This window comes from Haliotis cracherodii, unplaced genomic scaffold, assembly GCF_022045235.1.
Source record: "Haliotis cracherodii isolate W230 unplaced genomic scaffold, xgHalCrac1.p SCAF_6, whole genome shotgun sequence".
NCBI lineage: Eukaryota > Metazoa > Mollusca > Gastropoda > Lepetellida > Haliotidae > Haliotis > Haliotis cracherodii.
In genome coordinates this window covers 41213375-41345180 of record NW_027266319.1, presented here as the reverse complement: position 1 = coordinate 41345180, position 131806 = coordinate 41213375, and the positions used below count along the sequence as shown (strand labels likewise).

The 131806-nt window shown below is 41.3% G+C and overlaps 2 protein-coding genes and 124 non-coding genes across 126 annotated transcripts; all 126 read left to right on the top strand.

Annotated features, from left to right (window-relative positions):
* The first annotated feature begins 16816 nt into the window (after positions 1-16816).
* LOC139444924 (selenoprotein K-like) lies at positions 16817-23338 on the top strand. The gene is made up of 6 exons (XM_071225941.1): positions 16817-16943; positions 18218-18302; positions 18528-18546; positions 19497-19549; positions 21091-21143; positions 21875-23338. Exons 1-6 carry the CDS (start codon positions 16925-16927, stop codon positions 21910-21912), a joined length of 267 nt encoding a protein of 88 aa, XP_071082042.1. The 5' UTR covers positions 16817-16924; the 3' UTR covers positions 21913-23338.
* A 1527-nt stretch (positions 23339-24865) lies between these two features.
* Trnad-guc (transfer RNA aspartic acid (anticodon GUC)) lies at positions 24866-24937 on the top strand. Its single transcript has one exon. It is a non-coding gene; the product is annotated as a tRNA-Asp (tRNA).
* Positions 24938-25246: 309 nt separating this feature from the next.
* On the top strand, positions 25247-25318 carry Trnad-guc (transfer RNA aspartic acid (anticodon GUC)). Its single transcript has one exon. It is a non-coding gene; the product is annotated as a tRNA-Asp (tRNA).
* A 309-nt stretch (positions 25319-25627) lies between these two features.
* Trnad-guc (transfer RNA aspartic acid (anticodon GUC)) lies at positions 25628-25699 on the top strand. Its single transcript has one exon. It is a non-coding gene; the product is annotated as a tRNA-Asp (tRNA).
* A 309-nt stretch (positions 25700-26008) lies between these two features.
* Trnad-guc (transfer RNA aspartic acid (anticodon GUC)) lies at positions 26009-26080 on the top strand. Its single transcript has one exon. It is a non-coding gene; the product is annotated as a tRNA-Asp (tRNA).
* A 309-nt stretch (positions 26081-26389) lies between these two features.
* Trnad-guc (transfer RNA aspartic acid (anticodon GUC)) lies at positions 26390-26461 on the top strand. The gene has a single exon. It is a non-coding gene; the product is annotated as a tRNA-Asp (tRNA).
* A 309-nt stretch (positions 26462-26770) lies between these two features.
* Trnad-guc (transfer RNA aspartic acid (anticodon GUC)) lies at positions 26771-26842 on the top strand. Its single transcript has one exon. It is a non-coding gene; the product is annotated as a tRNA-Asp (tRNA).
* Positions 26843-27151: 309 nt separating this feature from the next.
* Positions 27152-27223, top strand: Trnad-guc (transfer RNA aspartic acid (anticodon GUC)). Its single transcript has one exon. It is a non-coding gene; the product is annotated as a tRNA-Asp (tRNA).
* Positions 27224-27532: 309 nt separating this feature from the next.
* On the top strand, positions 27533-27604 carry Trnad-guc (transfer RNA aspartic acid (anticodon GUC)). Its single transcript has one exon. It is a non-coding gene; the product is annotated as a tRNA-Asp (tRNA).
* Positions 27605-27913: 309 nt separating this feature from the next.
* Positions 27914-27985, top strand: Trnad-guc (transfer RNA aspartic acid (anticodon GUC)). The gene has a single exon. It is a non-coding gene; the product is annotated as a tRNA-Asp (tRNA).
* A 309-nt stretch (positions 27986-28294) lies between these two features.
* On the top strand, positions 28295-28366 carry Trnad-guc (transfer RNA aspartic acid (anticodon GUC)). Its single transcript has one exon. It is a non-coding gene; the product is annotated as a tRNA-Asp (tRNA).
* A 309-nt stretch (positions 28367-28675) lies between these two features.
* Trnad-guc (transfer RNA aspartic acid (anticodon GUC)) lies at positions 28676-28747 on the top strand. Its single transcript has one exon. It is a non-coding gene; the product is annotated as a tRNA-Asp (tRNA).
* Positions 28748-29056: 309 nt separating this feature from the next.
* Positions 29057-29128, top strand: Trnad-guc (transfer RNA aspartic acid (anticodon GUC)). The gene has a single exon. It is a non-coding gene; the product is annotated as a tRNA-Asp (tRNA).
* Positions 29129-29437: 309 nt separating this feature from the next.
* Positions 29438-29509, top strand: Trnad-guc (transfer RNA aspartic acid (anticodon GUC)). The gene has a single exon. It is a non-coding gene; the product is annotated as a tRNA-Asp (tRNA).
* A 309-nt stretch (positions 29510-29818) lies between these two features.
* On the top strand, positions 29819-29890 carry Trnad-guc (transfer RNA aspartic acid (anticodon GUC)). Its single transcript has one exon. It is a non-coding gene; the product is annotated as a tRNA-Asp (tRNA).
* Positions 29891-30199: 309 nt separating this feature from the next.
* On the top strand, positions 30200-30271 carry Trnad-guc (transfer RNA aspartic acid (anticodon GUC)). The gene has a single exon. It is a non-coding gene; the product is annotated as a tRNA-Asp (tRNA).
* Positions 30272-30580: 309 nt separating this feature from the next.
* Positions 30581-30652, top strand: Trnad-guc (transfer RNA aspartic acid (anticodon GUC)). Its single transcript has one exon. It is a non-coding gene; the product is annotated as a tRNA-Asp (tRNA).
* A 309-nt stretch (positions 30653-30961) lies between these two features.
* On the top strand, positions 30962-31033 carry Trnad-guc (transfer RNA aspartic acid (anticodon GUC)). Its single transcript has one exon. It is a non-coding gene; the product is annotated as a tRNA-Asp (tRNA).
* Positions 31034-31342: 309 nt separating this feature from the next.
* On the top strand, positions 31343-31414 carry Trnad-guc (transfer RNA aspartic acid (anticodon GUC)). The gene has a single exon. It is a non-coding gene; the product is annotated as a tRNA-Asp (tRNA).
* Positions 31415-31723: 309 nt separating this feature from the next.
* Positions 31724-31795, top strand: Trnad-guc (transfer RNA aspartic acid (anticodon GUC)). Its single transcript has one exon. It is a non-coding gene; the product is annotated as a tRNA-Asp (tRNA).
* A 309-nt stretch (positions 31796-32104) lies between these two features.
* On the top strand, positions 32105-32176 carry Trnad-guc (transfer RNA aspartic acid (anticodon GUC)). Its single transcript has one exon. It is a non-coding gene; the product is annotated as a tRNA-Asp (tRNA).
* A 309-nt stretch (positions 32177-32485) lies between these two features.
* Positions 32486-32557, top strand: Trnad-guc (transfer RNA aspartic acid (anticodon GUC)). The gene has a single exon. It is a non-coding gene; the product is annotated as a tRNA-Asp (tRNA).
* Positions 32558-32866: 309 nt separating this feature from the next.
* On the top strand, positions 32867-32938 carry Trnad-guc (transfer RNA aspartic acid (anticodon GUC)). The gene has a single exon. It is a non-coding gene; the product is annotated as a tRNA-Asp (tRNA).
* Positions 32939-33247: 309 nt separating this feature from the next.
* Positions 33248-33319, top strand: Trnad-guc (transfer RNA aspartic acid (anticodon GUC)). The gene has a single exon. It is a non-coding gene; the product is annotated as a tRNA-Asp (tRNA).
* Positions 33320-33628: 309 nt separating this feature from the next.
* On the top strand, positions 33629-33700 carry Trnad-guc (transfer RNA aspartic acid (anticodon GUC)). The gene has a single exon. It is a non-coding gene; the product is annotated as a tRNA-Asp (tRNA).
* Positions 33701-34009: 309 nt separating this feature from the next.
* On the top strand, positions 34010-34081 carry Trnad-guc (transfer RNA aspartic acid (anticodon GUC)). The gene has a single exon. It is a non-coding gene; the product is annotated as a tRNA-Asp (tRNA).
* Positions 34082-34390: 309 nt separating this feature from the next.
* On the top strand, positions 34391-34462 carry Trnad-guc (transfer RNA aspartic acid (anticodon GUC)). Its single transcript has one exon. It is a non-coding gene; the product is annotated as a tRNA-Asp (tRNA).
* Positions 34463-34771: 309 nt separating this feature from the next.
* Positions 34772-34843, top strand: Trnad-guc (transfer RNA aspartic acid (anticodon GUC)). The gene has a single exon. It is a non-coding gene; the product is annotated as a tRNA-Asp (tRNA).
* A 309-nt stretch (positions 34844-35152) lies between these two features.
* On the top strand, positions 35153-35224 carry Trnad-guc (transfer RNA aspartic acid (anticodon GUC)). The gene has a single exon. It is a non-coding gene; the product is annotated as a tRNA-Asp (tRNA).
* Positions 35225-35533: 309 nt separating this feature from the next.
* Positions 35534-35605, top strand: Trnad-guc (transfer RNA aspartic acid (anticodon GUC)). The gene has a single exon. It is a non-coding gene; the product is annotated as a tRNA-Asp (tRNA).
* A 309-nt stretch (positions 35606-35914) lies between these two features.
* On the top strand, positions 35915-35986 carry Trnad-guc (transfer RNA aspartic acid (anticodon GUC)). The gene has a single exon. It is a non-coding gene; the product is annotated as a tRNA-Asp (tRNA).
* A 309-nt stretch (positions 35987-36295) lies between these two features.
* Positions 36296-36367, top strand: Trnad-guc (transfer RNA aspartic acid (anticodon GUC)). The gene has a single exon. It is a non-coding gene; the product is annotated as a tRNA-Asp (tRNA).
* A 309-nt stretch (positions 36368-36676) lies between these two features.
* On the top strand, positions 36677-36748 carry Trnad-guc (transfer RNA aspartic acid (anticodon GUC)). The gene has a single exon. It is a non-coding gene; the product is annotated as a tRNA-Asp (tRNA).
* A 309-nt stretch (positions 36749-37057) lies between these two features.
* Positions 37058-37129, top strand: Trnad-guc (transfer RNA aspartic acid (anticodon GUC)). Its single transcript has one exon. It is a non-coding gene; the product is annotated as a tRNA-Asp (tRNA).
* Positions 37130-37438: 309 nt separating this feature from the next.
* Trnad-guc (transfer RNA aspartic acid (anticodon GUC)) lies at positions 37439-37510 on the top strand. The gene has a single exon. It is a non-coding gene; the product is annotated as a tRNA-Asp (tRNA).
* Positions 37511-37819: 309 nt separating this feature from the next.
* On the top strand, positions 37820-37891 carry Trnad-guc (transfer RNA aspartic acid (anticodon GUC)). Its single transcript has one exon. It is a non-coding gene; the product is annotated as a tRNA-Asp (tRNA).
* A 309-nt stretch (positions 37892-38200) lies between these two features.
* On the top strand, positions 38201-38272 carry Trnad-guc (transfer RNA aspartic acid (anticodon GUC)). Its single transcript has one exon. It is a non-coding gene; the product is annotated as a tRNA-Asp (tRNA).
* Positions 38273-38581: 309 nt separating this feature from the next.
* Trnad-guc (transfer RNA aspartic acid (anticodon GUC)) lies at positions 38582-38653 on the top strand. Its single transcript has one exon. It is a non-coding gene; the product is annotated as a tRNA-Asp (tRNA).
* Positions 38654-38962: 309 nt separating this feature from the next.
* On the top strand, positions 38963-39034 carry Trnad-guc (transfer RNA aspartic acid (anticodon GUC)). The gene has a single exon. It is a non-coding gene; the product is annotated as a tRNA-Asp (tRNA).
* A 309-nt stretch (positions 39035-39343) lies between these two features.
* Trnad-guc (transfer RNA aspartic acid (anticodon GUC)) lies at positions 39344-39415 on the top strand. Its single transcript has one exon. It is a non-coding gene; the product is annotated as a tRNA-Asp (tRNA).
* A 309-nt stretch (positions 39416-39724) lies between these two features.
* Trnad-guc (transfer RNA aspartic acid (anticodon GUC)) lies at positions 39725-39796 on the top strand. Its single transcript has one exon. It is a non-coding gene; the product is annotated as a tRNA-Asp (tRNA).
* Positions 39797-40105: 309 nt separating this feature from the next.
* Positions 40106-40177, top strand: Trnad-guc (transfer RNA aspartic acid (anticodon GUC)). Its single transcript has one exon. It is a non-coding gene; the product is annotated as a tRNA-Asp (tRNA).
* A 309-nt stretch (positions 40178-40486) lies between these two features.
* On the top strand, positions 40487-40558 carry Trnad-guc (transfer RNA aspartic acid (anticodon GUC)). Its single transcript has one exon. It is a non-coding gene; the product is annotated as a tRNA-Asp (tRNA).
* Positions 40559-40867: 309 nt separating this feature from the next.
* Positions 40868-40939, top strand: Trnad-guc (transfer RNA aspartic acid (anticodon GUC)). Its single transcript has one exon. It is a non-coding gene; the product is annotated as a tRNA-Asp (tRNA).
* A 309-nt stretch (positions 40940-41248) lies between these two features.
* Positions 41249-41320, top strand: Trnad-guc (transfer RNA aspartic acid (anticodon GUC)). The gene has a single exon. It is a non-coding gene; the product is annotated as a tRNA-Asp (tRNA).
* Positions 41321-41629: 309 nt separating this feature from the next.
* Positions 41630-41701, top strand: Trnad-guc (transfer RNA aspartic acid (anticodon GUC)). The gene has a single exon. It is a non-coding gene; the product is annotated as a tRNA-Asp (tRNA).
* Positions 41702-42010: 309 nt separating this feature from the next.
* Trnad-guc (transfer RNA aspartic acid (anticodon GUC)) lies at positions 42011-42082 on the top strand. Its single transcript has one exon. It is a non-coding gene; the product is annotated as a tRNA-Asp (tRNA).
* Positions 42083-42391: 309 nt separating this feature from the next.
* Trnad-guc (transfer RNA aspartic acid (anticodon GUC)) lies at positions 42392-42463 on the top strand. Its single transcript has one exon. It is a non-coding gene; the product is annotated as a tRNA-Asp (tRNA).
* Positions 42464-42772: 309 nt separating this feature from the next.
* Positions 42773-42844, top strand: Trnad-guc (transfer RNA aspartic acid (anticodon GUC)). Its single transcript has one exon. It is a non-coding gene; the product is annotated as a tRNA-Asp (tRNA).
* Positions 42845-43153: 309 nt separating this feature from the next.
* Positions 43154-43225, top strand: Trnad-guc (transfer RNA aspartic acid (anticodon GUC)). The gene has a single exon. It is a non-coding gene; the product is annotated as a tRNA-Asp (tRNA).
* Positions 43226-43534: 309 nt separating this feature from the next.
* On the top strand, positions 43535-43606 carry Trnad-guc (transfer RNA aspartic acid (anticodon GUC)). Its single transcript has one exon. It is a non-coding gene; the product is annotated as a tRNA-Asp (tRNA).
* A 309-nt stretch (positions 43607-43915) lies between these two features.
* Trnad-guc (transfer RNA aspartic acid (anticodon GUC)) lies at positions 43916-43987 on the top strand. The gene has a single exon. It is a non-coding gene; the product is annotated as a tRNA-Asp (tRNA).
* A 309-nt stretch (positions 43988-44296) lies between these two features.
* Positions 44297-44368, top strand: Trnad-guc (transfer RNA aspartic acid (anticodon GUC)). Its single transcript has one exon. It is a non-coding gene; the product is annotated as a tRNA-Asp (tRNA).
* A 309-nt stretch (positions 44369-44677) lies between these two features.
* Trnad-guc (transfer RNA aspartic acid (anticodon GUC)) lies at positions 44678-44749 on the top strand. The gene has a single exon. It is a non-coding gene; the product is annotated as a tRNA-Asp (tRNA).
* A 309-nt stretch (positions 44750-45058) lies between these two features.
* Positions 45059-45130, top strand: Trnad-guc (transfer RNA aspartic acid (anticodon GUC)). Its single transcript has one exon. It is a non-coding gene; the product is annotated as a tRNA-Asp (tRNA).
* Positions 45131-45443: 313 nt separating this feature from the next.
* On the top strand, positions 45444-45515 carry Trnad-guc (transfer RNA aspartic acid (anticodon GUC)). Its single transcript has one exon. It is a non-coding gene; the product is annotated as a tRNA-Asp (tRNA).
* Positions 45516-45825: 310 nt separating this feature from the next.
* On the top strand, positions 45826-45897 carry Trnad-guc (transfer RNA aspartic acid (anticodon GUC)). The gene has a single exon. It is a non-coding gene; the product is annotated as a tRNA-Asp (tRNA).
* A 309-nt stretch (positions 45898-46206) lies between these two features.
* Positions 46207-46279, top strand: Trnad-guc (transfer RNA aspartic acid (anticodon GUC)). Its single transcript has one exon. It is a non-coding gene; the product is annotated as a tRNA-Asp (tRNA).
* A 309-nt stretch (positions 46280-46588) lies between these two features.
* Trnad-guc (transfer RNA aspartic acid (anticodon GUC)) lies at positions 46589-46660 on the top strand. Its single transcript has one exon. It is a non-coding gene; the product is annotated as a tRNA-Asp (tRNA).
* Positions 46661-46969: 309 nt separating this feature from the next.
* Trnad-guc (transfer RNA aspartic acid (anticodon GUC)) lies at positions 46970-47042 on the top strand. Its single transcript has one exon. It is a non-coding gene; the product is annotated as a tRNA-Asp (tRNA).
* A 309-nt stretch (positions 47043-47351) lies between these two features.
* On the top strand, positions 47352-47423 carry Trnad-guc (transfer RNA aspartic acid (anticodon GUC)). The gene has a single exon. It is a non-coding gene; the product is annotated as a tRNA-Asp (tRNA).
* A 309-nt stretch (positions 47424-47732) lies between these two features.
* Trnad-guc (transfer RNA aspartic acid (anticodon GUC)) lies at positions 47733-47804 on the top strand. Its single transcript has one exon. It is a non-coding gene; the product is annotated as a tRNA-Asp (tRNA).
* A 309-nt stretch (positions 47805-48113) lies between these two features.
* On the top strand, positions 48114-48185 carry Trnad-guc (transfer RNA aspartic acid (anticodon GUC)). Its single transcript has one exon. It is a non-coding gene; the product is annotated as a tRNA-Asp (tRNA).
* A 309-nt stretch (positions 48186-48494) lies between these two features.
* Positions 48495-48566, top strand: Trnad-guc (transfer RNA aspartic acid (anticodon GUC)). Its single transcript has one exon. It is a non-coding gene; the product is annotated as a tRNA-Asp (tRNA).
* Positions 48567-48875: 309 nt separating this feature from the next.
* Trnad-guc (transfer RNA aspartic acid (anticodon GUC)) lies at positions 48876-48947 on the top strand. The gene has a single exon. It is a non-coding gene; the product is annotated as a tRNA-Asp (tRNA).
* Positions 48948-49256: 309 nt separating this feature from the next.
* Positions 49257-49328, top strand: Trnad-guc (transfer RNA aspartic acid (anticodon GUC)). The gene has a single exon. It is a non-coding gene; the product is annotated as a tRNA-Asp (tRNA).
* A 309-nt stretch (positions 49329-49637) lies between these two features.
* Trnad-guc (transfer RNA aspartic acid (anticodon GUC)) lies at positions 49638-49709 on the top strand. Its single transcript has one exon. It is a non-coding gene; the product is annotated as a tRNA-Asp (tRNA).
* A 309-nt stretch (positions 49710-50018) lies between these two features.
* On the top strand, positions 50019-50090 carry Trnad-guc (transfer RNA aspartic acid (anticodon GUC)). The gene has a single exon. It is a non-coding gene; the product is annotated as a tRNA-Asp (tRNA).
* A 309-nt stretch (positions 50091-50399) lies between these two features.
* Trnad-guc (transfer RNA aspartic acid (anticodon GUC)) lies at positions 50400-50471 on the top strand. The gene has a single exon. It is a non-coding gene; the product is annotated as a tRNA-Asp (tRNA).
* A 309-nt stretch (positions 50472-50780) lies between these two features.
* Positions 50781-50852, top strand: Trnad-guc (transfer RNA aspartic acid (anticodon GUC)). The gene has a single exon. It is a non-coding gene; the product is annotated as a tRNA-Asp (tRNA).
* Positions 50853-51161: 309 nt separating this feature from the next.
* On the top strand, positions 51162-51233 carry Trnad-guc (transfer RNA aspartic acid (anticodon GUC)). Its single transcript has one exon. It is a non-coding gene; the product is annotated as a tRNA-Asp (tRNA).
* A 309-nt stretch (positions 51234-51542) lies between these two features.
* Positions 51543-51614, top strand: Trnad-guc (transfer RNA aspartic acid (anticodon GUC)). Its single transcript has one exon. It is a non-coding gene; the product is annotated as a tRNA-Asp (tRNA).
* Positions 51615-51923: 309 nt separating this feature from the next.
* Positions 51924-51995, top strand: Trnad-guc (transfer RNA aspartic acid (anticodon GUC)). The gene has a single exon. It is a non-coding gene; the product is annotated as a tRNA-Asp (tRNA).
* Positions 51996-52304: 309 nt separating this feature from the next.
* On the top strand, positions 52305-52376 carry Trnad-guc (transfer RNA aspartic acid (anticodon GUC)). Its single transcript has one exon. It is a non-coding gene; the product is annotated as a tRNA-Asp (tRNA).
* Positions 52377-52685: 309 nt separating this feature from the next.
* Trnad-guc (transfer RNA aspartic acid (anticodon GUC)) lies at positions 52686-52757 on the top strand. Its single transcript has one exon. It is a non-coding gene; the product is annotated as a tRNA-Asp (tRNA).
* A 309-nt stretch (positions 52758-53066) lies between these two features.
* Trnad-guc (transfer RNA aspartic acid (anticodon GUC)) lies at positions 53067-53138 on the top strand. Its single transcript has one exon. It is a non-coding gene; the product is annotated as a tRNA-Asp (tRNA).
* Positions 53139-53447: 309 nt separating this feature from the next.
* Trnad-guc (transfer RNA aspartic acid (anticodon GUC)) lies at positions 53448-53519 on the top strand. The gene has a single exon. It is a non-coding gene; the product is annotated as a tRNA-Asp (tRNA).
* Positions 53520-53828: 309 nt separating this feature from the next.
* Trnad-guc (transfer RNA aspartic acid (anticodon GUC)) lies at positions 53829-53900 on the top strand. The gene has a single exon. It is a non-coding gene; the product is annotated as a tRNA-Asp (tRNA).
* A 309-nt stretch (positions 53901-54209) lies between these two features.
* Trnad-guc (transfer RNA aspartic acid (anticodon GUC)) lies at positions 54210-54281 on the top strand. Its single transcript has one exon. It is a non-coding gene; the product is annotated as a tRNA-Asp (tRNA).
* A 309-nt stretch (positions 54282-54590) lies between these two features.
* Trnad-guc (transfer RNA aspartic acid (anticodon GUC)) lies at positions 54591-54662 on the top strand. Its single transcript has one exon. It is a non-coding gene; the product is annotated as a tRNA-Asp (tRNA).
* A 309-nt stretch (positions 54663-54971) lies between these two features.
* Positions 54972-55043, top strand: Trnad-guc (transfer RNA aspartic acid (anticodon GUC)). The gene has a single exon. It is a non-coding gene; the product is annotated as a tRNA-Asp (tRNA).
* Positions 55044-55352: 309 nt separating this feature from the next.
* Positions 55353-55424, top strand: Trnad-guc (transfer RNA aspartic acid (anticodon GUC)). The gene has a single exon. It is a non-coding gene; the product is annotated as a tRNA-Asp (tRNA).
* Positions 55425-55733: 309 nt separating this feature from the next.
* Positions 55734-55805, top strand: Trnad-guc (transfer RNA aspartic acid (anticodon GUC)). Its single transcript has one exon. It is a non-coding gene; the product is annotated as a tRNA-Asp (tRNA).
* A 309-nt stretch (positions 55806-56114) lies between these two features.
* Trnad-guc (transfer RNA aspartic acid (anticodon GUC)) lies at positions 56115-56186 on the top strand. Its single transcript has one exon. It is a non-coding gene; the product is annotated as a tRNA-Asp (tRNA).
* Positions 56187-56495: 309 nt separating this feature from the next.
* Positions 56496-56567, top strand: Trnad-guc (transfer RNA aspartic acid (anticodon GUC)). Its single transcript has one exon. It is a non-coding gene; the product is annotated as a tRNA-Asp (tRNA).
* Positions 56568-56876: 309 nt separating this feature from the next.
* Trnad-guc (transfer RNA aspartic acid (anticodon GUC)) lies at positions 56877-56948 on the top strand. Its single transcript has one exon. It is a non-coding gene; the product is annotated as a tRNA-Asp (tRNA).
* Positions 56949-57257: 309 nt separating this feature from the next.
* Trnad-guc (transfer RNA aspartic acid (anticodon GUC)) lies at positions 57258-57329 on the top strand. Its single transcript has one exon. It is a non-coding gene; the product is annotated as a tRNA-Asp (tRNA).
* A 309-nt stretch (positions 57330-57638) lies between these two features.
* On the top strand, positions 57639-57710 carry Trnad-guc (transfer RNA aspartic acid (anticodon GUC)). Its single transcript has one exon. It is a non-coding gene; the product is annotated as a tRNA-Asp (tRNA).
* Positions 57711-58019: 309 nt separating this feature from the next.
* Trnad-guc (transfer RNA aspartic acid (anticodon GUC)) lies at positions 58020-58091 on the top strand. The gene has a single exon. It is a non-coding gene; the product is annotated as a tRNA-Asp (tRNA).
* A 309-nt stretch (positions 58092-58400) lies between these two features.
* Trnad-guc (transfer RNA aspartic acid (anticodon GUC)) lies at positions 58401-58472 on the top strand. Its single transcript has one exon. It is a non-coding gene; the product is annotated as a tRNA-Asp (tRNA).
* Positions 58473-58781: 309 nt separating this feature from the next.
* Trnad-guc (transfer RNA aspartic acid (anticodon GUC)) lies at positions 58782-58853 on the top strand. The gene has a single exon. It is a non-coding gene; the product is annotated as a tRNA-Asp (tRNA).
* Positions 58854-59162: 309 nt separating this feature from the next.
* On the top strand, positions 59163-59234 carry Trnad-guc (transfer RNA aspartic acid (anticodon GUC)). The gene has a single exon. It is a non-coding gene; the product is annotated as a tRNA-Asp (tRNA).
* A 309-nt stretch (positions 59235-59543) lies between these two features.
* Trnad-guc (transfer RNA aspartic acid (anticodon GUC)) lies at positions 59544-59615 on the top strand. The gene has a single exon. It is a non-coding gene; the product is annotated as a tRNA-Asp (tRNA).
* Positions 59616-59924: 309 nt separating this feature from the next.
* Trnad-guc (transfer RNA aspartic acid (anticodon GUC)) lies at positions 59925-59996 on the top strand. The gene has a single exon. It is a non-coding gene; the product is annotated as a tRNA-Asp (tRNA).
* A 309-nt stretch (positions 59997-60305) lies between these two features.
* Positions 60306-60377, top strand: Trnad-guc (transfer RNA aspartic acid (anticodon GUC)). Its single transcript has one exon. It is a non-coding gene; the product is annotated as a tRNA-Asp (tRNA).
* Positions 60378-60686: 309 nt separating this feature from the next.
* Trnad-guc (transfer RNA aspartic acid (anticodon GUC)) lies at positions 60687-60758 on the top strand. The gene has a single exon. It is a non-coding gene; the product is annotated as a tRNA-Asp (tRNA).
* Positions 60759-61067: 309 nt separating this feature from the next.
* Positions 61068-61139, top strand: Trnad-guc (transfer RNA aspartic acid (anticodon GUC)). The gene has a single exon. It is a non-coding gene; the product is annotated as a tRNA-Asp (tRNA).
* Positions 61140-61448: 309 nt separating this feature from the next.
* On the top strand, positions 61449-61520 carry Trnad-guc (transfer RNA aspartic acid (anticodon GUC)). The gene has a single exon. It is a non-coding gene; the product is annotated as a tRNA-Asp (tRNA).
* Positions 61521-61829: 309 nt separating this feature from the next.
* Positions 61830-61901, top strand: Trnad-guc (transfer RNA aspartic acid (anticodon GUC)). Its single transcript has one exon. It is a non-coding gene; the product is annotated as a tRNA-Asp (tRNA).
* Positions 61902-62210: 309 nt separating this feature from the next.
* Positions 62211-62282, top strand: Trnad-guc (transfer RNA aspartic acid (anticodon GUC)). Its single transcript has one exon. It is a non-coding gene; the product is annotated as a tRNA-Asp (tRNA).
* Positions 62283-62591: 309 nt separating this feature from the next.
* On the top strand, positions 62592-62663 carry Trnad-guc (transfer RNA aspartic acid (anticodon GUC)). Its single transcript has one exon. It is a non-coding gene; the product is annotated as a tRNA-Asp (tRNA).
* A 309-nt stretch (positions 62664-62972) lies between these two features.
* Positions 62973-63044, top strand: Trnad-guc (transfer RNA aspartic acid (anticodon GUC)). The gene has a single exon. It is a non-coding gene; the product is annotated as a tRNA-Asp (tRNA).
* A 309-nt stretch (positions 63045-63353) lies between these two features.
* Trnad-guc (transfer RNA aspartic acid (anticodon GUC)) lies at positions 63354-63425 on the top strand. The gene has a single exon. It is a non-coding gene; the product is annotated as a tRNA-Asp (tRNA).
* A 309-nt stretch (positions 63426-63734) lies between these two features.
* Positions 63735-63806, top strand: Trnad-guc (transfer RNA aspartic acid (anticodon GUC)). Its single transcript has one exon. It is a non-coding gene; the product is annotated as a tRNA-Asp (tRNA).
* Positions 63807-64115: 309 nt separating this feature from the next.
* Positions 64116-64187, top strand: Trnad-guc (transfer RNA aspartic acid (anticodon GUC)). Its single transcript has one exon. It is a non-coding gene; the product is annotated as a tRNA-Asp (tRNA).
* A 309-nt stretch (positions 64188-64496) lies between these two features.
* Trnad-guc (transfer RNA aspartic acid (anticodon GUC)) lies at positions 64497-64568 on the top strand. Its single transcript has one exon. It is a non-coding gene; the product is annotated as a tRNA-Asp (tRNA).
* A 309-nt stretch (positions 64569-64877) lies between these two features.
* On the top strand, positions 64878-64949 carry Trnad-guc (transfer RNA aspartic acid (anticodon GUC)). Its single transcript has one exon. It is a non-coding gene; the product is annotated as a tRNA-Asp (tRNA).
* A 309-nt stretch (positions 64950-65258) lies between these two features.
* Trnad-guc (transfer RNA aspartic acid (anticodon GUC)) lies at positions 65259-65330 on the top strand. The gene has a single exon. It is a non-coding gene; the product is annotated as a tRNA-Asp (tRNA).
* Positions 65331-65639: 309 nt separating this feature from the next.
* On the top strand, positions 65640-65711 carry Trnad-guc (transfer RNA aspartic acid (anticodon GUC)). The gene has a single exon. It is a non-coding gene; the product is annotated as a tRNA-Asp (tRNA).
* A 309-nt stretch (positions 65712-66020) lies between these two features.
* On the top strand, positions 66021-66093 carry Trnad-guc (transfer RNA aspartic acid (anticodon GUC)). Its single transcript has one exon. It is a non-coding gene; the product is annotated as a tRNA-Asp (tRNA).
* Positions 66094-66402: 309 nt separating this feature from the next.
* Positions 66403-66474, top strand: Trnad-guc (transfer RNA aspartic acid (anticodon GUC)). Its single transcript has one exon. It is a non-coding gene; the product is annotated as a tRNA-Asp (tRNA).
* A 309-nt stretch (positions 66475-66783) lies between these two features.
* Positions 66784-66855, top strand: Trnad-guc (transfer RNA aspartic acid (anticodon GUC)). The gene has a single exon. It is a non-coding gene; the product is annotated as a tRNA-Asp (tRNA).
* A 309-nt stretch (positions 66856-67164) lies between these two features.
* On the top strand, positions 67165-67236 carry Trnad-guc (transfer RNA aspartic acid (anticodon GUC)). Its single transcript has one exon. It is a non-coding gene; the product is annotated as a tRNA-Asp (tRNA).
* A 309-nt stretch (positions 67237-67545) lies between these two features.
* Trnad-guc (transfer RNA aspartic acid (anticodon GUC)) lies at positions 67546-67617 on the top strand. Its single transcript has one exon. It is a non-coding gene; the product is annotated as a tRNA-Asp (tRNA).
* A 309-nt stretch (positions 67618-67926) lies between these two features.
* Positions 67927-67998, top strand: Trnad-guc (transfer RNA aspartic acid (anticodon GUC)). The gene has a single exon. It is a non-coding gene; the product is annotated as a tRNA-Asp (tRNA).
* A 688-nt stretch (positions 67999-68686) lies between these two features.
* On the top strand, positions 68687-68758 carry Trnad-guc (transfer RNA aspartic acid (anticodon GUC)). The gene has a single exon. It is a non-coding gene; the product is annotated as a tRNA-Asp (tRNA).
* Positions 68759-69065: 307 nt separating this feature from the next.
* Positions 69066-69137, top strand: Trnad-guc (transfer RNA aspartic acid (anticodon GUC)). Its single transcript has one exon. It is a non-coding gene; the product is annotated as a tRNA-Asp (tRNA).
* A 309-nt stretch (positions 69138-69446) lies between these two features.
* Trnad-guc (transfer RNA aspartic acid (anticodon GUC)) lies at positions 69447-69518 on the top strand. The gene has a single exon. It is a non-coding gene; the product is annotated as a tRNA-Asp (tRNA).
* A 309-nt stretch (positions 69519-69827) lies between these two features.
* On the top strand, positions 69828-69899 carry Trnad-guc (transfer RNA aspartic acid (anticodon GUC)). Its single transcript has one exon. It is a non-coding gene; the product is annotated as a tRNA-Asp (tRNA).
* A 309-nt stretch (positions 69900-70208) lies between these two features.
* Trnad-guc (transfer RNA aspartic acid (anticodon GUC)) lies at positions 70209-70280 on the top strand. Its single transcript has one exon. It is a non-coding gene; the product is annotated as a tRNA-Asp (tRNA).
* Positions 70281-70589: 309 nt separating this feature from the next.
* Positions 70590-70661, top strand: Trnad-guc (transfer RNA aspartic acid (anticodon GUC)). The gene has a single exon. It is a non-coding gene; the product is annotated as a tRNA-Asp (tRNA).
* Positions 70662-70970: 309 nt separating this feature from the next.
* Trnad-guc (transfer RNA aspartic acid (anticodon GUC)) lies at positions 70971-71042 on the top strand. Its single transcript has one exon. It is a non-coding gene; the product is annotated as a tRNA-Asp (tRNA).
* Positions 71043-71730: 688 nt separating this feature from the next.
* Trnad-guc (transfer RNA aspartic acid (anticodon GUC)) lies at positions 71731-71802 on the top strand. Its single transcript has one exon. It is a non-coding gene; the product is annotated as a tRNA-Asp (tRNA).
* A 6016-nt stretch (positions 71803-77818) lies between these two features.
* Positions 77819-77890, top strand: Trnad-guc (transfer RNA aspartic acid (anticodon GUC)). Its single transcript has one exon. It is a non-coding gene; the product is annotated as a tRNA-Asp (tRNA).
* A 5751-nt stretch (positions 77891-83641) lies between these two features.
* Positions 83642-83713, top strand: Trnad-guc (transfer RNA aspartic acid (anticodon GUC)). The gene has a single exon. It is a non-coding gene; the product is annotated as a tRNA-Asp (tRNA).
* A 21409-nt stretch (positions 83714-105122) lies between these two features.
* LOC139446091 (glycine receptor subunit alpha-2-like) lies at positions 105123-129208 on the top strand. Its single transcript, XM_071227370.1, has 8 exons — positions 105123-105205; positions 118962-119062; positions 121311-121378; positions 122349-122569; positions 124000-124082; positions 126130-126267; positions 126843-127198; positions 128743-129208. Exons 1-8 carry the CDS (start codon positions 105165-105167, stop codon positions 129007-129009), a joined length of 1275 nt encoding a protein of 424 aa, XP_071083471.1. The 5' UTR covers positions 105123-105164; the 3' UTR covers positions 129010-129208.
* The last annotated feature ends 2598 nt before the right edge of the window (positions 129209-131806 follow it).

Here is a 131806-nt window from a genome sequence, read left to right as displayed (position 1 = left end):
AACACCTGGATTTGCAGTCCTACAGGCTACCTACCACCTGTGCCACGGAGAATGTTGTCGTTTCAAGTGTCAATGTTATCTAAATATATGTTATCCATTAACTTTAAATATGTTTAAATTCGAAAGACATTTTAACGTGTTTGAAATCTAAGCATGTTTAAATGTGCTTAAATTCTGTTACAAACGTTGTCTTGAGGTAATGTGTAGGCTGTGAGACGATAGCTAATTTCATGTGTTCAGACAAAAATGCGTTTGAAATAGAACACACCACATGAGTATTCCGTTAAACATTTGTACAGTGTCCTGCTTTCGGGCGTCATGCAATAAATTCTTTCCTTTTAAATGCAAACAGTATAAATTACTTCGTGTCATCAACTATTTTGCCCGTTGGTCTGTTTCGGTGGATAATGAAATTATTCTCTTGCACTGACCTTTTAAATCATATTTGTTTTATACGCTGATCACCATATTGATGTCCTAAATATGAGTACCACCCCAATTTATTCTCTATATCCGCGCCCTCTTTGCCTTGCGATAGAACCCTGAGTTTGTACAAGATGTGGATATCACGATCTCCGAGTCCGTCCTAAATCCAACCACTCGGGCTGATCATATAAATAGTGATATCCACGTACTTTTAGTACGGCCAAGACATAGTACCCTGAGTTTGTCCAATATGTGGATATCACGATCTCCCATGGCGCTCTATATTTGTGACTATTGGTCATATCTCATTGTTAAATGTATAATGGGCCGGTGGCCTCTTTTCGGGATAAACTATGGCTCACTCAATGTGTCCTAGACATGGTATCCTGGGTTTGCCCTTATCGTTGGTACGTACGCAGTGTATGTATTCTCAGTGCCATACCTTTAGCTTTGTGGAAAGTATACAAGTAAGTGAATGGGAAATACAGGCTTTGTCTATTAAGTGCATTCAAAGCGCGATTTTGTCTTTGTGAAACTTGTTGAGTATTGATAAAAGGCGTCGAAGGTGTTTCTACGAATTTTATCATTTAAAATTTAAATTCCAATCATAATAGCAATCGATCATTTGTTTTTTACTATTGGATTGCGAATCACGTTCGAAGACTAAAATAAATAAATAACTCACAATTTAACAACGTCGCTGTAAAAGATACAGTTACAATTAATGATTTCGTTTTTCCGGAAATATCCTGTTCTGGGGGGGGGGGGGGAGGGGGATGTGCCTCCCTATAGAAAGCTAAAAGAAACAGTCTGTACTTCACGTTGTATAGGAAGAGAGACATATCTGGGGGAAGCAAGTTGGGTATGGAATTCGTTTGTTTGTTGCTTAACGCCGTACTCAGCAATATGCCTGCTACATGACATATGGAAATAATCGAGTCTGCATCAGACAATCCAGTGATTGACATCATGACATCATCCGCACAACTGGGATACGATGACATGTATCAACCAAGTCAGCGAGCCTGACCACCCGACCCAGTAAGTCGCCTCTTACGACAAGCAGAGTCGTCTGTTACGGCAAGCATGGGTTGCTGAAGACCTATTCTAACCTGGATCTTCACGGGTCTGGCAAGCATGGGTTGCTGAAGACCTATTCTAACCTGGATCTTCACGGGTCTGGCAAGCATGGGTTGCTGAAGACCTATTCTAACCTGGATCTTCACGGGTCTGGCAAGCATGGGTTGCTGAAGACCTATTCTAACCTGGATCTTCAGGGGTTGTTGGTCCCCAGTACTTCAGGCTCGTCATCCGAGAGGTTATACAGTGGGGGTCCGGTGGTCTGGCTCTGTGACGCTGCGTGTTATCCTAACCCAACAGTGGTGAGTTTTGCTCATGCTTTCAGTCACTGGTTGTTTATTTGGCCCAGACTTCATTATTTACAGACTAGTCTTATTTACTATTATATTACTACAGCTGTAATATTTCTGGCTGCGGCGTTAAACAACATGTCTTGTCTGGAAACATTCACACTGTAATCCCGGCAAACTACGATAATAAAGTTGCTTTACTCACGTGTCTGCATGCAGACCTCTCACACTGGCTGCAGAACGAGATATGACATAAGCCTGTGGAGCAGTATATTATATCATACCGTGAACGCTGCCAAGCATAGGGTGTGGTGTGTCAACCTGGGCATTCATGCACGGAAACAGTGTCGTGGACACCACAATTAATCACTGTGTTCATATGTTCATACTTCCTATTCAGTTGTTATACTCTGGGTAATATAATAACCACTCATAGTTATCACAATCCCATCTTCAGAGATCTTTACATTAGGGTATATATCCATGTCTTCATAATCAATATGTGGTTGGGTAGCAATGTGGTTAAAGCGTTCGCTTATCACAACACACTTTAAGACCAATGCTCGATGCCCCGCAAAGTGGGCTGGCTACACTGAGTGCCCATCGCCGGACTGATTACAGCTGGACTATCACCAGACTGAGTGAGTGTTTTACGTCGCTTTTGGCAATGGGATCAGCAGCAGGCAGTTTCACATATTGTATCCTTGTCAGGAATCGAACCCGGGCCTTCGGCGTGACGCTAGGCTACCCCACGCTCGATTATTTCTAGAAGCGGCGTAATATTTATATTAATCATTATAAATATACATGTGAGATTACATGCTGCGGGGGCGGTGGAGTAGCTTAGTGGTTGCGGCGCACGGACACACACACACACACACACACACACACACACACACACACACTAACGTGTGTACTTCTGTGCGTGTATGTGAGTGTACACTGAGCAATAATCACTTGCAAGATAACAAACCTTCTATTGTTCTATTTAATGTCATTCTGCCATCCTCTCCTTCGGATGGTATGCTTGGTGTGTATATATTGTGTAAGTTATTGCACGTTACTTGACTGAGGGACCCGTGAAGTGGCGGGGTAGAATAGGTCTTCAGCAACCCATGCTGGCCGTAAAATTAGTCTGTGTTTGTCGTAAGAGGCGGCTAACGGGATCGGGTGGTCAGGCTCGCTGACATGGTTGATGCATGTCATCTATCCAAATTGCTAGGACCACTGCTCATGATATCTGGATTGTATGGTCCAGACTCGATTATTTACAGACCGCCGTCATGTAGCTGGAATATTGCTGAGTGCGGCGTGAAACAATAAACCAATCGCGATTACATCAAGACTTTATTTATTAAAGACATCCTTCCTTGACAAGGTAGTTAACTGGTTATAAAAGTCCAGTTTCCTCCCTTGCCGAACAATGTTTTCTCGGGAAGGTGACCGTGATATCTACAGGCACATTTAGCAATTGTTCAGGTCTTTCCCACTGTAAGACTTTCAGACCCTAAAACGCGTCAAAATTATGTGACAAGGGAAGTGGTGAGGTTTGTGTTTAGGATCTAAACACATTTTATTAGAGTGTAGGTGACAGTTTGAATACATTTCAGTGTTCTTTCTGCACCACTGGACCAATTTTACTGTGGAGAAAGCAGGCGACTTTCAGTTAAAGCTTTTAACCCACTCTCAAGGACCGACCATTCCATATTTTGGAGATTAGATAATTAGATTGTTTAAAGATTTTTTCAGCTACAAAAGCAGATATTTAGTATTTAAAACAATGTGCCTGAATTTGTTTTAAAGAAACACATCTTGCAACAATGTCGCAGGCAATTATTCTTTTCTGGAACAGTTATTTTATTTCGCTAATATTCCAGACAGAGAACCACTCCGAGCCGACCTTGTTTTATCCCATTAAGGCAGAGCGTCAGGCAGGTATGACAGGAAGTACCATCGTGAAACGTCTTTTCTTATGACACGGTCAGCGATCGGAGCACTGTCCTTCCGCTCTCAGAACAGATGTTCAGGGTGTTCTGTTGCCCAATGAAGCCAGTGATCACACGTGCAACGTGAGGGCGTTCATTGTCCTACTGAACAAGTGATGTGACAAATTGCCATCGATGGCCACTATAGGGGTCCTGTGATGTGTAATAGTATCCCAATACCTTATGCAAAACGCTGAACAACACATCGCTCAGAGTAAGGTTCCATCCGATGTCGATAAACATAAATATGGTTATATTACCGACGTGAGAGACGTGGAGATCCAGAACGTGGTTGGTGTCTGGTTTTGCGAGTCTGATTGACTGTATGGTGTTACGATGAACATCAAAACGGTTTCGGTTTCAAGCATTCCAATTGCACGCAAACGCTCATTTTCAGATAGGCGTGGCGTAACGTTTAATGTTTCACCATCAACAAAGAGCATTTCACAGTAAATATACTTCAACAATTTACTATGCGTTTGAATTTACTTGGTCCCACGTGTACTGTAAATGTGTGAGGAATTTCCTACTCGTTGGGTTTTATTCATTCAAAGACTGGGATGCAGTGCAATGATGGGTAATTGTGACAAAAGATTTGTACATGTGATTAGCACGCATGATTTGAAAAATCCAAGGCAATTATATTTCAGTTGTACACGTGGATTTTCCCCCCGCTAGAATAGAATTCTCCAGAGGATAATTCAGAATTCAATAAAATAACTGTTAATGCACATTAAACATAATACAAACTTTTATCAAATAATTCAATCTTCATTCAAAACTCACTCAATACCTGTAACTATCAGGAAGGACATTTGTCCGACGAGGTGTGTGCTGGACAGGCAGTGCTACAGAGGGTTGTTATGTGACCTGTTTCTACAACAGGTGTATGTCTCAGTGACCAGGATGTACATGCCAGACCACAGGTAAAAGCCCGACCATTTGATATTTGGGGGTTTGAGATTTGGTTTTCAGCCTCAGCTGCAAAACCAGCCCCCGCCCCAAGAATATCAACGTTCAGGCCCACAGGTAGGCTGTGCAAGTCACCATCAGCTTGCAACTTGCATGAAATGCATCGTGAAAGTTCGTGATATAATCTATAATTAATGACAATTATTTTAGTGAAAAACATAGCGTGTGACGCATTTAACGGCAAATCGTATAAAAATGACCTGGGGTTGGGATTTTATAAACCGTTACAAGCGCTGTCGTGGAATGCGGTTATATAATCTTATGCCCTTTTCCATGTATATCGATACATTACACAACATCAAACTATCGGACCTTAAGTGATGCATAAAAAGCATCCTCAAGTTGGATGTAGAGACAGAAATTATCCGTTTAACCCGCAATTGCGTGCCTTTTTGTTACTGCGTCCATATAAGTGCTAGATGTCAGATAATGCCTAGCAGTACTCATGTATTGCTGAGAAATAGGCCAGTGTTTGGCTGTACAAAAAACGGTTTGTCATCCCGTGAGCAGTTTTAATGACATCATGCACAGAAGTTCACTTTCATTGACCCAGTTTCTTTGGATATGTCGAAAATGCAGTACAAGTAGATTATGTGAATGACAAAGGTCATGACAAGAGCAAAAATAAAATGTTCAAATAAAAGTAAGGCGTACTGAAGCGCAGGCGATACATGGGTCTAAACGGCATCTATCAGCATCGCATCGGAGACGTGGGGGCATTGCTGCAACAGCGCATGGCAGTCGCTCATTCCCTATAGCAAATAGTTACAGAGGACATGACGAACATGTACAAGTTTACTAAAGACAGTGCACATGAAATAAGATCAAATGAATGCATACCATGCGCGTGTACCGGTTCATAAAGTAAGAACATCCCTGTGTATGTTGACATAGAAGACAAAGAAGTTAATTGTCAAACACGTTTATGTGTCATAAGTCAATCATGAAACATTTTAACTCTCGGGGCAGATGTATTGTATCCATACGAACAAAGGCAGAGAGAGAAAAAGACGGACGGACGGACGGACGGACAGACAGACAGTGTCTCAGCTCAGCTTATGTACATCATGTAGGTATAAATAGAATGTTACCTACATTGAAATACAAAAATAGCATTATGAACAGGAAAAAACAAAGACTGTGACTCTGTGGTATTAACCAGGTGAAGATGTTTTTACCTCCCTGCTACAGCACTACAGCACTATAGCACTACAGTGTTCATGCTATGATGAGCCGCGACGCTAATTGCCATTTCTTGCAAACTAAACAGCGGCTTTCATAAAATAAATAATATAGACCAACTATGTTGGTTATTGAAAACAAACTGTATGCAATATACTCTTGCTTCAACACTTAACAACTGTTCAAGAGAAGAATCCTTCTCATTTAATACATTGCGATTTGTATGAATGTTAGTTAGGCATGGCGAGTGGGGTGGCTGGGTGTGGCGTGTATGGGTTTGTGTGTGCTGGGCTGTTTTTGTCTGTGTTATTGTTATTGCTGTTGTTATTATTGTTGTTGTTGTTATTGTTATCATTGTTATTAATATTATCATTATATAAAAGGGTACAATGTACTTCTGATAATATATAGATCTATATCTACGATGTGTTAAACTATTACAACAGATTTCAGCTAAAAGCAATGTCATTTTGTCACTGTACAATACATCTGATCAAGATCTGATGAAGTGAACGTGCATAGGGGACAGTTCAACAAACATCGGTTGTGACACACTGGACAGTTCAACAAACATCGGTTGTGACACACTAGAGAGTTCAACAAAACATCGGTTGTGACACACTGGACAGTTCAACAAAACATCGGTTATGACATACTGGACAATTCAACAAAATATCGGCTGTAACACTGGACAGTTCAACAAACATCGGTTATGACACGCTGGATATTTCAACAAACATCCTTTATGACACACTGGACAGTTCCACAAACATCGGTTGTAACACACTGGACAATTCAACAAAACATCGGTTATGACATACTGGACAATTCAACAAAACATCTGTTATGACACACTGGACAGTTCAACAAACATCGATTGGGACATACTGGACAGTTCAAGAAAACATCGGCTGTGACACACTGGACAGTTCAACAAACATCGGTTATGACACGCTGGACAGTTCAACAAACATCGATTGGGACACACTGAACAGTTCAACAAAACATCGGTTAATGACATACTGGACAATTCAACAAAATATCGGCTGTGACACGCTGGACAGTTCAACAAACATCCTTTATGACACACTGGACAGTTAAACAAACATCGGTTGTAACACACTGGACAATTCAACAAAACATCAGTTATGACATACTGGACAATTCAACAAAACATCTGTTATGACACACTGGACAGTTCAACAAACATCGATTGGGACACACTGGACAGTTAAACAAACATCGGCTGTGACACACTGGACAGTTCAACAAACATCGGTTATGACACGCTGGACAGTTCAACAAACATCGATTGGGACACACTGGACAGTTTCTACAAACATCGGTTGTAACACACTGGACAATTCAACAAAACATCGATTATGACACACTGGACAATTCAACAAAACATCTGTTATGACACACTGGACAGTTCAACAAACATCGATTGGGACACACTGGACAGTTCAACAAAACATCGGTGATGACATACTCAACAATTCAACAAACATCGGTTATGACATACTGAACGGTTCAACAAACATCAGTTATGACATACTGGACAATTGAACAAAAGATCGGTTATGACACACTGGATAGTTCAACAAATATCCGTTGTGACACACTCGACAATTCAACAAACATCGGCTATGACACACTGGACAGTTCAACAAACATCCGTTATGACATACTGGACAGTTCAACAAGCATCGGTTATGACACACTGGACAGTTCAACAAAACATCATTTATGACACACTAGACAGTTCAACAAACATCGGCTGTGACACACTGGACAGTTCAACAAGCATTTGTTATGACATACTGGACAGTACAACAACATCGGTTATGAAATACTGGACAGTTCAACAAGCATCGATTATGACATACTGGACAGTTCAACAAAACAGCAGTTATGACACATTAGACAGTTCAACAAACATCTGTTATGACATACTGGACAGTACAACAAAGCATCAGTTATGACACACTGGACAATTCAACAAACATCGTTTATGACACGGCGGTTCAACAAACATTGGATATGACATACTGGACAGTTCAACAAACATCGGTTATGACATGCTAAACGGTTCAACAAACATAAGTTATGACATACTGGACAGTTCAACGAATATCTGTTATGACATACTGGACAATTCACCAAAACATCGGCTGTGACACACTGGTTAGTTAAACAAAACATCGGCTGTGACACATTGGATTGTTCAACAAATATTGGTTATGACATACTGGAAAATTAAACAAACATCGGTTATGACATACTGGACAATTCAACAAAACATCGAATGTGACACACTGGACAGTTCAACGAAACATCGGTTATGACACCCTGGACAGTTCAACAAAACATCGGTTATGACACGCTGGACAGTTCAACAAAACATCGGTTATGACACACTGGACAATTCAACAAACATCGGCTGTGACACACTGGACAGTTCAACAAAACATCAGTTATGACATACTGGACAATTAAACAAAACATCGGTTGTGACACACTGGACAGTTCAACAAACATTGGCTGTGACACACTGGACAGTTCAACAAAACATCAGTTATGACATACTGGACAATTCAACAAAATATCGATTGTGACACACTGGATAGTTCAACAAAAATCGGTTGCGACACACTGGACTGTTCAACAAAACATCGGTTATGACACACTGGACAATTCAACAAAATATCGGTCGTGACACACTGGACAGTTCAACAAACATCCGTTGGGACACACTGGACGGTTCAACAAAATAACGGTTATGATATACTGGACAGTTCAACAAAACATCGGTTATGACACATGTTATGATCCCGTTAGTCGCTTCTTACGACAAGCATAGTCGCCTTAAGCGGCAAGCATTGGTTACTGAAGACCTATTCTACCCCGGACCTTCACGGGCTTCATAGACCCGGGACCGAGACCAGAAAACTTCTATGTGATGACAGCATGTGATAAAATGCATGCCTGTCAGTAAGATGCCATTAAAATGCATGTGATTTAACAAATAAAAGCCACAGATATAACCACATGGGACGAAAAAGATGAGTTAAGGGAGCGACCATTTGATATTTTGGATTGTATCGAAAAGGATAAATTGTCCAAAAAGCTTCTGCTTCTGACAGTTCAGTAACTGTCCCCCACAAACATTGTTGCTCATAGTTTAAAATATATCTGGTTTTGCATCTGTAGCAGAAAAAATATATTTTGTCTCAATACAAAATCCCAGGCCCACCTTCCGAAACTGATGATAGGATACTGCTTGGTAGAACACATAAACACATGTCCATCGGACATAACATCATTCTATGGTGTTTATTATGAAAAGATTTCTTTTGCACATATCTGATATAAAGAAAACAATGAATCAGACGTCACACTAAGTGCTCACTTTAAATCAGGACCGCCTGCCTTATGGATGTCCAATATTCACATTGCATCTTCGACATTCACAAAGTAGTGAAGCGGAATATCATTGAGGGAATCACTATTTATCTGTAAGAATATCTCCAAACAAGTGACCGAGTAACGTTCGAGCTGCAAGACAATGGCAAGATCCAGGCGGGTTATATTTACCCAAAATTTTGGTTGGCGACTCTCAGTCAAAAGGCGGGATTTTATTTAATGCCGCTCAGAATAAGTCAGATGTATCATGTCAGTATGGAATCCTAGAAGGGACATTATCGCGTTGTCGCATTGTCGCCCTTTGGTCAAATAAAAAAATATATATTCTTCAAAGCGCGACAACTGGCCAAAATGTCGCATTGTCGCGCTTTGGTTGATTTTGACACTTTGTGCCTGGTTCTGTGAGGGTGGCAGTGCGACAATGCGACAACGCAGCTTGTAAAGAAAAGTCCGAAGTGATGCAGGCCACAAGCGTTTGCCCTCATGAGTGCAGGTATGGTGCTGACAAACCAAGAATCTAAGATTCGAACCCACGATCCCAGGTTTCTGAGACGCACGGGGACATATGACGTCCTAGATGAAAATGCTGCCCGTGTTGTCTTACTGTTAGGTTATAGCACCTAGTTAGTTTGTGAACAGCCAGTAACTAGTTTATACCAGCTTCCGCTTTCCCAGCTCTCTACACAAGCTATGCACTGTCCCTTGTTCCTCAAAACCGACCGAGCCTAGTTATTTGTATATATTTACTTCTTCTTCTTCTTTTTCCTCTTATTATTTTTATTGTTGTTCTTGTTCTTGTTCTTCTAGTTAAATTCTATTCTTATTATTATTATTCTTATTCTTCTTATTCTTATTAGTAGTAGTCGTAGTCGTAGTAGTAGTAGTAGTAGTAGTAGTAGTAGTAGTAGTAGTAGTAGTGGTGGTGGTGGTGGTGGTGGTGGTGGTGGTGGTGGTAGTAGTAGTAGTAGTAGTAGTAGTAGTAGTAGTAGTAGTTGTAGCAGTAGTAGTATTTTTATTGTTGTTCTTCTTCTAGTTATTTTCCATTCCGAATCGGCCGTTGTGTACATAATTCTTGTTTGGTGATTCTTCAACTCGGGAATGGCTGCTATAAGATCAGTCCCCAGTACAGCTATATGACAAATAATATATCATACTGACAATGCGGATCTGCCTCATGGAAAATCAAAGTACACGTTTTCACGAAAGACTTCTTCCTTCGCATAAAGAACATCTTTTGTGCAATTTTATCATTCAATGTCCTCTGACAAGTCATACGTGTAATCACTGATAACAAAAGGGGAACGCGCGTTCGGGAATAATTTAAATAACTCAGCTGTTTCACATGCGGAAAGAAATCGTGAAAATTCTGTTCCTTCTATTTGGCGTGGCGTGTTTCCAAATTTACGACCACGCTCTTACAGGACGATAGGGACAGTAGAGATGCCATTACGCAAGAGCAGAGACATTTATAGTGTCATATATTTTTTTTAATTCGTATCCGGATGATTTATATCCGTCTGTGCTTACTTGCATCGGCCTCCTGTGTCATTCCATGTCATAACACACTGTTGTGTAAATTCAGCCGTAGTCCCACCTCTACATGTAAGAGAATTGCTCAGCGGCACGAGAGTGAACCGTTTTATCGTGTTGAAAGATTATGACTGCAATGTATATATAATTACACAACACGTATTATTCTCCTTCACGTTTCAGCTTTAACTTCAGGGAGGAGAACAATCAGTGTCGTGCAATTATTTTGTGAAATTCTTTACATAGGTGCTTCTGTACACCTGTGTATCTCACCACTTTAGACAGACAGACAGACAGACAGACAGACAGATAGATAGATAGATAGATAGATAGATAGATAGATAGATAGGCATAACTGCATCAACACTATCGTTTAGTCGCCTACAAGGATGTCACGACATCCTCAGCAAATTTACATATTTACGGATAGTCGTCGAGCGCTCTTTCCCAGAATGTCTTATTCCAAGAAGGAAGCTCAAGTACATTAACGTGCCTTTTTTTAACGTCACTGTGGCTGGGAGTCATAGCACTGGCGCCGTATGCAGGAAGTCCATTGTGATCTACGTGCTACGGTCACGTGCTACTTTAGGTCCTTCAGCCTTTGGGTATAACTCAATAGCTTGCTTTAAATTGCTTATACAAACCTCCATAAACCTCATCTTGTGGGGCGGTTAAGGCTAAAATTGTGCACTTTGGGTTAAAAGGACCAAACTTGGCACATTTATACATTGAACCATTCTGAACATTTTTAGATCCACCTCCGCAGAGCCCCCTGGTGGCAGAAAATCCAAGATGGCCGCCAACATGGCTGAACTCTCTTATGATATCAATATATACTCAAAATATCATACTTATCTGATCCATTTATACACATATCCATACTAATGCAGCAGCAGCTGTATATAATTCAAATATAGTTTGCAGCGTCCCCTGGTGGTAGAAAATCCAAGATGGCCGCCAGCATGGCTGAAATCGCTAATGATATCAATCTATACTCAACACAACATAGTTTTCTGGCCAATTTATACAAATTATCATTGTAATGTATTTAGGACTAATCACAAGAATCCTGTATATAATTCAAACCTAGTATGCAGCACCCCCTGGTGGTGATAAAAGTCCAAGATGGCCGCCGACATGGTTGAAATCTCTAATGACTTCAGTCTATACTCATTTATCATAATTATCTGGTCAGTTCATTCAATTTATCACAGTGTCTTTTTCAGGATCAATTGCAACAATGCTTTATATAATTCAGATCTGGTATGCAGCGCCCGCCGGTGATGGCGAAAATCCAAGATATAGATATCATTTGATATCTTTGGACTAAAGATAGGTTGATAAGTTTTGATATGATGAAACATTTTTAAATGACATTGTATCAATTAATATGTATTGTCTATGATCTATTCTCGGCATATTATTTCATAAATGGTCTACTGAGAAATGTTCCACCTAGTTTATATTAGATCACCCCAAAATCACTCATCTGGGAATGGATTCATATCTTAAAAACAGGGATTTATGTAAAAGTATTATTGACATTATTGACATTATTGCCATGAACTTATGACATTAACTTACTTAAGTAGGACCAGGAATATCGGTTAAGTGTATGTGTTACGGTTCTATAATTCACTTACAGTGAACACTTTCCTTCAAAGTATCTCATAGCACTGTACTCAAGACAGGCAGTGTAAAGTTTACAAAGGTTTGCAAGACTTCTAACAGGTGTAGTGTTAGTTTATAACACTTATTTGTGCTTGACCAAGTGTTGTCCACTTAGGTATCTATATATTACTGCATGTCCTCTCCCGACCCCTAACTACAAGATTCTGTAGTGTGGGACGTTTGTCAAGCACATGTCCCAAAATATGCATTGGTGCTGTCTAAGAGCTGCCTCTTTGGGTTGAAATGTCAATTGTCTGAGATATTCATGAACAGATATTTTGCCTTTCATTGACCTTCCAAATGAACCAGTGAGAACGACAAACGGCTAAAGAATCTGCATTGTGTTGTCAGGGATATCTGATGATGATGGGAAAGCATTGATGACTTCAGGAAATACTTGACACGTATCCAAAGCATATGAACCGGTGAAGGCACGAAATAGTACAATGTCTTTGTCTTTGCCTCTAGCAGAAAACTTTCGGCTACTTCAGTCAATCCAACTGTACCTCCGGCTTCTTTCATACGGCTATTGAATTGTTCATATGTCTCACCTTGTGCCACACAAGAGAATGTCCACCGTATGTCCAAGGTACAGCGGAGCTCGTGCTCTACTGTAAGAGGGGCATATCTGTGAAATGCAAGCCATTAATATGACAGGTGATGCTTCAAACTTTGGGAAATCTGCTTTTTGAAATGCACCCACCAGGCACAGAATGCAAAGTTCTTGTTCAAGGACAAGGGGCCAGTAGTGAAACGGGCTGAGCAGCTTACTTCGGTGCACACCAGTTTCTGAAAGGATCTTCTGTGTTCGCTTCTGCTTCCTTATATAGCACATATGCCTGATGTTGTAAATGGGTACACATGAGGAAGGAATCAGCAAATCTGCCAGAGGCAATTCCAGCAGCACAGATTGCAGTTTGCCATCTACGTCCTTCGGGACAGTTACTGACAGTCCTGAAAGCAACTATTTCTATATGCAAATCTACCAAACATGATAAGGAAGTTCATCATATAATTCAGGACAGTTCCACTGGATTGTTTTAGCAATTGTGTTAAGTGGTTCACCCAAGGCAAGCACATGCATTTGACCAGGATTAAAATGCCACATTAATTGAATGCTGTATCATAGCAACAGAGTGTGCACATTCTAGAACACTGGCATATGGACATTGTGTTAACACTGTCTACATCCCGGGTGAAAGGTCATTTTAATTGAGGAACATAATTACCCATCTTGCGAAAACAGGATGGGGGTACATTAGTATATACTGTGGGCTGTTTGGAAATGGTTTTCCTTGTGTGTGTGTGTGTGTGTGTGTGTGTGTGTGTTTTCTTCAGCCAAAAGAACAAAATGTGATGTTCCTCCCTCTTCAGCTGTTGAACGCTGCTGCAATAGTGAAATGCTGGTACCATGAAGTGGATATGTTGCTGTTGTAGAGCAGGGATTATATCAACTTTTGAGAATGTTGGTGGGTATACCACACCTTCGTCTTCATAAACACCACAAACTGTGCTATATCTGTTCAAATACACCATATTTTGAATTAAATAATATTGTTTAATACCAAGTAAACTGAGACTTGTATTTCTCGGTCTCAGTGGTGTCTTTGTGTTGATGAGCTGGTGCACTGGGATTTCACGCTTTGAAGACAAGATAATCTGAGATACAGTAAACTACGTTTATAACGAATACGCTTATAGCGAACTGGCGGAACTGGTTTTTTGGTCCAAGCCGTTTGCTGTATATATGGTGTATATATGTTTATAACGAACTACGGTTACAACAAACTAAAATTAGTGGCCCCTTTGAGTTCGTTATAACCGTAGTTTACGGTAGTTTGGAATGCTTAAAGAATTTATTTTCATACCTGGTTCTACAAATTTCATACTGACTAGAGCTTTCAAAGAAGCAGGTACATATGGCAATCAGAAGGAAATGTCCCTCTGAAATTTTGTTTCAACCTTAAATGACGTCTGTGTATAAGTGTTGCTCGTTTAGTTAGCCTTAATGATTCAGAATCAACATGGCATGTTTCAGTGCTGGTCCAATATCTGTATCACGTTCCCATTTCAGTTACAGAATTTTAACCAAGTTCATGCAGTCCAATATATTCCCCAGATCTGCCTTGCGGAATACAGATCTTGCTTCAAATGAATGAATTTTAGAATCAAAAGCTTATACATTCAGTAAAGCATTACTTGGAATTGTTTTAAAGCCAGATTTGATTGAAATGATTGCAATGAGCAAATGATACTGATATTGTGGACATTTGACATTTTTTGAAGATTAAGTCATTTGAGCGGCCATCTTGGATTTTCTTCGCCACCAGTGGGCGCTGCATATTAGATTTGAATTATATACATCATTGATGCAATTAATTTTATATAAATGACTAAAACTGACAAAATAATGATGATATATTGAATATAAATTGACGTCATAAAAGATTTTAACCATTTTGACGGACATCTTGGATTTTCTACCACCAGGTGGCGCTGCTGAGGTAGATCCGTATCCAGAAATGTTCGGAATGTTTCAATGTATAAGTGTGCCAAGTTTGGTGCTTTAAACCCAAAGTGCACAATTTTGACTAAAATCCAGCCTTAACCGCCCCGATAATCCATGAATGTGATCTCAAAAGGTCCATTCACTTCGTAAAACATAATTGATCTAATCACACAACGCTTCAACGTGCTAGCATGCCGTTTCTTTTCTACTAACATGATGTACATAATATCTCGTTGCTCTTTCATGAGGAAATTCGTATGCACTTCTTCATCATAATAGGGGCGGTGGAGTAGCCTAGTGGTTAGAGCGTTGGCTACTCCGGGCGAAGATCCGGGTTCGAATTCCCACATAGTGACCTCGATGTGGCTACCACAGCTAAAGCAGTGTACAACCAATCTCACATACAGGTTTTGTTTGTTTGTTTGTTTAACGCCGCTCTCAGCAATATTCCAGCTATATGACGGCGGTCTGTAAATAAACGAGTCTGAACCAGACAATCGAGTGATTTGACATCATGAGCATCGATCCACGCAGGTGGGATACGCTGCTATGCATCAACCAAGTCAGCGGGCCTGACCACCCGATCCCGTTTGTCGCCTCTCACGACACGCATAGTCGCCTTTAACGGCAAGCATGGGTTGCTGAAGACCTTTTCTACCCCAGATCTGCACGGGTCTCACTTACAGGTACTCACATCTTTTGATTCACGTACAGGTTTCAACTAGCTATAGTAGTGATGAGTTTCGTTACTGCTACTGGTAGATAACTGCCCCGCCCCGCGTGTTCCAAACTTGAGAAATGTCACGTGACTTGATCCAAGATGTGTGACAGTCGAATTGCTTAAATAACGAACTGCGGTTATAACAAACAAAAATTCGTGGCCCTTTGGACTTCGTTATAACCGTAGTTCACTGTATGTACACGATGTGCCACTTTGTGTTGTTGTCGTACTCAGCAATATTCCAGCGATCTGTAAATAATCCGGACAAGATAATCCGGTGATTGATATTATGCAACGACCAACCCGTTGGGTTATGATGGCACGCAATCTACCAAGTCATCGAGCCTGTCCATCCGATTAGCTCATTCACCTCGATTAGTTCATTCACCTCGTACCACAAGCATGGGTTGCTCGTCAGGACGTAATTCGTTTTGGAAGTTTTGACACCCAGGTGCCTCTTTTGTAAGTGAAATTACATGTAAGCTTTAATAGAGGGTACCCAGGCCGATATGTGTATGGTTGTTTACTTGTTGTTTAATGCCGCAGTCAGCAATATTCCAGCTGTATGACGGCGGTCTGATATGTGTATGAGGGGGTGAAGTTTATTTCGGCAGATTTGCAGTGTTAATCCAATTATGTTATAGAAGTGTGCATCACCCTGTCACACGTTTTCGAGCATCACCTATGTTCGAGACCCTAAACAATACTAACCACGCGCTTAATGAAGTAATCAAGGGACAGGAGACTTCAAGGCGCACTGAACCCCTCAACGTATTCACCACTTGCCACTGAAGTTGTTTGACATTAAGCTGCACAAGGTAAGATATTCAATGTGTAATGAAAACATACTTCAAAACTTACTTTTCTGCTAATGCACATTTTAATCAAAAAAGACCCCCGTTCGCAGAGCTCTCTCAACTCTTGTGTGACGAAGGTGTCACGCGCTGTGAAGCAGCTGGCGATCCCTTAAACGAAGGGAGACCATTCCCGTTTCCGTCGTTAGAGGGAGCGCTCACCACAGTTAAGACTGGTTTGTCTGCCATGGAACTCTTGCGCTAATCGCCACACTACAATCAGCCGCTAGAAGAATAGAGTACCAGTCTAAACACAGTGACGAGAGATTTTACTCGGAATGGTATACGTGTCGGAAGGTAACGATGAATTGGCGTTATTTAAAATAACAAGGGGTAGATACTTGATGTAACTATTTTATTCTTTTCACATTTATGTATTTTAGTAGTTGACACGTGTATATCGATTTTGCTCCTGCGAAAACGATTATAATTAACCTTCATAATAAAACGGCTTCGTCTTCTAATTTCGTTAGTCCAATGTCCTGGGGAGACTATTTAATTCGTTTAAAGAAATATTTAACTGAAAACTAACTCAGAACAAACCGTATGGTTCGTAAACTGTAAAGGATCCACAGTACTAAGGATCATAAAATTGGTGAAGGATTGTCTGAGGGGAAAGTCTTGAATTTTTAACTATGTATCTCAGGTATGGACTTTCATAGAAACGGGTACCTAACCCAACTGACCATAAAGGGTTGCTTGGTCAGAAAGGGATCCAAGTGCTAAAGACAAGGGGGGGGGGGGTAAACTTACTCAAACACAACTAACCCTAAGGATTGAAAAGCCTATTATTGCTTTGTATAATCTGCATCTGGTAAACTGCGATGTTGCTGATTTGATTATTGTGAATAGTAATTTTATGTTATATTATGGTTTACTCATGATAAAGACATGTCATGAATAATATATAGATTTATTAACATGAGCTGCCACATCTAAATTACCAGTATCCCTAATAATTTTCTCTATCTTTTGTTTAAAAACAATTAGCATGGTTAGTAAACAACCTTTTTAATTCCTACATCGTTTTTGCATGAGATTTGAAGTCACGCATGATGCCTTTCGTGATGTCAGCATGATAGAAACTGAGACACAAATGTCCTTTGACTGTTCTCAGTGATTGTGTGACTAATAATAGTACAAATGTATCCTGTGCAAGTAACCAGTGTGCGAAACTACTTAACTAGAATATTTTTTAGTGGGCTATTAGTATTACTTTACACCAGAAACCACGATATGAATATGACCACAAGCTTGTGGCCTCCCTGCCTTTATTGGCATGAGCAGGCACACTATTTTGGTTGAGTGCCTGATGAAGGCAGGAGGATCGAAAGCTTGAGACTATTTATATTTGTGTATTTATTTGAAAACAAAAAGAAGATAAAGAAAAACACAACAGTTTGTTGCAGCTTTAACTTGAAGCCCCGATAAGCTTGTCATGCTTTGCTCAATTGAAAACATAGAAAATCTTAAGTGTTTTCAAAATAATTGTGACAGATTCATGTTATTGGTGATTAGCATTGATTACATTCTGATAGATCTGCTAAACAATGTAACATTTTGTGTTGCAGGCCAAGTCCTTGACTCCAGGTCGCCATGGCGACTATCAGTCATCCCAGAATTGTTCTGGGGTTTCATCAATTTCGTTTTACTGTTGTAAGTAGTTGTGTTCCAATCAATTGAAACAATCATTATTTATCTGAAGTATTATCTGCTGGATATAGTAAATATTATATTGAGTGTGTGGGGATTATGGTGATACCAGTATAAGATTGGCTGGGTCTACTGTGCAGGGTGTCAGAAAGAACCAAGTTTTAAAAAGAAGAAATGTCCATCACTACTATCACTATTCACTAACAACCACCTCTCTTGTGTTTACAGCTTCCAGACCATGTATGATGTGAGTATCTTCATCTATCATGTTCATGGGAAAGTTCTTTCTGTCAAAATTGGATCAACATCCCCATGTTCTAAGTCTACAATCCTTATACTGTGTTTGGGATAAATAAATTTCAAATTCCACTTGACCACTTACACACATTTTGTGACGTATAACAATCAGGCCAGTTTTACAGTTCCACACATGGCTCTATCATTGTATCAATAACATGTAGGCTGGAGATTGGTACCAGATAGTAGTGGAGTGATTGATTGAAGAGTCAGTTAAGCAATCAACCTGAACAGTCAAGATTATCAATGATTGTCACTATACAAGGGTGGCTGAGAAGTTGGGTGACTCAGTATGATGAAATGTGTTGATGGAGTTGCATTATGTTTGAAAATAATCCCCTCCGAGGTCCACACATTCTGATGCTGATGCTGGAGTGGTGTAGAAGGCTTGCTTTATTAAATTTGGAGAGAGGTGCAATTCTGACAGTGCCAAATTTGGTGAATTACGGAGAAAGTTCCATGGGTTCAAAGCCACAGTGTCTTGTTAACTCTTCATATCAGCTGAAAATGTCCCAGTGACCACTTCCCTGTTTCAGATGCCTTGTGTCATATATTTTCATGAGGAAAAGGAATGCTGACTATGATCAAATGAAAATCAATTAGTTGATATTCAGGGAGTTTAAGGTCCCTTATTTTGGTGTTAATTTATGGATTTGATTATCTTATGATCTATATCTACACTTTAATTTACTTCCAACTCATTTTTAGGAAAGTGGGTATCATAAGTTCACTATGTATATTTTATACTATATTATATTTTTTGTCCCATTTTGCCTTGGTGCCTTTGATTTTAAAAACAAAAACCTCACTGTCACTTTTCATAATGCAGCATTAACAACAAACAAACATAATGCATGAATAATCAACTGATGTGTTTACCACCATGACTGACTGTTTCAGCCCAACAAGACCAAGCATGGCAGTAGCCACACTTCTGACTACAGGCCTGGGGGGTGAGTTGTCCCGTTGGTATCCATGGGTTACTGCTCAGCATTAATATGACCATTTCAGTTCATAATTATATTTGTTGAATATTTAAACCATAAAGTCTAAATTAACTCCTCACTGCCCAAAATAACTATTAACTGAAAAACATGATAATGAGTTAAATGATATCTATGTATATAAATGTTGTATTATGTCTGTATGGTGTTGTATTAAGATGAATGCTGTCTCTGTACAGTGTTTTTGACACAAAAAGCTGTATAAAGGTCAATGACTTGGATCCAAGAGAACATTATCCATCTTCCCGAGTCAAGGGTGTTAACTGACTATAAAAGTCCAGTTTCCGCCCTTGTCGAACTGATCGAAACTAGACTGGAATTTCCCGGGTCGATTGTAGCGCCACCAGTGGTCATTATGAGTTACCATATGTCCCTTCTACATCCCTTCTACTGACCAATCAAATTCCACCTGTAATATCACTTGCAATTGCTTCAAACAAAATGGTGACGCCCAGTCAAGACCATCTGATCGATATTCAGGATCTATATTGTAATAAGACGGGCCTTACCTGGCGAAGTGCATCAAATCACATGAAAAGATTTGCCAAATATCTGTCGACGCCCAGTTGGTGGTACACTCGCTTTGCAAGGCCTGCAGTAGACCGATATCTGCACGTTTAATTTTATGAACCAGATGTCCAGTTTGTTACACAATTTTGATTGGACTATGCATAGGCTCCTAAGTCCAACCAAACTGTATGACTGGAATTCCAGTCTAGTTTGGCAAGGGTGGAAACTGGACTTTTATAGTCAGTTAACGTCAGAACGACCTTTCATCCAACCAATCAGAGCATCACTTGCCAGATCATGAAAGTGACAGACATAATGTATTTTCTAATCATGCAACCTTGAAATATTTAACAGAGTGTATTCCGAACGGCAGGTGTGGGTTTTATGATTATATCCATACAGTCTAGGCAATCTGTAAACCATTCTAGAATGTCCTTTTTATCAGTTTTAAAACCTTTAATCAAGAATATGTCAAAATATGTTTCGAAGCGTAGTCGCCAGTTTGAAACTAGTGTCGTAAAGCTTGAGAAAGCTGCCTTCTGCCTTATCAAGTCATTTTCTTTTTTCCCCATCAATCTGGTGCCCCAGAAAAAAATTGCCTTCAACTCTAACCTTAATGATGTCTCCGTTGGACAAGAAAAGTGCTCTGTGCACTAAACCCTTGTTCACATTCTGCTGATGAATATATATGATCTGGCCAATGAACATCGCAACGAGAAAAACACTTGACTAAGTCACTATAGTTCTTGACTATGATGCAAAGACATGTGCTGATCAGAATTTGAATTATGACTTTTGATGTCTGTGCATTGTTTTATTTACTCGATACTGTAAGTCCTTACTACTCACTTTTCAATTCTGAAATTCCAAAAGTCTGTCTTCTTAAACAACCATCTGTCAAAGAAATTTGATCAGTCTATGGCCGGTGACGGACGGCCATCTGAAACTGTGGTGTAGTGTTGTGTGATGCTGTGTTTCAGACCCCCTGGCCCAGGTCCACGCAGGAGGATGGGAGGATTCAGGGGCGGACCAGGTATGATCCAGGGGAGATAATTCTCCGATTATGTCATGCAGTTAGCCATTCTGTGTGGTAAATGACATTCACTGATGCAACCACATTGGTCTACATAGCATGTCTTGTGTTGTTCTAATAGTTGCTGCTGCTCTCATTGGTTGCCAGTTATTTGAACAATTTCTGTTTGAGATCTTCTGATTTGAAAATGCATTTCAATTTGCATGACTGTTTTTGTCTTGGTTTGCTTTCTTACATCACCAAGACTTTTGATAATTGTCATTTAATGTAAAGAAGTGGATGAATTCACTAAATAACAATCATAATAGGATGTGGAAAATTGCTACATTCCCTTGGATAATTAGTTGTATTAGGTTTATTAGGCTTGTGTAGTTTTCAAAGTGACATTCACTTGTGTTAAAAACTATTTCAGTATTTGACATGTTAGTCAACATTTTGCCAACACCCATAAAGACCCTGGTTAGAAATTGTCTTCAGCAACCCATGCTTGATGAAAGAGGCGACTAACGTCATCGAATCCAATTGCACACAAAACCCTGTAGGTCAGTGCTTGTGATATCAATCACTGGAAGTCTGGTCCAGAATTGATTATTTACAGACCACCGTCATATAGCTCAAATACTGCTGAGTGTGGCATTAAACAATAAACAAACAAAAAACATATTCCAACAATAAAGCAATACCTCGGTATTACCATGTTCACCTCTACATGTTCTCTGCTTGTGTTTCAGGGGCGCCAAGTCCTCCGCCAATGGGAGGGGGAGGATGAGGAAGGTAAATGCCCTGTGATCAACACCGCTGCAGTCTGCTAGCAGGTGGGAAGATATCACTGGGCCATACCCTCACATGGCCTGTCTCAAGCATGTTTTGCACATTAGATCCCTGACTAAACTGGAACTTCATCAACACTGAATACAAAGGGTCCAGTAAATTTGAATATTGGTGTGAATGTGAGGAAGTGAAGAGTTACTTCCCCTTATGTTCTTTGCTGATTAACTTTCATTTCTAAACATCCATTTGACAGGCCACGCCATCTAGTATTTAACAGTGGTTGCTATGGTAATAGCAATATTATGATGCGTTTTCTTGAAACTCAAAACTGGGTTGGAAAATGTTGATGTCACTGTTTGCTAGAGGCTTCATTTTGTACATTACTCATCAATTTGAACAATACACAAGCGACATGGAAGGCAATGTGTCTTTTATGTCAATAACTGAAATGAGGGAGAAAAATATAAAAAAAATATCAAAACCCTAATTTTGTTCATACAATAAATGTTCCATATTATGTTTTGTCAATTGTCTTGACAAAAACCTGTATATATGCTGTTCTTTTGTACATAATTACAAAGCTACATGTTTCATCCTCGAGGGATTTTATTTATTCTATAATTAAACAGGGCTAGATATGGTCAACAGTCCCCATGTTGTGCAATTTAAAAGATCAGCCAATTTTAGTACAAAATCTAGTAAAATTATGAAAGACTAGATCGAAGTAAGTTTTGGAACTTTACAGTTTCATGATTGGTGTCTACTTGACTTTTTTGTGGTTTTAATTGTCAAAAGATAGTGTTGTGAAAATGTAAACATTTTGCATTTAGGTCTTGTTATTCCATGTTGTTGGAGTTGTTAACTACAAGGTCTAGGTGTTCTGTTGTTTTATCATAAGACTCAGGTAATACAATCATATGTAAATCGTTTATAAGATGTGACACTCCTACACGTCAAAGTGGCAGTCATACCACCTTGCTAAACTGCCCAATAGTTAAGGAATCATAAGGAAATTGCCCTTTTAAGAGATTTGGTATATGTAATAAGGACTAGTGGACTAAAAATGTTAGTGTCTACCGCAGCACTTGATGTCATGTTTCATCTTGTTGTGAATACCTGAATCTCCAGTGAAAATTTAGCACAGGAATTTCCTTTGAGCACATAGATGTTGACTCCACACATTGAAACCATGTGTTAACAATTCTTTATGACTTGCCATTAGTCAGATTTAAGTGTGTTTTTCTTTACTGGTTTCAAATCTTTAAGATTTGTTTATGAGAAAATGTCCTGAAAATAAGTCATCCATGATAACTATTGTGAGTAAAGACCATTTATGTTATGGTAACAATGATTGGATCAGTTTGTATGCAATTGGTTGCAGCTGTGTAAAATGTGAAATAAAATCTAACATTTTTATGAGAAAATGTTGTGTTTATTCTTTGGATTGTTTACAATTTGATGCTGCAGTTAAAAAGTGCATGATGTGAATAATTATACTTTTGCGTCATGTGTAAGGAAGTGATTCCCATTGGAATACCATAGAAGAATAGATACCCGGTATGCATATCTCATCCTTGTCCCAAGAGATGACTATGAGGATTGGGTGGGTATAATATTTGACAGATTGTGTGACACTAATGATGGTGATTATTCATATTTACACCCATTGATCAGGGTCTGATTAACAGCCTCCGTTAATATACATATGTATATTGGTGGAATATTGCTGACTGAAATACACTTGTGTTTGTGGGATTTGTGTAAGACAGAATATTTATATGCATAAATTAGAGTGTATCATAATGCATGATTTTGCAAATATCTGTCCTCAGGTCATTATCTATTATGGACAACTATTTTATTATTGGATTCATGAAAACATGAAACACTTACTAAATTAATATAAAGACCACACATTCTAGAAGACAGAAGCTGAACAGCTGTCAGAATTTTAATTCATCAACACAAATTTCCCCTCTCATCATACCCTCCCAGTCGGCCTAGACCATATATATAAACCACACGAGGTACATAGTGATAAGGAACACTAAAATTCATTTTCATGGTATTTTGAGTTGGGTTTTTAGTCTTATAGTCTCTCAATGCTTTATTAAAATCCAGCAAACTATTATATTTCCCAAACAAGGTTCATTTTCACAAATAAAATAATAAGTCTGTCGTGAATTTAAATACTTATGTGAACAAGTATATGGCATTTTACACAAGTACAAATTCAGGGCTTTTCGAGTAGTTTAATAGTGATTTTCAAGCCTTTAAGGTTGACTAATGGCTTTTAAAGAGAGACCATCAAATTCAATTAAAGCCCTCTCAATCCTCTATGAACTTTGAGATGAAACTAATATTCTATAATAACCTCGCAGACGAGTTTCATCGTGTAGCGGCTCATAAACGCCAGTTCGCCTGAACGTCCTGGAGCTTATTTGAAAGAACTCTGAAAGAAATCCGCTTCAACGTACTGAATATGACGACTAACCCGAGTGGAGGCAATGCCCCCATATTTCAGATTTATTGCAATGGAACCATTGATTCAGCACAGTCGATTACTAAATTCCGCTACGACAATAGAATATGATGTGTAGATAAACAATGGAACGAACCCACATGTTTCTGTCGCGCAAACAGCAGTCCATATACACAACCATGCAGATCCTTACCCAGGTTCAATGGAGAAAGGTAGCACGAAGCCAGATTCTCTAGGTCAAAGGTGAATAAGTAGAGAACTTTTCACACCGCAGCGAATAGCAAATTTACAGATAAAGTCTCTCAAAAAAAATAATTCAGTACGTGGCTTTTCTGTCAACACTGTTCTCAGCACGCGCACCCGATCAATATATATTTTTGTAACCGTGCGCACGTCTTAACTTGGATGAGAGCTAGCTGCATGCCTTGCTCTCTACAGCTTACTATTTTTGTCTGTGCCTTTCAGCCAATCCTCGGTAGTATAGTGGTCAGTATCCCCGCCTGTCACGCGGGAGACCCGGGTTCAATTCCCGGCCGGGGAGTACATCTTTTTAAGCTTAGATTTTTCAAGAACTATCCATCTACCCCTTTCTTCAGATTGTTGTTCGTCAATGACACCAATGCCCCTGCTTTTCTAATGGTTTTCTTGGTAATGGTTTACTCTCCATTTCTGGTGGGATTATGGAAATGTTAACAGTTAGGATGAAACAGTGGCAGCTCTTTGTCGCTCATAGATAAATTCACACCCAATAGAAATGATTATAAGCGTGTGCATGTCTTAACTTGGATGAGAGCTAGCTGCATGCCTTGCTCTCTACAGCTTACTATTTTTCTCTGTGCCTTTCAGCCAATCCTCGGTAGTATAGTGGTCAGTATCCCCGCCTGTCACGCGGGAGACCCGGGTTCAATTCCCGGCCGGGGAGTACATCTTTTTAAGCTTAGATTTTTCAAGAACTATCCATCTACCCCTTTCTTCAGATTGTTGTTCGTCAATGACACCAATGCCCCTGCTTTTCTAATGGTTTTCTTGGTAATGGTTTACTCTCCATTTCTGGTGGGATTATGGAAATGTTAACAGTTAGGATGAAACAGTGGCAGCTCTTTGTCGCTCATAGATAAATTCACACCCAATAGAAATGATTATAAGCGTGTGCATGTCTTAACTTGGATGAGAGCTAGCTGCATGCCTTGCTCTCTACAGCTTACTATTTTTCTCTGTGCCTTTCAGCCAATCCTCGGTAGTATAGTGGTCAGTATCCCCGCCTGTCACGCGGGAGACCCGGGTTCAATTCCCGGCCGGGGAGTACTTCTTTTTAAGCTTAGATTTTTCAAGAACTATCCATCTACCCCTTTCTTCAGATTGTTGTTCGTCAATGACACCAATGCCCCTGCTTTTCTAATGGTTTTCTTGGTAATGGTTTACTCTCCATTTCTGGTGGGATTATGGAAATGTTAACAGTTAGGATGAAACAGTGGCAGCTCTTTGTCGCTCATAGATAAATTCACACCCAATAGAAATGATTATAAGCGTGTGCATGTCTTAACTTGGATGAGAGCTAGCTGCATGCCTTGCTCTCTACAGCTTACTATTTTTGTCTGTGCCTTTCAGCCAATCCTCGGTAGTATAGTGGTCAGTATCCCCGCCTGTCACGCGGGAGACCCGGGTTCAATTCCCGGCCGGGGAGTACATCTTTTTAAGCTTAGATTTTTCAAGAACTATCCATCTACCCCTTTCTTCAGATTGTTGTTCGTCAATGACACCAATGCCCCTGCTTTTCTAATGGTTTTCTTGGTAATGGTTTACTCTCCATTTCTGGTGGGATTATGGAAATGTTAACAGTTAGGATGAAACAGTGGCAGCTCTTTGTCGCTCATAGATAAATTCACACCCAATAGAAATGATTATAAGCGTGTGCATGTCTTAACTTGGATGAGAGCTAGCTGCATGCCTTGCTCTCTACAGCTTACTATTTTTGTCTGTGCCTTTCAGCCAATCCTCGGTAGTATAGTGGTCAGTATCCCCGCCTGTCACGCGGGAGACCCGGGTTCAATTCCCGGCCGGGGAGTACATCTTTTTAAGCTTAGATTTTTCAAGAACTATCCATCTACCCCTTTCTTCAGATTGTTGTTCGTCAATGACACCAATGCCCCTGCTTTTCTAATGGTTTTCTTGGTAATGGTTTACTCTCCATTTCTGGTGGGATTATGGAAATGTTAACAGTTAGGATGAAACAGTGGCAGCTCTTTGTCGCTCATAGATAAATTCACACCCAATAGAAATGATTATAAGCGTGTGCATGTCTTAACTTGGATGAGAGCTAGCTGCATGCCTTGCTCTCTACAGCTTACTATTTTTCTCTGTGCCTTTCAGCCAATCCTCGGTAGTATAGTGGTCAGTATCCCCGCCTGTCACGCGGGAGACCCGGGTTCAATTCCCGGCCGGGGAGTACATCTTTTTAAGCTTAGATTTTTCAAGAACTATCCATCTACCCCTTTCTTCAGATTGTTGTTCGTCAATGACACCAATGCCCCTGCTTTTCTAATGGTTTTCTTGGTAATGGTTTACTCTCCATTTCTGGTGGGATTATGGAAATGTTAACAGTTAGGATGAAACAGTGGCAGCTCTTTGTCGCTCATAGATAAATTCACACCCAATAGAAATGATTATAAGCGTGTGCATGTCTTAACTTGGATGAGAGCTAGCTGCATGCCTTGCTCTCTACAGCTTACTATTTTTGTCTGTGCCTTTCAGCCAATCCTCGGTAGTATAGTGGTCAGTATCCCCGCCTGTCACGCGGGAGACCCGGGTTCAATTCCCGGCCGGGGAGTACATCTTTTTAAGCTTAGATTTTTCAAGAACTATCCATCTACCCCTTTCTTCAGATTGTTGTTCGTCAATGACACCAATGCCCCTGCTTTTCTAATGGTTTTCTTGGTAATGGTTTACTCTCCATTTCTGGTGGGATTATGGAAATGTTAACAGTTAGGATGAAACAGTGGCAGCTCTTTGTCGCTCATAGATAAATTCACACCCAATAGAAATGATTATAAGCGTGTGCATGTCTTAACTTGGATGAGAGCTAGCTGCATGCCTTGCTCTCTACAGCTTACTATTTTTGTCTGTGCCTTTCAGCCAATCCTCGGTAGTATAGTGGTCAGTATCCCCGCCTGTCACGCGGGAGACCCGGGTTCAATTCCCGGCCGGGGAGTACTTCTTTTTAAGCTTAGATTTTTCAAGAACTATCCATCTACCCCTTTCTTCAGATTGTTGTTCGTCAATGACACCAATGCCCCTGCTTTTCTAATGGTTTTCTTGGTAATGGTTTACTCTCCATTTCTGGTGGGATTATGGAAATGTTAACAGTTAGGATGAAACAGTGGCAGCTCTTTGTCGCTCATAGATAAATTCACACCCAATAGAAATGATTATAAGCGTGTGCATGTCTTAACTTGGATGAGAGCTAGCTGCATGCCTTGCTCTCTACAGCTTACTATTTTTCTCTGTGCCTTTCAGCCAATCCTCGGTAGTATAGTGGTCAGTATCCCCGCCTGTCACGCGGGAGACCCGGGTTCAATTCCCGGCCGGGGAGTACATCTTTTTAAGCTTAGATTTTTCAAGAACTATCCATCTACCCCTTTCTTCAGATTGTTGTTCGTCAATGACACCAATGCCCCTGCTTTTCTAATGGTTTTCTTGGTAATGGTTTACTCTCCATTTCTGGTGGGATTATGGAAATGTTAACAGTTAGGATGAAACAGTGGCAGCTCTTTGTCGCTCATAGATAAATTCACACCCAATAGAAATGATTATAAGCGTGTGCATGTCTTAACTTGGATGAGAGCTAGCTGCATGCCTTGCTCTCTACAGCTTACTATTTTTGTCTGTGCCTTTCAGCCAATCCTCGGTAGTATAGTGGTCAGTATCCCCGCCTGTCACGCGGGAGACCCGGGTTCAATTCCCGGCCGGGGAGTACATCTTTTTAAGCTTAGATTTTTCAAGAACTATCCATCTACCCCTTTCTTCAGATTGTTGTTCGTCAATGACACCAATGCCCCTGCTTTTCTAATGGTTTTCTTGGTAATGGTTTACTCTCCATTTCTGGTGGGATTATGGAAATGTTAACAGTTAGGATGAAACAGTGGCAGCTCTTTGTCGCTCATAGATAAATTCACACCCAATAGAAATGATTATAAGCGTGTGCATGTCTTAACTTGGATGAGAGCTAGCTGCATGCCTTGCTCTCTACAGCTTACTATTTTTCTCTGTGCCTTTCAGCCAATCCTCGGTAGTATAGTGGTCAGTATCCCCGCCTGTCACGCGGGAGACCCGGGTTCAATTCCCGGCCGGGGAGTACATCTTTTTAAGCTTAGATTTTTCAAGAACTATCCATCTACCCCTTTCTTCAGATTGTTGTTCGTCAATGACACCAATGCCCCTGCTTTTCTAATGGTTTTCTTGGTAATGGTTTACTCTCCATTTCTGGTGGGATTATGGAAATGTTAACAGTTAGGATGAAACAGTGGCAGCTCTTTGTCGCTCATAGATAAATTCACACCCAATAGAAATGATTATAAGCGTGTGCATGTCTTAACTTGGATGAGAGCTAGCTGCATGCCTTGCTCTCTACAGCTTACTATTTTTCTCTGTGCCTTTCAGCCAATCCTCGGTAGTATAGTGGTCAGTATCCCCGCCTGTCACGCGGGAGACCCGGGTTCAATTCCCGGCCGGGGAGTACATCTTTTTAAGCTTAGATTTTTCAAGAACTATCCATCTACCCCTTTCTTCAGATTGTTGTTCGTCAATGACACCAATGCCCCTGCTTTTCTAATGGTTTTCTTGGTAATGGTTTACTCTCCATTTCTGGTGGGATTATGGAAATGTTAACAGTTAGGATGAAACAGTGGCAGCTCTTTGTCGCTCATAGATAAATTCACACCCAATAGAAATGATTATAAGCGTGTGCATGTCTTAACTTGGATGAGAGCTAGCTGCATGCCTTGCTCTCTACAGCTTACTATTTTTGTCTGTGCCTTTCAGCCAATCCTCGGTAGTATAGTGGTCAGTATCCCCGCCTGTCACGCGGGAGACCCGGGTTCAATTCCCGGCCGGGGAGTACATCTTTTTAAGCTTAGATTTTTCAAGAACTATCCATCTACCCCTTTCTTCAGATTGTTGTTCGTCAATGACACCAATGCCCCTGCTTTTCTAATGGTTTTCTTGGTAATGGTTTACTCTCCATTTCTGGTGGGATTATGGAAATGTTAACAGTTAGGATGAAACAGTGGCAGCTCTTTGTCGCTCATAGATAAATTCACACCCAATAGAAATGATTATAAGCGTGTGCATGTCTTAACTTGGATGAGAGCTAGCTGCATGCCTTGCTCTCTACAGCTTACTATTTTTCTCTGTGCCTTTCAGCCAATCCTCGGTAGTATAGTGGTCAGTATCCCCGCCTGTCACGCGGGAGACCCGGGTTCAATTCCCGGCCGGGGAGTACATCTTTTTAAGCTTAGATTTTTCAAGAACTATCCATCTACCCCTTTCTTCAGATTGTTGTTCGTCAATGACACCAATGCCCCTGCTTTTCTAATGGTTTTCTTGGTAATGGTTTACTCTCCATTTCTGGTGGGATTATGGAAATGTTAACAGTTAGGATGAAACAGTGGCAGCTCTTTGTCGCTCATAGATAAATTCACACCCAATAGAAATGATTATAAGCGTGTGCATGTCTTAACTTGGATGAGAGCTAGCTGCATGCCTTGCTCTCTACAGCTTACTATTTTTCTCTGTGCCTTTCAGCCAATCCTCGGTAGTATAGTGGTCAGTATCCCCGCCTGTCACGCGGGAGACCCGGGTTCAATTCCCGGCCGGGGAGTACATCTTTTTAAGCTTAGATTTTTCAAGAACTATCCATCTACCCCTTTCTTCAGATTGTTGTTCGTCAATGACACCAATGCCCCTGCTTTTCTAATGGTTTTCTTGGTAATGGTTTACTCTCCATTTCTGGTGGGATTATGGAAATGTTAACAGTTAGGATGAAACAGTGGCAGCTCTTTGTCGCTCATAGATAAATTCACACCCAATAGAAATGATTATAAGCGTGTGCATGTCTTAACTTGGATGAGAGCTAGCTGCATGCCTTGCTCTCTACAGCTTACTATTTTTCTCTGTGCCTTTCAGCCAATCCTCGGTAGTATAGTGGTCAGTATCCCCGCCTGTCACGCGGGAGACCCGGGTTCAATTCCCGGCCGGGGAGTACATCTTTTTAAGCTTAGATTTTTCAAGAACTATCCATCTACCCCTTTCTTCAGATTGTTGTTCGTCAATGACACCAATGCCCCTGCTTTTCTAATGGTTTTCTTGGTAATGGTTTACTCTCCATTTCTGGTGGGATTATGGAAATGTTAACAGTTAGGATGAAACAGTGGCAGCTCTTTGTCGCTCATAGATAAATTCACACCCAATAGAAATGATTATAAGCGTGTGCATGTCTTAACTTGGATGAGAGCTAGCTGCATGCCTTGCTCTCTACAGCTTACTATTTTTCTCTGTGCCTTTCAGCCAATCCTCGGTAGTATAGTGGTCAGTATCCCCGCCTGTCACGCGGGAGACCCGGGTTCAATTCCCGGCCGGGGAGTACATCTTTTTAAGCTTAGATTTTTCAAGAACTATCCATCTACCCCTTTCTTCAGATTGTTGTTCGTCAATGACACCAATGCCCCTGCTTTTCTAATGGTTTTCTTGGTAATGGTTTACTCTCCATTTCTGGTGGGATTATGGAAATGTTAACAGTTAGGATGAAACAGTGGCAGCTCTTTGTCGCTCATAGATAAATTCACACCCAATAGAAATGATTATAAGCGTGTGCATGTCTTAACTTGGATGAGAGCTAGCTGCATGCCTTGCTCTCTACAGCTTACTATTTTTCTCTGTGCCTTTCAGCCAATCCTCGGTAGTATAGTGGTCAGTATCCCCGCCTGTCACGCGGGAGACCCGGGTTCAATTCCCGGCCGGGGAGTACTTCTTTTTAAGCTTAGATTTTTCAAGAACTATCCATCTACCCCTTTCTTCAGATTGTTGTTCGTCAATGACACCAATGCCCCTGCTTTTCTAATGGTTTTCTTGGTAATGGTTTACTCTCCATTTCTGGTGGGATTATGGAAATGTTAACAGTTAGGATGAAACAGTGGCAGCTCTTTGTCGCTCATAGATAAATTCACACCCAATAGAAATGATTATAAGCGTGTGCATGTCTTAACTTGGATGAGAGCTAGCTGCATGCCTTGCTCTCTACAGCTTACTATTTTTGTCTGTGCCTTTCAGCCAATCCTCGGTAGTATAGTGGTCAGTATCCCCGCCTGTCACGCGGGAGACCCGGGTTCAATTCCCGGCCGGGGAGTACATCTTTTTAAGCTTAGATTTTTCAAGAACTATCCATCTACCCCTTTCTTCAGATTGTTGTTCGTCAATGACACCAATGCCCCTGCTTTTCTAATGGTTTTCTTGGTAATGGTTTACTCTCCATTTCTGGTGGGATTATGGAAATGTTAACAGTTAGGATGAAACAGTGGCAGCTCTTTGTCGCTCATAGATAAATTCACACCCAATAGAAATGATTATAAGCGTGTGCATGTCTTAACTTGGATGAGAGCTAGCTGCATGCCTTGCTCTCTACAGCTTACTATTTTTGTCTGTGCCTTTCAGCCAATCCTCGGTAGTATAGTGGTCAGTATCCCCGCCTGTCACGCGGGAGACCCGGGTTCAATTCCCGGCCGGGGAGTACATCTTTTTAAGCTTAGATTTTTCAAGAACTATCCATCTACCCCTTTCTTCAGATTGTTGTTCGTCAATGACACCAATGCCCCTGCTTTTCTAATGGTTTTCTTGGTAATGGTTTACTCTCCATTTCTGGTGGGATTATGGAAATGTTAACAGTTAGGATGAAACAGTGGCAGCTCTTTGTCGCTCATAGATAAATTCACACCCAATAGAAATGATTATAAGCGTGTGCATGTCTTAACTTGGATGAGAGCTAGCTGCATGCCTTGCTCTCTACAGCTTACTATTTTTCTCTGTGCCTTTCAGCCAATCCTCGGTAGTATAGTGGTCAGTATCCCCGCCTGTCACGCGGGAGACCCGGGTTCAATTCCCGGCCGGGGAGTACATCTTTTTAAGCTTAGATTTTTCAAGAACTATCCATCTACCCCTTTCTTCAGATTGTTGTTCGTCAATGACACCAATGCCCCTGCTTTTCTAATGGTTTTCTTGGTAATGGTTTACTCTCCATTTCTGGTGGGATTATGGAAATGTTAACAGTTAGGATGAAACAGTGGCAGCTCTTTGTCGCTCATAGATAAATTCACACCCAATAGAAATGATTATAAGCGTGTGCATGTCTTAACTTGGATGAGAGCTAGCTGCATGCCTTGCTCTCTACAGCTTACTATTTTTCTCTGTGCCTTTCAGCCAATCCTCGGTAGTATAGTGGTCAGTATCCCCGCCTGTCACGCGGGAGACCCGGGTTCAATTCCCGGCCGGGGAGTACTTCTTTTTAAGCTTAGATTTTTCAAGAACTATCCATCTACCCCTTTCTTCAGATTGTTGTTCGTCAATGACACCAATGCCCCTGCTTTTCTAATGGTTTTCTTGGTAATGGTTTACTCTCCATTTCTGGTGGGATTATGGAAATGTTAACAGTTAGGATGAAACAGTGGCAGCTCTTTGTCGCTCATAGATAAATTCACACCCAATAGAAATGATTATAAGCGTGTGCATGTCTTAACTTGGATGAGAGCTAGCTGCATGCCTTGCTCTCTACAGCTTACTATTTTTGTCTGTGCCTTTCAGCCAATCCTCGGTAGTATAGTGGTCAGTATCCCCGCCTGTCACGCGGGAGACCCGGGTTCAATTCCCGGCCGGGGAGTACATCTTTTTAAGCTTAGATTTTTCAAGAACTATCCATCTACCCCTTTCTTCAGATTGTTGTTCGTCAATGACACCAATGCCCCTGCTTTTCTAATGGTTTTCTTGGTAATGGTTTACTCTCCATTTCTGGTGGGATTATGGAAATGTTAACAGTTAGGATGAAACAGTGGCAGCTCTTTGTCGCTCATAGATAAATTCACACCCAATAGAAATGATTATAAGCGTGTGCATGTCTTAACTTGGATGAGAGCTAGCTGCATGCCTTGCTCTCTACAGCTTACTATTTTTGTCTGTGCCTTTCAGCCAATCCTCGGTAGTATAGTGGTCAGTATCCCCGCCTGTCACGCGGGAGACCCGGGTTCAATTCCCGGCCGGGGAGTACATCTTTTTAAGCTTAGATTTTTCAAGAACTATCCATCTACCCCTTTCTTCAGATTGTTGTTCGTCAATGACACCAATGCCCCTGCTTTTCTAATGGTTTTCTTGGTAATGGTTTACTCTCCATTTCTGGTGGGATTATGGAAATGTTAACAGTTAGGATGAAACAGTGGCAGCTCTTTGTCGCTCATAGATAAATTCACACCCAATAGAAATGATTATAAGCGTGTGCATGTCTTAACTTGGATGAGAGCTAGCTGCATGCCTTGCTCTCTACAGCTTACTATTTTTCTCTGTGCCTTTCAGCCAATCCTCGGTAGTATAGTGGTCAGTATCCCCGCCTGTCACGCGGGAGACCCGGGTTCAATTCCCGGCCGGGGAGTACATCTTTTTAAGCTTAGATTTTTCAAGAACTATCCATCTACCCCTTTCTTCAGATTGTTGTTCGTCAATGACACCAATGCCCCTGCTTTTCTAATGGTTTTCTTGGTAATGGTTTACTCTCCATTTCTGGTGGGATTATGGAAATGTTAACAGTTAGGATGAAACAGTGGCAGCTCTTTGTCGCTCATAGATAAATTCACACCCAATAGAAATGATTATAAGCGTGTGCATGTCTTAACTTGGATGAGAGCTAGCTGCATGCCTTGCTCTCTACAGCTTACTATTTTTGTCTGTGCCTTTCAGCCAATCCTCGGTAGTATAGTGGTCAGTATCCCCGCCTGTCACGCGGGAGACCCGGGTTCAATTCCCGGCCGGGGAGTACATCTTTTTAAGCTTAGATTTTTCAAGAACTATCCATCTACCCCTTTCTTCAGATTGTTGTTCGTCAATGACACCAATGCCCCTGCTTTTCTAATGGTTTTCTTGGTAATGGTTTACTCTCCATTTCTGGTGGGATTATGGAAATGTTAACAGTTAGGATGAAACAGTGGCAGCTCTTTGTCGCTCATAGATAAATTCACACCCAATAGAAATGATTATAAGCGTGTGCATGTCTTAACTTGGATGAGAGCTAGCTGCATGCCTTGCTCTCTACAGCTTACTATTTTTGTCTGTGCCTTTCAGCCAATCCTCGGTAGTATAGTGGTCAGTATCCCCGCCTGTCACGCGGGAGACCCGGGTTCAATTCCCGGCCGGGGAGTACTTCTTTTTAAGCTTAGATTTTTCAAGAACTATCCATCTACCCCTTTCTTCAGATTGTTGTTCGTCAATGACACCAATGCCCCTGCTTTTCTAATGGTTTTCTTGGTAATGGTTTACTCTCCATTTCTGGTGGGATTATGGAAATGTTAACAGTTAGGATGAAACAGTGGCAGCTCTTTGTCGCTCATAGATAAATTCACACCCAATAGAAATGATTATAAGCGTGTGCATGTCTTAACTTGGATGAGAGCTAGCTGCATGCCTTGCTCTCTACAGCTTACTATTTTTCTCTGTGCCTTTCAGCCAATCCTCGGTAGTATAGTGGTCAGTATCCCCGCCTGTCACGCGGGAGACCCGGGTTCAATTCCCGGCCGGGGAGTACATCTTTTTAAGCTTAGATTTTTCAAGAACTATCCATCTACCCCTTTCTTCAGATTGTTGTTCGTCAATGACACCAATGCCCCTGCTTTTCTAATGGTTTTCTTGGTAATGGTTTACTCTCCATTTCTGGTGGGATTATGGAAATGTTAACAGTTAGGATGAAACAGTGGCAGCTCTTTGTCGCTCATAGATAAATTCACACCCAATAGAAATGATTATAAGCGTGTGCATGTCTTAACTTGGATGAGAGCTAGCTGCATGCCTTGCTCTCTACAGCTTACTATTTTTGTCTGTGCCTTTCAGCCAATCCTCGGTAGTATAGTGGTCAGTATCCCCGCCTGTCACGCGGGAGACCCGGGTTCAATTCCCGGCCGGGGAGTACATCTTTTTAAGCTTAGATTTTTCAAGAACTATCCATCTACCCCTTTCTTCAGATTGTTGTTCGTCAATGACACCAATGCCCCTGCTTTTCTAATGGTTTTCTTGGTAATGGTTTACTCTCCATTTCTGGTGGGATTATGGAAATGTTAACAGTTAGGATGAAACAGTGGCAGCTCTTTGTCGCTCATAGATAAATTCACACCCAATAGAAATGATTATAAGCGTGTGCATGTCTTAACTTGGATGAGAGCTAGCTGCATGCCTTGCTCTCTACAGCTTACTATTTTTCTCTGTGCCTTTCAGCCAATCCTCGGTAGTATAGTGGTCAGTATCCCCGCCTGTCACGCGGGAGACCCGGGTTCAATTCCCGGCCGGGGAGTACATCTTTTTAAGCTTAGATTTTTCAAGAACTATCCATCTACCCCTTTCTTCAGATTGTTGTTCGTCAATGACACCAATGCCCCTGCTTTTCTAATGGTTTTCTTGGTAATGGTTTACTCTCCATTTCTGGTGGGATTATGGAAATGTTAACAGTTAGGATGAAACAGTGGCAGCTCTTTGTCGCTCATAGATAAATTCACACCCAATAGAAATGATTATAAGCGTGTGCATGTCTTAACTTGGATGAGAGCTAGCTGCATGCCTTGCTCTCTACAGCTTACTATTTTTCTCTGTGCCTTTCAGCCAATCCTCGGTAGTATAGTGGTCAGTATCCCCGCCTGTCACGCGGGAGACCCGGGTTCAATTCCCGGCCGGGGAGTACATCTTTTTAAGCTTAGATTTTTCAAGAACTATCCATCTACCCCTTTCTTCAGATTGTTGTTCGTCAATGACACCAATGCCCCTGCTTTTCTAATGGTTTTCTTGGTAATGGTTTACTCTCCATTTCTGGTGGGATTATGGAAATGTTAACAGTTAGGATGAAACAGTGGCAGCTCTTTGTCGCTCATAGATAAATTCACACCCAATAGAAATGATTATAAGCGTGTGCATGTCTTAACTTGGATGAGAGCTAGCTGCATGCCTTGCTCTCTACAGCTTACTATTTTTGTCTGTGCCTTTCAGCCAATCCTCGGTAGTATAGTGGTCAGTATCCCCGCCTGTCACGCGGGAGACCCGGGTTCAATTCCCGGCCGGGGAGTACATCTTTTTAAGCTTAGATTTTTCAAGAACTATCCATCTACCCCTTTCTTCAGATTGTTGTTCGTCAATGACACCAATGCCCCTGCTTTTCTAATGGTTTTCTTGGTAATGGTTTACTCTCCATTTCTGGTGGGATTATGGAAATGTTAACAGTTAGGATGAAACAGTGGCAGCTCTTTGTCGCTCATAGATAAATTCACACCCAATAGAAATGATTATAAGCGTGTGCATGTCTTAACTTGGATGAGAGCTAGCTGCATGCCTTGCTCTCTACAGCTTACTATTTTTCTCTGTGCCTTTCAGCCAATCCTCGGTAGTATAGTGGTCAGTATCCCCGCCTGTCACGCGGGAGACCCGGGTTCAATTCCCGGCCGGGGAGTACATCTTTTTAAGCTTAGATTTTTCAAGAACTATCCATCTACCCCTTTCTTCAGATTGTTGTTCGTCAATGACACCAATGCCCCTGCTTTTCTAATGGTTTTCTTGGTAATGGTTTACTCTCCATTTCTGGTGGGATTATGGAAATGTTAACAGTTAGGATGAAACAGTGGCAGCTCTTTGTCGCTCATAGATAAATTCACACCCAATAGAAATGATTATAAGCGTGTGCATGTCTTAACTTGGATGAGAGCTAGCTGCATGCCTTGCTCTCTACAGCTTACTATTTTTCTCTGTGCCTTTCAGCCAATCCTCGGTAGTATAGTGGTCAGTATCCCCGCCTGTCACGCGGGAGACCCGGGTTCAATTCCCGGCCGGGGAGTACATCTTTTTAAGCTTAGATTTTTCAAGAACTATCCATCTACCCCTTTCTTCAGATTGTTGTTCGTCAATGACACCAATGCCCCTGCTTTTCTAATGGTTTTCTTGGTAATGGTTTACTCTCCATTTCTGGTGGGATTATGGAAATGTTAACAGTTAGGATGAAACAGTGGCAGCTCTTTGTCGCTCATAGATAAATTCACACCCAATAGAAATGATTATAAGCGTGTGCATGTCTTAACTTGGATGAGAGCTAGCTGCATGCCTTGCTCTCTACAGCTTACTATTTTTCTCTGTGCCTTTCAGCCAATCCTCGGTAGTATAGTGGTCAGTATCCCCGCCTGTCACGCGGGAGACCCGGGTTCAATTCCCGGCCGGGGAGTACTTCTTTTTAAGCTTAGATTTTTCAAGAACTATCCATCTACCCCTTTCTTCAGATTGTTGTTCGTCAATGACACCAATGCCCCTGCTTTTCTAATGGTTTTCTTGGTAATGGTTTACTCTCCATTTCTGGTGGGATTATGGAAATGTTAACAGTTAGGATGAAACAGTGGCAGCTCTTTGTCGCTCATAGATAAATTCACACCCAATAGAAATGATTATAAGCGTGTGCATGTCTTAACTTGGATGAGAGCTAGCTGCATGCCTTGCTCTCTACAGCTTACTATTTTTGTCTGTGCCTTTCAGCCAATCCTCGGTAGTATAGTGGTCAGTATCCCCGCCTGTCACGCGGGAGACCCGGGTTCAATTCCCGGCCGGGGAGTACATCTTTTTAAGCTTAGATTTTTCAAGAACTATCCATCTACCCCTTTCTTCAGATTGTTGTTCGTCAATGACACCAATGCCCCTGCTTTTCTAATGGTTTTCTTGGTAATGGTTTACTCTCCATTTCTGGTGGGATTATGGAAATGTTAACAGTTAGGATGAAACAGTGGCAGCTCTTTGTCGCTCATAGATAAATTCACACCCAATAGAAATGATTATAAGCGTGTGCATGTCTTAACTTGGATGAGAGCTAGCTGCATGCCTTGCTCTCTACAGCTTACTATTTTTGTCTGTGCCTTTCAGCCAATCCTCGGTAGTATAGTGGTCAGTATCCCCGCCTGTCACGCGGGAGACCCGGGTTCAATTCCCGGCCGGGGAGTACATCTTTTTAAGCTTAGATTTTTCAAGAACTATCCATCTACCCCTTTCTTCAGATTGTTGTTCGTCAATGACACCAATGCCCCTGCTTTTCTAATGGTTTTCTTGGTAATGGTTTACTCTCCATTTCTGGTGGGATTATGGAAATGTTAACAGTTAGGATGAAACAGTGGCAGCTCTTTGTCGCTCATAGATAAATTCACACCCAATAGAAATGATTATAAGCGTGTGCATGTCTTAACTTGGATGAGAGCTAGCTGCATGCCTTGCTCTCTACAGCTTACTATTTTTGTCTGTGCCTTTCAGCCAATCCTCGGTAGTATAGTGGTCAGTATCCCCGCCTGTCACGCGGGAGACCCGGGTTCAATTCCCGGCCGGGGAGTACATCTTTTTAAGCTTAGATTTTTCAAGAACTATCCATCTACCCCTTTCTTCAGATTGTTGTTCGTCAATGACACCAATGCCCCTGCTTTTCTAATGGTTTTCTTGGTAATGGTTTACTCTCCATTTCTGGTGGGATTATGGAAATGTTAACAGTTAGGATGAAACAGTGGCAGCTCTTTGTCGCTCATAGATAAATTCACACCCAATAGAAATGATTATAAGCGTGTGCATGTCTTAACTTGGATGAGAGCTAGCTGCATGCCTTGCTCTCTACAGCTTACTATTTTTCTCTGTGCCTTTCAGCCAATCCTCGGTAGTATAGTGGTCAGTATCCCCGCCTGTCACGCGGGAGACCCGGGTTCAATTCCCGGCCGGGGAGTACTTCTTTTTAAGCTTAGATTTTTCAAGAACTATCCATCTACCCCTTTCTTCAGATTGTTGTTCGTCAATGACACCAATGCCCCTGCTTTTCTAATGGTTTTCTTGGTAATGGTTTACTCTCCATTTCTGGTGGGATTATGGAAATGTTAACAGTTAGGATGAAACAGTGGCAGCTCTTTGTCGCTCATAGATAAATTCACACCCAATAGAAATGATTATAAGCGTGTGCATGTCTTAACTTGGATGAGAGCTAGCTGCATGCCTTGCTCTCTACAGCTTACTATTTTTCTCTGTGCCTTTCAGCCAATCCTCGGTAGTATAGTGGTCAGTATCCCCGCCTGTCACGCGGGAGACCCGGGTTCAATTCCCGGCCGGGGAGTACATCTTTTTAAGCTTAGATTTTTCAAGAACTATCCATCTACCCCTTTCTTCAGATTGTTGTTCGTCAATGACACCAATGCCCCTGCTTTTCTAATGGTTTTCTTGGTAATGGTTTACTCTCCATTTCTGGTGGGATTATGGAAATGTTAACAGTTAGGATGAAACAGTGGCAGCTCTTTGTCGCTCATAGATAAATTCACACCCAATAGAAATGATTATAAGCGTGTGCATGTCTTAACTTGGATGAGAGCTAGCTGCATGCCTTGCTCTCTACAGCTTACTATTTTTCTCTGTGCCTTTCAGCCAATCCTCGGTAGTATAGTGGTCAGTATCCCCGCCTGTCACGCGGGAGACCCGGGTTCAATTCCCGGCCGGGGAGTACATCTTTTTAAGCTTAGATTTTTCAAGAACTATCCATCTACCCCTTTCTTCAGATTGTTGTTCGTCAATGACACCAATGCCCCTGCTTTTCTAATGGTTTTCTTGGTAATGGTTTACTCTCCATTTCTGGTGGGATTATGGAAATGTTAACAGTTAGGATGAAACAGTGGCAGCTCTTTGTCGCTCATAGATAAATTCACACCCAATAGAAATGATTATAAGCGTGTGCATGTCTTAACTTGGATGAGAGCTAGCTGCATGCCTTGCTCTCTACAGCTTACTATTTTTGTCTGTGCCTTTCAGCCAATCCTCGGTAGTATAGTGGTCAGTATCCCCGCCTGTCACGCGGGAGACCCGGGTTCAATTCCCGGCCGGGGAGTACTTCTTTTTAAGCTTAGATTTTTCAAGAACTATCCATCTACCCCTTTCTTCAGATTGTTGTTCGTCAATGACACCAATGCCCCTGCTTTTCTAATGGTTTTCTTGGTAATGGTTTACTCTCCATTTCTGGTGGGATTATGGAAATGTTAACAGTTAGGATGAAACAGTGGCAGCTCTTTGTCGCTCATAGATAAATTCACACCCAATAGAAATGATTATAAGCGTGTGCATGTCTTAACTTGGATGAGAGCTAGCTGCATGCCTTGCTCTCTACAGCTTACTATTTTTGTCTGTGCCTTTCAGCCAATCCTCGGTAGTATAGTGGTCAGTATCCCCGCCTGTCACGCGGGAGACCCGGGTTCAATTCCCGGCCGGGGAGTACATCTTTTTAAGCTTAGATTTTTCAAGAACTATCCATCTACCCCTTTCTTCAGATTGTTGTTCGTCAATGACACCAATGCCCCTGCTTTTCTAATGGTTTTCTTGGTAATGGTTTACTCTCCATTTCTGGTGGGATTATGGAAATGTTAACAGTTAGGATGAAACAGTGGCAGCTCTTTGTCGCTCATAGATAAATTCACACCCAATAGAAATGATTATAAGCGTGTGCATGTCTTAACTTGGATGAGAGCTAGCTGCATGCCTTGCTCTCTACAGCTTACTATTTTTGTCTGTGCCTTTCAGCCAATCCTCGGTAGTATAGTGGTCAGTATCCCCGCCTGTCACGCGGGAGACCCGGGTTCAATTCCCGGCCGGGGAGTACATCTTTTTAAGCTTAGATTTTTCAAGAACTATCCATCTACCCCTTTCTTCAGATTGTTGTTCGTCAATGACACCAATGCCCCTGCTTTTCTAATGGTTTTCTTGGTAATGGTTTACTCTCCATTTCTGGTGGGATTATGGAAATGTTAACAGTTAGGATGAAACAGTGGCAGCTCTTTGTCGCTCATAGATAAATTCACACCCAATAGAAATGATTATAAGCGTGTGCATGTCTTAACTTGGATGAGAGCTAGCTGCATGCCTTGCTCTCTACAGCTTACTATTTTTCTCTGTGCCTTTCAGCCAATCCTCGGTAGTATAGTGGTCAGTATCCCCGCCTGTCACGCGGGAGACCCGGGTTCAATTCCCGGCCGGGGAGTACATCTTTTTAAGCTTAGATTTTTCAAGAACTATCCATCTACCCCTTTCTTCAGATTGTTGTTCGTCAATGACACCAATGCCCCTGCTTTTCTAATGGTTTTCTTGGTAATGGTTTACTCTCCATTTCTGGTGGGATTATGGAAATGTTAACAGTTAGGATGAAACAGTGGCAGCTCTTTGTCGCTCATAGATAAATTCACACCCAATAGAAATGATTATAAGCGTGTGCATGTCTTAACTTGGATGAGAGCTAGCTGCATGCCTTGCTCTCTACAGCTTACTATTTTTGTCTGTGCCTTTCAGCCAATCCTCGGTAGTATAGTGGTCAGTATCCCCGCCTGTCACGCGGGAGACCCGGGTTCAATTCCCGGCCGGGGAGTACATCTTTTTAAGCTTAGATTTTTCAAGAACTATCCATCTACCCCTTTCTTCAGATTGTTGTTCGTCAATGACACCAATGCCCCTGCTTTTCTAATGGTTTTCTTGGTAATGGTTTACTCTCCATTTCTGGTGGGATTATGGAAATGTTAACAGTTAGGATGAAACAGTGGCAGCTCTTTGTCGCTCATAGATAAATTCACACCCAATAGAAATGATTATAAGCGTGTGCATGTCTTAACTTGGATGAGAGCTAGCTGCATGCCTTGCTCTCTACAGCTTACTATTTTTGTCTGTGCCTTTCAGCCAATCCTCGGTAGTATAGTGGTCAGTATCCCCGCCTGTCACGCGGGAGACCCGGGTTCAATTCCCGGCCGGGGAGTACTTCTTTTTAAGCTTAGATTTTTCAAGAACTATCCATCTACCCCTTTCTTCAGATTGTTGTTCGTCAATGACACCAATGCCCCTGCTTTTCTAATGGTTTTCTTGGTAATGGTTTACTCTCCATTTCTGGTGGGATTATGGAAATGTTAACAGTTAGGATGAAACAGTGGCAGCTCTTTGTCGCTCATAGATAAATTCACACCCAATAGAAATGATTATAAGCGTGTGCATGTCTTAACTTGGATGAGAGCTAGCTGCATGCCTTGCTCTCTACAGCTTACTATTTTTGTCTGTGCCTTTCAGCCAATCCTCGGTAGTATAGTGGTCAGTATCCCCGCCTGTCACGCGGGAGACCCGGGTTCAATTCCCGGCCGGGGAGTACATCTTTTTAAGCTTAGATTTTTCAAGAACTATCCATCTACCCCTTTCTTCAGATTGTTGTTCGTCAATGACACCAATGCCCCTGCTTTTCTAATGGTTTTCTTGGTAATGGTTTACTCTCCATTTCTGGTGGGATTATGGAAATGTTAACAGTTAGGATGAAACAGTGGCAGCTCTTTGTCGCTCATAGATAAATTCACACCCAATAGAAATGATTATAAGCGTGTGCATGTCTTAACTTGGATGAGAGCTAGCTGCATGCCTTGCTCTCTACAGCTTACTATTTTTGTCTGTGCCTTTCAGCCAATCCTCGGTAGTATAGTGGTCAGTATCCCCGCCTGTCACGCGGGAGACCCGGGTTCAATTCCCGGCCGGGGAGTACATCTTTTTAAGCTTAGATTTTTCAAGAACTATCCATCTACCCCTTTCTTCAGATTGTTGTTCGTCAATGACACCAATGCCCCTGCTTTTCTAATGGTTTTCTTGGTAATGGTTTACTCTCCATTTCTGGTGGGATTATGGAAATGTTAACAGTTAGGATGAAACAGTGGCAGCTCTTTGTCGCTCATAGATAAATTCACACCCAATAGAAATGATTATAAGCGTGTGCATGTCTTAACTTGGATGAGAGCTAGCTGCATGCCTTGCTCTCTACAGCTTACTATTTTTCTCTGTGCCTTTCAGCCAATCCTCGGTAGTATAGTGGTCAGTATCCCCGCCTGTCACGCGGGAGACCCGGGTTCAATTCCCGGCCGGGGAGTACATCTTTTTAAGCTTAGATTTTTCAAGAACTATCCATCTACCCCTTTCTTCAGATTGTTGTTCGTCAATGACACCAATGCCCCTGCTTTTCTAATGGTTTTCTTGGTAATGGTTTACTCTCCATTTCTGGTGGGATTATGGAAATGTTAACAGTTAGGATGAAACAGTGGCAGCTCTTTGTCGCTCATAGATAAATTCACACCCAATAGAAATGATTATAAGCGTGTGCATGTCTTAACTTGGATGAGAGCTAGCTGCATGCCTTGCTCTCTACAGCTTACTATTTTTGTCTGTGCCTTTCAGCCAATCCTCGGTAGTATAGTGGTCAGTATCCCCGCCTGTCACGCGGGAGACCCGGGTTCAATTCCCGGCCGGGGAGTACATCTTTTTAAGCTTAGATTTTTCAAGAACTATCCATCTACCCCTTTCTTCAGATTGTTGTTCGTCAATGACACCAATGCCCCTGCTTTTCTAATGGTTTTCTTGGTAATGGTTTACTCTCCATTTCTGGTGGGATTATGGAAATGTTAACAGTTAGGATGAAACAGTGGCAGCTCTTTGTCGCTCATAGATAAATTCACACCCAATAGAAATGATTATAAGCGTGTGCATGTCTTAACTTGGATGAGAGCTAGCTGCATGCCTTGCTCTCTACAGCTTACTATTTTTGTCTGTGCCTTTCAGCCAATCCTCGGTAGTATAGTGGTCAGTATCCCCGCCTGTCACGCGGGAGACCCGGGTTCAATTCCCGGCCGGGGAGTACATCTTTTTAAGCTTAGATTTTTCAAGAACTATCCATCTACCCCTTTCTTCAGATTGTTGTTCGTCAATGACACCAATGCCCCTGCTTTTCTAATGGTTTTCTTGGTAATGGTTTACTCTCCATTTCTGGTGGGATTATGGAAATGTTAACAGTTAGGATGAAACAGTGGCAGCTCTTTGTCGCTCATAGATAAATTCACACCCAATAGAAATGATTATAAGCGTGTGCATGTCTTAACTTGGATGAGAGCTAGCTGCATGCCTTGCTCTCTACAGCTTACTATTTTTGTCTGTGCCTTTCAGCCAATCCTCGGTAGTATAGTGGTCAGTATCCCCGCCTGTCACGCGGGAGACCCGGGTTCAATTCCCGGCCGGGGAGTACATCTTTTTAAGCTTAGATTTTTCAAGAACTATCCATCTACCCCTTTCTTCAGATTGTTGTTCGTCAATGACACCAATGCCCCTGCTTTTCTAATGGTTTTCTTGGTAATGGTTTACTCTCCATTTCTGGTGGGATTATGGAAATGTTAACAGTTAGGATGAAACAGTGGCAGCTCTTTGTCGCTCATAGATAAATTCACACCCAATAGAAATGATTATAAGCGTGTGCATGTCTTAACTTGGATGAGAGCTAGCTGCATGCCTTGCTCTCTACAGCTTACTATTTTTGTCTGTGCCTTTCAGCCAATCCTCGGTAGTATAGTGGTCAGTATCCCCGCCTGTCACGCGGGAGACCCGGGTTCAATTCCCGGCCGGGGAGTACATCTTTTTAAGCTTAGATTTTTCAAGAACTATCCATCTACCCCTTTCTTCAGATTGTTGTTCGTCAATGACACCAATGCCCCTGCTTTTCTAATGGTTTTCTTGGTAATGGTTTACTCTCCATTTCTGGTGGGATTATGGAAATGTTAACAGTTAGGATGAAACAGTGGCAGCTCTTTGTCGCTCATAGATAAATTCACACCCAATAGAAATGATTATAAGCGTGTGCATGTCTTAACTTGGATGAGAGCTAGCTGCATGCATGCCTTGCTCTCTACAGCTTACTATTTTTCTCTGTGCCTTTCAGCCAATCCTCGGTAGTATAGTGGTCAGTATCCCCGCCTGTCACGCGGGAGACCCGGGTTCAATTCCCGGCCGGGGGAGTACATCTTTTTAAGCTTAGATTTTTCAAGAACTATCCATCTACCCCTTTCTTCAGATTGTTGTTCGTCAATGACACCAATGCCCCTGCTTTTCTAATGGTTTTCTTGGTAATGGTTTACTCTCCATTTCTGGTGGGATTATGGAAATGTTAACAGTTAGGATGAAACAGTGGCAGCTCTTTGTCGCTCATAGATAAATTCACACCCAATAGAAATGATTATAAGCGTGTGCATGTCTTAACTTGGATGAGAGCTAGCTGCATGCCTTGCTCTCTACAGCTTACTATTTTTGTCTGTGCCTTTCAGCCAATCCTCGGTAGTATAGTGGTCAGTATCCCCGCCTGTCACGCGGGAGACCCGGGTTCAATTCCCGGCCGGGGAGTACATCTTTTTAAGCTTAGATTTTTCAAGAACTATCCATCTACCCCTTTCTTCAGATTGTTGTTCGTCAATGACACCAATGCCCCTGCTTTTCTAATGGTTTTCTTGGTAATGGTTTACTCTCCATTTCTGGTGGGATTATGGAAATGTTAACAGTTAGGATGAAACAGTGGCAGCTCTTTGTCGCTCATAGATAAATTCACACCCAATAGAAATGATTATAAGCGTGTGCATGTCTTAACTTGGATGAGAGCTAGCTGCATGCCTTGCTCTCTACAGCTTACTATTTTTGTCTGTGCCTTTCAGCCAATCCTCGGTAGTATAGTGGTCAGTATCCCCGCCTGTCACGCGGGAGACCCGGGTTCAATTCCCGGCCGCGGGAGTACTTCTTTTTAAGCTTAGATTTTTCAAGAACTATCCATCTACCCCTTTCTTCAGATTGTTGTTCGTCAATGACACCAATGCCCCTGCTTTTCTAATGGTTTTCTTGGTAATGGTTTACTCTCCATTTCTGGTGGGATTATGGAAATGTTAACAGTTAGGATGAAACAGTGGCAGCTCTTTGTCGCTCATAGATAAATTCACACCCAATAGAAATGATTATAAGCGTGTGCATGTCTTAACTTGGATGAGAGCTAGCTGCATGCCTTGCTCTCTACAGCTTACTATTTTTGTCTGTGCCTTTCAGCCAATCCTCGGTAGTATAGTGGTCAGTATCCCCGCCTGTCACGCGGGAGACCCGGGTTCAATTCCCGGCCGGGGAGTACATCTTTTTAAGCTTAGATTTTTCAAGAACTATCCATCTACCCCTTTCTTCAGATTGTTGTTCGTCAATGACACCAATGCCCCTGCTTTTCTAATGGTTTTCTTGGTAATGGTTTACTCTCCATTTCTGGTGGGATTATGGAAATGTTAACAGTTAGGATGAAACAGTGGCAGCTCTTTGTCGCTCATAGATAAATTCACACCCAATAGAAATGATTATAAGCGTGTGCATGTCTTAACTTGGATGAGAGCTAGCTGCATGCCTTGCTCTCTACAGCTTACTATTTTTGTCTGTGCCTTTCAGCCAATCCTCTGTAGTATAGTGGTCAGTATCCCCCGCCTGTCACGCGGGAGACCCGGGTTCAATTCCCGGCCGGGGAGTACATCTTTTTAAGCTTAGATTTTTCAAGAACTATCCATCTACCCCTTTCTTCAGATTGTTGTTCGTCAATGACACCAATGCCCCTGCTTTTCTAATGGTTTTCTTGGTAATGGTTTACTCTCCATTTCTGGTGGGATTATGGAAATGTTAACAGTTAGGATGAAACAGTGGCAGCTCTTTGTCGCTCATAGATAAATTCACACCCAATAGAAATGATTATAAGCGTGTGCATGTCTTAACTTGGATGAGAGCTAGCTGCATGCCTTGCTCTCTACAGCTTACTATTTTTGTCTGTGCCTTTCAGCCAATCCTCGGTAGTATAGTGGTCAGTATCCCCGCCTGTCACGCGGGAGACCCGGGTTCAATTCCCGGCCGGGGAGTACATCTTTTTAAGCTTAGATTTTTCAAGAACTATCCATCTACCCCTTTCTTCAGATTGTTGTTCGTCAATGACACCAATGCCCCTGCTTTTCTAATGGTTTTCTTGGTAATGGTTTACTCTCCATTTCTGGTGGGATTATGGAAATGTTAACAGTTAGGATGAAACAGTGGCAGCTCTTTGTCGCTCATAGATAAATTCACACCCAATAGAAATGATTATAAGCGTGTGCATGTCTTAACTTGGATGAGAGCTAGCTGCATGCCTTGCTCTCTACAGCTTACTATTTTTGTCTGTGCCTTTCAGCCAATCCTCGGTAGTATAGTGGTCAGTATCCCCGCCTGTCACGCGGGAGACCCGGGTTCAATTCCCGGCCGGGGAGTACATCTTTTTAAGCTTAGATTTTTCAAGAACTATCCATCTACCCCTTTCTTCAGATTGTTGTTCGTCAATGACACCAATGCCCCTGCTTTTCTAATGGTTTTCTTGGTAATGGTTTACTCTCCATTTCTGGTGGGATTATGGAAATGTTAACAGTTAGGATGAAACAGTGGCAGCTCTTTGTCGCTCATAGATAAATTCACACCCAATAGAAATGATTATAAGCGTGTGCATGTCTTAACTTGGATGAGAGCTAGCTGCATGCCTTGCTCTCTACAGCTTACTATTTTTGTCTGTGCCTTTCAGCCAATCCTCGGTAGTATAGTGGTCAGTATCCCCGCCTGTCACGCGGGAGACCCGGGTTCAATTCCCGGCCGGGGAGTACATCTTTTTAAGCTTAGATTTTTCAAGAACTATCCATCTACCCCTTTCTTCAGATTGTTGTTCGTCAATGACACCAATGCCCCTGCTTTTCTAATGGTTTTCTTGGTAATGGTTTACTCTCCATTTCTGGTGGGATTATGGAAATGTTAACAGTTAGGATGAAACAGTGGCAGCTCTTTGTCGCTCATAGATAAATTCACACCCAATAGAAATGATTATAAGCGTGTGCATGTCTTAACTTGGATGAGAGCTAGCTGCATGCCTTGCTCTCTACAGCTTACTATTTTTGTCTGTGCCTTTCAGCCAATCCTCGGTAGTATAGTGGTCAGTATCCCCGCCTGTCACGCGGGAGACCCGGGTTCAATTCCCGGCCGGGGAGTACATCTTTTTAAGCTTAGATTTTTCAAGAACTATCCATCTACCCCTTTCTTCAGATTGTTGTTCGTCAATGACACCAATGCCCCTGCTTTTCTAATGGTTTTCTTGGTAATGGTTTACTCTCCATTTCTGGTGGGATTATGGAAATGTAAACAGTTAGGATGAAACAGTGGCAGCTCTTTGTCGCTCATAGATAAATTCACACCCAATAGAAATGATTATAAGCGTGTGCATGTCTTAACTTGGATGAGAGCTAGCTGCATGCCTTGCTCTCTACAGCTTACTATTTTTGTCTGTGCCTTTCAGCCAATCCTCGGTAGTATAGTGGTCAGTATCCCCGCCTGTCACGCGGGAGACCCGGGTTCAATTCCCGGCCGGGGAGTACATCTTTTTAAGCTTAGATTTTTCAAGAACTATCCATCTACCCCTTTCTTCAGATTGTTGTTCGTCAATGACACCAATGCCCCTGCTTTTCTAATGGTTTTCTTGGTAATGGTTTACTCTCCATTTCTGGTGGGATTATGGAAATGTTAACAGTTAGGATGAAACAGTGGCAGCTCTTTGTCGCTCATAGATAAATTCACACCCAATAGAAATGATTATAAGCGTGTGCATGTCTTAACTTGGATGAGAGCTAGCTGCATGCCTTGCTCTCTACAGCTTACTATTTTTGTCTGTGCCTTTCAGCCAATCCTCGGTAGTATAGTGGTCAGTATCCCCGCCTGTCACGCGGGAGACCCGGGTTCAATTCCCGGCCGGGGAGTACATCTTTTTAAGCTTAGATTTTTCAAGAACTATCCATCTACCCCTTTCTTCAGATTGTTGTTCGTCAATGACACCAATGCCCCTGCTTTTCTAATGGTTTTCTTGGTAATGGTTTACTCTCCATTTCTGGTGGGATTATGGAAATGTTAACAGTTAGGATGAAACAGTGGCAGCTCTTTGTCGCTCATAGATAAATTCACACCCAATAGAAATGATTATAAGCGTGTGCATGTCTTAACTTGGATGAGAGCTAGCTGCATGCCTTGCTCTCTACAGCTTACTATTTTTGTCTGTGCCTTTCAGCCAATCCTCGGTAGTATAGTGGTCAGTATCCCCGCCTGTCACGCGGGAGACCCGGGTTCAATTCCCGGCCGGGGAGTACATCTTTTTAAGCTTAGATTTTTCAAGAACTATCCATCTACCCCTTTCTTCAGATTGTTGTTCGTCAATGACACCAATGCCCCTGCTTTTCTAATGGTTTTCTTGGTAATGGTTTACTCTCCATTTCTGGTGGGATTATGGAAATGTTAACAGTTAGGATGAAACAGTGGCAGCTCTTTGTCGCTCATAGATAAATTCACACCCAATAGAAATGATTATAAGCGTGTGCATGTCTTAACTTGGATGAGAGCTAGCTGCATGCCTTGCTCTCTACAGCTTACTATTTTTGTCTGTGCCTTTCAGCCAATCCTCGGTAGTATAGTGGTCAGTATCCCCGCCTGTCACGCGGGAGACCCGGGTTCAATTCCCGGCCGGGGAGTACATCTTTTTAAGCTTAGATTTTTCAAGAACTATCCATCTACCCCTTTCTTCAGATTGTTGTTCGTCAATGACACCAATGCCCCTGCTTTTCTAATGGTTTTCTTGGTAATGGTTTACTCTCCATTTCTGGTGGGATTATGGAAATGTTAACAGTTAGGATGAAACAGTGGCAGCTCTTTGTCGCTCATAGATAAATTCACACCCAATAGAAATGATTATAAGCGTGTGCATGTCTTAACTTGGATGAGAGCTAGCTGCATGCCTTGCTCTCTACAGCTTACTATTTTTGTCTGTGCCTTTCAGCCAATCCTCGGTAGTATAGTGGTCAGTATCCCCGCCTGTCACGCGGGAGACCCGGGTTCAATTCCCGGCCGGGGAGTACATCTTTTTAAGCTTAGATTTTTCAAGAACTATCCATCTACCCCTTTCTTCAGATTGTTGTTCGTCAATGACACCAATGCCCCTGCTTTTCTAATGGTTTTCTTGGTAATGGTTTACTCTCCATTTCTGGTGGGATTATGGAAATGTTAACAGTTAGGATGAAACAGTGGCAGCTCTTTGTCGCTCATAGATAAATTCACACCCAATAGAAATGATTATAAGCGTGTGCATGTCTTAACTTGGATGAGAGCTAGCTGCATGCCTTGCTCTCTAAGGCTTACTATTTTTGTCTGTGCCTTTCAGCCAATCCTCGGTAGTATAGTGGTCAGTATCCCCGCCTGTCACGCGGGAGACCCGGGTTCAATTCCCGGCCGGGGAGTACATCTTTTTAAGCTTAGATTTTTCAAGAACTATCCATCTACCCCTTTCTTCAGATTGTTGTTCGTCAATGACACCAATGCCCCTGCTTTTCTAATGGTTTTCTTGGTAATGGTTTACTCTCCATTTCTGGTGGGATTATGGAAATGTTAACAGTTAGGATGAAACAGTGGCAGCTCTTTGTCGCTCATAGATAAATTCACACCCAATAGAAATGATTATAAGCGTGTGCATGTCTTAACTTGGATGAGAGCTAGCTGCATGCCTTGCTCTCTACAGCTTACTATTTTTGTCTGTGCCTCTCAGCCAATCCTCGGTAGTATAGTGGTCAGTATCCCCGCCTGTCACGCGGGAGACCCGGGTTCAATTCCCGGCCGGGGAGTACATCTTTTTAAGCTTAGATTTTTCAAGAACTATCCATCTACCCCTTTCTTCAGATTGTTGTTCGTCAATGACACCAATGCCCCTGCTTTTCTAATGGTTTTCTTGGTAATGGTTTACTCTCCATTTCTGGTGGGATTATGGAAATGTTAACAGTTAGGATGAAACAGTGGCAGCTCTTTGTCGCTCATAGATAAATTCACACCCAATAGAAATGATTATAAGCGTGTGCATGTCTTAACTTGGATGAGAGCTAGCTGCATGCCTTGCTCTCTACAGCTTACTATTTTTGTCTGTGCCTTTCAGCCAATCCTCGGTAGTATAGTGGTCAGTATCCCCGCCTGTCACGCGGGAGACCCGGGTTCAATTCCCGGCCGGGGAGTACATCTTTTTAAGCTTAGATTTTTCAAGAACTATCCATCTACCCCTTTCTTCAGATTGTTGTTCGTCAATGACACCAATGCCCCTGCTTTTCTAATGGTTTTCTTGGTAATGGTTTACTCTCCATTTCTGGTGGGATTATGGAAATGTTAACAGTTAGGATGAAACAGTGGCAGCTCTTTGTCGCTCATAGATAAATTCACACCCAATAGAAATGATTATAAGCGTGTGCATGTCTTAACTTGGATGAGAGCTAGCTGCATGCCTTGCTCTCTACAGCTTACTATTTTTGTCTGTGCCTTTCAGCCAATCCTCGGTAGTATAGTGGTCAGTATCCCCGCCTGTCACGCGGGAGACCCGGGTTCAATTCCCGGCCGGGGAGTACATCTTTTTAAGCTTAGATTTTTCAAGAACTATCCATCTACCCCTTTCTTCAGATTGTTGTTCGTCAATGACACCAATGCCCCTGCTTTTCTAATGGTTTTCTTGGTAATGGTTTACTCTCCATTTCTGGTGGGATTATGGAAATGTTAACAGTTAGGATGAAACAGTGGCAGCTCTTTGTCGCTCATAGATAAATTCACACCCAATAGAAATGATTATAAGCGTGTGCATGTCTTAACTTGGATGAGAGCTAGCTGCATGCCTTGCTCTCTACAGCTTACTATTTTTGTCTGTGCCTTTCAGCCAATCCTCGGTAGTATAGTGGTCAGTATCCCCGCCTGTCACGCGGGAGACCCGGGTTCAATTCCCGGCCGGGGAGTACATCTTTTTAAGCTTAGATTTTTCAAGAACTATCCATCTACCCCTTTCTTCAGATTGTTGTTCGTCAATGACACCAATGCCCCTGCTTTTCTAATGGTTTTCTTGGTAATGGTTTACTCTCCATTTCTGGTGGGATTATGGAAATGTTAACAGTTAGGATGAAACAGTGGCAGCTCTTTGTCGCTCATAGATAAATTCACACCCAATAGAAATGATTATAAGCGTGTGCATGTCTTAACTTGGATGAGAGCTAGCTGCATGCCTTGCTCTCTACAGCTTACTATTTTTGTCTGGGCCTTTCAGCCAATCCTCGGTAGTATAGTGGTCAGTATCCCCGCCTGTCACGCGGGAGACCCGGGTTCAATTCCCGGCCGGGGAGTACATCTTTTTAAGCTTAGATTTTTCAAGAACTATCCATCTACCCCTTTCTTCAGATTGTTGTTCGTCAATGACACCAATGCCCCTGCTTTTCTAATGGTTTTCTTGGTAATGGTTTACTCTCCATTTCTGGTGGGATTATGGAAATGTTAACAGTTAGGATGAAACAGTGGCAGCTCTTTGTCGCTCATAGATAAATTCACACCCAATAGAAATGATTATAAGCGTGTGCATGTCTTAACTTGGATGAGAGCTAGCTGCATGCCTTGCTCTCTACAGCTTACTATTTTTGTCTGTGCCTTTCAGCCAATCCTCGGTAGTATAGTGGTCAGTATCCCCGCCTGTCACGCGGGAGACCCGGGTTCAATTCCCGGCCGGGGAGTACATCTTTTTAAGCTTAGATTTTTCAAGAACTATCCATCTACCCCTTTCTTCAGATTGTTGTTCGTCAATGACACCAATGCCCCTGCTTTTCTAATGGTTTTCTTGGTAATGGTTTACTCTCCATTTCTGGTGGGATTATGGAAATGTTAACAGTTAGGATGAAACAGTGGCAGCTCTTTGTCGCTCATAGATAAATTCACACCCAATAGAAATGATTATAAGCGTGTGCATGTCTTAACTTGGATGAGAGCTAGCTGCATGCCTTGCTCTCTACAGCTTACTATTTTTGTCTGTGCCTTTCAGCCAATCCTCGGTAGTATAGTGGTCAGTATCCCCGCCTGTCACGCGGGAGACCCGGGTTCAATTCCCGGCCGGGGAGTACATCTTTTTAAGCTTAGATTTTTCAAGAACTATCCATCTACCCCTTTCTTCAGATTGTTGTTCGTCAATGACACCAATGCCCCTGCTTTTCTAATGGTTTTCTTGGTAATGGTTTACTCTCCATTTCTGGTGGGATTATGGAAATGTTAACAGTTAGGATGAAACAGTGGCAGCTCTTTGTCGCTCATAGATAAATTCACACCCAATAGAAATGATTATAAGCGTGTGCATGTCTTAACTTGGATGAGAGCTAGCTGCATGCCTTGCTCTCTACAGCTTACTATTTTTGTCTGTGCCTTTCAGCCAATCCTCGGTAGTATAGTGGTCAGTATCCCCGCCTGTCACGCGGGAGACCCGGGTTCAATTCCCGGCCGGGGAGTACATCTTTTTAAGCTTAGATTTTTCAAGAACTATCCATCTACCCCTTTCTTCAGATTGTTGTTCGTCAATGACACCAATGCCCCTGCTTTTCTAATGGTTTTCTTGGTAATGGTTTACTCTCCATTTCTGGTGGGATTATGGAAATGTTAACAGTTAGGATGAAACAGTGGCAGCTCTTTGTCGCTCATAGATAAATTCACACCCAATAGAAATGATTATAAGCGTGTGCATGTCTTAACTTGGATGAGAGCTAGCTGCATGCCTTGCTCTCTACAGCTTACTATTTTTGTCTGTGCCTTTCAGCCAATCCTCGGTAGTATAGTGGTCAGTATCCCCGCCTGTCACGCGGGAGACCCGGGTTCAATTCCCGGCCGGGGAGTACATCTTTTTAAGCTTAGATTTTTCAAGAACTATCCATCTACCCCTTTCTTCAGATTGTTGTTCGTCAATGACACCAATGCCCCTGCTTTTCTAATGGTTTTCTTGGTAATGGTTTACTCTCCATTTCTGGTGGGATTATGGAAATGTTAACAGTTAGGATGAAACAGTGGCAGCTCTTTGTCGCTCATAGATAAATTCACACCCAATAGAAATGATTATAAGCGTGTGCATGTCTTAACTTGGATGAGAGCTAGCTGCATGCCTTGCTCTCTACAGCTTACTATTTTTGTCTGTGCCTTTCAGCCAATCCTCGGTAGTATAGTGGTCAGTATCCCCGCCTGTCACGCGGGAGACCCGGGTTCAATTCCCGGCCGGGGAGTACATCTTTTTAAGCTTAGATTTTTCAAGAACTATCCATCTACCCCTTTCTTCAGATTGTTGTTCGTCAATGACACCAATGCCCCTGCTTTTCTAATGGTTTTCTTGGTAATGGTTTACTCTCCATTTCTGGTGGGATTATGGAAATGTTAACAGTTAGGATGAAACAGTGGCAGCTCTTTGTCGCTCATAGATAAATTCACACCCAATAGAAATGATTATAAGCGTGTGCATGTCTTAACTTGGATGAGAGCTAGCTGCATGCCTTGCTCTCTACAGCTTACTATTTTTGTCTGTGCCTTTCAGCCAATCCTCGGTAGTATAGTGGTCAGTATCCCCGCCTGTCACGCGGGAGACCCGGGTTCAATTCCCGGCCGGGGAGTACATCTTTTTAAGCTTAGATTTTTCAAGAACTATCCATCTACCCCTTTCTTCAGATTGTTGTTCGTCAATGACACCAATGCCCCTGCTTTTCTAATGGTTTTCTTGGTAATGGTTTACTCTCCATTTCTGGTGGGATTATGGAAATGTTAACAGTTAGGATGAAACAGTGGCAGCTCTTTGTCGCTCATAGATAAATTCACACCCAATAGAAATGATTATAAGCGTGTGCATGTCTTAACTTGGATGAGAGCTAGCTGCATGCCTTGCTCTCTACAGCTTACTATTTTTGTCTGTGCCTTTCAGCCAATCCTCGGTAGTATAGTGGTCAGTATCCCCGCCTGTCACGCGGGAGACCCGGGTTCAATTCCCGGCCGGGGAGTACATCTTTTTAAGCTTAGATTTTTCAAGAACTATCCATCTACCCCTTTCTTCAGATTGTTGTTCGTCAATGACACCAATGCCCCTGCTTTTCTAATGGTTTTCTTGGTAATGGTTTACTCTCCATTTCTGGTGGGATTATGGAAATGTTAACAGTTAGGATGAAACAGTGGCAGCTCTTTGTCGCTCATAGATAAATTCACACCCAATAGAAATGATTATAAGCGTGTGCATGTCTTAACTTGGATGAGAGCTAGCTGCATGCCTTGCTCTCTACAGCTTACTATTTTTGTCTGTGCCTTTCAGCCAATCCTCGGTAGTATAGTGGTCAGTATCCCCGCCTGTCACGCGGGAGACCCGGGTTCAATTCCCGGCCGGGGAGTACATCTTTTTAAGCTTAGATTTTTCAAGAACTATCCATCTACCCCTTTCTTCAGATTGTTGTTCGTCAATGACACCAATGCCCCTGCTTTTCTAATGGTTTTCTTGGTAATGGTTTACTCTCCATTTCTGGTGGGATTATGGAAATGTTAACAGTTAGGATGAAACAGTGGCAGCTCTTTGTCGCTCATAGATAAATTCACACCCAATAGAAATGATTATAAGCGTGTGCATGTCTTAACTTGGATGAGAGCTAGCTGCATGCCTTGCTCTCTACAGCTTACTATTTTTGTCTGTGCCTTTCAGCCAATCCTCGGTAGTATAGTGGTCAGTATCCCCGCCTGTCACGCGGGAGACCCGGGTTCAATTCCCGGCCGGGGAGTACATCTTTTTAAGCTTAGATTTTTCAAGAACTATCCATCTACCCCTTTCTTCAGATTGTTGTTCGTCAATGACACCAATGCCCCTGCTTTTCTAATGGTTTTCTTGGTAATGGTTTACTCTCCATTTCTGGTGGGATTATGGAAATGTTAACAGTTAGGATGAAACAGTGGCAGCTCTTTGTCGCTCATAGATAAATTCACACCCAATAGAAATGATTATAAGCGTGTGCATGTCTTAACTTGGATGAGAGCTTGCTGCATGCCTTGCTCTCTACAGCTTACTATTTTTGTCTGTGCCTTTCAGCCAATCCTCGGTAGTATAGTGGTCAGTATCCCCGCCTGTCACGCGGGAGACCCGGGTTCAATTCCCGGCCGGGGAGTACATCTTTTTAAGCTTAGATTTTTCAAGAACTATCCATCTACCCCTTTCTTCAGATTGTTGTTCGTCAATGACACCAATGCCCCTGCTTTTCTAAAGGTTTTCTTGGTAATGGTTTACTCTCCATTTCTGGTGGGATTATGGAAATGTTAACAGTTAGGATGAAACAGTGGCAGCTCTTTGTCGCTCATAGATAAATTCACACCCAATAGAAATGATTATAAGCGTGTGCATGTCTTAACTTGGATGAGAGCTAGCTGCATGCCTTGCTCTCTACAGCTTACTATTTTTGTCTGTGCCTTTCAGCCAATCCTCGGTAGTATAGTGGTCAGTATCCCCGCCTGTCACGCGGGAGACCCGGGTTCAATTCCCGGCCGGGGAGTACATCTTTTTAAGCTTAGATTTTTCAAGAACTATCCATCTACCCCTTTCTTCAGATTGTTGTTCGTCAATGACAGCAATGCCCCTGCTTTTCTAATGGTTTTCTTGGTAATGGTTTACTCTCCATTTCTGGTGGGATTATGGAAATGTTAACAGTTAGGATGAAACAGTGGCAGCTCTTTGTCGCTCATAGATAAATTCACACCCAATAGAAATGATTATAAGCGTGTGCATGTCTTAACTTGGATGAGAGCTAGCTGCATGCCTTGCTCTCTACAGCTTACTATTTTTGTCTGTGCCTTTCAGCCAATCCTCGGTAGTATAGTGGTCAGTATCCCCGCCTGTCACGCGGGAGACCCGGGTTCAATTCCCGGCCGGGGAGTACATCTTTTTAAGCTTAGATTTTTCAAGAACTATCCATCTACCCCTTTCTTCAGATTGTTGTTCGTCAATGACACCAATGCCCCTGCTTTTCTAATGGTTTTCTTGGTAATGGTTTACTCTCCATTTCTGGTGGGATTATGGAAATGTTAACAGTTAGGATGAAACAGTGGCAGCTCTTTGTCGCTCATAGATAAATTCACACCCAATAGAAATGATTATAAGCGTGTGCATGTCTTAACTTGGATGAGAGCTAGCTGCATGCCTTGCTCTCTACAGCTTACTATTTTTGTCTGTGCCTTTCAGCCAATCCTCGGTAGTATAGTGGTCAGTATCCCCGCCTGTCACGCGGGAGACCCGGGTTCAATTCCCGGCCGGGGAGTACATCTTTTTAAGCTTAGATTTTTCAAGAACTATCCATCTACCCCTTTCTTCAGATTGTTGTTCGTCAATGACACCAATGCCCCTGCTTTTCTAATGGTTTTCTTGGTAATGGTTTACTCTCCATTTCTGGTGGGATTATGGAAATGTTAACAGTTAGGATGAAACAGTGGCAGCTCTTTGTCGCTCATAGATAAATTCACACCCAATAGAAATGATTATAAGCGTGTGCATGTCTTAACTTGGATGAGAGCTAGCTGCATGCCTTGCTCTCTACAGCTTACTATTTTTGTCTGTGCCTTTCAGCCAATCCTCGGTAGTATAGTGGTCAGTATCCCCGCCTGTCACGCGGGAGACCCGGGTTCAATTCCCGGCCGGGGAGTACATCTTTTTAAGCTTAGATTTTTCAAGAACTATCCATCTACCCCTTTCTTCAGATTGTTGTTCGTCAATGACACCAATGCCCCTGCTTTTCTAATGGTTTTCTTGGTAATGGTTTACTCTCCATTTCTGGTGGGATTATGGAAATGTTAACAGTTAGGATGAAACAGTGGCAGCTCTTTGTCGCTCATAGATAAATTCACACCCAATAGAAATGATTATAAGCGTGTGCATGTCTTAACTTGGATGAGAGCTAGCTGCATGCCTTGCTCTCTACAGCTTACTATTTTTGTCTGTGCCTTTCAGCCAATCCTCGGTAGTATAGTGGTCAGTATCCCCGCCTGTCACGCGGGAGACCCGGGTTCAATTCCCGGCCGGGGAGTACATCTTTTTAAGCTTAGATTTTTCAAGAACTATCCATCTACCCCTTTCTTCAGATTGTTGTTCGTCAATGACACCAATGCCCCTGCTTTTCTAATGGTTTTCTTGGTAATGGTTTACTCTCCATTTCTGGTGGGATTATGGAAATGTTAACAGTTAGGATGAAACAGTGGCAGCTCTTTGTCGCTCATAGATAAATTCACACCCAATAGAAATGATTATAAGCGTGTGCATGTCTTAACTTGGATGAGAGCTAGCTGCATGCCTTGCTCTCTACAGCTTACTATTTTTGTCTGTGCCTTTCAGCCAATCCTCGGTAGTATAGTGGTCAGTATCCCCGCCTGTCACGCGGGAGACCCGGGTTCAATTCCCGGCCGGGGAGTACATCTTTTTAAGCTTAGATTTTTCAAGAACTATCCATCTACCCCTTTCTTCAGATTGTTGTTCGTCAATGACACCAATGCCCCTGCTTTTCTAATGGTTTTCTTGGTAATGGTTTACTCTCCATTTCTGGTGGGATTATGGAAATGTTAACAGTTAGGATGAAACAGTGGCAGCTCTTTGTCGCTCATAGATAAATTCACACCCAATAGAAATGATTATAAGCGTGTGCATGTCTTAACTTGGATGAGAGCTAGCTGCATGCCTTGCTCTCTACAGCTTACTATTTTTGTCTGTGCCTTTCAGCCAATCCTCGGTAGTATAGTGGTCAGTATCCCCGCCTGTCACGCGGGAGACCCGGGTTCAATTCCCGGCCGGGGAGTACATCTTTTTAAGCTTAGATTTTTCAAGAACTATCCATCTACCCCTTTCTTCAGATTGTTGTTCGTCAATGACACCAATGCCCCTGCTTTTCTAATGGTTTTCTTGGTAATGGTTTACTCTCCATTTCTGGTGGGATTATGGAAATGTTAACAGTTAGGATGAAACAGTGGCAGCTCTTTGTCGCTCATAGATAAATTCACACCCAATAGAAATGATTATAAGCGTGTGCATGTCTTAACTTGGATGAGAGCTAGCTGCATGCCTTGCTCTCTACAGCTTACTATTTTTGTCTGTGCCTTTCAGCCAATCCTCGGTAGTATAGTGGTCAGTATCCCCGCCTGTCACGCGGGAGACCCGGGTTCAATTCCCGGCCGGGGAGTACATCTTTTTAAGCTTAGATTTTTCAAGAACTATCCATCTACCCCTTTCTTCAGATTGTTGTTCGTCAATGACACCAATGCCCCTGCTTTTCTAATGGTTTTCTTGGTAATGGTTTACTCTCCATTTCTGGTGGGATTATGGAAATGTTAACAGTTAGGATGAAACAGTGGCAGCTCTTTGTCGCTCATAGATAAATTCACACCCAATAGAAATGATTATAAGCGTGTGCATGTCTTAACTTGGATGAGAGCTAGCTGCATGCCTTGCTCTCTACAGCTTACTATTTTTCTCTGTGCCTTTCAGCCAATCCTCGGTAGTATAGTGGTCAGTATCCCCGCCTGTCACGCGGGAGACCCGGGTTCAATTCCCGGCCGGGGAGTACATCTTTTTAAGCTTAGATTTTTCAAGAACTATCCATCTACCCCTTTCTTCAGATTGTTGTTCGTCAATGACACCAATGCCCCTGCTTTTCTAATGGTTTTCTTGGTAATGGTTTACTCTCCATTTCTGGTGGGATTATGGAAATGTTAACAGTTAGGATGAAACAGTGGCAGCTCTTTGTCGCTCATAGATAAATTCACACCCAATAGAAATGATTATAAGCGTGTGCATGTCTTAACTTGGATGAGAGCTAGCTGCATGCCTTGCTCTCTACAGCTTACTATTTTTGTCTGTGCCTTTCAGCCAATCCTCGGTAGTATAGTGGTCAGTATCCCCGCCTGTCACGCGGGAGACCCGGGTTCAATTCCCGGCCGGGGAGTACATCTTTTTAAGCTTAGATTTTTCAAGAACTATCCATCTACCCCTTTCTTCAGATTGTTGTTCGTCAATGACACCAATGCCCCTGCTTTTCTAATGGTTTTCTTGGTAATGGTTTACTCTCCATTTCTGGTGGGATTATGGAAATGTTAACAGTTAGGATGAAACAGTGGCAGCTCTTTGTCGCTCATAGATAAATTCACACCCAATAGAAATGATTATAAGCGTGTGCATGTCTTAACTTGGATGAGAGCTAGCTGCATGCCTTGCTCTCTACAGCTTACTATTTTTGTCTGTGCCTTTCAGCCAATCCTCGGTAGTATAGTGGTCAGTATCCCCGCCTGTCACGCGGGAGACCCGGGTTCAATTCCCGGCCGGGGAGTACATCTTTTTAAGCTTAGATTTTTCAAGAACTATCCATCTACCCCTTTCTTCAGATTGTTGTTCGTCAATGACACCAATGCCCCTGCTTTTCTAATGGTTTTCTTGGTAATGGTTTACTCTCCATTTCTGGTGGGATTATGGAAATGTTAACAGTTAGGATGAAACAGTGGCAGCTCTTTGTCGCTCATAGATAAATTCACACCCAATAGAAATGATTATAAGCGTGTGCATGTCTTAACTTGGATGAGAGCTAGCTGCATGCCTTGCTCTCTACAGCTTACTATTTTTGTCTGTGCCTTTCAGCCAATCCTCGGTAGTATAGTGGTCAGTATCCCCGCCTGTCACGCGGGAGACCCGGGTTCAATTCCCGGCCGGGGAGTACATCTTTTTAAGCTTAGATTTTTCAAGAACTATCCATCTACCCCTTTCTTCAGATTGTTGTTCGTCAATGACACCAATGCCCCTGCTTTTCTAATGGTTTTCTTGGTAATGGTTTACTCTCCATTTCTGGTGGGATTATGGAAATGTTAACAGTTAGGATGAAACAGTGGCAGCTCTTTGTCGCTCATAGATAAATTCACACCCAATAGAAATGATTATAAGCGTGTGCATGTCTTAACTTGGATGAGAGCTAGCTGCATGCCTTGCTCTCTACAGCTTACTATTTTTGTCTGTGCCTTTCAGCCAATCCTCGGTAGTATAGTGGTCAGTATCCCCGCCTGTCACGCGGGAGACCCGGGTTCAATTCCCGGCCGGGGAGTACATCTTTTTAAGCTTAGATTTTTCAAGAACTATCCATCTACCCCTTTCTTCAGATTGTTGTTCGTCAATGACACCAATGCCCCTGCTTTTCTAATGGTTTTCTTGGTAATGGTTTACTCTCCATTTCTGGTGGGATTATGGAAATGTTAACAGTTAGGATGAAACAGTGGCAGCTCTTTGTCGCTCATAGATAAATTCACACCCAATAGAAATGATTATAAGCGTGTGCATGTCTTAACTTGGATGAGAGCTAGCTGCATGCCTTGCTCTCTACAGCTTACTATTTTTGTCTGTGCCTTTCAGCCAATCCTCGGTAGTATAGTGGTCAGTATCCCCGCCTGTCACGCGGGAGACCCGGGTTCAATTCCCGGCCGGGGAGTACATCTTTTTAAGCTTAGATTTTTCAAGAACTATCCATCTACCCCTTTCTTCAGATTGTTGTTCGTCAATGACACCAATGCCCCTGCTTTTCTAATGGTTTTCTTGGTAATGGTTTACTCTCCATTTCTGGTGGGATTATGGAAATGTTAACAGTTAGGATGAAACAGTGGCAGCTCTTTGTCGCTCATAGATAAATTCACACCCAATAGAAATGATTATAAGCGTGTGCATGTCTTAACTTGGATGAGAGCTAGCTGCATGCCTTGCTCTCTACAGCTTACTATTTTTGTCTGTGCCTTTCAGCCAATCCTCGGTAGTATAGTGGTCAGTATCCCCGCCTGTCACGCGGGAGACCCGGGTTCAATTCCCGGCCGGGGAGTACATCTTTTTAAGCTTAGATTTTTCAAGAACTATCCATCTACCCCTTTCTTCAGATTGTTGTTCGTCAATGACACCAATGCCCCTGCTTTTCTAATGGTTTTCTTGGTAATGGTTTACTCTCCATTTCTGGTGGGATTATGGAAATGTTAACAGTTAGGATGAAACAGTGGCAGCTCTTTGTCGCTCATAGATAAATTCACACCCAATAGAAATGATTATAAGCGTGTGCATGTCTTAACTTGGATGAGAGCTAGCTGCATGCCTTGCTCTCTACAGCTTACTATTTTTGTCTGTGCCTTTCAGCCAATCCTCGGTAGTATAGTGGTCAGTATCCCCGCCTGTCACGCGGGAGACCCGGGTTCAATTCCCGGCCGGGGAGTACATCTTTTTAAGCTTAGATTTTTCAAGAACTATCCATCTACCCCTTTCTTCAGATTGTTGTTCGTCAATGACACCAATGCCCCTGCTTTTCTAATGGTTTTCTTGGTAATGGTTTACTCTCCATTTCTGGTGGGATTATGGAAATGTTAACAGTTAGGATGAAACAGTGGCAGCTCTTTGTCGCTCATAGATAAATTCACACCCAATAGAAATGATTATAAGCGTGTGCATGTCTTAACTTGGATGAGAGCTAGCTGCATGCCTTGCTCTCTACAGCTTACTATTTTTGTCTGTGCCTTTCAGCCAATCCTCGGTAGTATAGTGGTCAGTATCCCCGCCTGTCACGCGGGAGACCCGGGTTCAATTCCCGGCCGGGGAGTACATCTTTTTAAGCTTAGATTTTTCAAGAACTATCCATCTACCCCTTTCTTCAGATTGTTGTTCGTCAATGACACCAATGCCCCTGCTTTTCTAATGGTTTTCTTGGTAATGGTTTACTCTCCATTTCTGGTGGGATTATGGAAATGTTAACAGTTAGGATGAAACAGTGGCAGCTCTTTGTCGCTCATAGATAAATTCACACCCAATAGAAATGATTATAAGCGTGTGCATGTCTTAACTTGGATGAGAGCTAGCTGCATGCCTTGCTCTCTACAGCTTACTATTTTTGTCTGTGCCTTTCAGCCAATCCTCGGTAGTATAGTGGTCAGTATCCCCGCCTGTCACGCGGGAGACCCGGGTTCAATTCCCGGCCGGGGAGTACATCTTTTTAAGCTTAGATTTTTCAAGAACTATCCATCTACCCCTTTCTTCAGATTGTTGTTCGTCAATGACACCAATGCCCCTGCTTTTCTAATGGTTTTCTTGGTAATGGTTTACTCTCCATTTCTGGTGGGATTATGGAAATGTTAACAGTTAGGATGAAACAGTGGCAGCTCTTTGTCGCTCATAGATAAATTCACACCCAATAGAAATGATTATAAGCGTGTGCATGTCTTAACTTGGATGAGAGCTAGCTGCATGCCTTGCTCTCTACAGCTTACTATTTTTGTCTGTGCCTTTCAGCCAATCCTCGGTAGTATAGTGGTCAGTATCCCCGCCTGTCACGCGGGAGACCCGGGTTCAATTCCCGGCCGGGGAGTACATCTTTTTAAGCTTAGATTTTTCAAGAACTATCCATCTACCCCTTTCTTCAGATTGTTGTTCGTCAATGACACCAATGCCCCTGCTTTTCTAATGGTTTTCTTGGTAATGGTTTACTCTCCATTTCTGGTGGGATTATGGAAATGTTAACAGTTAGGATGAAACAGTGGCAGCTCTTTGTCGCTCATAGATAAATTCACACCCAATAGAAATGATTATAAGCGTGTGCATGTCTTAACTTGGATGAGAGCTAGCTGCATGCCTTGCTCTCTACAGCTTACTATTTTTGTCTGTGCCTTTCAGCCAATCCTCGGTAGTATAGTGGTCAGTATCCCCGCCTGTCACGCGGGAGACCCGGGTTCAATTCCCGGCCGGGGAGTACATCTTTTTAAGCTTAGATTTTTCAAGAACTATCCATCTACCCCTTTCTTCAGATTGTTGTTCGTCAATGACACCAATGCCCCTGCTTTTCTAATGGTTTTCTTGGTAATGGTTTACTCTCCATTTCTGGTGGGATTATGGAAATGTTAACAGTTAGGATGAAACAGTGGCAGCTCTTTGTCGCTCATAGATAAATTCACACCCAATAGAAATGATTATAAGCGTGTGCATGTCTTAACTTGGATGAGAGCTAGCTGCATGCCTTGCTCTCTACAGCTTACTATTTTTGTCTGTGCCTTTCAGCCAATCCTCGGTAGTATAGTGGTCAGTATCCCCGCCTGTCACGCGGGAGACCCGGGTTCAATTCCCGGCCGGGGAGTACATCTTTTTAAGCTTAGATTTTTCAAGAACTATCCATCTACCCCTTTCTTCAGATTGTTGTTCGTCAATGACACCAATGCCCCTGCTTTTCTAATGGTTTTCTTGGTAATGGTTTACTCTCCATTTCTGGTGGGATTATGGAAATGTTAACAGTTAGGATGAAACAGTGGCAGCTCTTTGTCGCTCATAGATAAATTCACACCCAATAGAAATGATTATAAGCGTGTGCATGTCTTAACTTGGATGAGAGCTAGCTGCATGCCTTGCTCTCTACAGCTTACTATTTTTGTCTGTGCCTTTCAGCCAATCCTCGGTAGTATAGTGGTCAGTATCCCCGCCTGTCACGCGGGAGACCCGGGTTCAATTCCCGGCCGGGGAGTACATCTTTTTAAGCTTAGATTTTTCAAGAACTATCCATCTACCCCTTTCTTCAGATTGTTGTTCGTCAATGACACCAATGCCCCTGCTTTTCTAATGGTTTTCTTGGTAATGGTTTACTCTCCATTTCTGGTGGGATTATGGAAATGTTAACAGTTAGGATGAAACAGTGGCAGCTCTTTGTCGCTCATAGATAAATTCACACCCAATAGAAATGATTATAAGCGTGTGCATGTCTTAACTTGGATGAGAGCTAGCTGCATGCCTTGCTCTCTACAGCTTACTATTTTTGTCTGTGCCTTTCAGCCAATCCTCGGTAGTATAGTGGTCAGTATCCCCGCCTGTCACGCGGGAGACCCGGGTTCAATTCCCGGCCGGGGAGTACATCTTTTTAAGCTTAGATTTTTCAAGAACTATCCATCTACCCCTTTCTTCAGATTGTTGTTCGTCAATGACACCAATGCCCCTGCTTTTCTAATGGTTTTCTTGGTAATGGTTTACTCTCCATTTCTGGTGGGATTATGGAAATGTTAACAGTTAGGATGAAACAGTGGCAGCTCTTTGTCGCTCATAGATAAATTCACACCCAATAGAAATGATTATAAGCGTGTGCATGTCTTAACTTGGATGAGAGCTAGCTGCATGCCTTGCTCTCTACAGCTTACTATTTTTGTCTGTGCCTTTCAGCCAATCCTCGGTAGTATAGTGGTCAGTATCCCCGCCTGTCACGCGGGAGACCCGGGTTCAATTCCCGGCCGGGGAGTACATCTTTTTAAGCTTAGATTTTTCAAGAACTATCCATCTACCCCTTTCTTCAGATTGTTGTTCGTCAATGACACCAATGCCCCTGCTTTTCTAATGGTTTTCTTGGTAATGGTTTACTCTCCATTTCTGGTGGGATTATGGAAATGTTAACAGTTAGGATGAAACAGTGGCAGCTCTTTGTCGCTCATAGATAAATTCACACCCAATAGAAATGATTATAAGCGTGTGCATGTCTTAACTTGGATGAGAGCTAGCTGCATGCCTTGCTCTCTACAGCTTACTATTTTTGTCTGTGCCTTTCAGCCAATCCTCGGTAGTATAGTGGTCAGTATCCCCGCCTGTCACGCGGGAGACCCGGGTTCAATTCCCGGCCGGAGGAGTACATCTTTTTAAGCTTAGATTTTTCAAGAACTATCCATCTACCCCTTTCTTCAGATTGTTGTTCGTCAATGACACCAATGCCCCTGCTTTTCTAATGGTTTTCTTGGTAATGGTTTACTCTCCATTTCTGGTGGGATTATGGAAATGTTAACAGTTAGGATGAAACAGTGGCAGCTCTTTGTCGCTCATAGATAAATTCACACCCAATAGAAATGATTATAAGCGTGTGCATGTCTTAACTTGGATGAGAGCTAGCTGCATGCCTTGCTCTCTACAGCTTACTATTTTTGTCTGTGCCTTTCAGCCAATCCTCGGTAGTATAGTGGTCAGTATCCCCGCCTGTCACGCGGGAGACCCGGGTTCAATTCCCGGCCGGGGAGTACATCTTTTTAAGCTTAGATTTTTCAAGAACTATCCATCTACCCCTTTCTTCAGATTGTTGTTCGTCAATGACACCAATGCCCCTGCTTTTCTAATGGTTTTCTTGGTAATGGTTTACTCTCCATTTCTGGTGGGATTATGGAAATGTTAACAGTTAGGATGAAACAGTGGCAGCTCTTTGTCGCTCATAGATAAATTCACACCCAATAGAAATGATTATAAGCGTGTGCATGTCTTAACTTGGATGAGAGCTAGCTGCATGCCTTGCTCTCTACAGCTTACTATTTTTGTCTGTGCCTTTCAGCCAATCCTCGGTAGTATAGTGGTCAGTATCCCCGCCTGTCACGCGGGAGACCCGGGTTCAATTCCCGGCCGGGGAGTACATCTTTTTAAGCTTAGATTTTTCAAGAACTATCCATCTACCCCTTTCTTCAGATTGTTGTTCGTCAATGACACCAATGCCCCTGCTTTTCTAATGGTTTTCTTGGTAATGGTTTACTCTCCATTTCTGGTGGGATTATGGAAATGTTAACAGTTAGGATGAAACAGTGGCAGCTCTTTGTCGCTCATAGATAAATTCACACCCAATAGAAATGATTATAAGCGTGTGCATGTCTTAACTTGGATGAGAGCTAGCTGCATGCCTTGCTCTCTACAGCTTACTATTTTTGTCTGTGCCTTTCAGCCAATCCTCGGTAGTATAGTGGTCAGTATCCCCGCCTGTCACGCGGGAGACCCGGGTTCAATTCCCGGCCGGGGAGTACATCTTTTTAAGCTTAGATTTTTCAAGAACTATCCATCTACCCCTTTCTTCAGATTGTTGTTCGTCAATGACACCAATGCCCCTGCTTTTCTAATGGTTTTCTTGGTAATGGTTTACTCTCCATTTCTGGTGGGATTATGGAAATGTTAACAGTTAGGATGAAACAGTGGCAGCTCTTTGTCGCTCATAGATAAATTCACACCCAATAGAAATGATTATAAGCGTGTGCATGTCTTAACTTGGATGAGAGCTAGCTGCATGCCTTGCTCTCTACAGCTTACTATTTTTGTCTGTGCCTTTCAGCCAATCCTCGGTAGTATAGTGGTCAGTATCCCCGCCTGTCACGCGGGAGACCCGGGTTCAATTCCCGGCCGGGGAGTACATCTTTTTAAGCTTAGATTTTTCAAGAACTATCCATCTACCCCTTTCTTCAGATTGTTGTTCGTCAATGACACCAATGCCCCAGCTTTTCTAATGGTTTTCTTGGTAATGGTTTACTCTCCATTTCTGGTGGGATTATGGAAATGTTAACAGTTAGGATGAAACAGTGGCAGCTCTTTGTCGCTCATAGATAAATTCACACCCAATAGAAATGATTATAAGCGTGTGCATGTCTTAACTTGGATGAGAGCTAGCTGCATGCCTTGCTCTCTACAGCTTACTATTTTTGTCTGTGCCTTTCAGCCAATCCTCGGTAGTATAGTGGTCAGTATCCCCGCCTGTCACGCGGGAGACCCGGGTTCAATTCCCGGCCGGGGAGTACATCTTTTTAAGCTTAGATTTTTCAAGAACTATCCATCTACCCCTTTCTTCAGATTGTTGTTCGTCAATGACACCAATGCCCCAGCTTTTCTAATGGTTTTCTTGGTAATGGTTTACTCTCCATTTCTGGTGGGATTATGGAAATGTTAACAGTTAGGATGAAACAGTGGCAGCTCTTTGTCGCTCATAGATAAATTCACACCCAATGGAAATGATTATAAGCGTGTGCATGTCTTAACTTGGATGAGAGCTAGCTGCATGCCTTGCTCTCTACAGCTTACTATTTTTGTCTGTGCCTTTCAGCCAATCCTCGGTAGTATAGTGGTCAGTATCCCCGCCTGTCACGCGGGAGACCCGGATTCATTTCCCGGCCGGGGAGTACATCTTTTTAAGCTTAGATTTTTCAAGAACTATCCATCTACCCCTTTCTTCAGATTGTTGTTCGTCAATGACACCAATGCCTGCTTTTATAATGGTTTTCTTGGTAATGGTTTACTCTCCATTTCTGGTGGGATTATGGAAATGTTAACAGTTAGGATGAAACAGTGGCAGCTCTTTGTCGCTCATAGATAAATTCACACCCAATAGAAATGATTATAAGCGTGTGCATGTCTTAACTTGGATGAGAGCTAGCTGCATGCCTTGCTCTCTACAGCTTACTATCTTTATCTGTGCCTCTCAGCCAATCCTCGGTAGTATAGTGGTCAGTATCCCCGCCTGTCACGCGGGAGACCCGGGTTCAATTCCCGGCCGGGGAGTACATCTTTTTAAGCTTAGATTTTTCAAGAACTATCCATCTACCCCTTTCTTCAGATTGTTGTTCGTCAATGACACCAATGCCTGCTTTTATAATGGTTTTCTTGGTAATGGTTTACTCTCCATTTCTGGTGGGATTATGGAAATGTTAACAGTTAGGATGAAACAGTGGCAGCCCTTTGTCGCTCATAGATAAATTCACACCCAATAGAAATGATTATAAGCGTGTGCATGTCTTAACTTGGATGAGAGCTAGCTGCATGCCTTGCTCTCTACAGCTTACTATTTTTGTCTGTGCCTTTCAGCCAATCCTCGGTAGTATAGTGGTCAGTATCCCCGCCTGTCACGCGGGAGACCCGGGTTCAATTCCCGGCCGGGGAGTACATCTTTTTAAGCTTAGATTTTTCAAGAACTATCCATCTACCCCTTTCTTCAGATTGTTGTTCGTCAATGACACCAATGCCCCTGCTTTTATAATGGTTTTCTTGGTAATGGTTTACTCTCCATTTCTGGTGGGATCATGGAAATGTTAACAGTTAGGATGAAACAGTGGCAGCTCTTTGTCGCTCATAGATAAATTCACACCCAATGGAAATGATTATAAGCGTGTGCATGTCTTAACTTGGATGAGAGCTAGCTGCATGCCTTGCTCTCTACAGCTTACTATTTTTGTCTGTGCCTTTCAGCCAATCCTCGGTAGTATAGTGGTCAGTATCCCCGCCTGTCACGCGGGAGACCCGGGTTCAATTCCCGGCCGGGGAGTACATCTTTTTAAGCTTAGATTTTTCAAGAACTATCCATCTACCCCTTTCTTCAGATTGTTGTTCGTCAATGACACCAATGCCCCTGCTTTTCTAATGGTTTTCTTGGTAATGGTTTACTCTCCATTTCTGGTGGGATTATGGAAATGTTAACAGTTAGGATGAAACAGTGGCAGCTCTTTGTCGCTCATAGATAAATTCACACCCAATAGAAATGATTATAAGCGTGTGCATGTCTTAACTTGGATGAGAGCTAGCTGCATGCCTTGCTCTCTACAGCTTACTATTTTTGTCTGTGCCTTTCAGCCAATCCTCGGTAGTATAGTGGTCAGTATCCCCGCCTGTCACGCGGGAGACCCGGGTTCAATTCCCGGCCGGGGAGTACATCTTTTTAAGCTTAGATTTTTCAAGAACTATCCATCTACCCCTTTCTTCAGATTGTTGTTCGTCAATGACACCAATGCCCCTGCTTTTCTAATGGTTTTCTTGGTAATGGTTTACTCTCCATTTCTGGTGGGATCATGGAAATGTTAACAGTTAGGATGAAACAGTGGCAGCTCTTTGTCGCTCATAGATAAATTCACACCCAATAGAAATGATTATAAGCGTGTGCATGTCTTAACTTGGATGAGAGCTAGCTGCATGCCTTGCTCTCTACAGCTTACTATTTTTGTCTGTGCCTTTCAGCCAATCCTCGGTAGTATAGTGGTCAGTATCCCCGCCTGTCACGCGGGAGACCCGGGTTCAATTCCCGGCCGGGGAGTACATCTTTTTAAGCTTAGATTTTTCAAGAACTATCCATCTCCCCCTTTCTTCAGATTGTTGTTCGCCAATGACACCAATGCCCCTGCTTTTATAATGGTTTTCTTGGTAATGGTTTACTCTCCATTTCTGGTGGGATTATGGAAATGTTAACAGTTAGGATGAAACAGTGGCAGCTCTTTGTCGCTCATAGATAAATTCACACCCAATAGAAATGATTATAAGCGTGTGCATGTCTTAACTTGGATGAGAGCTAGCTGCATGCCTTGCTCTCTACAGCTTACTATTTTTGTCTGTGCCTTTCAGCCAATCCTCGGTAGTATAGTGGTCAGTATCCCCGCCTGTCACGCGGGAGACCCGGGTTCATTTCCCGGCCGGGGAGTACATCTTTTTAAGCTTAGATTTTTCAAGAACTATCCATCTACCCCTTTCTTCAGATTGTTGTTCGCCAATGACACCAATGCCCCTGCTTTTCTAATGGTTTTCTTGGTAATGGTTTACTCTCCATTTCTGGTGGGATTATGGAAATGTTAACAGTTAGGATGAAACAGTGGCAGCTCTTTGTCGCTCATAGATAAATTCACACCCAATAGAAATGATTATAAGCGTGTGCATGTCTTAACTTGGATGAGAGCTAGCTGCATGCCTTGCTCTCTACAGCTTACTATTTTTGTCTGTGCCTTTCAGCCAATCCTCGGTAGTATAGTGGTCAGTATCCCCGCCTGTCACGCGGGAGACCCGGGTTCAATTCCCGGCCGGGGAGTACATCTTTTTAAGCTTAGATTTTTCAAGAACTATCCATCTACCCCTTTCTTCAGATTGTTGTTCGTCAATGACACCAATGCCCCTGCTTTTCTAATGGTTTTCTTGGTAATGGTTTACTCTCCATTTCTGGTGGGATTATGGAAATGTTAACAGTTAGGATGAAACAGTGGCAGCTCTTTGTCGCTCATAGATAAATTCACACCCAATAGAAATGATTATAAGCGTGTGCATGTCTTAACTTGGATGAGAGCTAGCTGCATGCCTTGCTCTCTACAGCTTACTATTTTTGTCTGTGCCTTTCAGCCAATCCTCGGTAGTATAGTGGTCAGTATCCCCGCCTGTCACGCGGGAGACCCGGATTCATTTCCCGGCCGGGGAGTACATCTTTTTAAGCTTAGATTTTTCAAGAACTATCCATCTACCCCTTTCTTCAGATTGTTGTTCGTCAATGACACCAATGCCTGCTTTTATAATGGTTTTCTTGGTAATGGTTTACTCTCCATTTCTGGTGGGATTATGGAAATGTTAACAGTTAGGATGAAACAGTGGCAGCTCTTTGTCGCTCATAGATAAATTCACACCCAATAGAAATGATTATAAGCGTGTGCATGTCTTAACTTGGATGAGAGCTAGCTGCATGCCTTGCTCTCTACAGCTTACTATCTTTATCTGTGCCTTTCAGCCAATCCTCGGTAGTATAGTGGTCAGTATCCCCGCCTGTCACGCGGGAGACCCGGGTTCAATTCCCGGCCGGGGAGTACATCTTTTTAAGCTTAGATTTTTCAAGAACTATCCATCTACCCCTTTCTTCAGATTGTTGTTCGTCAATGACACCAATGCCCCTGCTTTTCTAATGGTTTTCTTGGTAATGGTTTACTCTCCATTTCTGGTGGGATTATGGAAATGTTAACAGTTAGGATGAAACAGTGGCAGCTCTTTGTCGCTCATAGATAAATTCACACCCAATAGAAATGATTATAAGCGTGTGCATGTCTTAACTTGGATGAGAGCTAGCTGCATGCCTTGCTCTCTACAGCTTACTATTTTTGTCTGTGCCTTTCAGCCAATCCTCGGTAGTATAGTGGTCAGTATCCCCGCCTGTTGAGATTACCTCCCTTGCTTCGGAGGTGTGTGGACGTGCTGACGATCGAGCAACACAGATTCTCAGATTAAATCGTTCACAAGTTCCGTGGAATACCAGATTTACGCTAACAAGATAGGCAACACTTTGATATGTAGTTGTCCGAAGACCTTAAACATTTGCATGCACGTTTGTGCATGCTATTGACTTTGGTTGTCTTTGAATCTCCCACGCTCACTGGGTTCAAAATGGCGGACACCAAACAGAAGAGAAAATATCTGAAAGATTGCACTATTGAAGTGAATGTTGGTAACAACAAAGTGATTAGTGCTAGTGTATTATCTTGTGCGCTATTGGAATATGTGTCCGATGTATGGGCGTGCGTCCTAAAAGGAACAGAATGCTATGATGTCTCTGTCCCAGACAGTAACGAGGCAAGGATTCTTGCAGAAACTGATGACTTGAAAATAGGAGGTACACCGATTAACTTCAGGTTACTTCATTGTGAAAGCGTCGTAGTATCATTCCTACACCTTCCACCCTACATTGATGATGAGGAAATTGAAAACATGTTGATCAAAAGGGGTATCACTTTGAAAAGTGATATTAAACACAGGACCCTGAAAGGCACTAGCATTTTTGATGGTACCAGGTATGTGCGCGTCGCTTTCCCCCCTTAGTGTAAATCCTTGCCATACTCCATGGGTTTCAACACATTAGATGGTTATCGATACTTTCGAGTGATTCATAATAATCAAGAACGATTGTGTTTTAAATGCAACTCGGGAGATCATATGGTTAAAGAATGCCCAAATACCAAATGCTTTAAGTGCAACGGACATGGCCACATTGCCAAAAACTGCAACACAGAAAGAAGACTTAAACGTAGTTGTGAACTATGCTCTCTACCTATTGGTAGCTGCAGCTGTTTCCTAGACGAGGAAGACAACGGTCAGTACAGCATGTCAGACGAGTCGGAGCAAGAAAAGGAACTAGCCCCTGAAAGGTCATGGGATGAAGATCCTTTGGATAATGATGATACATCTGTTGAGGACTTTGAGCCTGAAGAAAAGAAAAGGAACAAAGATGGACCAATAGAGGAAAAAGGAGAAGAAAATGAAGACGAAAAACTTGATCAAGCCTCTGAAATTCATTGTACAAATAACCGTGTTGGAGATGACATGGAGAGTGATGATAAGACAATGAGACAGTCGTTGCCTCAAGATGGACATGAAAATATAGCACCTTTTAAATGGAACAAATCTTCGAAGAAAAGAGGAAGAAGAAATAAAATACAACCCAAGATCACAGACTGTGTACTTCAGAACAATGACTTAAAAAATAAATTGAGAGAAAATAAAAAAGATGAACAAAAGAAGAAGAAAGAAGAAAAGGTTAACGATCGACGAGAAATATCTGGCGTGTCTGAGAACGGTGTATAAACTAACAATGTGTTTGTACATACATTTCATATTTATATTTGCAATGGTCACAACATGGTCATGGAATTTGAATGGACTCCGTGATGTCACAAAAATGCAAAATGTATTCTCTCTACTAACGAACTCCCATGTCAATATTGCCTTTTTGCAGGAGACCTTTTGGTCTGATGAATTCATTGAAAAATATAAATATTTATGGCCAGGAACAATTTTATACTCTAATGCTGGTAATGCTAGAAAAGGAGTTGCTCTTTTGATCTCTCCTGACTTTGAAGAAAAGGTGGCCATGCTTGAAAAAGACATTGATGGAAGACTACTAAAGGCGTCTCTATCTCTTGAAGATAAAACAGTGATTTTATTAAATGTGTATGCCCCAAACGATCCTAGAGAGAGAATACTATTTTTCAATGATTTAATGAAATGGGTTAATCATGAGCATTTAATTTGCGCTGGAGATTTTAATGAAATTCTTGATCCTTCACTTGATAAAGGTCCCAATAACACAACATTTAACATCCAAAGTAGCAATGTGTTAAACACCTTTCTTCACAAAAACAACCTAATTGATATATGGCGGTACAAGAACTATGACAAAAAAGAGTTTTCTCGAATACAGTCTGTATTAGGAGTTATTAAACAATCTCGGATCGATCTGGAATTTGTTTCAAGAAACCTTATTTCAAATATGATCAACTGTTACATTAGATATTCCTCTGTGAGTGATCACAATATTGTTGTATCAAGGTTAGACTTTTCTCCTATAGAAAGGGGTCCTGGTGTATGGATTTTTAATAATCAGCTTCTTGACGATTGCACATTCTATCAAAAGATCACTGAAATAATAGAAGAGGCAAAAGGGTGCCCTTTACTTAAAACTGAACCATTGATATGGTGGGATAACTTAAAATATCAGTTCAAAAAGTTTTCCAGGTATTATGCATCCAAAAAAAGCAATCACGAAAAAGCTGATTATTTTAAAATTCAAAATAAGCTTAGAATAGAATATCATAAGATATCCTCCATCCCTGGCTATGTATCTTCTGTTTTACAATTAATAGAAAATGAGCTGGAGACATACGAGATTAACAAATGCAAAGGAGCCATTCTCAGGTCAAAGGCCCAGTGGACGCTCGATTCCGACAGAAATACCTCATACTTTTTAAATCTAGAAAAAACAAAACAGCAAGCAAACTCGATCAAAGAATTATTCAGAGGAGACGGTACAATAGCCAACAACACAGAGGATATCTTGGATACTGCTCAACAATTTTACTCCTCTTTATTCACTGCTGAACACTGTAATGTAGAAAAACAACAGGACATTGTTAATAATATCAAGGACAAGCTTTCCGAAGATGAGAGGAATTCATGCGAAGTACATATTTCTCAGAGTGAGCTTACTGTGGCACTCAAAGGTATGCAGAAAAATAAATCACCAGGCCCAGATGGTCTAACAGTTGAGTTTTATTTAAAGTTTTGGAACATTTTATGCCCCTTCTTCATACAAGTTGTTGATTGTGTACACAAAGAAAACAGTCTTTCACGTACCATGAAAAAGAGCATAATTAGTTTATTTTATAAAAAGAAAGGTGACAAGAAAGACATTAAATGTTACAGGCCTATTTCATTGATAAATGTAGATTGTAAACTAATATCCAGAGTGTTGTCATTAAATTCTCTATACTGATATACATAGTTCTGTTAAATGCAATGGCCATTTGACGCCTTATTTTCCTTTAACTCGTGGTGTTCGTCAAGGAGATCCAATGAGCTCCATGCTGTACGTTTTGGTGTCAGAGCCACTTAATCTCCTAGTTAAGAACAATCCTGAAATCCATGGAATAAGTATCAACAATGACATTTATTCTTTGATATATCAACATGCTGATGACACTTCAATCACTGTTTCAGATGTCAACTCCGTCGAAGAAACATTTAGCACAGTTAACTCATACTGTGAAGGAACGGGAGCAAAAATCAACATAGAAAAATCAGAAGTTTTGTTGTTGGGTAAAAATAACCTTCGTGACTGTTCAATCAACGTCCCGGTTAAAATCAAAAAAGATTGTGTTGAAATATTAGGCATTTATTTCGGCAAGGATAAAGCAATGTGTGAAACGTTGAATTGGAGAAAGAAAATGGACAAAATTCAAACATTGTTAAATTCATGGTTACGTAGACAACTTACTCTACAGGGTAGAGCAGTTGTAATAAATATCCTTATGAGTTCCCGCTTATGGTATGCGTTTACTGTACTACCTGTCCCACAATGGGTTGAGCATAGATTTAATCATATGTTTAGTAAATTCTTGTGGCACAATAAAACTGCCAAAATAACATCAGATACCTGTATTGGTATTTGTTTAGATGGTGGTCTGAATATACCAAAGTTGTGTTTTAAAAAATATGCACTGAGACTTAAGTTGCTGATGGCTTTTGCTAATTCCCAGCTTAATTGTATTTGGAAACAAACAATGCTATATTTTATGTCACATCTTCTGAAAATGAACTTGGGAATTCATGTTTTATCTCTTGAACATAATAAGGGTGATTTATAAGACATAAGCCCATTTTATGCTGAGCTTTTATCTGCATGGAATGAAATTACTGGAGGGAAAAGACCCTTGCTTCAAAATGTAGATGATATCATGAATCAACCACTTTTTAAAAATCCATTAATTACTTTCAATGGAAAAACTCTTATGTTTCAATCGTTTATTTCAAGTGGAATTATTTGTATTAAACATATTTGTTTTGAAGTTATTCCAAAATTCATGTCCTCACAAATTATTGTAGACATTGTACGTGATACTTTACCTGAAATGGACAAAAACACTATACAACAATGCTATGCAATCATTTTATACGCGCTTCCATCAGAATGGAAAAATATCATTTTGTCTGATGTCGGCAAAAACCTTCCCTCTGGAGACATCTTCTGCACGATTGATGGACAGGACATGTCAGTTGAAGTTTTAACAGCTAAATTTTGCTACGAAATATTCAGACAAAAACACTTCAAAAAGCCAGTTGCTATTTCTTTTTGGAATAATATTGCTTTGGACATTAATTGGAAAGATATTTGGCTGAATGTGTGGCAGAAAGATAAATCAACAGACTCTATACAGTTGGATTTTAAAATTGCTCACAATATTATCTTTACATATGATAAACTGTGCAAAATTGGATTGTCAAACACTGATGTTTGTCCTGTGTGTCAAAATGAAACAGAGGACATTTTACATTTGTTTATCTTCTGCCAAGAGTTATCTTCCTTGCAATCTCTATTAAATGACATGTTGACAGATGTTTGTCAAGATTCAGGGTTTAGTCTTGGACAGTTAAATCTCTGGTTACTGTTCGGATTCCTGCCAGAAAAGAAGTTGTCATGTAAACCGTTCATGAACATTGTATTGTCAATATATCGCATTGCTGTATTTAAAAGAAGAGTTATTATGAGTCAGGAAACAATCTCATTTCACATGAAAGCTTTTTTCAAATCTTTGATTAAGCGGCATTTCAGCCTTTTGTTGTTTCACTATTCCAAAATGAATCAATTACATATCTTTATTCAAAGATATATAATGACCAATACATTTATCACATTAGATGGAAATGAGATTGTTCTCAAACCTCCTCTAGAATAGAAACATGTAACGTATAAAGAACGTGTTCAATCTGCATTCATCTTTTTGTATCTGTAAAGACGTGTTTAGATAATCAAATGTAAAAGACTATTTCTCATATTTTCTGTCTGTAGAATCGGAATGTTATACACTGCCACCCTACTTCTGTGATAACCATTTTATTTTTGTGGTGGCAGTGTCAGCACTGTCTGCGTTTGTATTATATTCCTGTGAATAAATTTTATCAAGAAAAAAAAAAAAAAAAGTATCCCCGCCTGTCACGCGGGAGACGCGCGTTCAATTCCCGGCCGGGGAGTACATCTTTTTAAGCTTAGATTTTTCAAGAACTATCCATCTACCCCTTTCTTCAGATTGTTGTTCGTCAATGACACCAATGCCCCTGCTTTTCTAATGGTTTTCTTGGTAATGGTTTACTCTCCATTTCTGGTGGGATTATGGAAATGTTAACAGTTAGGATGAAACAGTGGCAGCTCTTTGTCGCTCATAGATAAATTCACACCCAATAGAAATGATTATAAGCGTGTGCATGTCTTAACTTGGATGAGAGCTAGCTGCATGCCTTGCTCTCTACAGCTTACTATTTTTGTCTGTGCCTTTCAGCCAATCCTCGGTAGTATAGTGGTCGGTATCCCCGCCTGTCACGCGGGAGACCCGGGTTCAATTCCCGGCCGGGGAGTACATCTTTTTAAGCTTAGATTTTTCAAGAACTATCCATCTACCCCTTGCCTCCCTTGGTTTGAGAGGGTGGATGTGTTTACCTCGGCTCTCGTGACTGATGGTAAATTTACTTGTGCAGAGTATGCTATCCACACCAATATTCTGTACCCGTGTTCTACATTTGTTCTGGACAGATCAGACCGTATTGGACATTCATTATCTCGGATTTTGAGGTTGTTTGAGACTTTGTGTGTGCATTGTTTGCACTGCACGTGTTAAAATGGCGGCTGAAGTCCCGAGAAAAAATGGAATTGTTTATGTTGGAACAGTAACTGATTTTGAAGATGTGTTCTCGAAGGATACAACGATTATTGTTGATGTGGGAGATACATCTAAGATTCGTGCGGAGGCCGTTATCAGAGGAGCGCTGGAGATGGTGGGACATGTGACCGGAGTTGTGTTGAGAGGTGGGGATTGCTTTGAATTATCTCTGAAAGACGTTGTCGATGCAAAGCTACTAGTAGATGAAGGACTGGAAATTGATGGTGACATATATCAATGTAGCTTCCTATATAACCCCACCGTTATGGTTTCTTTCATGCACCTACCTGTTTACATCAAGGATTCAGATATAAGAGGCAAGCTTGTTAACAGAAATATCGAACTTCTATCACCAATTAGAAGGCGAAAATACAAGGGCACTGATATTGTCGATGGAACGAGATATGTGAAAGTAAGATTTCCCCCAGAGGTTAAATCACTTCCATACTCGATGAGTTTCGATACAGTGCACGGCCCCAAATACTTCAGAGTGCTGCACAATAATCAGATCAGGGTGTGCTACAATTGTGACTCTCCTGACCATGTCATGAGGAACTGTCCAGAAGTAAGGTGTTATAAATGTAAAACACTTGGGCACATAGCCAAAGAATGTACAGGGCGCACCACCTCAGACATTCACAACACCCCTGAAGATCACGCCTCACTTAGTGATACATTTAAGAGATGCACGATATGTGGCCTCCCTTCAGACAGATGTGACTGCTTCATTGAGCCCTCAGATCCTGCTCTGGATGATACAGAGTTGAGTGATGATAACACAGACACTGACAGCCATGAACCTGTTCCCACACCTGTTCCCACACCTGCTAGGTTCGGCAATCACTTCGCAGTTTTGAATGTGATGAACAGAGATAATGACGATGTGGCTAAAATGCAGGAGACCGATGATCCAAACACTGACAAACCTCATACGTCGGACGTGGCAACTCCTGAAACCAGTCAACCGGTATCCACAAGTGATGCCTACCAAACAGTTACTGGTAAAAGGAAAAAAAGAACTCTGAGACAAATTCAAATAAAAAATAGAAGAAAAGGACGCCCTGGAACCGATTCAGAAAATTAACATGAAATACCCATTTCTACTTACAACAGGACTCTTTGTCATGATTATTTCATCATGGAATGTTAATGGCCTCAGAAATATTGGAAAATTAGAAACTGTTTTTTCAACTCTTCAGGAATCTCACAGTGACATATGTTTTTTACAAGAGACCTTCTGGGATAACGACTTTATTGAACATTATAAACATATGTGGCATGGAAAACTATTTTACAGTAATTGTACTACAGAAAAAAGAAAAGGGGTTGCCATTTTATTTCATTCCAAATTTCCATATGACGTTAAACAGATCTATTCAGACATTGATGGTAGAATCCTGAAGGTTGTGTTTAAAATAGAAGATACGGAATACACATGTATCAATGTTTATGCTCCGAATCAACCTGGTCAGAGAATAGCCTTCTTTGATGAAATAACCAATTATTTTTGCAATGATAATGTAATTGCTGGAGGGGATTATAATGCAATTTTAGATGTGTACTATGACAGAGGTGTTAATATGAAAACATTTAATATAAAAAGTAGCAATCGTTTACAAACGTTATTGAATAACAAAAATATGTGTGATATATGGAGATACAGGAATCCAAACAAACGGGAATATACAAGACAACAAATTGTTGATGGTGTCATCAAGCAGTCACGTATAGATTTAATTCTCATATCTAGATCACTTATTTCTTTTGTTATAAATAGCTACATAAAATATTCAAGTATTAGTGATCATAACATCAACTGTCTTCATATCAATTTCAGTAAAGTTGAGAGGGGACCAGGTTTATGGATTCTTAACAATAAACTATTAGAGGATGCAGAATTTGTAAACGCAGTTCAAAATATTATTAATGAAAATGTTGTGTGCCAAACCTATCTATCAAAACCATTGGTATGGTGGGATTGTTTAAAGTACAAATTCAAAAGGTGCGCTATCTATTATTCATGCAAAAAAGCTAAGAGAGAAAAAAGTGAATACTTTAAACTTCAAAAGTCGTTACGTATTGAATATGAAAAACTTTCTAAATTTCCAAATCATGATATCACCCATATTCAAGATCTTGAAAAAGATTTAGAGCGTTTTGAGCATAGTAAATGTCAAGCAGCGATTCTTCGATCCAAGGTTCAGTGGTCTCTAGACTCAGATAAAAATACTTCATTTTTTCTAAACCTGGAAAAAAGTAAACAAGAAGCTAACAGTATAAAGGAACTTGAAACAGACAATGGGCTAGTTCAGTCCACTGAGGACATATTGGATCATGCATACAAGTTTTATTCTCACCTATATTCAGCAGTAGAAACTGACGCAGATAAGCAGGATGAAATTCTAGGTTTAGTAACTGATTGTATATCAGATGAAGACAGAAACAAACTGGATGTGGGTATTACTGGTGAAGAAATAACAACAGCCTTAAAGGGAATGAAGCGCCGTAAATCACCCGGTAATGATGGGCTTACGGTTGAATTTTATGTTACATTTTGGGATGTGTTGAAACCTATTTTCGTAAACATTGTGAATTGTATATTTCAGGAGAAACATATGTCCAGAACAATGAAAAAGGGCGTAATAAGTCTGTTTTTTAAGAAGAAAGGGAGCAAAAGAGATATTCGTAATTACAGGCCTATCTCACTTTTGAATATTGATTCAAAACTTATCTCCCGTACATTGTCCTTAAGATTAAAGACTGTTGTGTCTAAAATTATCTCCCCTGAACAAACATGTTGTATTCCAGGGAGAAACATATCTGATAATATTCACTCTATGAGAGATGTTATTGATTTTGCAGATGAGAATGAAGATCATGCTTATATTGTCACTATTGACCAGGAGAAGGCTTTTGATAGAGTTTCACATTCATTTTTGTTCAAAACACTTGAAAAATTGAACTTTGGTGATAATTTTATATCATGGATAAAGATTTTATACACTGACCTGAAAAGTAGTATCAAAGTTAATGGTCATCTAACACCATATTTCTCCTTAAGTCAGTCTGTAAGACAAGGAGATCCACTTAGCAGTTTACTGTATGTCATCATCAGTGAACCTCTTAATTTGCTTATTAAGAATAATGTGCATATTCATGGCATTAAATTATCTGACAATTGTACATCACTCTTATATCAACATGCTGATGATACTACTGTCACAGTATCTGATGTCCAATCTGTTTACAATACCTTTAATACAGTGAATGAGTTTTGTTTAGCTACTGGAGCCAGAGTTAATCTTTCCAAGTCAGAAGTTTTGTGTATTGGTACAAACCGCTTAAATCATGTTTCTTTTAACATTCCTGTTGCAGTAAAAACCGACTGTGTTAAAATACTTGGAATTTTCCTTGGCCCGGATAAAAACCTTTGTGACAAGGGCAATTGGCAAACTAAAATTGCTAAAATGAAATCATTGTTTGGATTGTGGTCACAACGAAATTTAACCTTCCAAGGTAAATCAATTGTTGTAAACACATTTATTCTATCTAAATGGTGGTACACTGTATGTGCACAACCAGTACCAATGTGGGCAATCAGGGAAATTGAAATGTGTATTTCTAACTTTGTCTGGAATAATAAAAATCCGCTTGTAAAGCAATCAAAATGTATAGGTCACTTTTATCAAGGTGGATTAGCACTCCCAAGCTTCAAGTTCAAAATGTTTGCCTTCAGAACAAAAAATATCCAAAAACTATTCAATCCACAGTTTCACTCATTATGGAAAAATACATGTTGGTTGTTCTTTTCCAGGTATCTAAACATGGGTCTAAAAAGTAGTATTTTCAGCATTGTTTACAACCAGGTATCGCTGACCCAGATACACCCGTTTTATGCTGAAGTGTTGTCAGCCTGGGATGCAATCACGTGCAGCAAGAGACATTTTCCAAGTGAGCACGTGGAGATCATGAACCAGCCATTATTTCAAAATCCGCACGTGCGTTTCCAAGGGAAAACGCTGCTCTTTCACTCGTTTATTGCAGCTGGAGTAGTTAAAGTTAAAGACATTTCTTACGAATTTATCCCTGGGTTTTTACCATGTTCTGCTGTTGTAGAATTAATTCAGGAAAAACAGAATGATGTACAATGTTCAATTATCGAAAATGCCTACAACGTTATTATATCATCTCTGCCTAAGGATTGGCGCAGGAGTATTATCACCAATACTCGGGATCTTAATCAAGAGGATAATCATGACATATATATTGCCATAAATGATGGTGTACTTTCGTCAAAAGATTTCTCTGTAAAGTTTAGTTATAGTTTACTTCAGAAAAGACATTTTACAAAGCCAACGTCTGAAGCTTACTGGGATAAATTTGCAGTCAATGTGGATTGGGAAAATATATGGAAATGGGTGTTTTTGACTGATAAATCTGCAGAACAAATTAATCTTGATTTTAAAGTGTGTCATAACATAATATATACTTATGACAAACTATACAGGTATGGAAGAGTAGATTCAAATGAATGCATTATATGTAAGCATGCTGTTGAAGACATTTTCCATATGTTTATTTTTTGTGATGAATTGAAGAATACTATCAACATTTTCAGAGATTTGTTCACTGATGTCTTTAAAAACACTGGATATACTTTAAATCAACTTGCAAGTTGGCTTCTCTTTGGATTTAATTCAAAGGAAGCTAAATCCTGTGAAGCAAGCTTCAATATTCTACTTTCGATTTATAGAATCTCTGTATTCAAGAGAAGAACTATTATGACACTTCAAAATACAAGAATAGATTTAGTAAAGTTTTTCAAAAGTTATACTCGACGGCATTTCAAGTTATTATGGGCGAAATATAAACGTGACAAGCAACCATATAAATTTATTGAACGGTATGTTCTCCCAGTCTCATTTCTACACGTTGATGTAGAAAGTTTAATCTTTAAACACCCTTTTGATAACAAGATTTAATGTTTAGCCATTTGAATGTAAAGCTATGATCATATTTCATATGCATTGTAACATTTTATTGTACATATTTCTATCATGAATAAACATTTTATTAAAGAGAAAAAAAAGTATCCCCGCCTGTCACGCGGGAGACCCGGGTTCAATTCCCGGCCGGGGAGTACATCTTTTTAAGCTTAGATTTTTCAAGAACTATCCATCTACCCCTTTCTTCAGATTGTTGTTCGTCAATGACACCAATGCCCCTGCTTTTATAATGGTTTTCTTGGTAATGGTTTACTCTCCATTTCTGGTGGGATTATGGAAATGTTAACAGTTAGGATGAAACAGTGGCAGCTCTTTGTCGCTCATAGATAAATTCACACCCAATAGAAATGATTATAAGCGTGTGCATGTCTTAACTTGGATGAGAGCTAGCTGCATGCCTTGCTCTCTACAGCTTACTATTTTTGTCTGTGCCTTTCAGCCAATCCTTGGTAGTATAGTGGTCAGTATCCCCGCCTGTCACGCGGGAGACCCGGGTTCATTTCCCGGCCGGGGAGTACATCTTTTTAAGCTTAGATTTTTCAAGAACTATCCATCTACCCCTTTCTTCAGATTGTTGTTCGTCAATGACACCAATGCCCCTGCTTTTATAATGGTTTTCTTGGTAATGGTTTACTCTCCATTTCTGGTGGGATTATGGAAATGTTAACAGTTAGGATGAAACAGTGGCAGCCCTTTGTCGCTCATAGATAAATTCACACCCAATAGAAATGATTATAAGCGTGTGAATGTCTTAACTGAGAGATTGTTGTCTCTTGGCGCATTACAAGCAGGGAACCGGACCGGAGACGAGTGACGTTTTTAACTATACCACATATCCCTTGGATATATTTTGAAACCACGAAGGGGTTGATTCTGAGAGGCTCTCCATCAACTCCTTCGACAACCAGAAATCGTTGCCACGATTCTACATTAAGTTCAGATTCATCAGAAGAAGACACAATCGATGTACCTTCTTTTCGTTTTTGTACGAGAACCAGTGAGCTGTGAGGTAGCCATAATGAAAGGAAAAGATTCAACACCCCTGCTCCCCATCCACCATGGAGCGTCAACAAGGACAGTGTTGAAGTGGAAACCGACTACAAACACCAGGGCTACAGGGGTGCTATACTCCAGCAAAAAGGGCGCAGGTAGCTAAAATTGTCAAACAGGAGACAAGTCAGGCTGGTTCTGCCGTAGACAGGTACCTGAAGACAAAAAGAACCCGGAGGTCAATAATGCCAGATTGGCCCATGAGCCACCGCCTTCTGGCATAGGACTCAAGGCAAAACATATTACAGGACATGATATTTAAGATTTGAATATGTCCTGATCAAAACCATTGCTTAACATTATAACTAAGTTGTCCATGCACAGGGCATGGCTTGACCAGCCAGTTTACAGAATCGGGCCCATACTACCACCCGTCTAGGCGAAGTTAGGGTCGAAGTGGCGTGTTGGGCAAAAGGAACACTGTTCCTGGCTCCAGTGCGCTCAACCACCAGAATCCCTTCTTCCACTGACACAGGGGCGCAACCCACAGCAAACAGGTTGCCCAATTTTGTCGCCTCATACGACAAGCATTCTACCCAGGGTCAAGCATTCACCACGAGGAGGTTGCTTTTTCACGAGTGCCCATAGTTAACGAATGCACAAGGCGCACCACCTCAGAAATAACGCCCCTGAAGATCATGCCTCACTTAGTGATACATCTAAGAGATGCACGATATGTGGCCTACATTCAAACAGATGTTACTGCTTCATTGAGCCCTCAGATCCTGCTCTGTATGATACAGAGCTGAGTGATGATGACAACACAGATACCGACAGCTGAGCCTGTTCAAACACCTGCAAGGTTCGGCAACCACATCACAGTTTTGAACGTGATGACCAAAGATAATGACAATGTGTCTAAAATGCAGGAAAACGACGATCCAAGCACTGACAAACCTCAGATGTCGAACAAAGCAACTCCTGAGACCAGTCAACCGCCATCCACAAGTAATGCATACCAAACGGTCACTAGTAAAAGGAAAAAATGAACTCTGAGAGAAATTCAAATAAAAATAATAGAAAAAAAGACACCTTGGAACTAATTCAGACAGTTAACATGAAATATCCATCTCTACTTACAACAGTACTCTTTGTCATGATTGTTTCATCATGGAATGTAGATATATTGGAATTTTTTATTTTTGCAGTGATAATGTAATTGCTGGAGGGGATTATAATGCAATTTTAGATGTGTATTATAAACAGAGGTGTTAATATGAAAACATTTAGTATGAAAAGTAGTAATCGTTTACAAACGTTATTGAATACCAACAATATGTGTCATATATGGAGATACAGGAATCCAAACAAACGGGAATATACAAGACATCAAATTGATGATGGTGTCATCAAGCAGTCACATATAGATTTAATTCTCTTATCGAGATCACTCATTTCTTTTGTTATAAATAGCTACATAAAATATCAACTGTCTTCATATCAATTTCAGTAAAGTTGAGAGGGGACCAGGTTTATGGATTCTTAACAATAAACTATTAGAAGATGCAGAATTCATAAACGCAGTTCAAAATATTATTAATGACAATGTTGTGTGCCAAACCTACCTATCAAAACCATTGGTATGGTGGGGTTGTTTAAATGTCAAATTCATAAGATGCGCTATCTATTATTCATGCAAAAAAGCTAAGAGAGAAAAAAGTGAATACTATAAACTTAAAAAGTCGTTACGTGTTGAATATAAAAATACTTCGTTTTTTTCTAAACCTGGAAAAAAGTAAAGAAGAAGCTAACTGTGTAAAGGAACTTGAAACAGACAATGGGCTAGTTCAGTCCACTGAGGACATATTGGATCATGCATACAAGTTTTATTCTCACCTATATTCAGCAGTAGAAACTGACGCAGATAAGCAGGATGAAATTCTAGGTTTAGTAACTGATTAAATATCAGATGAAGAAAGAAACAAACTGGATGTGGGTATGACTGATGAAGAAATAACAACAGCCTTAAAGGGAATGAAGCGACTTAAAGCACCCGGTAATGATGGGCTTACGGTTGAATTTTATGTCACATTTTGGGATGTGTTGGAACCTATTTTTGTCAACATTGTGAATTGAATATTTCAGGAGAAACATATGCCCACAACCATGACAAAGGGCGTAATAGTCTTTTCTTTAAGCAAACACCTGGAAATGGGTGTTTCTAACTGATAAATCTGCAGAACAAATTAATCTTGATTTAAAAGTATGTATGAAATATACACTTAGGACAAATTATACAAATATGGGAGAGTAGATTCAAATGAATGTATTGTGTGTAAGCATGCTGTTGAAGACATTTTCCATATGTTTATTTTTTCTGATGAATTGAATAATACTGTTGATATTTTCAGAGATTTGTTCACTGATGTCTTTCTAAGGTTATATTCGTCGGTATTTCAAGTCATTATGGGTAAAATATCAACGTGACAAACAACCGTATAAATTCTTTGAACGTTATGTTCTTCCAGTCTCATTTCTACAGGTTGATGGAGAAAGCTTAGTCTTTAAGCACCCATTTGAAAACTAGATATAATGTTTAACTATTACATGTACTCCTGTGATCATTATTAGTGCTTGCGTACTATGCGCTATTGGAATATGTGTCAGATGTATGGGCATGCGTTCTGAAAGGAACAGAGTGACGTCACAGTCCCGGACAGTAACGAAGCAAAGATTCTTGCAGAAACCTATGAAATTGCAAATAAACCCATCAGCTTCAGGTTACTCCATAGTGAAAGTGTTGTAGGTTCATTCCTACACCTACCACCTAATATTGACGATACAGAAATAGGAAATATGCTCATCAAAAGGGGCATCACTTTGAAAAGTTACATCAAACACATAGCCCTGAAATGCACGAACATTGTTCATGGTAGAAGGTATGTGCGTGTCGCTTTTCCTCCCGAATGCACATCTTTGTCAAGGGATTCAACACTTTAGACGGATATAGGTACTTTCGTGTGATTCACAACAACCAAGAAAGGTTATGTTGCAAATGCAAGATAACACGTTGTTAAAGAATGCCCAGACACAAAACCCTTCAAGTACAAAGGGTGCATTGCCAAACACTGTGACTTTGAAAGAAAACCAAAACGTATTTGTGGTCTATGGTCTCTACCTATTGGTACCGGCAGCTGTTTCCTTGACGAGGGTGACAGTTATCAGTCCAGTATGTCGGAGTCGAAGCTAGAAAAGGAAATAGCCCCGGAAAGGTCATGGGATGAAGATGCTTTGGATAACGATGATGAATCTGTTGAGAAACCCGAACACGAAGAAAAGAAGGAAAATAAAGATGGAGCAATAGAGGAAAAAGAAGAAAGGGAAACCTTGAGGTAGCCTCAAACATACCTTTTGCCGATAATCGTGTTGGAGATGTCACAGCAAGTGGGGATAACACAACGAAGCAATCTTTTCCTTGAGATGGACATGGAAATGTAACACCTGCTAAATGGAACAAATCTTCGAAGAAAAGAGTGAGTGAGTATGGTTTTATGCCGCTTTTAGCAATATTCCAGCAATATCACGGCAGGGACACCAGAAATAGGCTTCACACATTGTACCCATGTCGGGAATCGAACCTGGGTCTTCGGCGTGACTAGCGAACGCTTTAACCACTAGGCTACCCGACCGGCCCCCGAAGAAAAGAGAAAGAAGAAATAAACTACAACCCAAGCTCACAGACATTGTACTCAAAAATACATTGAGAGGAAATAAAAAAGATGAACAAAAGAAGAAGAAAGAAGAAAAGGTTAATGATCGACGAGAAATATCAGGCGTGTCTGAGAATGGTATATAAACTAATAATGTGTTTTTACATACATTTCATACTCATATTTGCAATGGTCACAACATGGTCATGGAAGGTGAATGGACTCCATTATTTCACTAAAATGCAAAATGTATTCTCTCTACTAGTGAAATCACACGTCGATATTGCCTTTTTGCAGGAGACCTTTTGATCTGATGATTACATTCAAAATTATGAATCCTTATGGTCAGGAACAATTTTATACTCTAATGCTGATTATGTTAGAAAAGGAGTTGCTCTATTGATCTCTCCTGATTTTAAACAAAAGGTTGTCATGCTTCAATAGGATAATGATGGAAGTCTACTAAAGGCGTCTTTATCGCTTGAAGATAAAAGAGTGATTTGGTTAAATGTGTATGCCCCAAATGAACCTAGAGAGAGAATACTATTTTTTAATAATATAAAGAATTTGGTTAATCATAAGCATTTAATTTGCGCTGGAGATTTTAATGAAATACTAGATCCTTCACTTGATAAAGGTCCTAAGAACACACCGTGTAACATCCAAAGTAGCAACGTTTTAAACACCTTTCTTTACAAAAACAACCTAGTTGATATATGGCGGTAAAGGAACTATGAACAATCAAGGATTGATCTGATAATTGTTTCCAGAGACCTTATTCCATGTGGTATCAACTGTTACTTTAGATATTCCTCTGTGAGTGATCACATTATAGTTGCATCAAGGTTCGACTTTTCAACAATAGAAAGAGGTCGTGGAGTATGGATTTTTAACAATCAGTTTCTTGAAAATTGCACATTCCATTAAAAAATAGGCACCCTTTTACTTAAAGCTGAGCCATTGATATGGTGGGATAACTTAAAATAGAAGTAAAGGTATAGTGCGAGACAGAGTCTTGCTGATATGACGAAAGATGACATTTTAGAAGAACCAAGAAGCCAAAGATGTTATTTCTGTCAAGCGCTTTTCTTCCAAGAGAAATGGTGAGGTCACTAAGACCAATACTTACTTGTTTACTTTTGGCCTTCCCAAAATTCCTGATTCATTTAGAGCAGGTTATTGTAGCATCAAGTGGATATGTACATCCCTAATCTACTGAGACGCTACAAGTGTCAGCATTTTGGCCATGGATCTAGAACATGTGATGACCAGGCTGCTCGTCACGATGTGGTGGCAACTGTGCAGACAGTACTGAAGGATCCCTCTTGTGTGACCTGTGTCGGTCATGTTTCATCTTCTAAAGTTTGTCCTGCATTCAAAATTGTTAAAATAAACCATGAACGGAACATCTCATTTCAAGACCTGAAGAAGATTCGTCTGGATGAAGAAGTTTGTTCAGTTCTTACTCTGCAGCTGTTTCTCGGCCAAATTCACAACCTGCTCCTCAACGCGTTTCACAGCCTGTTTCATTACTTAGCCGTTGCATGTCAGACAGGTTATACCTGAGGTGATCTCTCTATCTGCTGATTCAACAACTATTCTAGAAAAAAACATTTCACAAACAACTTCTCAAGACAAATCATCATCTCAGTCCAATCCTAAAACGCAATCCGAAACAAATGTAAAACAAGTCGCAAAAAACAAACCCGAACCCAGGACAGATTCATAAAAAACATATCAGAGTGGCAGAGCCTTAAAAGAATCAGACAACCAGATCCAATTATTTCACAAGTTGGATCGCTCGAGGATATGGATGTGTCCGACAACAGCCACCATAGAACACATAGATTTTCGCCCTCTAAGAAAAGCCGGGGTAGATCCCCAATTAAAATTCCGAATGTATTCGTACATTGTACAATGGAACTGTAGAGGACAAACGATTTACCATTTTTATTTCAAGATTTCAAACCATCAACATTATGATTGCAAGAAACATACCTAAAATCCACAGATAAATTCAATGTAAGACAATATGATTCCTACCATTGCTCTTCTCCTTCAGGTGAGAAAGCTACTGGAGGATCTTCAATTTTGGTGAGTCAGGGCACCATTCACAGCCCTGTTCCGCTCAATACCCCTCTTCAGGCAGTTGCAGTCCGTGTCACACTGCATATTTTAGTTTTCACTATCTATTCCGCCACCATTCTCTCTTCGGCAATCTGATCTTCAGGCACTTTATGACCAACTCCCTAATCCTTGCATTATCATGGTAGATTTCAATGGCCACAATCCACTTTGGGGAAGTGATCACACCAATACAAAGGGAAAGATACTCGAGGATTTCTTCTCAAATAATGATTTATCCATTATTTTATAATGGCTCTCATACATATCAACATCCTGCAACTGCTTCATACTCTTCTCTGGATTTATCCCTTGTAGAAGCCAATCTGTTTAATGAATGCGAATTGTCATGCCAACTGATGCCTCATAATCACCAAGATGAAATATACAAAGGCCAATTTATCTTCGTTTCACACATTATGCACTGCAAGAATAAAGCACGAGTTATTTCTATGTAACTGATCCTATTCAGTTTATTTTCTGATGAATCACATGTAATTGCTGATGAATGTATCCCGAGTTCCTCTTCTGTTCCACATATTCGTAAAACATGTTTTAACATTGACTGTAAACAAACTGGGAAAAAGGCAATATTCATTATCTCACACTTAAGAAAAATAAAAGACAGTCATGGCAAAACTATGGTCCTAAAATTAAATCATGAACAACTATTTCCTAAGGGTTAAAATTAAAGGAAAGGGGTCCAAATCTGGTGTTCACAATCTTAAGGATGGTGACACTCTTCTAACAGATAAATCTGATATTGCTAATAAATTAGGTGAAACATAAGCTACACATACCTCATCAACCAATTATGTACCAAAATTAATTTCAGAAATTTAATGAACAGCAGTAAAAAAGAAAACAGAATATGTGTATCTCTTAATTATCATATCCTTTTACATATACCTGAATCATGTTTGGAAACAATGTTAAATATCTTCGACAATATTTTGACTTCTGGTAATTTCCCACAATCATGGAGAACTGCTATTGTCGTTTCTATGCCTAAACCTGGTCGAGATCACTCCGATCCTTCTAATTACATACCAATTTCCCTTACCAGCTGTGTTTGTTAGACTAATGGATGTATGGTAAATAATCGTCTAGTTTGGTACTTGGAAACCAAAAATCTCATTACTAGCATTCAATGTTCAATGTGGTTCCCGGAAAAATCGAAGTATCATCGATCTTTTAGTACGTTTAGAATCTTATTAGAAACTTCTATGATAAATAAACAACATGCTGTATCTATCTTTTTCGATCTCGAAAAGGTATATGATACAACATGAAAGTACGGCATTTTAAAAGATCTTCGAGATTTGGGTTCAAGGGCTCGTTTGCCCCAATTTATGTGTCAGTTTTTAAAAGGCAGACATTCTCAAGTTCATATGAGTTCAACCCTGTCTGACCATTTCAATCAGGATCAGGGTGTCCCACAAGGCAGTATCTTGCCTGTCACATTGTTTATTATCAAGATCAATTGTTTATCACAAGGTTTTAAATGATTCAATTGATGGGTCACTTTATATGGATGATTTTGATATTTCTTGTCGTGGTAAAACATCCATATTATTAAAGGCAACTGCAATTATTTTTTTGAAATTCATAAATGGTCTCTTGAAAATGGTTTTAAGTTTTCAAAAGCCAAGGCCAACTGCATTAAGTTTGGTAGAAAATATAAGCCGCACGAGGACCCCGATTAAGTTTTGGATAGTGCTCATATCGAAGTTGTAAAAGAGGCCAAGTAAGAACAAAGAAGGTATTATTTTTTACCGTTACTTGACCCTTCTACCGCACATATATTATTTAAAGACTTAATGCCCGAAGGCGAGCCTGACCACCCAATCCCGTTAGTCGCCTCTTACGACAAGCATAGTCGCCTTTTACGGCAAGCATGGGTTGCTGAAGACCTATTCTACCCCGGATCTTCACGGGTCGGGTAGGGGATCGGGAAACCCTCCCCAACTGTACAGAACGCTCATCCGCTCTATACTTGATTACGGCTCCATCATCTATGGTGGAGCTTGTAAAATCAACTTTAAAAAAACTAGATTCAATTTGTCACCAAGGCCTGAGGCTTTGCATTGGAGCCTTTAGAACTTCTCCGATGCATAGTCTGCATATGAACCGTCACTAAAACAACGTCGCATTAAAATATCTTTACAGTACATTTCTAAATTGCATTCTAATAACTCCAATCCAGCATTCAATTGTGTTTTTAAACCTTTCTTTTAAGAACTCTACAATAAAAACTCACCTCTAACTCCACCCCTTGGAATAAGAATTCAATCTCATATTTCTGCAACTAAAATACAGCTTGAACAAATAGCCCCCACCCAACATGTGTTTAAACGTAAAGATGACGCTGATGAATACCTGAGAGTGTGACACCCTGTAGATACACCCTGGGTCCCCTTCGTTCAGAAACCGACCGCTACGACAATCTGCCAGTTGATCAGGACACTGTGGAATAACAGTGTCGTGGAGGACGAAGTGCTATTTGGATATGTTGTCCAGTTGACCACGTTTTACATGTTTAATTCTTTCCAGTATGCATTTTACCAAATTACATCTTTTTAAAAATAATTATCAACTTTTAGAACAGTTACTGTTTAATGTCCTGTAAAAATCTTCAAATCCTTTGAGCCAAACCATTTTTTTTAAAATTTATTTCACAGCACCGTAGAAACACATAGGAACTGCCGAGCAAAAGAAAGTATACACTTGAAAATTGGATTTATCCAAAAACAAATATTACTAGGCTGAACCCAGTCGCCGAAACACGGCAAACCTTGGGTCCAAAAACACAACCTATCAAATACATCGACAAAAACATGTCTTATTTGTTTCATTTTAGCAACCATCAAGCATGGGTGTATACTTTCTTTTACTTGGCAGTTCAGTTTATTTAGTTTTGCACAAAATAGTATCTCGTAATTCCATAAGGAATGGTTTATGTTCTACAAAAAAATTCCATTTTTGTATATTGTAGACTCAAGTGTGGATATATAAAATTTATATCTGTCTACCTGTATCATTCAGTTCAGTTTTGTCAGCATGGATTCGGGATAATTGCTCTGATTGGGAAACAACGAGCATCAGAATAGATACAATTAATTTTTCTGAAAGACAAGGAGTCTGACATTCGCAAAGTTTAATGAGCGTTGGGGCGTCAGGGCAATTTAAACAAGAGGTAGATGGAGGAACATGCTAGTCCATCAATCACCACTATAACTAGGGGTTTTTAGTTGGAGCCCTTCCTCTTTGTTTCCAGGACATTAGTGTTACCAGGTAAAACTGGAGTAAACAGAGGAGTCAATTAGTGTTTCAATCAGCAGATCCAAGCTCGTAGGATTGCAGTTGTGCCCAAGTTTAGAACCTCTTCAATGCAGAATTATCTCGATGAATTATACGATTTGTATGTACAAAAGACGCAGGTAGTAATTGCCAGCTGGTGACACGCTACATGTGGCTATGGAATGAGCAATAAACAAAGGCAGTTGGTGCATGTTTGCCTGGATTGATGGGTTGTGTTCACGTAAGTTATGCTTCTCTGGGAAATGGGTGCAACCACTGAACGACACGACCCGCAAGTGACGTTGCAATCTGTTGTCGGAGTCAGGACGTTCTTCCAACTTCTCTACAACAGACAGCCTCCGTGGTCTGGTGGATAGAGCGTCTGCCCGGAGAGCAGAATATCGCTGGTTCGATCACCTCTCGCGTCATACCCAAAGACGTAAAAGATGGTACTTCTTATTACCCTACCTGGCGCTCGGCTTTACGGGGATAAAACAAGGACCGTTCGACTCTGTATACTGTGTCCAAGTGGGGGTATGTTAAACTGCGGCATGGTATCTCAGTGGACTAGCATTATAAAACCGGTATTTTAGTCCTCGTCACTTGAAATAAACTGACGGCAAAGTGAAATTTTACCACTTTAAAAATGAAATTACCAAAATTTAATCACACAAATTCAAACTAATTCAATTCGTAAAAACACATCAACGCTCTATGCAGAAAGTGATGCACGTCCACGGCACGGCTTGTTTGTAGAAAATGCTTAAAAGTGAAAAACACGTGCGGATTGGGCAGCAGAAACTACACATGCAAAAATAGTACATAAATGATACCCACAGTAAAAGATAACCCACAGAAATGCCACGACTGACACCCGAACAACGCGAGTGGGCCCTTGGTATGATACCGATGGGAGCCACCTATGCCCACATTGCTAGAACTTTTGGTTCCTCTCCCGCGTTACTGTAACTAGGGCTTACAGACCTTCCAGAGGACAGTTATTGACATCGCAACATCGTCGTCAGATTGAGATGGGCCCGGACCGTACGTCTTTGGCAGCGACGTGACTGGCAGAAGGTCGTCTTCACTGATGAAAGCCGGTTCTGTCTGTTCACAGCTGATGTTTACCGCCGGATGGGAGACCGTGGGGTCAAACCAACTTCCCGCGAATCCTGGTGAATGTGGGTGAGCACAGAGTGTGTCCGAGATTGGCCTAGTTGCTCTTGAAGATTGGTTGGTTGGTTTGTTGTTTAACGCCGCACTCAGCAATATTCCAGCTATATGACGTCGGTCTGTAAATAATCGAGTCTGGACCAGACAATCCATTGATTAATATCATGAGTATCGATCCATCAAATGGAATCGATGACATACATCAACAAAGTCAGTGAGCCTGACCACCCGATCCCGTCAGTCGCCTCTTACAAGCACAGTCGCCTTTTACGGCAACTATGGGTTGCTGAAGACCTATTCTACCCCGGATCTTCACGGATCATCAATAATTAGTGAGGGAATTTGGTCTAACCCACATTAAACACTATTTCAGTTATATCTGGGCATGTCAGCTTGGTGCATGCGTTTGGTCTGAAACGTTTACCACTTTGGTGAAACCCACGTGCATTACGCATGACAAACCTAGAACATACGCAGGGCGAACACACGATCATATAGTTCTGGCATACCTTAGGGACGTAAGCTTATTACAGAAAATACTTGAGAGAAATTGTTATGCCAAAGCTGTCGTTTTCCAACATGCACAGTCTAGAATGAAGGGAATTGTACTTTAATTCATATAAAATACAATTTCGGCGCTTTGCGACCTTGGGCAATCAATTTCGAGTATTGCTTGTCAGACGTTCGACTCCGCATCTTTCAAACCAAGGCCTACCCGACAGTCGGTCCAAATTTTATAACCGATATAAGAACAGACAAAAACTCTCGTGTAGTTTCTCCAAAAAGCAATTAGATCACATCTAATACCTTTCCACAGTGTGGTCACAATTTTGATGATGGAGAATTACTGTAACGAAAACATTTTATACAGACGTAAAGCACTCGTGCTTCGTACAGTTTCTGTACAATCTGCTTCGAATGTGAAGGGTAGGGTTTGAGCGATCTGCTGTGTGTGGTTCATGGTCAGGCTCGCTGGCGTGGTTGATGCATGTCATCGTATCCCAATTCCGTAGATAGATGTAAACCACTGGGTTGTCTGGTCCAGACTCGACTATTTTCAGCCCGCCATTGCATAGCTGAAATATTGCTGAGTGCGGCGTTTAAAAACAACAAAACAGGCACTCGTCGTCTATCCACAGGAAAGGGAAAATTAGTTTATGTGTTTATGTGTAGTTTAATTAGTTTATGTGTGTCTGTGGTGTGAGGCAGTAGGTCATGTTGATGTGTGTCTGTGATGTGAGGCAGGAGGTCATGTTGATGTGTGTCTGTGGTGTGAGGCAGTAGGTCATGTTGATGTGTGTCTGTGATGTGAGGCAGTAGGTCATGTTGATGTGTGTCTGTGGTGTGAGGCAGTAGGTCATGTTGATGTGTGTGTCTGTGGTGTGAGGCAGTAGGTCTTGTTGATGTGTGTGTGTCTGTGTGTGTGTGTGATGTGAGGCAGGAGGTCATGTTGATGTGTGTCTGTGATCTGAGTCAGGAGGTCTTGTTGATGTGTGTCTGTGGTGTGAGGCAGTAGGTCATGTTGATGTGTGACTGTGGTGTGAGGCAGGAGGTCATGTTGATGTGTGTCTTTGGTGTGAGGCAGGAGGTCATATTGATGTGTGACTGTGGTGTGAGGCAGAAGGTCATGTTGATGTGTGACTATGGTGTGAGGCAGTAGGTCTTGTTGATGTGTGTGTGTGTGTCTGTGTGTGTGTGTGATGTGAGGCAGGAGGTCATGTTGATGTGTGTCTGTGGTGTGAGGCAGGAGGTCATGTTGATGTGTGTCTGTGACGTGAGACATAAGGTCATGTTGATGTGTGTGTCTGTGGTGTGAGGCAGGAGGTCTTGTTGATGTGTGTGTGTGTGATGTGAGGCAGGAGGTCATGTTGATGTGTGTGTGTGTGATGTGAGGCAGGAGGTCATGTCGATGTGTGTGTGTGATGTGAGGCAGGAGGTCATGTCGATGTGTGTGTGTGGTGTGAGGCAGGAGGTCATGTTGATGTGTGTGTGTGTCTGTGGTGTGAGGCAGGAGGTCATGTTGATGTGTGTCTGTGGTGTGAGGCAGGAGGTCATGTTGATGTGTGTCTGTGGTGTGAGGCAGTAGGTCATGTTGATGTGTGTCTGTGATGTGAGGCAGGAGGTCATGTTGATGTGTGTCTGTGGTGTGAGGCAGTAGGTCATGTTGATGTGTGTCTGTGATGTGAGGCAGTAGGTCATGTTGATGTGTGTCTGTGGTGTGAGGCAGTAGGTCATGTTGATGTGTGTGTCTGTGGTGTGAGGCAGTAGGTCTTGTTGATGTGTGTGTGTCTGTGTGTGTGTGTGATGTGAGGCAGGAGGTCATGTTGATGTGTGTCTGTGATCTGAGTCAGGAGGTCTTGTTGATGTGTGTCTGTGGTGTGAGGCAGTAGGTCATGTTGATGTGTGACTGTGGTGTGAGGCAGTAGGTCTTGTTGATGTGTGTGTGTCTGTGTGTGTGTGTGATGTGAGGCAGGAGGTCATGTTGATGTGTGTCTGTGACGTGAGACATAAGGTCATGTTGATGTGTGTCTGTGGTGTGAGGCAGGAGGTCATGTCGATGTGTGTGTGTGATGTGAGGCAGGAGGTCATGTCGATGTGTGTGTGTGGTGTGAGGCAGGAGGTCATGTTGATGTGTGTGTCTGTGGTGTGAGGCAGGAGGTCATGTTGATGTGTGTCTGTGGTGTGAGGCAGGAGGTCATGTCGATGTGTGTCTGTGGTGTGAGGCAGGAGGTCATGTTGATGTGTGTCTGTGGTGTGAGGCAGGAGGTCTTGTTGATGTGTGTGTGTGTGTGTGTGTGTGATGTGAGGCAGGAGGTCATGTTGATGTGTGTCTGTGGTGTGAGGCAGGAGGTCATGTTGATGTGTGTGTGTGTGTGTGTGTGTGATGTGAGGCAGGAGGTCTTGTTGATGTGTGTGTCTGTGCTGTGAGGCAGTAGGTCATGTTGATGTGTATGTGTCTGGTGTGAGGCAGTAGGTCTTGTTGATGTGTGTGTGTGATGTGAGGCAGTAGGTCTTGTTGATGTGTGTGTGTGGTGTGAGGCAGTAGGTCATGTTGATGTGTGTGTATGGTGTGAGGCAGGAGGTCTTGTTGATGTGTGTGTGACGTGAGACATGAGGTCATGTTGATGTGTGACTGTGAGTGTGTCTGTCTGTTTGTGACGTGAGACATGAGGTCATGTTGATGTGTGACTGTGATGTGAGACATTTGCGATGTGTGTATGTGTGAGGCGTTATGTCACGTTGATTCTTCGTGTAATATGTGCGTTGGAGTAGGTCATGCGTGTTCCCCGTGTCGCCTATTATTGGTTTCATGGAACGTGTTAATGGACCACATTGCCCTGGGCATCCTTCTAGTACATTATGTATAACGAATGTATTGAACGCATTCACGTGGCATCAATATGGCGACTACCGACATTTAACGATGAAGGGCAGTTACTGCGAACATTACAAGACTAAACTGCGTTGTCGTATTCATCCCATCAATTAATTGAGAGAATATTGAAAATCCAGATGAATCATAGTCACTTGGATAATCGCGACAGTTGTTTCTTTTGTAACTTGGTTGTCGTAATGGCCTCAGTCAACAATCGCATGGTAGTGTTCATGGGCTGAATCGATATCCGTACATACAACCGACAACATTGGAAGGTGAACAATTTTCTCGAATTAGCTTGCAATTCTAGAAAAACTCTTCTTGCTTGGTTCATTCCAAATAATGTGTCATTGTCATACAGTAATTTAGTGAATAGTAAAAAATACTATTCCTAGTTCGAAATGCATATACATGTATTACGCGCAATCGTGTCAATAACGCCCAGGCCAATAGAATAGTCCACCGGCTGATCTGGAGGGATAGGGGTGCAGATGGTCGAGACGAATAGGCGGGACGAGTTTGAAATGCCTATATTTGACCTAAATGCCAATAAAGATTCGAAATACAGGGCTAATGAAGATTCCTTGTATCCGGATTAAGTCACTGTAACATTCCTTTTGTATCAATCTTCAAAGGAAGATACGGGGCACGGGTGGTCCAGTCGTCTAAGGCGCCGCAATTCGCTGTGCAGAATTGCGTCCCTTGGGCATGAAAGAAACCTATGATCGTGGGCGGTTCATCCCGATTATATTTCTGGGTTTGTCAGTTCGTGAATTCACCGAAGTGCTAACCGTCTGAGACCTATATCACTTCGGACTTTCCTCACACGTTAATCTTGAATACTGTTCAGAGCGACGTTAAACACAACTCCCACGCACCCACTCACTCATTCACATATATACTGAACAGCATTGAAAACGCACCAGCAATAAATCTTGAAATATTACAAAAACAACTTGAGCAATGACCGATTTTGATTAGAACAGACATAGATGGATTACTAAGAAAGACGACAAAGGAAACAGGAATACCACACAGTAATTACAATTACGTCATCAGTGTAAGGAAGACATGTTAAAATGAAAAGTCAATATCTGGTATGTCCGCCACTGACAGCAACACAGACCATGCAACGTCTTCTCATTGATCGAATAAGTCTGCGAATAGTGTTCTGGGGCATTCCACTCTTGACGTAGTGTATCTTCAAGTTCTCTCAGGTGCTGTACTTTCGGACGACGTGAGAGGCGTTCCCCTAGATGTTCAACTTGCGATAGATCGGGTGACAGGGCTGGCCATGGAAGCAGAGGCACATTATTGTTCGCTAGGTACTGTGTTGAAACATGTGCTGTGTGCGCGCTGTAATGTGTGTATATCCTGGTGCTGATGAAAGAATGGGATGACGTGATTTGCCAATATGTTATTCCTGTAGTAAAGGGCATTAACTCTTCCACGACAAACATGGAGCTCTGTTCGATGGTTTTGACTGATGCCGCCCCACACCATGACACCTCCCCCCCCCCCCCCCCCCCCCCCCCCTCCACTGTTCTGTCTAGACAACGCAGTCATTGTGGTAACGTTCTCCACGTCGACGCCACACTCGCAGTCGACCGTCAGCATTCCGTAAAAGAAAACGGGACTCATCAGAGAACAGCACACCATGCCACTGCCGCAATCTCCAATGACGATGCCTTTTGGCCCAACGCAGACGTTCATTTCGATATCGATGAGTGATTATGGGTCCAACATATGGACGTCGAGCACGTAGCCCTGCTGAGCGGAGAAGTCGACGTACGGTGTCAGCACTGATCAAACCCCGTCGGCCTTGTACGGTTGCTGCAGTCGTGGTAGCCGGAAGTGTACGATCACGAAGATGCCGACGAACAATATGGGGATCCTGACGGAGTGTAGTTACACGACGTTGACCCGGACGTGGTCGATCTCTGCTGGTCTTGTCTGCTGGTATCTGCTCAGTAGCCTGAGATCTGTTGAATGATGGCATTGAAACCGTTGTGCAACAACTCTACTTGACGTACCAACTTGAAGCATGTCCAAGGCACGTTCACGTTCCTCTGCTGTTAATCTTGGCATTTCTTGTGTCAGTACCCTTTACGTCTGCAGCAACAAGTGATGTGACTTTTAAAAGTCTGTCTTTTATAGCCCTATTCTGCATGCTTACCGTGAAACAAAACACGTTTTCCATGATGTGCACGCAATTTGTTGCGTTTTGGCGATTTCGCTCACAAAAAAATTAGGAATGTGTTTTGACGAGCTGTTCTTCTTCATGCTTCGTCCAGAACGTCGTATATTACTCATTCACTTATATATTTTCATATGACTTAAGCCCGGATAAAAGTACATCCATTTTCATGGTGGTGCGTTTTCAATGCTGTTCAGTATATGATGAGGCAATAGAGCCTCTTTAATCTGATGTAATTATTTGTTTATTTCTAATCTTGGTATCAGGCCTTTTCGGAAATATCCACTAACAATGTATGCTTCTTCATCTTTTAAAATCCGGGTAAGAATTTATCTTCAGCAATCCACGCTTGACTAACAGGATGGTCAGACTCGGTGAGTTGGTTTGGTCCAGACTTCGATTATTTACAGACCGACGTCTTATAGCTGGAATATTGCAGAGTGTGGCGTTAAACAACAAACAAACAAAAAACAAACAACAGACAACTTATCAATTATATTTTCAACGTAAAGCACTGTGTTATAATTTGTTTTCTCTCGCTCGTCACCTCCCTTTCGAACTGAACATGAGGTTGGAAATACACAACATATGATGGATGTCCTTCAGTCAAACTTCAGGTGGTAAGACGTCAAGATTTTCGGGAAACCTGTTTTATTTCTAAGCACAGGAAAAGATCGTCAACATGGGCGTTCGCGCCAGCAGTCTGCTCCACCTGTCGACACAACGTCACCTTTGTATTGTCTGCTGGATACTTCCCGCTTGTGAAGTGTGTAATCTGTCAGCTGTCAGCACCAACACAAGATAACAGACTGCAGTGACCTCGAAGTCACTTGCGCTGCGTCACGTTGTTGGATGTTGCTGTGGAGGCTCTGTGTTGTAGAAATGCTTGTCTTCCACAGTATACGATTTGGGGATTTGGAACAGCATAGTGATAGTTCCTGTTTGAAGATGGTCGAGTTCAAATATCGACTTAAATACCACGTTGAAAAGATGTCATGGTAGAATTGGTTGTTATATACTAGTATCCGAATATTAATTCTCTGACTTATGTCAGACACATTACAGTTCTTATTTACTGTCTTTGTAAGGCGGAATGACACCATGATTATGTGACATCATGCGATGATCCGATTGTCTGATACAAAGACAGTACTCTGAGTGAGTGAGTGAGCGAGTGAGAGTGTGGTTTTACGCTTTTAGCAATTTTCCAGCAATATCACGGCGGGAGACACCAAAAATGGGCTTCACACATTTTACCCATGTTGGGAATCGAACCCGGGTCTTCGGCGTGACGAGCGACTGCTTTAACCACAAGGCTACCCCACCGCCCCACTTTGAGGGAGACACTACGGTCTGGCACCTGGTACCTGTGGCCAGTCTGGGTCTAGACGTTGTAATGTGCATTATACTGTTGATCAGAACAAATATATAAATTATGAATTACATTGTTTCTGTGCAATTAGAGTGCTTGTTTATTGACATGCATTATTTAATCTGAGGAAGCTTACCGACTTTCTGAGATTGCCAATTTGCCCGAGCCTAGTATCGCTTTATGATGTGACAAGTGTCGTCACAATGGTTTTGCACATGTTTCTATATAAACAATAGCTGTAAACATATTTCTGTATAAACAACAGCTGTATAAATGTTTCTATATAAACAACAGCTGTATACATGTTTCTATATAACCAACAGCTGTATACACGTTTCTATATAAACAACAGCTATATAAATGTTTCTATATAAACAACAGCTATATAAATGTTTCCATATAAACAACAGCTATATAAATGTTTCTATATAAACAACAGCTATATAAATGTTTCCATATAAACAATAGCTGTATGCATGTTTCTATATAAACAACAGCTATATACATGTTTCTATATAAACAACAGCCGAATATAAACAACAGCTGTATACATGTTTTTATTTAAACAACAACTGTGTTCATGTTTCTGTATACACAACGGCTGTATACATGTGTCTATATGAACAACAGCTGTATAAATGTTTCTATATAAACAACAGCTGTATACATGTTTCTATATAACCAACAGCTGTATACACGTTTCTATATAAACAACAGCTATATAAATGTTTCTATATAAACAACAGCTATATAAATGTTTCCATATAAACAACAGCTATATAAATGTTTCTATATAAACAACAGCTATATAAATGTTTCTATATAAACAACAGCTATATAAATGTTTCCATATAAACAACAGCTATATACATGTTTCTATATAAACAACAGCCGAATATAAACAACAGCTGTATACATGTTTTTATTTAAACAACAACTGTGTTCATGTTTCTGTATACACAACGGCTGTATACATGTGTCTATATGAACAACAGCTGTATGCATGTTTCTATATAAACAACAGCTGTAAACATGTTTCTATATAAACAATAGCTGTATGCATGTTTCTATATAAACAACAGCTGTATATATGTTTTTATATGAACAACAGCTGTATGCATGTTTCTATATAAACAACAGCTGTATACATGTTTTTATATAAACAATAGCTGTATACATATTTCAGTATAAACAACAGCTGTATACATGTTTCTATAAAAACAACAGCTGTATACATGTTTCTATATAAACAACAGTTGTATACATGTTTTTATGTAAACAATAGCTAGAAGTATCACAACGTCATTTCGCCAGGTCAGTGCAGAACTTTCACAGAAGATCGCCAAATGACGCGTATATTAATGACGGACATTTCCCTACAAGGGCAACACGGAGGAAAACTGTGAACAATAAACCAGGAGGCTATAAAATATCAAGACGTCAGGATCTACAACGATTCTGAAAACATCATGAACGACTAGTTCCGCATTAACTAGTGAACATATGTGAGATGTACAATATGTATCATAGACGAATATATGCTATAGTTAAACTGATTCTCCCGGTTACATCTGGCGTGTGTCTCGTGTGTGACAGGGACTGTGATAATGTGTATCACCAACTTGTGACCTGGGACAAGCTCACAGCGCGGCGATATATTCTGTAATAATATTTTAATTTGACGTTTACACGATATACGGTTTTCCATTGGACGAGAGGTCGATCACATGACCGCGAAGTTGACGTTCATAAGTGTATGAACGACACAATTTGACGTTCATACGTTTTTCACGAGGCCGTGTTTTTGAAATGACGTAAACACTGACGGACTACTTCCACATTCCTGGGAATTCCCTAGCACGAAAACATACATAAGCATTATTTCTGATCATTTAGAACCTTTAATCTTGGTCTCAGCATTTCAGTATACATTGAGAAACGTAAGAGAGCTTGACTGAATGATTGTTCACGAATTACCTCGCTACGGCCCATCCTAATGAACAAACGTAAAAATGCACATTCAAACTATCGTCAGTATCGACTCGATCTGTGTCTAGGCTGACAGTGACCGTCTCCAGCAATCTACGAATTTACCTTGGTGTCTGTTTGACGCATCTTTATTCACCTTTCAATAATCGGTCAGTTGATCAATGATGACTTACACATGTAACCGCCACAGGTTCATTAACAACTTCGGAAATCCTCCCGTCACATTTATCGTGTCGGCCATTTTGACGTCTTGTACTTGATGTAAATGTATTACGACGCGCTGTCATTGTGACTGACTTACTGAGGTAGATCATTACAGACCTTTCTCATCTAATGGGGATATTATATGAACACATGTGTTGCGTAAGATGTTTCTGAAGAGCAAGTTCTGCATCCATACGCTCATGTCACCTCTCTTTTGGGGGAACTATTTTACTCCGCGATATAGCTGGTTGTTCTTTGGCTGTCAGTGTAAACATGAAGTCACACGTACTAAATATAATTGTGTTTAGATCTTGGCCTGCGTCCTTTGAGGAAAGAAATTGTGATAAACTATTATAAGAATTGACTTTCACTTTGTGTGAGTTCATAGAGTTTGGCCCTCACTCTATGCAGGTTCATACTCCAATGAACTCACACAAAGTGAAAGTCAATTCTTAATGAGAAACTGTTTGACCACTTGTCATTAAAACGGTACCTAAAAATAGGAGGCTGTGATGACCATGAAATCCAGATTGTGACATTGCTTGGTGGTATTACACCTCTTGTGGACGATATGTCGCTACATACGTGGGCACAATTTATAAACATTTCGGCGCAGGAAATCAGTTCATGGCAGCTGCAATCTATTCTGTATCTTAAACACATCATCGTGTAAATAGTGCATGTAAATACTGACGTGCAATTCTTTCCTTGTACTCTCCGAAAATAATGAGGAAAAAAAGATTATTCACTTATTCATCATAAACAACGGTTGTATGAATGTTTCTGTATAAACAACAGCTGTGTACATGTTTATATATTAGCATTAATGCATCGTCTCAAACAATTAGGAAGAGAACCGAGCTTCGAGACAATGACTAATTGAACTGACGGCTATTTTTGCCAGCAAGGGTGTACATTACCATCATAACAACACTGACGCTTCCGCCCCAGCCTCGTTATGGTATCAGCAACACAGCTGTGCAACATATACCGCGGTTCTCCCCACAGTCCAGTAACCAGCCCGCAATGTATTAACTCCACACACCGAGCAATCTGACCATTAATGAGCAAGGTTCGATGTCCATGCTATTGTAATCGATGAACACACAGACACACCTGTCCCATTTCTTATGTAAAAGTCATATGTTTTACCTTGAAATCTACATGTGTCCATTTCGTCACTAGCGACGTTCGAGCGGATATATTTCGAAGCAAAACTAAACGGAATGAAATAAACCACTCACCACGAAAAGGAGACACGAGAGAGTTCGCTTAGTACATAAAGGATACAATATAGCAATATATTAGCAGTAGGCTCTGGTAATAAATATGCACGTGTTCATTTCAAACTACCTAATGTGCATGTGTATGTATGTCGCTGTATCTACCAACCAGTGATCACGGCTTGGCAGCCAATTAGCTCCGTCTCTTCCATACATATTGTGGCAAAGGCTATCGATCACCTGTCTCCCACGTGCACAGGTGCGAAGAGGAAGCAAGAGACCAGTTGTTTGTCATAAACTATCTGACAATGTTTAGGATAGTAACGTTCATCGTTCTCTCTGCCGTGAGGTAAGTGTAATCTTGATCAATGTTTCTAACAAAACAACAAATGTGTACATCCTTCGCAAAATGTAAACATAAACCTCAATCACAAAATTTGATCACAACTTGATAAATCTTAATTGCTGTGCGATTATCAATAACTGTTAATAAGCAATGTTTTGTATACAGTTTGAATGTAAAATATCTGAAAGATTCGTGATCACAAACAAAAGCATAAAATCTCAGTTGCACGATCAATGGCAGTCTCAACAAGACGCAGGTGGAGTCATACGTTCCGTATGAATTATATATGATAATATTCCTAGAAATGCTATAATAAACGCTTGTCAATTGGCATATTTCAGTAAGGAAACATGTGTTTGTGCCGCGTATAACTCGATCAGGGTTAACGTGTTTGGGAACACTAAAGCCAACCTTAGGCCTATTCATGCATGATGTATAAAATACATAATTGGCTCCGGGTCGTACTATACTTTTATATGGACCCGCTATGTATGGCTTCTGTCACATTCGGGCGCCGAGTACAGGTATCGTATACAATGTGGGATCATACACGAAAGCCATGTAACTATACCCACACTGGCAATAAACTGTAAATAGAAGGGCTTTCTTTCGCTATTCTTAGCTGTATGATCCCCGAGCAGCTCTTCCACCCCCCACCCCCAGTCCAACACGGCCCGCCAACCACTGGGCTAATGCTAGCGTTCACTTTGTTTGTGTGTAACGTTTTTCAGCTGTTGCTATTCAATGACCTGGACAAATCAGAACATGTGATCTTCATTTGAAATGGTATTTGTATGTTTTTACAAATCTATGTTTGGAAAATTGTATAGTAAGATTACATGTCTGTACGAGAAGTGTCTTGGAAAGCAGCGTAAAAGTGCTAGTGTTGTCGTTGAATGTTTAATATATATTCATGGCTTTGAATTCTTAATATATATGTATGAAAGTGCAAAAAATATTTAAAAAACGTTTGATGTTTTGATTATACAGAGGGACAGTATATTTCATTTACTGTGGTTCAAACTTTGTTCCATGTGAACTTGCAAAACATCGAAAAAGACATTTGAAAAGAAAACGGTAAAACATTGAAGCAATTGCCAATCAAATAAACCTGGGACTCGACAGATCCGCCCGATCTAAGGACCTTCCGAAATAAGATAATATCCGCCGCTTATTCAAGGATTTATTTAGATGTTTGGATGTGACGTTGGGTATATATGATATAGTTTCTGTATTCGAGAAACTTCTGGTTCTTCTGGTATTGTTTCAGTTCAGTTATGAAATTTTGAAATGCACACCCCAGAACACGTGTAGACTGAACATATATTCTGTCTGTTAGATATTGTAATCCCCAAACCATTTAGTTTTAGCCGACCCCCGTTATCCACACATTGAAGGGCCAGCTTTCTTTGAACAAATTAATGACTGTAGTTGTTTGTCAAAGTTCTGTTTTTGCATTGATATGATTTCTATTTTCTTATATTGATATGATTTCATTTTTATCCTTGGCTGCTCTGTTTATATACGTTCGAGCAGCTGTCCATCTCTCCGAAATAGAGTTAGTTTGGCCTTCGCTATTGCATCTCTTGGCTTTAGGAGATCTATGACCATCTATATGATTGTTTATATTTGTAAAGTTGCTACACTACCAGAGTTCTCAATCTCCCTACCCCTTCCCTTCCACGGCCCCCCCCCCTCCCCCCCCCCCCCCCCCCACCCGCTCCACCCTCGCCCCACCTCCTTGAGAGTAAATTCGCACTGCGGATTAAATCTAAGTCTAATCCTAATAGAGAGGAAGCATTGATATTATTGAATCCCTTTACCGCATATATACTTTGTGTGTGGTTACACACTGCACATGCCAGTTTCGCCGTGGGTTCATCTTCTCCTTCATCACCACGTAACATCCACACCGTGTACCACAAATGTAACAAACACAAGTAAGACAAGAATCAAACTCAACAGAACAATCCCAATTTGATTCCCCACGATCCGGGGTTATACAGTGAAACTCCGATAGTACAGACCGCGTTTATCGGGACACCCTGCTTTCCGGACAATTACAGTTAGGAAGGTGTATGTATGTATGTATGTATGTATGTATGTATGTATGTATGTATGTATGTATGTATGTTTGTATGTATGTATGTATGTATGTATGTATGTATGTATGTATGTATGTATGTATGTATGTATGTATGTATGTATGTATGTGAGTATGTATGTATGTATGTATGTGAGTATGTATGCATGTATGTATGTATGTATGTATGTATGTATGTATGTATGTATGTATGTATGTATGTATGTATGTATGTATGTATGTATGTATGTGAGTATGTATGTATGTATGTATGTATGTATGTATGTATGTATGTATGTATGTATGTATGTATGTGAGTATGTATGTATGTATGTATGTATGTATGTATGTATGTGAGTATGTATGTATGTATTCAAAGAATATAAGTCTTTTAAAGTGTTTCGTTTATCCGACAGCTCGTTAATCCGTACGATTTCTGTACGAAAGCCATCTTCCGGAGTAACGAGGTGCTTGTATATACAACGAAAATTAACACAATGTGAAGTCACCCTTTGTTTGACCCCACAGAGATAATCACTTAAATAGCAGTGTTAACACATTCCACCACTCTGTGAAGTGGATGCACGTTAACTCAAGCAGTATGTCAAGAAGGATGTATCAAAGACTGGTATAGATGGCATACATTTCATCAAGGGAGTGATGGGGACCCTGTTTGCATGTCAAATCAACAGGAAAACAGCTGTTCCAGGTTGGATTCGGATCGTCAAAAATGAACACTGATCGCTATATCTTGATCGACACGCTTAAACCAGTTAGACCCTGAACGTGAAAGCACAACCAATATGATTACTGCCCTAAAATGTTGTTAAAAAATAACAATATTTACATTTAATTTACAAAATTACGAATTATTACAAAAGAAATTTTAAAAACGTTTGTTAGACGACGTTTAGGAGGACAATGGCATATGAAAAGCTTAATGGTGTATGTTTGGTACTACAACACGTGTGACCCTTAACATAAATATGGTTACTAAACACGTTGTTGCCCGGAGATATAAACACTGCTTTGAAGACTATAAACAAACAACTATACACTCGAAATCCCGTCGCAAAGTTACTGTAACACACCGTTTGACCGGCAGCCGTGATTAGACTGTACAGTGTTAACGTTACGGGTTCAGAGGAATTCATCCTTGAAATCAACATCTCCCACAGGGGTGTTGATTACATAAACCTCCAGCTATAATTAACTGGGTTATGCTTGTAATTGTGCGATTGACAAGTACTGGGACTGAATAGGTATTGAACATGTGTGTTGATTACAAATTCGATAGCGGGAACAGGTCATTGGTCACATGAATGACAGTTAGTCTGTATGACAAGGGGAAGGGATCACAAAGGGAAGACGTCGTGCTGGAACATGTGGAAGGTTGAAATAACATGGTTATCATTTCACAGAATGTTGAAGCATTCATTTTAATCCCTTCTTCAAAGGAAGGCCCATTTGTATTGCTCAAGTGGATAACCCAAGATCCCCATGCCACTTGTACATGGTACATGGTGTGGCTAGCTTGTATGAACAAGGAAACAGCGTGATCACTATCCCCCGCCATGGACACATCAGAATTTTGTTTGTTCAAATGATAGTGAACAATATGGAAGTTAATGTTAACTATAAATGTAAGGGTGCAATAAAGCATTAAGAAGAGATTGGCACAAAGGTCGCTTTATGTGAACCGATTTTTTTATTAAATGTGAAATTAATACAGGCCCCTTCTCTAGAAACAATAATTGATGGCACCGATTTTCGCACTCGGTCCTGTTTAGTGTTTCTTAGATAAGCATGCAATGTTACGTAAAATAATGCGAATGAAGGTCCGTAACTGTGTTTCAAAATATTTTACGACACCAATTTTCGAACCCAGTCTTGCCAACTTTCATTCATGTAACTTCAATAGTTTCTGAGAAAACTTTCCCTTTTTCATGCAGTATGCGCGAAGTTGAAAAGCACTCTGTAAAAACTAAATTTAAGACACCTATTTTCAAACTCATTTAAGATCATTAATGTTAGTGTGTAAAATTCCATTTCTCTATTTTTGAGAAAATCTGTCCCCATTGAGAAGCGGAGGGGCGGAAGGACAGGCGATTGGTGCAAACTACGGTATATAGCAGATCTTACTAAATAATCTTTAAAAATTCTTTGATCATACTCAATCAAAAACGTTTTGTTGACTGACTTCATTAAACTTATTCGACCTTAAAACCAAGATGCAGTAAATACGTTTATAACGAACAGGCTTATAACGATTTGACGGATATAACATACTTATGTTTTGGTTTCGGCCATTTGCTGTATACAGGCTTATAACGAACTACGGTTATAACGAAATAAACCTATTCGTTATAACCGTAGTTTACTGTATAGTACACAGAGTTGGTAACAAGAAGACTCGAGGTAGCCTTTGTCTTATAAACCTGGATTAATCAATACAAAATACTGCTTCGTTCCGTTATCTTTTTGTGATATTTCTTATCAATATTCAACTCACTAAATAATAAAGAAATCCCTACTAAAAGCAGAATCGATCGTACGATTCCGACTATATCATGAGCATGTGTTTATGAGTCACTATCAAACAGTGATGTTACCAGGTGTTCACGAAATGGTAAGCGTACCCTTATCCACCTGTGGCATCCGTCACAAACACATGAAAAGGCATTCAATTGTTCACCAGAAAAAAAACACGGAAACCTAAAATACAAGTCAATATAGCGATTGCATCGGACATCATGTTTGTCACTGATGAGTCAAGTTTGGAAATGTGCAAGCTTTACTGAGGCCTTGAATATTATAACCCTGCTCAAACAAGTCTCACGACGCTCTTTCACAGAAGCAGCATGCTCGATTGAACCTCAAAATATGATTGTGTCTTATAATGAACATCAAGATAAACAATCGACATACAAAAACAATTTGTTTCCATAGAAACAATTAAATTCTAGTTCAAATATATACCCAAGAGAGCAGTGTCAACGTTAACAAGCGTTTTTCGCAATTACGTGCTAATTTCTACAAACAGGAGACTGGAGGTATAGGTGTATTGTTCGTATACATGAAGCTAATTAGGCACCCTTTGATCGATACGTGTTACAAGGTAGCATTTCGTTCACACATTTAAAAAAAGCATCCACACATATCAAACCAACACGTTTTACCACAAACTGACGTTTCGTTAAATTTGCGAATTATCGATAAACAAATATTTGGAGAATACAAAGAAAAGCCAACCTTCGTGTCTTTTGATATCAAATCTAAACACAAAATCGATACAAGTTTAGAACTTCGGCCTTGAACTTTTATCAACGAGTGTTGATATATTTGTTATCAGAAGACACACGGGTGAGATTCTTTTTATCAGCCAACATCACTGTTCCCAGTTTTTCAGCTTGTAAACAGTAATAAGTATTTACTGTGGGTAAAAAGTACAGTTATACGGCTTCAGGGGCAGAGAGATTGGTGATATCATTTCTTTGTGATCTCACCTCAGCGATAATACATGCGGAAGCCAGTTTTGGATGATAAAAAGATTTTAGCATGCACAATTTCTTATCACATCGTATCAATTTCCAGTGAGTTTAAATAGCAATAATAATTATAGCCGGAACAAGACTTTTTATTAGGGTATTGAAGGCAATTGGAAAATACGAAATGAAAAAAAAACTTATTTGCGCTTAACAAAACACGTCATCAGAGAACAAAAATAATCAGCAACACTATTTAAAAGGTCGGTTTATTACAGTGGGGAGGGTAGTTTTTTTCGCTTGTTATAGGGCTCAGGTGTATTAAACTAGTTTATCAGTAGAAAGTATTTGAGGTTTCAAACGAAGAACTAAATCGATGTATCATGCTGTCACATTAGTTTATCAGTCGCGCCCCGTAGGTCATCCAGGACAGGCATGGTTCCCAGCTTTAAAAGCGTGGTTTAAGAGTCAACTATAATACGTATTGTGTAATAAGTGTGTAGTGGTTAAACCTGGTGGTTGAAGCGGTTTCGATGCGTGAAGGCCATGTCTTAAGTCCCCCGTCGTGATATTGCTGGTATATCTCTGAACGAGGCGTGACACCCGACCCATTCATTGATGAGTTACCGGAAGTAGATGGATCCCGTTAACATGAGTAGTCGCTCACAAGTCGCTTGTTTGTCCAGTTTTAGTTATTACCAGGCAGCATTCCTATGGCTGTTGTATTTTGGGCGTCGTTGAAAGTATTCACCCTTAAAAACTTTCGCCCTTATTCTATGATTGCTTAAGTCACATGTGTCTACTGGTCTCCAGCAAGTAGAACACCTCAGGAAATATCCGTAATACACACACGCGAAACTCTGTTATAATCTCTTCATTAACAACAATGAATATAACGATGATACAATAATTCAATACAAGAAGGTTTTTCTTTTTTCAATTTACTGCCTCGACCCTTGAAGAGGTGTTATTCCCTAATGCACATTTCCAGTCAATCTCTAACATTATAAATAGTGCCGGTATACACTGAGACATTGTCTCTTTATAGTTGGGCTTACTGTGATCTGGAAGATTGATATATTTGATTCAACAGACAAAGTTGTGTTTGAATTTTTTTATTACTGAGAGAGTCCGAACACCTTTAAACCGACGACATGTCGACATGACATGCTACAAGCATATCTCGGACAGAAATAAAGGTCAGCCCCGCATTGTCACGAGGCTCCTACCACAGATGACTGGGGAGACAGGAAGATTATCCCAGAAGTTTGCGGTGTTTGTTTGTTTGTTTGTTTACGACAAGCATATTCGCCTTTTAAGGTAAGCATGGGTTGATGAAGACCTGTTCTAACCCGGATGTTACGGGTACGATGTAGTAGTGAGTGGCCAATTTGGCATAACGCCGCTTTGAACAGTATTTCACTGAACTTTGTATACGAAGTTTACAACTTTGGTGAAACCAACGAACACGGGTTGCTTATGGTATGCTTATGGGCGACCGGGAATTTGTACCCACGATCATGGGTTTCTGGCACAACTAAGAGGGATGCGTTTCTGCAGCAAGGTATCGCTACCCTTGCGATGTCGTTCTGTCTACGGCAGTGACAAATTGTCCGTCCGACGGCAGCTGGGTAAGCGGCGTCCAGATGGATGCCTAAACCTCCAACTCCGACCCACGTCTCCCGTACTGATACTACTGGCATCAGCGATACATCATGTGTAGGTCCGCCATTCTGGTAACCAATTGACCTTTTGATGATCTGGCAGCTAGTTGCCATGGTAACATGTCTCTTTCATCATACATCGGTTACGTTTTATGGCAGTACGCATCCGACACTGGGTAATTAAACGTGTTTTGACATTACTTGTTCTGATCAACAGACATAAGTTCACATGATAACCCTATTGATTCGCTGTAACTTCAAAAGCGGACATTTCCTAGACATCTTCCCAGAAGATATGTCATTACACAGAATACAGTTGGCAGCGCAGTCTACATCTACCTCACTTAAGGGAGGCATTTAGTGGATGTCAAACTCTGAAATTTATAATTAACACGCTATGCATGTCCAAACAGTACCCAACAAGCTTAGGTATTACCAATAGACCAATATATACGTAGTCTTTGTCATACCGACCCTGAAACAAACATATCAAAAACAACCCATGCAAGTCTATAACATTTGGCTCGTATAGATTACTGCAGTTTCATGTCTCTGGGCTCTATGTTACTATATTTTATTAAACTTATAACTGTTTGTTTCTGTAAAAATGGTTCATTAAAGTGAGTGAGTTGGGTTTAACGCCGCTTTTATCAGTATTCTAATTATATCACGGCGTGACAGCTTAATGTGGGAGGAAAGCCCGTAGTAATGCCGGTCTCGAGCGTTTACCACTTCGGTGAAACACACGAGCACGGGTATGGTGCTGAGAAACCCAGAAATATAATCGGTGTGAATCGGGATTCGAACCCACAATCATAGGTTTCTGGCGTGTCCAAGGGACGCAACTCTGCACAGCGAATCGCGGCACCTTAGGCGACTGGGCCTCCCGTGCTCTCCGGTTCATTAAAGAGACTAGATGTTAGCTATAGTGTGAGATATACCCAACACGCCAGAATAAAAATTGGCGCAACTGTAGGAGGTGAGGTGAGGTGAAATGGTGTTTAACGTCGCGACCAAGATTATTGAACCCATATATCGACGTGCATGCACATGTGTGAATGTGGCTGTTTGTACTAGTCCGGACTAATACCGATTTAATCATGCTAGTCCACTGAGATACCATGCCGCAGTTTAACATGAATACCCAACTCGGACACAGTATACTGATTCCGAGCCGACCAGTCCTTATTTTAGCCCCTTAATGCCGAGCGCCAGGCAGGGTAAATTCAAGTACCTTCGGCCGCTCTACCACTAGACCACGGAGGCGGTCCGACAACTGTATTATGTTGGTTCCTGGTTTTCTGCAAACTCAGTGTCTGTGATCACGTCATCAAACAACAAACTTCCTTCTCTTATTTATGCACCGCCATGTAATAATGCAAACACAAGACTAAGATTATTCAAGTGTTGTTCCATTATCAGGGGATATTGCTAGGAATTTGACTTGTTTGCTGTAAGACAGACATCGGAAATATAGGTGTTCTGAAGGGGAAGATGGATAAACACCGAATGTCTATTTCCATGTCTCCGAGACAGAACTGTACAGACAGTCAACATTAGTTTAACATCAATAAAAAAACAGCAAGTCATCTCTGTGGCGAACCAAGCAATCATTTGTTTTGCGTTTATGTTTCCATAAACCGATTTTTGTCGTTTAGATTGTTTAAATAAGGTGCTTATGGGTATGACTCGATAACCCTACAACATAGGTTTGTCTGGACCCTAGCTGTATCTATGTCTGAGACATTTTAAAGATTCCCTACACAATAACTTCAAAGATCTAGCTGGACTGAAGATGTAATTTGGAGTATATTGCGCACACACGTAAATTAGTTTTAGAATAACACAATTAGGCAATAATATACTGGCTTTGATCAAATATACCTGGTTGCACTTACAGTCACTCATCATGTTTTCTGAATTGAGTCCATGTAAGCACACACACATTATAAAGTCCAGATGAGCTATCTTGTACACAGTGTCCATCTTGTAGGTGCCCGTGAGGCGATTTCTGTATGGTGCAGGATCTGCATGATGATGGCTATCGTCAGGATGTCTGTGGGATAGGCGTGTATACGTCTTTGGTCATGTGTATGAAGGAAATCTTGAAGGTGAAATTTCATCAGAAAAGTTGGCGAGATTCTTGTTGTTTTCCTCAATCTTGTTTCGCTCTTCATGGCGTGAGTTGATGAGTGTTCTTCAGGACGGTAGGCATATAGAGAGGTTACTGGATCGGAAGTAAACTCGAGCCGGATTCTAACACCAGTTGTCAACGCGTATGTTGAGAAATTAGCTTAGATCGAAGAGGAACAATACTTTGAGTCCAAACTTCTTTAGTCGGCAATGAAACAAACAAATATAATTTCTAATAGAAAAATGACGAGCGGAGATTCCAACTCAACTACTACAAGTCAAGTCGAGCAAGCAGGCGTATCCTACTCGCGGCTGTACATACAGGTGCTGTCGGAACACCAGACTGATTAACAGTGTAATGATAACACATATACAGAAACGAACAACAATTGGCAGACAAAGAGACAATGACGTTGCTCTGGACATTGGACATATGGGCATGATGAACCGACACAGTTCAGGGTCGTCCAGGTTGGCTGACAGTCAATATACAATGGAATGGTGGTGAGGATTAGCAGCGGGGATTAGTGTCTTGTAAATAATGACAATTAAGTTATGGAGACATATACATGTCAAGGCTACAGGGTAATTAGCCTTTGGAATCAAATGTTCTGTAGACAATGGTTGTCCAAAATCAGTCGCTATGACAACACTATGCAACAACGACCGCCGGACTTTGCCAAGGGGTGTCCGAAATAAAGACAGTGAGCTGAGAGGACACAAGACCGTGACAATGGTAAATTCGAGATACGGTGACAATCATATTGCGAGAACATCCTTAATAGTCGTGTCTAGATTCAGGACAAGTCTTTCACTTACTGAATATTAAACGACAGTGCTATATATTTTAAAGTAAAGTCGACAGAACTATTTACTTAATCACAAGACTTCTCTGCTAAAAGCAGAATCTATTGTATGTTTCCGACTATATCATAAGCATGCGTTTATGAAATTACTATCAAATAGTCATTATACCAGATGTTCGTATCCTGCCCTATCGATGGCACCCGTCACAAGCACATGCAAAGGCAAGTCAATTGTTCATAATTAAAGCAATACTATTTTAATCAAATTTGTCCAATCACCATTTGAGTTTTCAATTATCACAAACATGCTATGGTACGGTATGGTCCCAACTACCCCAATACCCGCTTAGTACATACGTTAATTCCGGATTATTTTCGTGCACCGAAATATACTCATTCCACAGGAGTAAACGTCAGCGTATATGTGTCGTTTGATTTGAGCGAGCCCTGGAACTCGTGTTTTGAGCTGTTCGAGCGTTGCTTTTCTCTTCACCTGGAAATCGTTATACCTGTACTTTATTTGTAATAAAATACATAGTTATCTTTTCAAATGACATCAAACTCTCCCAGTAGTGATGGAGCAGGCAGATGTTGCCACAATACTGCCAGCTTGTATTGTTGCATCAGCAATCATCGCCTACGTTAATGGCACTACATGAAACGCAAATGTTTTGACACCTATGCTTGTTAGTACAATCTTGCAATAGGGATATATAAAAAAAACCGTAAGGGTCTTCCTGTACAATCTTGGAATATTCTCATAGTCCATGATTGTACAAACAATCTTAAGATGTTAACATCACTATATATGCCTTTGTAGCTGACGGTTCACGGCCTTGTTTGCTGCATTTCGTAGCGAGGCTACTGCTGTTTGACGGTGGGTGTGATTCCTCGCTACCGCTGGTGTTGGCAGTGTTTCAGCTCCTTGTCTACCGGGTATCAGCGGGTGTAGGGTGTGGGGGTGGCAGGTGACCCAGTCGTCAAGGGTTGCAGGGTTGCCTCCCTTGGGAGTGCCAGAAACCTGTGATCGTGGGCTGGAATCCCTGATAATTCCTGGTTATATTTCAAGATTTGTCTGTACCAGACATCGTGGGTTCCAACAGAGGAAAACGCCCAAGACCTGCATTATTTTGGATTTTCCTCACAAACCTATCTGACAGTCAGTGATATGACTGAAATGCTGTTCATAGTGGAGTTAAACCCACTCTCTCACCGAGGGACTCGTGAAGATCCGGGTTAGAAGGGGTCTTCAGCAACCTGTGCTTGCCGTAAGAGGCGACTAACAAAATCGGGTCAGGATCGCTGATTTGGTTGATGCCTGTCATAGTATCCCAATTGCGTAGATCGTTGCTCATGATATCAATCACTTTTTTCTGGTCGAGACTGGATTATTGTCAGACCGCCGTCATATAGCTGGAATATTGCTGAGTGCGAGGTTAAACAAACAAACAAATAAACACTCACAGAGGAAAAGAACGCAAACACTTTGGATCAGATACAGATAAAAGTGTTGTATTTGAAACACCATCTATAATTCACAACACGTATGTGCTTTGAGTTGCCCCATTAAACAGACATTAAATTTTGATGTGATTTCTGTCACAAACCAATACGACCATGTTTCTCCTTGGAGTTCCAGGGTAGTTCCTTGAAGCATGTGCTTTCATCTTACATAAGTTATGCATGAAACGGATGATGAAGGATAACAAGTCATAAAGTCAGGGTTTGTTCCTGGCATTGTGATATTCCAGTCAAAACAGTTCGGTGGAACTTCTTGAATTCGTCTTTGACTGGTTGAAGAATTTGTCGGGTGAAAAAGGGATCATTACTATGTTGACATTTGGATGTGTTGGTATGGCATTTACTGGAAATATTAATCAATGTTTCAAAATCATTTCTACACATTTCTGTAACATTATTATCTTTCAAAACGGAATGTTCTCCACAAGAGTTGGAACTTCACGAATTCAAACCGTCTGGCTCATAAATCTAACATTAATCTTACTTGAAAAAATAACACTATAGATACAAGAGTGAGTGAGTGAGTTTGGTTTTGCGCCGCTTTTAGCAATATTCCAGCAATATCACTGCGAGGGACACCAGAAATGGGCTTCACACATTGTATCCATGTCGGTAATCGAACTCGGATCTTCGGCGTGACGCGCGAACGCTTTAACCACTAGGCTACATGACCGCCCCTATAGATGCAAGAATACTGGTGAATATTATATTGAAGGATCGAATGACTCAACATAAACAGAAATGCTATATGCTTGGTATTGTTATATGTTGGTAAATCTCTTTGTAATGAGACGAAAAACGAGTGCAGTTGAAAATGGCATGAGTATAATAATCGTCTAAGATTGATGCAGATCTTATTTCTTCATCATTGCTCTATTTCTCCGTGGAAAATAAGTTTAAATATATAAATTAATGATTCGGATTTAAGTTACGATACAAACTTCTAGACTGTGAGCATTTGTCAAGTTTAATTAATCAAATTAGCATGTTATGAAAGCTATTGTTGTATGCAAAGTGTGTGTTACATGAATACATTATGTACACAATATGTGTGAGTCTGAGACATGAATGCATTATGTACACAATGTGTGTGAGTCTCAGACATGAATGCATTATGTACACAATGTGTGTGAGTCTCAGACATGAATGCATTATGTACACGATGTGTGTGAGTCTCAGACATGAATGCATTATGTACACAATGTGTGTGAGTCTCAGACATGAATGCATTATTTACACAATGTGTGTGAGTCTCAGACATGAATGCATTATGTACACAATGTGTGTGAGTCTCAGACATGTATGCATTATTTACACAATGTGTGTGAGTCCCAGCCGTTGGAGTTTATCCTCCAATGCGTTCTCGGCATATGCTATTTCATAAGCCATTCGTGACAATGATTGAGTTGGGACAAGGAGTTCAGTTATTTCACGTCGTGTCAGTTTCACAAGGAAAGAAAAGCCCAAAGTGATGCAGGTCTTAGACATTTACCACTTTGGTAGAATCCCGCGAACTCGGTCTAGAGTGACCGATACAAATGATAAAGCGCTGTGAATATATCTTGGACATGTCGGTCTCATGATTGTGTGTCTGGATGGTGTCAATACAATGGCGTTGACAGATGTTAGGGTGCCATCAGATATGCTACGAGGCTTCTATATGTCCTATGCATAATGGAAAACCTCATGTTTATATTTTTTCTTTAAAAATCCGTCTAATGGAAAGGTGAGATTGAATGGGATTGCGTGTGGATGTGGCTGCTTTAACATACCCGACTATGACACAATACACGATCTCCGAGCTGACATGGCCTTGGTTTATCTCTTATACATACTGAGGTTGGGACGTCCTCGGATCTTTGTTTAGCGATAGCGAAACGTAGGATTTGATTTTAATGAGATTGAATTAATCATGTTTTTACAGAAAGACCATGAGCCCATAGTATTCCATTTCAATTGCGGTGGTTGATGAGTTCGAATTCCAAACATTTCAGGGCTCACAAAGAAGTATTGATCGATTTATGGACGACAGGTGCGTATGTGATACGTTCATTTCCTATGTTTCAGAGTAAGCTATGCAGGCAACGACACCTCCGTTCGGTATCTACTGACTCGCCTGCTAGATGAATCTGTGTATGATCCAACCATCAGACCACAAGTGACCCCTGGTCAGTTGCAAGGCCAGTCATGCCCTTAATCGACTCTGTTTTTGTTTAACTTACATTATTATTATTATTATTATTATTATTATTATCATTATTATTATTATTATCCAAAATTCATTACAGGCTTGTGAGACTTGAGCCACTCACACGGGATTCTTGGAAATATTATATTAACAGTAAACCAGACAAGATTACTTCTTGCAGTACGTATACCATATGTTATACATGTCCTTAAGGCCTGGACAAAAACAAAATTGTCGGTTTGATGATCTTTAAGATGCAGTGATGGGGGCGTGAACTCTTTAGTTATTATAACCGTTAATCACAGATAAAGAAAGCTGCTGAGTGCATTCTGTCTACGTTCCGATAAGGTCAGATCTAAATAAATAATGTACAGGACAATCGTAATGGTCTGTCTCTTCTTGACAATATTTGTATCGATTGCTGTGGCGTCCATTTCTGACACTGTGCTCTGTTCTTCCTGCTATGTCAAATGCCAATCTACAGTAACTTACAAACACGGATATCTTCACTGTCATGTTGGTGCACGTGCAGCAGACCTGGACCTTCAAACAATGGAAATTTATATATAGATTACGGTTCGGTAATGGTTAAGAAATCATTTTAATGACATCTGCAAATATGCATACCATCAGATGAGATATATAAGACAAATCAGTAGGTAGGTGGACAAAGACTGGCCAATGCTTAGGCCTTGCATTTGTCAAATGAAGATTCAACTATTACATGGCATTCAGCACATTCATCTGGACATGCATAGGCTTGTACAGAATACAGCTGCCAGGCTCATCACAAGGTGTCGAATGCGCGATCACATAACACCGGTCCTCAAAGAACTGCATTGGCGACCAGTGAGACAGAGAATCGCGTTCAAGAAACTGGTAAAAATGTCTACAAATCATTCCATCGTCCTGCTCCATTGTACCTACAAGAACGTTTACCAACCTGAACGGACATTGCGATCTGCATGCCAACAACAGATGGTGGAGCCACCAGCTCAGACAGAACACATGTTTATATTATCATTATTATCATTAATTACAGATAAAAATAAATACCACAAAGAGGGTTCGCGTGATTCTGCTGTTTAGGCTCAACATCTACCCATGGCCCTTGCACCCTCTACAGCGCAGACAGCGAATCGGACTTTATCCCAGGAAGCGCTGCCAGGATACCATTCCTTAGTTTAACATGGATACGTCAATATTTCGGAGAACGTGAAGATTTTCCAAATCGTCAGCCTTCTGCATAATCGAGAGCGTCAGTCGGGCAGCAAACCCAAATACTCTCCCAATGTCAGTCAACAGATTGGGAGGTACCAAACCTGAGGCACCGAGAACTACGGGGAGTCGGACAACGTGATACTTGGGATGCAAACGTGACATTTCGTAAGCGAAGTCAAAAGGGACAGAGAATTCGATGATATAAAATTTAATGATTTCATTGGATTTATAAAAAAACCAAGGTCAGGTAGTAGTAGTATAAATAATATAAGGTTTATTTAACATGCTCCAAGGAGAGGTTCAACTAGTGATCTCTAATGAAAGTACGGACCAAATTGTGTACAAACTTTGTGTAAAATGGTTTCTCTTTAACTTGTTTTAATCTTCCAGATCCAGACCACGATTAAGTAAAATTTTACTTATTCTGGTGAGTTAACTCGATATGAACGCGCTGCAAATTACACATTGATAGACACTTATGCATCACAATTTCAAAGTGGTAAAACTCTCAAGTCTCACTTTATCCCTTTGGGTATTTCAATGTCGAGTTAACGAACATCTAGCTTAAATCTGTGACAGTCAAACGACTGATATTTTCACTTAGGCAATTTGAAAAAACGCCAAAATATTGTACAATTATGCTCCCGTCAGACTGACTTTAACTTATTAAGAAGTTCAATAGGGCTTCAAAAATCACAATTGACTAATCATGCTAGGATTAGAAGACCGAAAATGAAAAAAATAATATACATTGACTTTCGTTTTCTTTTTATCCTATCATTTTCAGTCACGGGGTGATCAAATAATATACTAAATGGAAAAATAATTGTAAAATGACGTTGGCGTTTTGTAAATTGCCCAAGTGACAGTTTCAGTCATTTTACGCATTGATTGTAACAATGTAACATCTCAACAACAGTGTGCCCCCATATTTCTCTGTGTTGTGACTGATATGTGAACCTGTCCCTTGATGGTGTTGTATTCTACTACTGTTCATTTGTTTACAGGGTCACCGACAAAGGTGAACGTCGACGTGTTGATGACGTCCCTAGGCCCGCTGAATGACTCCGACATGGTAGGCATAGGGACTACAGCTTTGGGCAAAAAGGGATAGGAGTCAAATAAATCAGCTTGGTCGCACAGCTGTTTAATGGTGACAGGCTATTACTGAAGATTCATATCAGGTTTTATGTGCATTGCTAGAACATATAATTAACACACTCAGGAGGTAGTAGATATAAAAATGTATTTGTTATATTCAATGAAATCCAAGGCTGTATTTGTCGTAGTGGGTTCTAAATTACCTTTAAATTTCATAAAGCATTTTGCTTGTATTTTCTCAACACCATTCTTATAAATCTGAACAATAGAGACTCGAGAGCTATTTGAGCTTATTCAAATGGAACCGTTCTGTGTGGTTGTCTTTCTTATTGATTCCTTTTCTATCGAAATCAGATTGAAAACATAACAGACATGCGTTCTTGACAGAACACGCCGAGGCTGTTTAAAGCCTCTTCAGGGAAAGGATAGGTCCTATGTACCCCTTGCTAAGAGAAGTATTTCTAGATTCTTTAAAAAGTGTACTTGTATTTGAACATGGTTTTGTCATCAGGAAGCCTTTTTAACAATATATGATGACTGTTTATCGCAAAAGGTGAGGTGAAATTGGGTTTAATGTCGCGTCCAAGATTATTGCACTTATGTGTGTGTGTCGCTGCTTGTACTAGTCCGGACTGATGCCGATTTATAGTGCTAGCTTACTGAGATACCATGTCGCAGTTTAACACGAATACCCCACTCAGACACAGTATACTGACTCCGAGCAGACCAGTCCTTGTTTTAGCCCCTTAATGCTGAGTGCCAGACAGGGTAACAACAAGTACCATCTTTTAACGTCTTTTGGTATGACGCGGCCGGGGATCGAACCCCGGACCTTCCGCTCCTCGGGCGGACCCTCTACCGCAAGACCACGGAGGCGGTTGCCTTGAAACATATTCCAAAAGGGGCGTGATGTTGATAATGCAGACTTTCCTGGTTTGTTCCAGGATTTCTACACCACGTTATTCCTGCGCCAAGAGTGGAGGGACCCGCGTCTTTCCTTTGACAGTTTCAACACCAGCATCGTTGTCAGCCACAAACGTCTGTCTCAGTTGTGGGTACCAGATCTGTTCTTCCCACAAGCCAAGGAGGAACGCAGTCACGATCTGACGACACCCAATGTCCTCATACGCCTGTCTCCTGACGGCAGCTTACTGTACAGCCTTAGGTACTGTCACATCAAGTAGCTTACAAGCACGCAGTTAGGCTTCTACATTTAATATGTGTGTGTGGAGTTATCTGCATTTCAAGACAATCGGAATGCCTACATCAGACTATTGACCCATTAGGGATTACACAACAACAATTAAACATAGCCATCGAGTCACACTCAAAGGCTGGAAGACCTAAACGTAGCACGTGGCCTAAATACCTCACAGTGATTTCGCTTTCTGCAAACGTCAGTAGTACACATATTTTGAGTAAACGTATCTCGCAAAACAAATTATTAATCGAGTTCACGTTGTGTAGACGTAAGTGTGTTTGTTGCACAAAGCCTGCACCGCTGCTGTTTATGAAGTGGTCGCTTTCTGGCTACCTTTAAGTTATGTGTTCTATATTCAGGTAACTGAGTTCGAATTACAAATAGAGATTTGAAAGGAACATAGCATGAATAAGATACATACCGCTTTACGCAGTGACAATCCCTGTATTTCTACCCCTGGTAATTTCGAGTACGTCCTCATGGCAGTAACAGCCGACTGGAATGTAGACTGGGTGATGACCCTCTGATGCTTGGCTGATTAGGTGTCACTGTGTTGTGTGTATGTTGTTTAACGCCGCACCCAGCAATATTCAAGCTATATGACGGCTGGGTGTAAATAATCGAGGATGGACCAGACAATCTTGTGATCGATATAATGAGCAACGTACCACGTCGCTTGGGTACGATGGCACGCAATCACGCAATCAGCGAGCCCGACCACCCATGTCATTATATAGGTCGCCTCTCGCGACCAACATAGGTTACTAACACGGCGTCGCGATGCATGTGCGTCATTGTATCCCGACGGTGTTGAGTAGTACTGTTCAAAGTTGATTTTTATAGGCCAGGGTCATAGTATTACCGTATGCAACGGAAAACAAATACCAACCAGTATATTTCTCAATGGTATTATCAAACTTATTTGATTGTTACGTTAAGTAGGAATAAATATACATCATGACCATGACAACGTTCCGTTTACTGTGCATCGATAAGAGTTTTCAATGTTTTGTGTGGCTTAACGCCTTCCATGTGATGGAGCAAAGATAGAGGTAAACTACATGTGTGTTGCACTGAACAATGTTTCAAGATAATATTGCCTAAGGATGTTATAATACTTCTCATAAACGTTATTCGGTAACAAAAGCGCACCAAGTGTGTTGCAACCCTTCGCCGACACCAACCGATGTTGAATTATAATCGATGTGCTAAATAGAAGAGAATACCTGTTAGTGGCATACATGTCGCAGTAAGTAGGACGCTGTTATTACAAGTGCGAGGTCTTTAACGTGATGCTACTGCTGTAAGGCTGTTCACGTCCTGTCCCCAGACATTACAGGGTGTGGGGTATAGGGCATGCTTCATGGTCATGTTCGATATGGCTGTAATTGCAGGCTCACCCTTCGACTTCGATGTTTAATGGCTCTGGAGAACTTCCCCCTCGACGTCCAGACGTGCAAGATACAGATCGAGAGTTGTGAGTTGGCCTACTGTCAGAATACAGTATCTGAGGTTACAAGGTCGTAATGACAGGGCTCTGTGAAGAGTTGCACCCCTTTGTAGTGCCAGGATTCCCTGATCGTAGGTTCTTCCCGAGTCTTCAAGTATGTAATGGGCCTTGGTATGTGAACGCCAGGCCCTTGCTCGTGGGTTTCACCAATTCGTGGCGAGTGTCCCTGACCTGTCGCACTTCGGACTTTCTACCCTCATGAATACGCCGTTATATAACTGATTTATGTTTAAAGCGACGAAAGACCAAACTTACGCCCTCACTATAACTGCAGCTAGTCCGCATTCTTTAGGTGAAAGGTGGTGTCACTTTTAACGTTTGGACGAAGAAGCAACAGGTGGGTGGGTCGAGTTTCACTCCGTTACTGGACAGTATTTCACCTAAATGAGAGTATGAACAAGAGATTTTAGCCCGACTTAAAATAGGTCGCAGACGTTTACCACGTTTGTTGAACGGAGTGCGGAAGGTTGGTGGTTGGATCCCCGGCCGCGTCATCCCAACAGACGTTGAAAGATGGTACTTGTTGTTACCCTGTCTGGCGATCGGCATTAAGGGGCTAAATCAAGGACTGGTCAGCTCGGACACAGTAAACTGTGTCTGAGTGGGGTATTCATGTTAAACTACGGCATGTCTGAGTGGGCTGGCATTACAAAGTCCGGACTAATACAAGCACGCACGCACACACAGACAGACACGCGCACACACACGTCCCTATATAAGTGAAATAATCTTGAACTCGATATCAAACCCCATTTAACCCCACCTCCATGTTTAGGCAGTGATTCTCATTGATGTATGTCTGAGATTCCAACTTCCAATCAGCGGATCCAGTCAGGACACAAAGACAAGAGTCATGGGAAATAGCGGCGCCTTGGTATGCTGGGCTGTCGTGGGCCCATGAAATACGAATTTATTTTAATTGTTGAATGACAGTTACAATTCTGTCAAAGTGTCTCGTACATTGTGGCGTATAGTGACGTATCGAGTTCCCATCTCAATAATTCAAGTTAGTAATTAATATTTATAGTTATAGTAATGTTTGTTAATTGTTTAATTTTCGCCACAACCAGCAATATTCCAGGTATATGGCGGCCTATAAATGAACAGGTAACCATATGCAACGATGAACCGAGCTGTTCAGAGTTTCGTCCATTGGGAACACCAGAAACCTATGCTCGTGAGTTCGAATCCCAGTTTGCCAAAATTATGTTTCAAGGTTTTTCAGCAGCATACCCGTGTTTGTGGGTTTCACTAAGTGGTAAACATCTGAGACCTGCATCACTTCCGGCTTTCCTCTCACATTAATTTGGTCTGCGTGGTCGCGTACGATGAGGAATGAGGAGCATTCAGCCATGTCACCGACCTACAGCTGTCCACCCAATCCACGAAGTCGCCAGCTTACATTTAGGGTGCTGGGGACGTATTCTAATCCCGAAACCCAACGAGGTTAAAGTACTAATGCAATTTGTATGATACCAAATCCATTTATTAGAAGCAAAAATTGAAAAACAACACGAGGGGAGTGTCATGGGGTTCTTGTTGTTTTCATAGTTGTAGCAAGTTATAATACAAAGAAATGACAATCCGCCATCAGATTTCAACAAACTGACAAGGCAGAATTGATCCCCGCAATCTACAACACATTATGCATTAATCGGAAGAGTTGAGACAACATTTGATGAAGTCATTGCTTCAAGTCATATCCATAAGTCGATATTCAAGTAATGGCTTCCTGTCTCTTAGATACGTTGACATGTATATTTCGTGATCGTATTATATCCACGTGGCTGTTGGTTGTATGTTCACTAGACGCGCGAAAACAGGGCATCAATAGCTGGGCACGACAAAGGTGCGCCTAATGAAGACAAATGAAATCAATGTTAAATAATAAGAGCTCCTCGTATTATCATTTCCAGCATAAACGTCTTAGTCTATAATGGTTGTTGTACAACAATACCTTAAGCCAAGCGGGTACACATGTTGGAACGTGTATGTTGTGTTTCCATTGTCTCAGACGGACACACGCTGGAGGATTTACAGCTCGAGTGGTCCACGTCACGTCAGACGGTTGATGTACTTCCGGAAGCGTATCTCCCAGACTTCCAAGTTGTAGGGGTGAACACCACTTCCTGCAGCACGGGATACGCCACAGGTATTGTGACCATGCTTTAGTTGTGTGATCTGAGTTACACCATGAAAGGCCCCAGTTAAACTTTCCAAAGGTTTTATGGGAGATCTTGGCATGTGTAGGATTCCAAATTTGAAGTATCAGTGACATAATGTCCGATGCCATTCCCTTTTTTGACACATATAATATATTCCCGTGATTGTTCAGGTGAACAGGACTTGCCCTTGTATGTGTTTGTGACGGGTCCAAGCGGTGGGGAAGAACACTTTCACCTTTTCGCCTGTAGTGGTGGTGGTGCTAGTAGTTCTAGATGTGGTGGTAGTAGTGGTGAAAGTCGTTTGTTTGTTTGTTTGTTTGGTGTTGTTTAACGCTACACTCAGCAATATCAGTAGTAGTAGTAGTAGTAGTAGTAGTAGTAGTAGTAGTAGTAGTAGTAGTAGTAGTCATCCTAAGCGGTTGATCCCACTCTCCTGACTTGCTGAATGTATGCAATATCGGTGCTCTCATTTGGTGGATGACGTTTAATTGCTTATACTATTCTGATAAAAAGCATGTATGCACACTGATAAAATATATTCCTACATAAATTTATGTTTCAGGTGCATTCCCGTGCATTTACGCGGAACTTGTTCTGAGAAGGGAGATCGGCTTTTACATGATCCAAACATACATTCCCACAATGCTTATCGTCATGTTGTCGTGGGCCTCGTTTTGGATTGACCATGAAGCAGTTCCGGCACGAATATCTGTCGGCCTACTCACTGTACTGACGATCACTACGCAGAGTTCCGGCGCCCTGTCACAGCTCCCTAAAGTTCCATACGTCAAGTCCATCGACGTGTGGATGTCCACGTGCCTTGTGTTCGTGTTCGCCTCCTACATGGAGTACGCCGTGGCGGCCGTCCTCACACGGAGATACAAGAAGGCCATGATACTCTTGCAAAACCATAAATCCGTACGTAAATGTTTTTCATCACACATCCCTTTGTATGCATAACCGCTGTATCATTGCCCATCTAAATTGTAATTAGCATATATTGCACCACCGCGGGACGCACCACAATGGCCATCGAATCTGGATCACTAGCTTCGCGAGTTATCGCTGTAACCAATAGGCTACTCTCAACTGTCATCCACTTTTAAGGCTCTGAAAGTCACGCTGTGTGATGGTCTTGAGCGTACAAAAATCCTATGACTGTGTGTTCCCAGGTTTCCCCTCATGATGATATATATCAGCGATGACACCAGATATTCGCGAAAAGGATACGCATGTCCTGCCCTACCGATAGTATCACGTTAAAGTAGCACAAAACACCCTACACAGTACTGAATACTCTCTACAGTGTGTTTTATACTCTTTGTTTCAGTATTCAGTTGCGTCCCTAGACTCTATGGTCGTGGTTCGAATCCCAGATAGTCCTCACTATTGGTTTGTCAGAACCATATGCGTGATTCACCAGGGTAGTACACGTGTACAACTAGCATCACTTGTGACTTTCCTCCCACATTAGGCTGATAACGATTTCAAGTGCCTGTAGCATCGTTGGCGTAATATCGGATGCGTCGTGGCCTTTGTTGACTTAGTAAACAGATCGCTGTTGACTTCGTATATACATTATCTTTGACCTTACATGCGACAGCTAATTATTGTTGACGCCATATTGACACTGTTAACTTCTCTTAAACACACCTTATCCATAACTTTCATATTCAATAGTTAAATGCATGTTTACCTTGTGTACGAAGTCGTGTTAGAAATCAAATGTTGTTAAAGAGTAAATCAGCTAGTTATGGGTTGCTTACAAAGACTTTGTTGACATTATTAAAAGGTTATGATCCATGGCTTGACAAGGAGCATATAATTGTGGGAAGCCTCACACATGTATTTGTTGAACCGCGATCAGGAAATGGAATGAAAATTTGCGGCACGCACTTTTCACGTTTTAGAACACTTCCAAGAAATATGAACCATGTTTGTTGACGATATGTAATATAGGCTTGCCGCGTGTACCTACAGATGGGAGAGATATGTTATGTGTGGAAGCCAGCAATTCATGTGAACATCTAAGGAGAGAAATTGATTTTCCCCCTCCCCCCAAGAATACACGACAAGACGTTCGATAAAGCTATTCAGGACTCCTTTTTGTAGTATATTGATGATGGCAGAATTAATCACATGTGAATCGCGTGTTAACAACAACTGATTAGAAAGTTGTGATTGAAAACTACATTGATTTAATTTTAACATTGATAAATCTTACCACCATAACAGGACACAATATCATTTAATGAGATCAGTATAATTTGCAACAGTAAGGAAGCGAACATTGAGCATGGGCTTCTGAAAAAATGTATTTACATATAAATGATTAAATAACTACTTGCGGGGAATATTAGATGCTCAGAAAAATGTGTTCATCAAAATTATTGTTGGGCTCCCGTGGCAAATTCTCTACACACGTATATACATATAATAACGTCTTCCAGTGTTTGTTTCAGAGTGTGCAGAGAGTCAGTACAGTATCTAGCAGAACAAGGTCCTCTGAAGTGAAAGAAAATGGCGTCAGCAACAATAAGCCGGATGCTGACAAGGTTTCGACCGATGATTCCCCCACGTCTAAGGACAGTGTTAGGTTACCATACCTGTGTCGGCAGGATTATGGCCGGAGATTGGAAAAAATATCAAGATTCCTTTTTCCGGTGTCCTTCATCATCTTCAACATTGGCTATTGGACATCATACATCATCATGTCAATACGCTCATGAAATCGACATGGTGCTTCGTACTCCAGCATCTATGGCAAAAGTCCCTGTACAAATTACCATGACCAAGAACTAACCGATCGTTCCTTTGAACGTCGTATAATTGACGTTTTCTTTGTTTATGCTAAAGAAATGTTGTAACAAATATGATATTGGTTACAACACATCTTTAGATATGAGAAGGAAGGTCGGTAAGCAAGAATCGTTGGGTTAACAAGGAAGCTCTGTAAAGACATTACAGACTCAGTACATAATGTATGTCTTTACTTTGATAAATGTTTATGTACTTCACCCTTTCTACTGTCAGAGAATGCATTTACCCTTTCTACTGCCAGAGAATGCAACAGATATAATTTGTATACTGTTTGAAGATCGTGCTCCGATATTTGGAAGAAAATAATTAATGAATGTTTTGTTCCTGTCTGAAATGTGCAATAGTGCCTGGCCTATTTGTCTTCGATCTCCTTTTATCTTGGCATCAAAGATTCGTTCCAGCTTTCAACTTTCCTTATGGAACAGGTTCACCTGTACGTGCCTAAAACGCAAGCAAAGCGTGTTTTATTCTCATTATTTGTAAAAAATGTAGCTTTCCAATTTAATGTTTGTGAATGATTAACACAAGACACATGTTCGATTGTTCTACATTAACTGTACAGTGTAAATATTACAATGTCGTCTACCGGGTGCCGATAGAGCCCTTGCATTAATGTGTTAGCTATGAGATGGGATTATGCAACCACGCACAGGAGCATCAGCTATACCAGCGACCGTACACCGGAATATGTTCACTTACCTTGTGAAGCGATTGTGGAAGTGGATCGAGTGATAATGGGTTTATAACAGTGCAGTCATGTATAGCAACGGTGCAGCGTGACATGAAGAAGTCGCCTTGACATGAAGACGGCTTGACATGAAAACATCGTGACATGAAGACGGCGTGACATGAAGGTGGCGTAACATGAAGACGGCGTCACATGAAGACGGCGTCACATGAAGACGGCGTCACATGAAGACAGCGTAATATGAAGACGGCGTCACATGAAGACGGCGTCACATAAAGACACCGTGACATGAAGACATCGTGACATGAAGACGGCGTCACATGAAGACGGCGTCACATGAAGACAGCGTAACATGAAGACACTGTGACATGAACACATCGTGACATGAAGACGGCGTCACATGAAGACGGCGTCACATGAAGACGGCGTCACATGAAGACAGCGTAACATGAAGACGGCGTCACATGAAGACGGCGTGACGTCAAGACGGCGTCACATGAAGACGGCATCACATGAAGACAGCATCACATGAAGACATCGTGACATGAAGACATCGTGACATGAAGACGGCGTGACATGAAGACAACGTAACATGAAGACACTGTGACATGAACACATCGTGACATGAAGACGGCGTCACATGAAGACGGCGTGACATGAAGACGGCGTCACATGAAGACAGCATAACATAAAGACTGCGTGACATGAAGACATCGTGACATGAAGACGTCGTAGCATGAAGACGCAGTGATATGAAGACGGCGTCACATGAAGACGGCATCACATGAAGACGGCATCACATGAAGGCGGCGTGATATGAAGACGGCGTGACATAAAGACGGCATCACATGAAGACAGCGTCACATGAAGACGGCGTCACATGAAGACAGTGTCACATGAAGACATCGTGACATGAAGACATCGTGACATGAAGACGGCGTCACATGAAGACAGCGTAACATGAAGACACTGTGACATGAACACATCGTGACATGAAGACGGCGTCACATGAAGACGGCGTGACATGAAGACGGCGTCACATGAAGACAGCGTAACATGAAGACACTGTGACATGAACACATCGTGACATGAAGACGGCGTCACATGAAGACGGCGTGACATGAAGACGGCGTGACATGAAGACGGCGTGACATGAAGACGGCGTCACATGAAGACGGTGTCACATGAAGACAGCGTCACATGAAGACGGCGTCACATGAAGACAGCGTAACATGAAGACGGCGTCACATGAAGACGGCGTAACATGAAGACACTGTGACATGAACACATCGTGACATGAAGATGGCGTCACATGAAGACGGCGTGACATGAAGACATCGTGACATGAAGACGTCGTAGCATGAAGACGCAGTGATATGAAGACGGCGTGACTTGAAGACGGCGTGACGTCAAGACGGCGTGACATAAAGGCGGCATGACATGAAGACGGCGTCACATGAAGACAGCGTAACATGAAGACGGCGTCACATGAAGACGGCGTCACATGAAGACACCGTGACATGAAGACATCGTGACATGAAGACGGCGTCACATGAAGACGGCGTGACGTCAAGACGGCGTCACATGAAGACAGCGTAACATGAAGACGGCGTGACGTCAAGACGGCCTGACATGAAGACGGCGTAACAGTCCGTGTGTCACTCTGTGTATAGAATGAGGAGGCTCGGTAACCGCCTTCTTTCAACTTTATGTACAACTGTTACTCCCTGGACATAGGATATTAGATGATGTGCACATGAGCTTGTGTTCGTCTCGTCTTTGTGAGGAAGTAAGGTTGGTAGTAAGGTGACATCTTGATATTCTGAAACTCCGTAGACCGTAAAGCCTGCCTCCTGGAGGTTGGAGACGTCTAACCACATATAAAGAACATTGTTATACGATCCATGTTTCGTAATCTGGACACTTGGGACGGTACAGACCGGATTGGCGAGGTTTCAAGGCATAATGATTTCGACATGTGCTTTACATATTTTACAAATCCGTCTTGTTTATTTTGA

Coding starts and splice junctions, on each gene's coding strand:
- LOC139444924 (XM_071225941.1), top strand. Junction 19,550..21,090: donor TCTGACTACAGGCCTGGGGG/GTGAGTTGTCCC, acceptor GCTGTGTTTCAG/ACCCCCTGGCCCAGGTCCAC. Junction 21,144..21,874: donor AGGATTCAGGGGCGGACCAG/GTATGATCCAGG, acceptor CTTGTGTTTCAG/GGGCGCCAAGTCCTCCGCCA.
- LOC139446091 (XM_071227370.1), top strand. CDS start 105,165: ATGTTTAGGATAGTAACGTTCATCGTTCTCTCTGCCGTGAG. Junction 124,083..126,129: donor CAAGATACAGATCGAGAGTT/GTGAGTTGGCCT, acceptor CCATTGTCTCAG/ACGGACACACGCTGGAGGAT. Junction 127,199..128,742: donor TCTTGCAAAACCATAAATCC/GTACGTAAATGT, acceptor TGTTTGTTTCAG/AGTGTGCAGAGAGTCAGTAC.